Source organism: Haliaeetus leucocephalus, unplaced genomic scaffold, assembly GCF_000737465.1.
Source record: "Haliaeetus leucocephalus isolate CR32 unplaced genomic scaffold, Haliaeetus_leucocephalus-4.0 Scaffold0, whole genome shotgun sequence".
NCBI classification, from domain to species: Eukaryota; Metazoa; Chordata; class Aves; order Accipitriformes; family Accipitridae; genus Haliaeetus; species Haliaeetus leucocephalus.
In genome coordinates, this window is record NW_010972436.1 from 2,529,759 (window position 1) to 2,666,081 (window position 136,323).

Below are 136,323 nucleotides of genomic sequence, written 5' to 3' on the forward strand. Positions count from 1 at the left end.
GGGGCGGGCCCGCTCTCCGCTGGTAACGCGCCATCCGCGTGACACCGCGCGGCCGCCTCCCGCCGCCGGGGAGGTGAGGGGCGGCTGGTGCCGCCGTGCCGGCGCCGCCGCGGCTCGGTGCGGCCCTCACCCGCGGGCACGGCACCCGCGCCCCGGCTCCGGCGAGCGCTGTTAGGCCCAGCTGTGCCTCAGTAAGCACCCCGGCGTGCACGTCCTTACTCAAAACGCAGGTGCATAAGAACGCACAGACGTACGCGTTTGTATACACGCTTATTTTTGGACGAGGGAATGCAGCGGGTCCTTGGGGCCGCGGCTGGCAGGTCAGGACCTCGCGGGGCTCGCCGTGCCCGGAGCGGGCACTGATGTTGGCCCTGCCCCGCTTGCAGGCCGTAGCGTGATAGTCCCGGTTTGCTTTTCCTCCCATTTTCTCCGTATACTTGTTTTTACCTTCTGTTTTCCCATTTCGTTGTAGTTGCCAGCCGGTTTCGTTTCTCAGTGCTCTCCTGTCAGATTGATACCTGTTAGTTAGTCTTTTCTGCTGTTTTAGAGGGATAAATTAATTGAAATGCTTTTTATCAGTTGTTTAATAACACACTTCCATCCCAGAAAAAAATAAGAATTAGCCATTAGCTGCATCAAGACCATATAAAGCGTGGGTATTCCGCTTCTAATGGCAGATAACATTATATGTAGCGTTGGTGTTTCAAAACTTACTACTAGGCTTTCATTAGGTTTCTTTTTTGAATACTGAGATTTTAAAAAAAATAAATTGGCCCACATCCTGCTTTTGTTGAAGTCAGTGATGAAACTTAAATCAAGAAAACATCGGAAAACAAAACTTCCCCGAACAACGCAAAGCAGCACATGTGCTCACTCTGGCTGGAGTTGTACACTTGTTTGTTTCGCTGAGTCCATGACAGTGCTGCTCCTGTCAGTACCTTCCTCGCTGAGAATTCAGGTTATCTGAAATGCATGCTGTTTTAATGGCTTGGGCAGTATGTGATTCCTCTTTGCTAGGTTATACGAAACAGTTGTCCCCAAAGCTTGTGTTTATTATTTATAAATCTTAGCTGTCCAGTCTAGCTCCCCCCCCCCCCCCCCACTGGTCCATACACACAGCTTATCAGTTACATCTTGCTAAACTATTGCTGTTAAAGGAGTTAAAAGTCCTCCATTCACTGAATTTATGAACCATTTACTTATCTTTTCCTCTCCAAGCAGCAGTTCTTAATCTGCAATCTGTTTGAATCCATACTAGTCACATAGACTTAAAAAATGTTGTATGTGCAGTTAGTGTTTGTCTAAATCAGGTAGACATGTGCTCCATGCTACACATTTGCATGGTGTCCTTTTTATTTTAGCCTGGTTTATTATACAGTTCAGATCACCAAAATCTATACAGGCATATGTTGGAAAGACTCAACACTTAAGGAGAAACTGAATTGAATGTCGTATGTTTCTGATTATGTCAGGGTCAGCAGAGAGATGCCTGATAAAAAGAATAATGACTTGTCACTAGTGTCATAAGCATCCTTGGTGCATTGCAAGACAGAGATACAGCACTTTGTACTGCAGGGTTTACAGCCCTCATGTAGCTTCTGAGGAAGGCTTCTGGTTGCAGGCTTGAATGTGTTTTGAGAGACTTATGTTTTTTTAAAAAAAAGTAGAACTGGGAGCAGCTAGAATGGATTAATTATTAAGTTACCTTGTGAGACTTCAAAGGTTTTTTTATCTTCTTGAGGTGAAACAGTTGCTGTTAAGCACAAGTGAATTTCTATTTTTATTGAAGTCAGTGGCAAAATGTAAGTAGCGTTTCATACTCTAACGGTAATGTCTGAGCTCAGGTTCTGCAAGCATACATATGAATAACTTTGCCATGTTAAGAGCTTCTGGGCCTGAAGTTATTCACATGTGCTTGCAGGCATGGGCCTTGATTTGTGTTCTAACTTCCTCACTGATGCATCTCAGTAATGTTTGCCTTTTTCACCTCAGCCAAACAATGGACTGGTGAGTCGAATGATTTTTCTAAAATCCCTTCGGTACCTTTTCCTTGCCAATATCCTGCATGACTGCTTCCTTTAATTTTTTAATTATACCCTTTTAGGCATATGAGTCTTTAGGATTGAATGTAATTGTTCTTTGCTTGCAAGATTTCAAATGTTGACATTTTAAGCAGACTCTAGGAATTCAGTCTGTCAAAAGGAAAACCCAAACGGGATACTGTTAAGGCTGCATAGTTAAACACTCAGGTGTCAAGAAATGGGCAAAGCTTTTATGCGTGGAATCTTTCATGTCCATTACAGTGCCATTTAATTGTCTTTGTTGTATGTTACTCAGTGTCTTACAATTTATACATTTTAAACAATGTATATTGCACATCAGTGTCTTTCTTAATATTTGAAAACGTTTTCTGAAAGTGTTTTGTGAAAACTGCTCTGCAAATTTTATTTGCACAAATTGCCAGTAAAAATTGCAAGTGAGATGTTCCAGTAGATTTTTACCCCGTTGATAACTAAATTACCATCATAGGTACTGGCTTCTTTTTCTGAATTGCACAGAAAATAGGCTATGTGGAAAGTCTTTTATGGTAATGCATGTACAGAGCAATAATGACATTTTATATAGTGTGTCATGCTTTATTTCTTCATTTTGAGTGTTTAACAATGCAATCACAATGTTTTTTCACCCCTTTAGACAGATGCTTCTAAAGAGAAGTTACATAGTCTAGCTAATGCCCCTTGTCATTCACCTGGTGTGTATTTTACAGCAAAATTAACTCTGCCTGTTGAGTGAATGTAAACGACCCTTGGTCCATATCCTGCTACACAGTTCTGGGCATAGCTGTTGTCTCATGCATGTGCAAAGTGTGACTTGCTGTCTTTTTAAAGTCCTACTGCTTGGTGAAATATAAACTTATTTTCAGTGGGAAGTTCTAAGATACTTCTCAATGAGACCTCTTTCCGTATCCGATTTTGCCTTTGCCACTGTCCTAATTTGTCTGTTCAACTTAAGGTCAGAAACTGTCACTTATAATGGGAGCTAGTATATATAATATTTTTAAACTTTGTATTTCATAACCACTAAGCTACAATCAGAACAGTTAAAAATGTTATTAATGAAAATTCCAAACTTGAATAATTTTGGTAGATAAAATAAAGATTAGAAACTGTAAAGACAGTGGGCTTAGCATGGAAGCACTTGTACACCATTAAATTTCATCTCTGCAATGGATAGCATGTGAATGATTTTCGATACTTGTACTGAACTGCATAGTACTGATACAGGAGTTGATTTTTAAATACTGTGGAATATCTCTCTTGTTTCTAATGTAATTTTTTTCTGGTGCATGTGTGAACGTCTATTGCGCACATACTGATTGCCTCTATTACCCAGAATATATAAAGTATTTTAAAATTACTGTCTTATGAACAAAGTGAACACAAATATCACATGCTTAAAAGCTAGTTGTAAAATGACTGTTCAAGTGAAGGCATGAACTTTACATCAGTACCTGGTGGGCCTACTTGCATGCTTAATTTTAAGTGCATGTGTAAGTCTTTTGAAGAACAAGTGCCTGACTGTCAGAAATAAAAATATAACACAAAGAGATTTTGTTGTTGACTTTACTTACGTGACAATATTTGGGATGTTTCTAATGCAAGGTAAAGAAAATTTGTTATGCAGTTTTTGAATATTTAACAGTTTTTTAATTCTCTTTCCGCTTGTGTTTTTCTGGAACTGTGTACTATGGAAGCTGTATCAGTGGAGTTACATATTCTTTCTGGTTACTGCTGTATTTACCTTTAAAATTCTAAAACATTGTCATGTCAAAAATAGTTAGTCCCCATCACAGTCTCTTTGTATGTCTTGGTGTTGATATAGTCAGACATTTCCCACTGAACATCCCAGTCCTGCAAGATGCATCACCGTGACTGAATTAATTGGAGTTCTGTGAAGGGTTGATGCCGCTGGCCCTGCCTCTATGAGTCTTTTTGTGTGTAGCAGTAATCCAATGCTGGCACTGGGTGATGGGAATTAATGAGGTCTGGATAAGCAATGGTTGAAATACGAACACCATGGCAATGCAATTCTAAATGAATGTGATTCCAAACAATGCTGAAACTATTAGATGCTGGTGCAACCATGCCACGTTGATTATTTTGCTGTCATGCACACCCAGCGTGTCCCTTTGTGCTCCATCGTGCCTCTTTGTTCAGCTCCTCCTCCTGTGCTCCTCTCCCCTGTGCTAGCAGTAGGGTGGGGTGTGCCTGGGAACAGGCTGAATTCACTCTTCTTGCCCTCGATGATGCCTTTCTTCCCTTCCTCCAGCAAAATGGAAGAGAAGAATTGCATTCCATTACATGTGGATTCGTTGGGCCCTCAGAAAGGAACAGGTGAGGGACCCTAGCATCATGATGGGCTACTGTGTCCATGAAAGGAGTGGAGTCCCTTATGGACAGGCTCCAGCCACTCAGTGAGATGAAAATTGTGGGGTGAAAGTGGTTGGTGAGTAAGGAGAGAGCAAGCTGTGTGTCCCTGAAGCATCAATGAGTTTGTGTACTGTAGAGTTAATAATGTCATGATGCTTAATGGCACCATGGTAATTTTTTTGGATGTGATAGCACCATGTAAGATCCACATGGAAAATCCTATTGCTAGTCTGTACAGGTCCAGTGGTGCTCGCTGATGTGTAGTTACATTTTGGAACTGCGCCTAAGTACGTAAATTCTTAAAACACCTTATGTATCACGAGACTCTTCTTTCCACTTCCCCCCTCAGAAAAAACATGTGTATTTATGCTGCTTATGACTTATTACTGCATCTTGACTTCTTAAGAGACCAGAATTTGCCTGATAAAGGGACACTGAATTTGTGTGAGTGCTGATAACTTCAAACCTTTTCTAAGTACAAAGTAGCATGCACGATGACTATGACTGAAACAGAGGAGAAAGCAAATCATTTACTTCCCTTCCCTGTCGTCCCTGCCATTGTTTACGTGTTTAGTTTCATTTGGTTTCTTTTACTGCACAAGTCTTTGCTTATGCCATTTACCCTTAGGAGGACTGCTTGAGTCCTGATCCCGCAAGGTGCACGGCGATTTACGGGGCCCACTGGCAAGAATAATTCCAGAGAATGCACTCGCGGAGCGACTGTCTTGTGGAAAAAGTCCATACAGCTCTCTTCTGCAGTGAATGCCGAGCTACCCTGAAAAGGAGTTTTATTACACTGGGGCTTTTGTCTGAATTGAGTTTATGTGTTTCTTTGTACTACTGTTCCCACCCCCAACCCCCCTTTTCCTTATCAGAGCAAGGTGGGAGCAAGAGGAGGTGGTGAAAGAGGTCAATTTATGTCTTTAATATGTTAGAGAGGTACTGATGGGATCGCATGTTGCAACTGCCAGTGGTTTTAACAAGTTTTTGAAACTTGCTCTTGTCCATTCTGGTATCCCTGTAAGAGGAGTTGCAGGGTGACCTTGCTTCATGTATAGCTCTAGGAGAGTCTTACTGGACCCAACAGTTATGCGTACATCCTTACGTGCACCTTGTCTGTTGTGATGTCTGCTGAAAAGTATGTAAAGTTATCTGGATCTTACCACATCAGGAAATGAATTCCTCGTTCTATGCAGCTTTGTGTCCCAGGAGGGTAGAGAAACTGTTCCGAGTGTGCATCAAACAATATGTTAAAGGCACTTCTCCTGTTCCTGTAATGTAGACGAGCTTACAGCCCTGAATGATAACAATGTGTCTTCTGACCAGCTTGTTTAGGCCAATATCTATTTTATTTATCTATGTTGTCCAAGGAGTATGACAAGGAGGTATGTGATATTGTATTTCCTGGAAGATGGCATGATTGTGCTGCTTAATTTTAGCTTCATTTTTGCTTTTGATCTGTGGAAACGCTGCTGCTTTGGCTATAGAATGGCTTCGCTGTACTGAATAGAACCTGTATGTTTGTATGGTGCCAAACCTAAACTTGCATAAGGCCTCTGGGCGCTACTGTGAATGCTAATCATGCTGTTTTGCTCCAGCTACAACACAATCTTCAGAAGCAGAGTAGCTGATGTTTTATGGTGCTAGATAACTATGGATAGTAAAACATAAGGTTGCATATTTTCTGGTGCATTCTCTTTCTGGAAAGTATCTGTATCTCAGTAATTTGAAGGGAGATAAAGAGGTCCTTGTAAAAATACTCTTGTCTTCGATTGCTTTGGAATAAAGCAATTTCAACTCAAGCTTTGTTAAAACACTTAAAGGAACACTGCAAATGCATTTTCATAACATTTTAAAATAATTTCATGCTACTTATAATACCTTAGAAACGTGCAATTGCAATTATATTCTTTACCAAAAATGTTACTTGGCCTGCACAAAATCCAGTGTGTTAAAGGATGAAATTGCTCATAAGGAGTGGGTTGTTGGCATTTTTCATTTTCTCTGAAGAGGGGGAAAAAAACTAACATTTGAGAGAGAGTGGAGAATTGAATGCACATATACCAAACTATGTACATTTGGAGAAGAAACAGAAGAAATAGAGCTTGTCACAAGCCTGATCAAATTCCTCTTGTTGGATACTTGTGAGGTCCCTAACCTCAGCTGCTGGATTCGTATGCTTCTGGTGTCTTGCATGCCTAGGCAGCCTGCAAGAACTGTTTCTATGCTGACCAGTAAGGTCACTCTTTGGGTCTCCTTGAAGGTCTGCCTTACTCCCTGGCTTACTCCTGGCCATGTGAAAACCAGAGCCTGGAGTTTAGGCTAAGAAGACTCTTTGGTGTTCTCTAGATCAACATCTCCATGCCTAAATTTTATCCACTTGGCTTTGGAAGTAGAATTAGGAAACCCATCTGAGGTGTCCAGGAAAAGGAACCACAACAGCCAGGATGCTGACTAGGGAGCATCTAAGTCAGCCAGTGGGAAATGAAAAGATAGGGATGTCCCAGGAGGATTTTCAAACTGAAATCTCTTATTTCAGTTAGGGACGCTGTGTAGTTAGCAGCACAAGTTTTGGGGGGCAGAGGAGTGGGCCAGAACCAGATTCAGTTGCGAGCAATTAAGGCAGCCAGCTGGGAGGGGGGAGATTTGGATTCTCTGTTGCCAGCGGTGTTTACGCATTTTGCATGAATGATACCTCCACCTGCTAGTTTTGGAGGGTTGCTGTGCTTGATGCTTACTACAGTTCTGCTAATGCACCTTAAATGCGTTGCATGCGTGGTTGCTGGGCTGGAGTGGAGACGCCTGTTCAGTTTGTTTGAAATGTCTGTACGTGCTCAGCCAGGACTGTGGTGCTTCTGGATGTGCACCTTGGTGGAACTGGAATCCTGAAAATCGTAAGTTGCGTGTGCCTTTCTGCTCGTAGGTGGATTGGTTCTTGCATCAGGCTGTGACTGAGGTAGTGGAGCGTGCTAATGGATCTGACCCTCAGAGGCCAAGCAAAGTGGAGCTTGCAAATACATAAACACACGTTTTGTTTGTAGAGAATGCACTGAGATTGGCAGACTTGTGCCCAGGCAGCCAAACCTTTTAACAATGATTTTTAAATCTTCTTAGTGTCATCACTACTTCCATAGTTTTGGGAGGTTGCTGGTTCTTTTTTGGAGTTGTAGGCTAGACTGGATCAGGCCTCTGGGACTGGTTCTTTGCCTGTTTTCCCTTCCTGAGACTGAGCTGATAGTCTCTCTGCACTGGTGCTAGGGCTGAACTCACTGTAGCTGTTCTGTTAGTTGGGTTAGAATGGAGAGGTACATGTTTGCTTTCTGAACTGCGAGGTCACTGCATTTTTTGAAAGCCAGTGGTAGCCATGAAGCTGTGATTCAACTTGGATAATACTAAACATGCAGTAGCAATACTAGAGTAATGTAATGGTGCCAGGATGAATTAGAGTGGGTAACTGACTTGGCAAAAAGTAGCACAGCTTCTTTTTTATATATATATAGCTTGCTTTTGTTTGCTTTAAATCAGATCAGTTCCTTAATATGGTTCACAGCAAAGCAGCATGAAGAGTTATGTGGACTATTTACTGTCTGGCATTTACAGATATTTTTTGCATTTTCCACTGCTCAGCAGAGAAATGAGAAGGAATTTTTTTTACCAAAATTAGGTCTATGCTGTTTTCTGTGGATCAGGCAGTTTGTTCGTTGACAACCCTTCATGCTTGGCTCATGACAGGATAACCATAGAGGTGCTAGGGCTTTTCCCATAAACATAAGAGGCATGGTGCAAGAACGTAGCCATGGGGATGTAACTGTAAGTTTTGCATAGGCAAAATTTTGAGGTTGTCATAGAACTAATTGGTCAACCGATGTACCCACTAGTTATTTAAATGCCAGTGGGTGACAGTCAGTTTAAATGTTCAGAAGGGGGAAAGTAAAAAATGGAACTGAAACACCAATAAAACTCAGTCACCATTTTCCTCTTAAATATTTATACTAAACTCTTCAAAAGTCTTTTTTCCCGTTTTCTCTATATAGCCCAGTAACTGGACTGATAGGAGCATTTTTAAAAGGAAAACTTTGATGTGAATTTTCCATGAAAGCAGAAATAAAAAAATCGGACTGCCCTTGCAAATGGTTTGGTGTTGTGTTGTTTTTTAAAAGGTGTGTCTCTGACTGGCTTATTTACGTATTCAAATGTGAACTGACTTTGCTGTAGGAGGAGTAACTTGTTTTAGGCAAGTTTATGGTGGTATTTGCCTTGATTAGGCTAGCTGGTCCCTGCAGGTTTTTCTAACAGTGCTGATCAGTTCTAGCTCAACACCAGGCACAGAAGATGTCCTTAGCCCATAGGAGTCAGGCAGCTGGTGAAATCCTAACTCTCTGAGGCTTTCTTCTCCCTTTAGAAATGTGGGAGGGTAGAGGGGAGTGACCTTAGTGGTGAAGATGATGGAAGCTTGCATGCGATGCAATAAACTTTATGTTTTGTTTCTTAGATTGGTAGTTTTTGAATTATTGATACATATGTGAATTTTTAAGCACTATGGCATTTTATAAAATTACCAGATTTAAATGTATAGAGGTCAAAATGAAAAACCTAGCTACAAAGAGGTTTCATGCATTTGTTTTAGGTTACTGTTGCCTTTATGACTATGACCTCCACATCACCTCAGTCTTGCTTCCTACCAGCCAGTTCATGTTAGCATAAATAATGTTGGTGCTTTGTTCATCCCTTCAGCAGGAGACCCACTCTCAAAGGCTTTGGGCCAGAGCTGGAGGGAGGCTTATATCTTTCTGGGAACAGGCACCTGGGACCTTTTATGGGACTCGTCATTGTGTTGTTTTTCTTAACCCAGATATCGTATTTGGAAAACTTATCCAATCTGAGTTTATTGTAATAAATAGTACTACTGCAACTTGTGATTGCTTTAGTTATTCTAAAATACGTTTCCATTCTTAAGTGACACATGTTCTTTACTATCCACATCTGTCTGTGGGATAGAGAGTGGTTTTGTCCTTGTAGCAGCCTTCCTTATGCCTGACAGTTTGTGTTCCTTCTCAGGCACCATTGCTGGAGTTTACTGAATTTAGATGTAGGCTTTTTGGAAGACCTGAGGCTTGCCATCAGTTAGAGCTTCATTTGGTTTTAGGTAGGACATAGTAACACCACAGTGTTTGCTGTGGAAGCTGAGAGGTGACAATTTTGGTTTTCACCAAGCTCTCGGGTCAACTAGTGTCCGAATAGCCTCTTGTTTTAAGTAGATTTTGCAGATTTTCATATGAGTCTGTCTTGTCTCCTAGTCTTTCCACATTTTTGGCATTCTTACTGTTAATATTTTAGGTGGCTGTGATTGCAATGAATAGGACAGATAACTGCTCTTGAAACTGTTAATTCTTGCTCCACAAACTGTCCTTAAGACAAGTGAAGACTTCCCAGCCATATAGTGCTGTTTGCATTATTACTACTTCTCTTTAATTAAATGCAGGTGCAAATAGTGAAAAAAAAGATGTTAAGACTGCATCTTCTTGCATACTGCTAGGTTAATTAAATTTGATGTAATGTGGAGAGAAACACACAGACGTGTCTTTATTCGGGCATGTAGGATCACCTTTTTTGTGAAGTGCAGTGCTTCACAGAAAGCAGATAAAGAATGTGCTGCTCCAGCACCTCTCTCAGGTATCTGGGACAGGAATGTCTGTCTGACAGCAAAACAGACTGATCAGGGAGGCAAATGGTTAATTATAAGTTGTAAATTGAAGAAGGGTCTTTCAGAAACTTCTTAAAGCACATCAAATGCTTTTTGACCAGCATGTCTTATTTTCTAAAAGCTGCCAGAATACAGAATTAAATTCACCTGCTAAGGTCTGAGTTTTGGTAAGCCCGCAATGACAATCCTAGAGTTGTAGTTATCTGTAGAACTATTGTGAGGTTATATTGAGATTAGCCACAAATTATATAGCTGGAATTTGATTATGTCTTCTGTTCAAAAGAGAAATACTAAGAAGATAGTTTTGCTTGAAGGGTATTAGCATGTAGTCTTTAATTTTTTTCCAATCTTCAGGTCCCACCATAAATCAATCCCATGTGAAGGTAATATACCCTCAAACTCTTAAAGTCTAGTTTTTAAAAAATTTCTCATCAGTATAAAAATTTCAAGGCTTTTAAAGGCTATTTTTGCAATTATGGGGACCTATCAGAAGGGTAATACATGTGCTTTTTACAACCATGATTTTTATGTCCTTGATGATTAGGGCAATTGAAGAATTGCAAAGAGCAACCTTAATTCCAAAGCTGGAATACAGAAGAAGGTGTTGTGTAGCTAGATGACCATAGTTATTAGCCAACCTTATAAATAGGTAGAAGCAGATTTTTTTCCCCTCCTCCTTCAGATGCCTTTACATAATTAGTGTTCTGGAGTATTAAAACCTTGGCTCTTGAGCTAAACAGGTGTTGAGCAAATGAAAAATAATATTTCTGAGTAGTTGTGGAACTGCATAGAGAGGGAAGCATAGGAGATCAAAGTCTGTATATTTCTGGTATATTTGAACAAATTTTTCTTAAACTGAAAACTTTAGGAAAAGGACGAGAACAGTGATCTGATGTATGTGAATTTCATTTGTTATTTCCCCAATAGCGTTTATTCTTTCTCTCTCTCCATTTGTGACACTGTAATCTTGTTGGTACTTCCTTCGTAATTGAAATTGATTTACTGGAATTCAGATTGTTTTGTAAAATGCTATTGACCACAGATTTTTCCAGCTTCATGCACAATTTTGTATTTATCTTTTCATGTATTTCAGTTTCTGTAGGTGAATACTACCTGGTATTTATTCACTGAATATTTAAAAATGTTCTTATCTGGAGCTGAGCTTTGTTTCTATCTGAGAAGATAAGTTTAAACTTATCAGGAAATGGAAGGTTCGAAGAAGGTTCCTTGGCAGGTTGGAGTTTTTTCCTAGGGCTGGCTTTACAAGATGAGGAGAGAACAACAACTAGCACTCTCTGTTCTTTGTTTTTCTTTCTGACGTTGTGTACTGGGAAAAATGTCTGTAGATTTCAGAATATGGAGTCATAGAAGGGCACACATTTTTTTCTACTTTCTTCCTGATAGTGTTTGCATGCTGTCTAAAAGTGCACTTAGTCAACAGGGGAGAATGCTTTCACAAGGATGATCCCGAGCCAAATGCCAATCATCGAGCCAGTAGGAAGAATAAATTCTAATTGTCTTCATATTTAAGTTGCTGTTTCTTATCCCAGCTTCCCTGAACTCTCTCAGCCAATAGAACCATCACTTATTTGGGGTTTGGGGTTTTTGCCTCAGTTAATAGATATTTAATTCTGGGAAGTTAGCAAATGTGCCCCCTTCATCTAAGTAAAGCAGTAAATTATAATAGTTTTTAAGGAGTAAATTAGAGTGAATTATTCAGTGTTTGAGTAGCTTGAGCGGCATCTGGCTACATCCTTCATCAAAGACTGATAGGTGTTACTCAAAATGCAGGTAACATCTCCAAAGCATAAAAGGCCATCAGCAGGATCATGACACAAAGATTCTATGTCTGTGCACACAACTCTGGTTTGGAGGTGTGCACACATGGTTTCCTACACTGAGAAATGAGATCTCATCTCCTGCCTTAATGCTTCTTCCTACTTCTGCGTGTTTGTGGTGGTGTTTTGCATTTTTTCTGCAGTTCTTTTATGCCAGGTGCACACTACAGCTTCTTAGTCGAGTCCCTGGTCTGGTGTGTGATGTTACGGTGAGGGAGATAGACTAGGTTGTTGTCCTGTATCAGTAGCAGGGTGGGAGGCTCCCTGCTTAAAGGACGTAAATTGAAAGGTATGTTCTGCAGTAGCAGTCAAGCATTATCGTCTGTCCTTTGTTACGTGACTTTCCTGTCACATCCATCCATTGCGTGACCTGATGCATAGGTCTGATTTTAGGATAGAAGAAGAGAGGTCTGAAAATTAGTATTACTGAACAAACAGCAGGCTGTTCGTTATTATTGTCATCTTTCTGTGCCTTGGAAATACGGCCTGTTTCCACTCTTCCCTGGATCCTTGGCTACTAAAACCTCTTGGTCACGTATTTTATTATTGTAGGTCTTTATCATGTTTGACAACCACTGTTTGATGGAACATCACTGATTTAACAGATCTTTGGCAGAAGAAACCTTTAAGTGAGGCACCAAGTATGAAAAGCCATTAGAAAAAACGTGGTATGTAAAAATACTGTGTCTGGCTGATTCCTGCTCTCAGCCCATTGTGCAGTCTGAATCTGACTAGAGAAATCTTCACGTGTTTAGGGGAAGAAATTTTTGAATAATTTCACATTTCCATTAAAATAGTTTTTGTCACTGACATCAAGTCAGCCTTCCTCCTTCCTGTCACTTCACCTGTCTAATGCTGCTTGCCATTGTGTGTCAGTCTAACTGGAAACTACTTTGTAAAGATCATGAATTAGTCCCATGTTGATGCTGTTCAAAAGGAAAACATGGCAACAACAAACTTTCTACAATTGCTTTTACTCTGTTCACACACCCAAATCAGTTACTTGGTCTGCATCTTTACTTTGAAGACTGGTGTGAAACAGTGGGTTCAGTCTCTTCTGTATTGTGAACATTGTACTACAAAAGTTTTGGGTTTCTCTTTTCTTCTCAGAGTAGAAAATGATAGTGACTGTAAACTTATTGCAATTTGCTTTTCGTGTTCCATTACACATAACTTATAGATTCAGTATCTCAGTTATGAGAATAGCCCAAACCAGAATACTTAATTCTCAAGTGTGTAAACATTCAACCCAAATACTGTATAATTAAAATAGCACTTAATAGTTCCTTATTCTGTGTGCTATTGACAAGTTAAGGATAGTGAACCAGCTTTTTCTCTTTTTTCTTGTGGATGAGTGGGCAGAGAAGGAGGAAAAGAGGGAACTGAACTTTTGAAAATGTTGTAAGGAGCTTAGCAAAGTATGCACAAAAAGACTGTCAAACGCACTTATTTTCCTTCCGTGTTTTTAGAAAGTTTTATACAGAATATGCGTCTACAATTCTTTTGTGGCTTTGAAAACCTGGAGGTACTTTGTGTTGTGTGTGACCTACAGTTTGATTAAACAAAGGGATATATAATGAAAACTAGTGTGAGGTCTCCTGGCTTTTCTGTTCGCTGTTTGAAGACTTCCTGGGCTGGCACAGATTGCAAAAGCTGTCAGGAGTAATCACTGCTTGATCATCCAGTGTTTTTATGAGGCAAAGCATTAATTTTTTTGCATTTCAAAGGGCTGGATCAACTGGTCAGAAAGAAGTTTTAGGAATTTTACTACGTTTTTGACAGTTGATGACAAAAAGTGAACTACATTGTCAGCTGATACCAGTAGCATACTGCGGGATGGCTGACGTACTGCTCTGAATTCATTTGGTGATGTCAGGTTGCTGACATCAACCCAAGTGTCCAAGGAATGAAATGGAAGAACTCCTGGTTAATGAGAAATGGAATGAATAGTGCTAGAATTTCTCTAATATCTTAAACTCTGCTCTGTGTTTGGTTAATCTGGTATTTTTAGATTTTAGTTTAACTGCAGTGCCCCCTAAGAAAATGGAAATCTCTTTCTTGGGGGGTGGGGTGGAAATAAAATTAATTAATTCTGTTTTCCATGCTGCTAAAGATGCCTGCCTGAAAGTAATTCTAGGATTTTTTTTTTTAATTCCTATCTTTAAATCAAAATGCTCAGTTTGACATCATCATAATTTCCACTGCAACCAAATGATCTCACAAAAATATTCTGAGGGCAGTGCAGCAGAAGTAAATTTAAGGCTTTAATGAAACAGTTATTGCTTTATGCAAATATATGTAATAAAATAGACTCACAGATGAGAAGCCAAAATCATTCAAGCTAAAATCAGAATAGTTTCTAATTAAAATGTATTAAAATGCTGGAAATGTTTCTGCAGTTTCTTAAGGAGATGAGAAGTTTTTAATTATTGTTGTCAGGTATCTTACAACTTTTGCAAATTACAGAGAGTTATTGTGAACTCTTAACAATTTTGACTGAGTTGCAGCAAGTCACTGGCAGATAAACCTTTAGTATTACAGTTACTGCCTTACATAAATGATTTAGGTCTTCATTGGATTATTTAATATTCCCACATGAAACTGCAAATTATTTCCAAATACCTTCTTTGATAGCTTCAACTTTCTGTTCAAGCTCTTAGCAAGAATGAAGGTTACATGGCCACAGTGGCCTGTGGTAACTGTGTAATCTGCTAATATTTAAGCACCAAGTGTTTGTTTGTTGTTAATACTGAAATAAGAATTGTAAAAGAAAATGTTAAACTGCCTTTACTTCATAATTGCCCTGTCCTCAGGGAGTTGATTTCATAATTTTAAACTGAAACCCATCTGATGGGAGTTGGACAAATGGTGATACCGTTGCTTGCAGGGAAAAGAGAGCATGTTTGCAAACTCGTATTTTGAGATGACAGGCAAAAATCTTTAAGGGAGAGAGAGAGAGACTTTGTTATTTGAAAGTCTAGGTTTTCCACAGTCAGAGGTCGACTAGCACATTTATCTGGAAGGTGGATAGTTATTGTGACTCTTTCAGCTTTCACAGAGTATGGGCCTGCTCCCCATGACCCAATACTCCACTGTGCTGAGTGCTGAACAGACAAAAAAGAAAAGAAAAAAGAACCTAATTTTTTTTTTCTTATAGTTTCAAGCAGCACAGTGTTATTATTTGCCTAAGTATGTGGTGGAATGCTGCTGTCATTTTTGTTAGCTATGAGGAAGGGTTCCTGACCACAGGACTTAAGATTTTCTTTGAGTCTCTTCATTTATAGCCTTTAATAAGTGCGCTTTGTGTGTGTGGTGCTGTTTCCATTGTGCAGTTGTCTTTTGTTCTTTTTAAGGTTGTAGAATTGGATCCATGCACACATAGGGATTCATGCCCACTCCCATACCCTCCCCAGTTCTCTGAGCTGCTGAGGTGTAGCATTTTCAATAGAGTTGAATAGATGGATTTGATTATAAATAGGATCTTGAAAAGTGAACTTCTGTGTTCAAAGAAGAAAACACTACACTGAAACAAAATACATTTACCTGTCAGTTATTCCTACATAAGTCCTGTCATGCAATTATTAGTCAAGATGTGTAATGTATAGGAACTTTTCTCCAGCACATTTCTTTTACTTGCTCATTCACAAGCATGAAGTCACAAATAACAACAGTTACTCTAGCAACAACTTGAGACAGACCTTTCCATAAGTTTTTAGACACTGATTGCACATCCATATAATATTTTTTTTTCCTTATTACAGAAGTAGTAGTATCTCTTACTGAGAGCAGATCATTCTGTTACGATACCCCTGTATGGCACTGCTCCAGGCTTGCTTTCTTCAAAGGGCAGCAGTTTTTTTGTTTATTGCTGCAAATGATCCTGCTCACTCACTGGGACCTTGTGTCATAGTATAACTTCCATTGCATTGACATCTGGTAGAGAAAATCACAGAGAAACCTTCTGTAACACTGTTCAGGGTGTCTGTTTCTGCCATTGTTTGCTGTCTTGGTTCTGTAATTTATGAAGGTGTCAGATAAAATATGGGACGCATCTTTTTAGGTCGCTGTCAGCACTCCATGGCATCAGGTGCAGTGCAGCACTCTCAAGAAGCTCCCTGGTGGTGAAGCATTATATCTATTGTTTTGAATCTTGATTTGTGACTCGTCTTGGTAGAAGAACCTGATCATTTAGGCTGTAAAAGCTGCTTTGTACCATGCCAGGGGCGGAGTAAGCATTTGGGTGTTGGGGGCTGGAGCTAAAAGCCAGGTGAAACCAGGAGTGATTGTCTCTGTTGAGCTGTGAGCTGCTGGGATCCTTGAGCGCCATGAGCGCCAGGACCTTGGAGAGGCTCGTTAGTAGCTTATATGTTGCATTCAGTGATGGCTTTCCCAGAGGTCACTGGTGCTCTGCATAGCTGTGAGACGATGCTTCCTGAAGGTGTCACCTTGTGAGAACCATAGTGTTAAATGGCCTTGTGTCTTAATTGTCGCTTACCCGTTGCTTAATCCTGGTCCAAATACATATGTTATGCTAATAACATTGGGTGCCAGATAAACTTTATGCTGCCCTAATAGTCTGCTACTTCTCCCTGACAATTTTTGAGTGATAACAGCTATCTAATCTGCTTCCTCCAGGAACTACTTTTGATCTTGCTGTTACACTGGAGAATTTTTCTATCCTTTGCTTCTTTGGACGAGATGACTATTTTCCTGCCAGATGTAAGCCTGAAGTTTAGCTCTAGAAGATGAATTGCTGGCACTGGGAGGACTGCTTTTGGAAGATGAACGTGAGGCAGTGGATGTCTTGAGCTTATGGTCAATGCACTGGTTGTATGGTGTGTTGTAACAGAACAAGCCCTGGGAGAATCAAAAGGGAAAGTTTAAACTGGGCTGAGATAGCCACCAAATATGTTTTAACAGGTTGACATTCATTATGCTTAGATATGCCTCCATTTCTGAAAGGTGTAAGGAAGCAAAAGGGAGAGCAAAGTAACAATGTTAGCTTCTATCATCCCATCCATCTATGGTGAGAAGGAGGGAGGTATTTTTGAAAAATACCCATGAGTTGATGGAAACATCATTTGACCATTCTCATTAATAGCTCATTTGAAATAAACTTTTTTACCGAAGAACCCTTAATATGTATTGTTCTGGTTTAACCCCAGCCAGCAACTAAGCACCACGCAGCTGCTCACTCACTTCCCCCCCACCCAGTGGGATGGGGGAGAGAATCAGAAAAAAAAGAGTAAAACTTGTGGGTTGAGTTAAGAACAGTTTAATAGGACAGAAAGGAAGAGAATAATGATGATGATGATAATAATAAAATTACAACTAATACAAATAAAAGAATTGGAACAAAACAAGTGATGCACAATGCAATTGCTCACCACTCACTGACTGATGCCGAGTTAGTTCCCGAGCAGCAATCTGCTCCCCGAGGCCAAGTCCCCCAGTTTATATACTGGACATGACGTCACATGGTATGGAATATCCCTTTGGCCACTTTGGGTCAGCTGTCCTGGCTGTGTCCCCTCCCAGCTTCTTGTGCCCCTCCAGCCTTCTTGCTGGCTGGGCATGAGAAGCTGAAAAATCCTTGACTTAATATAAACACTACTTAGCAGCAACTGAAAACATCAGTGTGTTATCAACATTCTTCTCGTACTGAATCCAAAACATAACACTATGCCAGCTACTAGAAAGAAAATTAATTCTATCCCAGCTGAAACCAGGACATGTATAATTATTGCATTTTTTCAAGTGAGTGGTGAGCTCTAGTTTGCTGAGATACATGGGGATATGTAAATATTACATAAAGGCCATAGCGAAGTAGCTTGCTTGTGTGTCTTTGCATCACAGTCCTGAAGATCATCTGAGTGAAAACATGTTACAGAGGAGATGTGAGACAATAGGAAATATTTGAGGAAGAAGATGGGCTGATGCAGTCAGAGTACTGTAGCAGTTTATGATAGGTAGGTAGGGAAAGTGATTGGAGGGCTGAGCTTTTTCTGATACCAACACGACAAGTGAAAGAGAAATTTCTGTTTTTCACAAAGAGTTGGTTTCAGGTTCAGTTTCTCACTGTCGTGTAGTGCATCATGTTTTGTTGTAGGAATTACAGCAATTGCATCCTTGTCCTAGTCCAGAGGCTGACTACAAACTAATAGTCCGGTTTGTTCCTAACCGCATCTTCTGATGCATGCTTAGAGTTTGGAGTCGATAGTGTTGGTCACAGTGTGATGCTTTTTGCTTTTATTAAACAATTTTGCTGAGCAATGACAATGCCTAGCTATTTTTACCTTAGTATCGGGCTAATTTTATGGTCCTTCTGTTTTCCAGGTCTTTCAGTAGGAAAATTGTAGAAGTACACAGCCTAAATGTCTTTTTACGTAGCATTAATTAGCTATTCTTGGAAATTCTTGTAGCAGTTTTCCTTAAGATATACACTACTCTCACATTGGTTTCTGTACCTACTTGGAAGCATTGGACAAACTGGACAAGCATTTTCCTGTGTATATGTAATTGATAACTGTGTGTTGGTCCTGAGTCAGGTTGTGTGCAAAAATACTATGGTTTATTGGGAATCTCCTTGTGCAAGAACCATCTTATGAACAAGCCAGCTGCATTTGCTTTGGGACTTTGAAAGTAGAATCAAAGCTAGCAGCTGACTGCCCAATGAAGTAGTCTGTTAGCTTTGATGCATTTGGGGGAGGTGAGACTTCCACTTACCATGGTGTGGAAGCTGAACTGGGAATTGCCCAGGATTTATAATTGTGACAGAGTGAAGATAGATGCGAATAGTTTTGCCTGAGATTTGCTGTCTGTTAGCTAGCAAATTTTGTTCTGCTTCACCATTGATGGAGTAGTCTCTGTGCAACTGTCTAGTTGCATTAATGTTTATTTGGTAGCTCTGCATACTGAATCAGCCTGTAGGATCTAAAAAGACTTTGTTGATTAGTGTTAATAACATTTTTTTTTCTTAGCTTAGCTAGGTGTTATTGGATAAAAGAATGCAGTAATTGCTACTTAGTGTAGGGTTACACTTTTGCAAAACGTAATTGTAATGTTCGACTCTGAGGATGAGAACTGTTTTTAGAAAATAAATGTTTTTGTCTCAAGGTGACTGTGCTCAAACTGATCAGGCTGAATGTACCTGCTTAGTAGTTACCAGCTTCTCTTACAGTGCTTCTTACCCTAAGCCTTTGGGTGGGTATGCCAAATGCCATCTGATTATATTTTCCTAGGAGAAATACTCAGCTTACCGTTAGGGAGGTCTGGCAAGAACGTCTATTTGATCTGCATTCTGTGCCAGCTCTCCTTGCAGTTGTCTGCTTCCCTGCTTGGTGAGCTGGTCCACATCTTGCTTGCAAACTTTCCCGTGATGCTGAGTTCTGTGTAGTTCACTTTCCATTGCAGATCACAGTCAAGTTCTTTTACTTGGATTCTGTTGAGCAGAAGGAATGGCAGTGCTTTTGCTGAGGTGAGAATATGCTGAAGCTTGTTGGGCTAATAAAAAACAGTTATTGGGGCAGCTGAAACAGGAGACAGTGCCTTGGACAGATGTTGATGCAGAACACTGCTGTAACTTATGATGCTGTATGTGATGATGGAAGCTGACCAAGGGGAGTTGCTAGGTTAGAAGAATGATCGTGTATGTTTGTGGTAGTACTAGTGTAAATATGGAAGAAGGGTGATTCTCATCTAAGTAAGCAAGTTAGTTTTATTAATATACAAACTGGAGCATTGTTTTAGCATAATACTTACACAGTATTAATAGACTTCTGGTCTGAATTCCGTCTTGGCCAGTAACTGCTCTTTAACTGGTTTCCAATATTCCAGTCACTCATTTAAGCAGGAATGTAAGGTCAAACCCTGGTTTGATCTCCTCTGGAGTGGCACATTTTGAGTGTGTATGTATACTCTTAGCCAGAAGGAAACATTACGGTGATCTAATCTGACCTCTTAAATAAACTGGGCCACATGTGTTTGAGTCTTACAGGTGGACTCAATAACTTGTGATGAAACTAAAGAATACCTCTAGAATACATGAGGTTTCAATCTTGATTTGAGGTCTTTTAGTGGTGCCAAATACATTGCATTCTTTAGTCGTGTTTAAGAATGGAAGAACTTTTAAAAAATAGTCTACATTTCAACATGAAACTACTAGAGCTTGTGATCACTTGTTAGGCCTTTCATCAAACATCTTCTCTCTGTATGTGCCTGTAGATGGTGTTCTCTAGAATTAAACAGATTGAGCTCACTAGTGCCCATCAGCAAGGCAGCCCTGCCACAGCTCTGGTTCTCTGCTTGGAGAATGGCTGCTCTCCAGCATCTTACCTGCTTGGTGTTAGGAGTTTTTAAAGATCATCAGGGTAGAGGGGGACATCTTTACCTCCATCAACTTTCTCCTTCACGCTTGAAGGTCAAACTGTGAGGAAGAAACAACATGAGAGATGTTTATCTCTTTATCTTTAGTTAGGACTTGCTGTTGTCCCAATAAACTTTCTGGAATGTTGTAGCAATTCCCAAGTATTCCTGGATCCCCATCACCTTTCTCCTCTATCCAAACGATGGCTACTAAAGTGATCTTTACCATAAAGGTGAGAAGATCAGACATCTTATGTTTGCCATTAGGTTAATGCTATATTGGCATTAACTTTGATGTTCCTGCTGCCCTTTTTCTCTCTTGCCCACCTGTGTTGTTGTTCTTTACTGGGTGGAGCACACTCACTACTTTATTAGTCCTTTGTATCTCTTGATACCATATACCATCTGACAACCTGTTCCTTCTGCCATGTGTATGACAAATATATTAATAGAGTTGATTGGAAATGTAATATAATTTTCTTTGATTCCCAATGGATTCTATTTTCTTGTGTTGTTGTACAGTTATATTTTTCTGGGAAGAGTCAGTTTGCATTTGTTATTGAGGGTGGAAGTGAGACTGAAAATGCACGTCACTCTAAATTGAGCATAAGTCAGCAAGGAGAAAAGAGCTCTGCTGGAGAAAATGGGCTGAAATTAAGATGAAGGTGCAAGGGAGTCTAAGGATATGAACAGCTCCAGCATGCAAATCAACCCGTGTGTTACTGTTCCTCACTTAAAGAGCTTTCCCTTTCTCTGTGCACCCTCTGTCTCCTTTTGCTGAACGTCATTGCTAATGGGAGGGTTTCGGCGTTTTTAAATTCGGTTCTTATATTGCCTGTGCTGGCTGGTTCTTCGTATACATTATAATGCACATGTACACATAGTATGTTGGCTAAAACTTCCAAGTATCTACCTTAGGAATGAAAATCCCTGCTGACATTTTCTGTACGTTATCCCAGTCTCTTCTGTAGCATTTCCTGACTGTGTTATAATCCTGCACTTTAGTTTCTATACTCCCTGTTGTCTCCTGTTTTTCTAAAAATAAATGTTTGTTGGAGAGATTTCTTCACTGAACCTTACTTATTAAAAGTTACTGGGTTTTTTTAAGTGTTAGTGTCTGTTACAAAGCATCTCTTTGTGAAGAGCAGTAATAAGCATTTCCCTCAGATCTGTTTTATCAAATGCCTTCTCAGGCAACTAGACAGATGTCATGCCTACCAGCTCATAGCTGGTTTTCTCTCAGGCTTCTTATGGAGAGAAGATAAAGTAAAATGGAGAAGGCTTTCCAGTAACAAAACTCATCACCTAAGCCCAGTTATATGAAAGTCAGTAAATATCATCTGAGTGGACTGAAGGAGAAGCAGCCTGTGTCTGTGGGTCACTTTTCATCAGGCACACTACCTGTTGGCTTGCAGTCTTGTTGGCATCAGGTTACTTAGCCCACCTTCAACTGCTAACATAACTGGGAACAATTTTTGGAATGGTATTGAAAGTGATATTTTGACCTTTTCCAGAAGGGGAATCTGCTAGTAATGCCTGTCATCGGGATCAGTTCTTGTGTCTGTGTGTGCAGCTTCAGCTTTGCCCACAGCTGGGGATGGATGAAAGGCTAAATTAAATACTTCTCCTTTTAGGACTAGTATGGCTGCATTAGCATCAGCCCTCCTGAAGCTGTTAACATAATGTAATAGAGGCTCTTTTCCTTAATTAGGGTCAAATAGACCTTTCAGAATGGACATTGGTGGATGACACATGGACAAACCAATTAATGTGGTGCTAACCATCCCTTTCCTATCCTATTTCCCGGGAAATGGAAGAATGTGGAAGTAGACTGCGGGAAATGGAGGGAAGCTGTGGTCCACAGCCACTGCTTGGGCTGCTGTTCTGCAGTGCCTCTATGCATTCATTGACCTGACCAGCTTCAGCCTGCCTTTCAGTATATGGTTTGAAAGAAACTTGCTGTAAAAAAACCCACCAACCCATAATCAAAAGGGGGCTGAAAAATGGCAGCTGGGCTGTGAGCATATTTTGTCTCCTGAGTTTCTCAAAATATTAATGTCAGTGAAACCAAAGGAAAATGAGTGTAAGTTCAGCTATCAGCATGTACCCCTTTCCTTTGTTCTTTTCATCCCTGGTTTATTTAGGCTTAGATTTCTGGGACAGTATAAAATTTAAACTTTAAGACAGATGAAGTGTGATACTGATTTATTTTTAATGCCTGTAGGTGTTTGAAGTGTCTTTTGTTTGCCTGTATAGTGGCAAGATTCTGGATTGCAGCAGTATAGAAATGCTGGGTTTTTTTCTTTCCACAGTTCCCAATTACTCTAGAGTACCAGATTTTTACAAATGGGCTTAAATTAAATCTCTGCTTACTACACAGTGATTACATTTAGGACAGCTGGTACTTTAGAAAATACACATTTTTAGATTCCCAGTTTCACAATTACACTTTGATTTTTTGCAACTGCCTCCACACGGATTTCCGTGCAAACACAGAATTGGGACTCCAGCTGTGGACTCGGTCATTTGAGTCCTAGCATAACTTCAGGTGTGGTTTTTCCTTTTTAAAAAAACCTTCTAGAATTTTATAAGAAACCTTATTCATACACTTTTCTTAAAATACTCTGGGTTTTTTTTGTGGGGATTTTTTTTTGTTGTCTTTTTTTTTTTTTAGTTTTTTTTTTTTAAATTTTTAAATGACCCATACTAAAGATTCTTCATTAAATATACGTGTGAGGATATAATGCTGTTGTACAGACTTATACAGATTCCTACCATTTTCTGCAGTAGTCTAGTGTGCTACTAGAAGTGCCCTTGCAGTCACATTCGCTTTTACAGTCTACCATTACTCTGGAGAGTCAAGAAAGTAGTTGGTCACGTTTCATTGATAACATTTCTGATGTTTAATTCTTAGGTGAGGGTAAGATTTTTGTGTCTTGCCCTTTGGCTGTTTATTCCCCATTACAGAGATGTTTTCACAAGTTTTTTGAAAATCCAGGTTTGCTTGCAAAGTAATTTTTTTTTAATTAGAAATAGATTTATGTGCTGAATGGACTTACCAGGTGATGGTTATTATGTTGGCAAGCAAGATTTTATCAAAGTATCCTGAAGGAAGAAAGGGAAACTCTATAGCAGGCACAGACTGAGGGGATGAATCCACTTACTGCCAAAAGCAGCAAATGGATGGCATGGTATGTCAACAAGGAAAATAGTGATGGGTTTACTCTCCATAGTTGATATAGAAAGTTTTTTAATTGAGTGTTTTGGGGAAAAAAATTCCTATTTCTTTGGGTTTGTGGTGATATATATATATCTCTCTATATCTTAGAGATATCTCTCTCTGTATATATATATATCTTAGATGTATATGTATAACTTAGATTTTAGTTGGAAACTGGCTAGTTGTCTGATCTGCAGAAAAGTGTAGATACTGTGCTTCCTGAATTCATCTCATCAAAAAGGTCTACACTGTAAATTTAAATAGTTTAAAATGTTAGAAGTAGGAAGTAGAAGTACCAATAAACCAAATAATTACATTGGAATTCAGTCTTTTAGGGAGTTGTTTTCTTGGACAAGTTTGTAAGTCTGAGTATTTTATTCTTGCCATCTATCAGCTGGGGGCTGCGTATGGTACTCTGAAATCCTTAGGTGAAAGATGCTGGAAGTATAAAAATCTATATGGTAAAGATGGTATAATGCCGAATCCCAGCAGAGAGGTATGTTGAAAAGATTTGATACTTGAATATCTTTATGACTTGTTAATGTGCGCTTGTTTAAGAATTGCAGGGTTGCATAAGGGAAGCAGTTACAACAAAAATGTTGAATAACTTCGTGTAAATGTGAAATGAGTAAAATAAGCATGGCCAGCTAAAGTAGTATCTAATTTATCTAAGGTGAACGTTTATTTTCATCACTCATTCTGTTGTTCGAATTCTTCCTTTTAAATGGCACTTTAACATCTTTTTTATAGATTATGCATATTAATGTAATCGTATTTACTTGTAGGTGGCTCTAACCAAGAGAGCTGATCCAGCTGAGTTGAAAACAATATTTTTGAAGGTATGTATAAAGTAAATATTTTACTCTTTTTGCTTAAATTTTTTATATCTTTTGCTACTTTATTGCAGCATACAACTCTTGATAGTTTTTCCAACCGTTAATCAGTCACTGTATTATTACCATGTTAGATTTAAATACCATTATCAGAATTGAACAATGCTCACCAAGAAGTCAGATATATTCCTGAGTGATTATTGTATTGACTCAGAAGAAGTATTACTATCTTAGAAAAAACCCGCTTTGTTCGGAGAATGTGGTGGGAGTTTCTGTATTGTTCCTACACATAGTAAAATGTTCATGTAGACACCTTGCTGTTAGACCATTTGGTAAACTTTCTTCTCGCATCCTTGCTTCCTTCCTTCCTTCCTTCAGGGTTATCTCTGCTTTTGTAATTTGTAGAAGTGTTGGGAAGATCACCTTGTGAAGTGGTGGCCATATTTATTATTTAAATAAAACTCTCTCCTGGTTTCAGCTGGGATAGAGTTAATTTTCTTTCTAGTAGCTGGTATAGTGTTATGTTTTGGATTCAGTATGAGAAAAATGCTGATACACACTGATGTTTTCAGTTGCTGCTAAGTAGTGTTTATATTAAGTCAAGGATTTTTCAGCTTCTCATGCCCAGCCAGCAAGAAGGCTGGAGGGGCAACAAGAAGTTGGGAGGGGACACAGCCAGGACAGCTGACCCAAACAGGCCAAAGGAATATTCCATACCATGGGACGTCATACCCAGTATATAAACTGGGGGGAGTTGGCCTGGGGGGAATTGCTGCTGGGGAACTAACTGGGCATTGGTTGGTGAGTAGTGAGCAATTGCATTGTGCATCGCTTGTTTTGTATATTCCAATCCTTTTATGATTATTGTAATTTTATTATTATTATTATTGTCATCATCATCATTATTCTCTTCCTTTCTGTCCTGTTAAACTGTTCTTACCTCAAACTGAGTTTTACCTTTTTTTTTCCCTGATTCTCTCCTCATCCCACTGGGCGTGGAGGGGTGAGTGAGCAGCTGTGTGGTGCTTAGTTACTGGCTGGGGTTAAACCACGATGAATTCCTTCTGTGTTGGCCTGCTGTAGAAGTGTGCAAGTAAAGAAATGACTTGTGTACTTGCTTGTATACTTGGGAGAAGTGTGCTTTAATGTTTTGCTGGAAATTGGCTTTCTTTGACCCATTTTCTAAATCTAAATAACTATTCCTAACCTTCCGAAGATTTATTAGTACAGTGTCTGTATTAGTTTGGTAGTCTGGTATGAAAAAAGAGAACAGGAATTGGTGGGCCCGGAGAATATATTTGAGGTAGGTGCCACAGTGCTACAGGGTGCGGTTGTATCTGAATTATTATTATGAAGGTGATGAGTGCCTCAGAGAGCTCATATCTTTCCAAGTTCCTCCCTCCACCTTCCCTTTTTCCAGCATCATACCCCACTCTCCATGCACTTCTTGGCATGTTTTCCATTGTCCCTTGTGAGCTATTATTATCAATACGTGTGGGTGTCACTATGTATACTGCCAGTATTTATAGCTTTATCATATACTGTCAGTATTTATAGCTCTGAAATCAGATTTTCAGTTGAGGAAGGCAGGATTTAACTTATGAAGTCCCAGAACTTGTGTCTGTCAGGAGAGCAGAAAGACTTGAAAAAGGATGGGATAATGTGATTTTAGAGGTAAATGCTTGAAGAGTACGAGCAAGGCAGCAGAAAAGGCAGACAGGGAGTAGACTGCTGACCTGAGAAGGTGGCAGCATTGAGGAAGAGAGTAAACACAGTAGAGAGAATCCTGGTCCCTTCTGCAATACAAGGCAGCACTCAGTTGTGGTGGGGTGGGTTGGTTGGTTGGTTGGTTTCCTGAGAATAGTGTGAAAATTGTTTCCTACCTGCCTGTAGGTATTCACTTCTCTGGTGTTTCTAAAGATTGTAGCTCCCTCAGCTTTCAGTTTTGGTGGATTGAACGGGTTGTGGTTGAGCACACTAAATACCACCTCCAGCTCCTTTTTCGTCCTTTTCTGCTTCCCCTTCCACTGAAAAGAAGGGGTCTCGGTAAAGTAAAGTAATGAAATACGAGGTAAACATTTTGTTCAGTGTAATACAGAAATTGTCCTGCTGGTTACTACTAAGAGGGAAGAAGGATGAGTGAATGTGGTATGTTGTTTTGTGCTCTACAGATAAGCGATGGCCAGAGTGTTAATTAAGCTGCTTCTAAGTGGTGAGGCCAATACAGTTGCTTCTGCAGATTGTGGAATCTTCACTTATAAAATAACTTGACAGCCATTCTTTCTACTTCGATTAAGTATTAAAAAATGTGATTGCCAAGTAGGAATACTAGAAATAAATACGAAGCTAGAAGTTTAAATACAGTTGATTACAGTCAACTTTTAGTGTATTTAATACATCAAACCCTCAATAAAATGTTTGCAAATCTTATTTAAAATGGGGTTGAACTGGTTAATACTTGACTATCTAAAATGTATGTAAATAAGTTACCAAAAAGCCATTAAGTACTATTGTATAATATCAAATTCTCAGTGGGTATAATTGCCAAAGTGGGGAAAAACACAATTGTAGAGAACCATTTTTTTAATGTCTCTCCTCCAAAACCAATAGAATTGATGTTTTTCTCTTTTTGTTATGATAATTTCCAAGAGTAACTCTACTTTTTCTAAGTCTTCTACCATAACCCCTAAGAGATTAGATTTTAGTCAAAGTGATCAAGCTGACATTTTCCAAGGTCATTTTCTATATGTAGTGTGGAGTACGTGAGTGGATTTCAAATACACTTGAGTAAATCACAATGACAAGAAACAGGGGGACACTGAAACCTTATGCTGTTTTCTGTTATTGAGTGCCCTAGCAGGGGGTTAGCCTGGATGAAAAAAATGAAATATAGAAGCATAGGCTGTCTGACTTATTTGATTCGTTTCTCAATAGCAGCTGTGTTAAAAGTTTCTGAGGCTGGGATTCTGAAAGATTCTGTCTCCCTGCAAATGATTACATTGAAATCAATTGATCTGCTAGTCCTTATAAAAGTATACAATTCAAAATTCCTTGCAGTGTATCAAATAGAAAGCTGGTGTTACAAACAGTGTCTATTGAAACAGGAATCCTTAAATGCTAACCAATATATAGATGCCAAAGCAAGTTACGTTTTGTTTGGGCTTGGTTCTCTGAAGCCTTGTTTCTTGAAGATATTGCTGTACCTGAAGACTGTATTTATATAACACTAGAAGAAAATAATCTACTTACTGTTACACTTTGGCATCCCTCTGAGAGTTATATGCCTGCAGCAGGTATAACGGTACTCTGCAGGCACCAGTGTGACTCTACGAAATGAAAACTGGCAGTTTCCTTTCCTTAGCAGAGCCATAGCAATGTAAAACAAAATTTGTTTTTGAAGTACGCTACCACATAGCAATAGGCATCTAATTTATTTATTACTTCAGTGTGGATAATGCTCTGTGGGGAGCTGCAACAATGGTTTATCATCCTACCTTGCCTTAAAAAAAAAAAAAAAAAATTAACAGTTGCTTTCCAGTTCTCAGTGAACATTTGTTATCCCAAGACAGACCTTTTTCCCTTAAAGCTAATACATGGTTCTGCAAATGTTGCCTGGGTTTTCTTTTCCTCTTAATTATTGTCCTTATCCTTTTTCTTTCCTTAGAAAACATTTTTAGGGTTGATTTCAAATTTACCCTTCTACAGAAAATGAGGGCTTTAAACTTTGAGGGGTGACTGAGGAATCAGGGTGAAGATGGTAGCAAAGGCAATTTTATTTATTTATCTATTATCTTCAGAATATTTTAATATTCCTTTTCCTTGGTACGTGACATGTTACTGGAGGCTTCCCTTGGGAGCAAATATGCCTAGGTCTGTCGATAGCTGTTTTCTGGACTAGTATGCCAGTAACTATGGTATAAAGTGGGATAACATATGCCAGCAGTGTCTGGTAAGTTGTTGGACCTCTCTTCTTGTTTCTGCAGTGTGCTGAACTGTTGGAAGTTCTTGTTTTCTGTTACGTTTTCCTGCAAGTGCTATTCTCTGGCCTCCTTTCAGCAGTTCAATCAAGGAGGAGTGTCTGTAGGTTCTCCTTTACTTAGAGACCAGCTGTGGTTGAAGGTGATGCGGTGGTGTTCCTCCAAAACAGCACCCCCAGGTGGACACCCCAGGTGTGGGTTTGTTTACTCCACTAGCGCTGCAATGTCATTTCGTGGGTGTAAACCTGCCTTCTCATCCCGAAGTGGAATGGCTACACAAAGGAGTCATTTCAGATAAATAAGATATGCTGGAGTATCCCGTTGCTGGCAGAGTTCAGTGGGCCTGAGATGCCACATACATGTTAGCAAATGTGTGTGTGCTTTGTGTTCTACTTCAGAAAAACATTCGGTGCTGGAGCATTTCTAGACTACTGTGGAGAAACTGTTGACATGATAAAAAAATCATACATCTGCCACTCTTCTGGCTGGGAAGCTAAGCCTTCAGCTGCTTGAGTACTCCCCACTTACTCTTTCCTGTTTGGGTGTAGGCTGTAGGTTCTTCAGAGCAGAACTGTCATCTGCTGTAACGTAAGCCTCCGCCTGATAGGAAACTATGGGTGGTGGTAATAAATGCCTGGAGAAGGATGTATTTGAGGCACTAAATATTGTATTCATTTAACAGTATGCGAGTGTGGAGAAGAATGGTGAATTCTTCATGTCTCCTAATGACTTTGTCACACGGTACCTGAAGATAATTGGAGATGGTTTGCCTAATGCAAGCACTGTACAGCTCCTTGCAGGTGTGGTGGATCAGACAAAAGATGGGTAAGTGGTTTTTTTTCTGTTGTTAATTTAAAAAATACAAAACCATTCTTCTAAAACAGTCTTGATGCCTGAAGGGTGGTGGCGTTTGGTTTTGGTTTGGTTTGGGGTTTTTTTTTGCTTTTTTCTGCCTGGAGATACATAAAGGAATACAGTATCTTTTAAGTGGAAAGAGTAGAAACTATGTTTTGGGCTGCATGTACCATTTAGCTGAGCAAACCATTTTCTATCTATTATGTATTTTTAACTCATTGCACCTTTCATGTTTGTTGACTGGCTCCCCTAACTCCTGCTTTTCCTTTCCTTCCATGAGTCTTTCTGTCTCTGTTTACTGTATGTATCTGTCACAAACACATTCAAATAGCAGTCCAAAATAAGTTTAGATGGTGTAGGAAGAGATCGTATAAAAAAGTGCCCTGGCTTTGTTTTGCCATAGCACTGTTAAAGGTTTTTGCCACTGGTTTTTTCCCCTAAGAGGGAGGAGGAGCAACTAAGGTATTTAGGGAGCCACTTTGCCGTCTTGGGAAGACAGCAGTGAAGTTGGTTGCACATGGTTTGCATTTGAAAGGCTGGCTTTGCCAATAGGCAAGATTAGCTACCACTCCATCTTCCCCCTTCTTTAATGAAATCCTAGCTTTTGCTTTTGGTACTTGCCCGGGCAAGGTGTCTCTTCACCCATATGAATGCATTTTTTTAACCCTGCCTTTAAAGTATCTTTAGAGAAGCTTCAGAATAATTAGCTATGGACTTAAAGTCTGTAGTTGTGGCATTTTTAGAAACCAGAAAACTTCAGGCATGACTCATATCAGTGGTTGCAGAGAATAAAATGTGAGATAAATAAAGCATGACTAGGGAATGCAGGCTTCCTAGGGAACAGATGCATGTGTAACTGAGAACTTTTGCAATAATTTCTGTGCTCTCTTCTGCTCAGCCAGCCTCATGTATTTGGCAGCTGGGTACCTTAAACCTTGCAGACGAGTTAACGTGATGATTGTTACCCTTGGTGAAAGAATTCTGTAAAAAGTTATATTGGTAACATTAGCATGATGGCAGCAAGAAAGTGGTGGCTTCAGGTAGCGTTTGACTGAAAACATTAAACATTTCTCAGATTTCTTCCCTTGGTTTGATGCCTGCAAAAACGGCATTTGCCAAATTACATGGCTTCAAATCCATTTTGTAATAAGAAGATTGAGAGTATAATCCATACCTTGTGATTTGGATCTCCCTCACAAGCAGAAGCTGGTGTTAGGAAGAGCAAAACATAAAACTGTAGCCTATGTGAAGTTGTTGACAAGTTGGGATTTCATAACTTGGCTTGAACTTGTAGGAGTTTTGCGGTGTAGTATTGAGGCTTCTAATTGCTGCTTTCTGCCATGGGTAAGGACTGTTTCTGCAGTCCAGACTGTGCAGTGGCAAGGGACTGCATGTTCCTAACATGTCTTTGGAGAGTCTTTTCTGGTATTCAGGCTGTCTTCTTGTTTAGCTGCTGTACTAATATGTGAAAGAGTGGAGAAAGTTAAGAAAGTGATTAGCATCCATCTCTCTCTAACCTGGCATTGTAGCATTTTTTTGCCGTGTGGCCAGGCATTTCTACCTTGTTCTAGTGGTGTATAAAGTAATTTGCAGAGTGATCGTCTGAAGCAAGGGTCAATTGCTTTTTGGTTCCTGGAATGAAATATAGGGACGGCAACAGGACCTACTGGTCTTGTCCTATTGAATTCTTTCCAGCTTGGCAGTCCAGAGCTCCAGGTTTTAAAGTGAAGTACAAAACTGCTTTTGTTAGTCTTCATTTTTAATAGGCTGGTCAGTGTTTAGGGACTTACACGTGTTTAAGGTCATGAGAGTCTGTTCAATAATTTAGTTTTATTTCTAGTATAAAGTAGAAGGTAGCTTGCAAGAGCAATGACAAAGTTAATTTTGTTATAGTGTTAGTGGCTTAAAGTAGTGCGGTTCTGAAAATACTGCTAGGATATTTCTAGAAGCATTTATCCACTGTCTTGGATCCCTGTTTTGCTCTGAAGAAGCATCTCTTCTTCATGATTGGTGAGCATGACCACTCTCTCAGCCCAGAACTACCAAGGTTGCTCCTAGCACTTTTAAAAATGCTTTTTAATTCCTTCTGATTTTGATGAGAAGTTAGGTACCGAGTGTAATCAGTGAGGAATACTAAAATGGGTAAGTCACTTGGGTAAAAGGCAGACAGCACAAGAGCTTCTGACTCATGAGCAGAGCAAATAAATAGGCAAAGAGTTGCTTACCCCAGGCTGAAGAATTCCTGAGTGTGGAGTGTAAAGAACAGTAGCTCTTATGTACAATCTGACTGTGGTTGCTGTGGACAAAATCTCTCATGTAGCTCTAGCACAATTCCTGCATTGCCAGAGATTAAGGATTTGAGGCTATCTACAGGAGCTGCCATTAGTGTGACAAAGGTATGAGACCTCTTAAGGCAGACTTTGTCATTCAGTGAATATCTGTTGCTTGGAAGCAAGTTTTACCTCCATCTTAAGTCAGGGCATAGGGTTATTTGGAGGTAGACTTTCCTTCTGACCTCTTACGGAAACATCTTTTTAAGATTTCCTTTAAGAAAAGGAAATGCTTTTCTTGCCGATGGCCAGAGAAGTCTTTCAAATTAGTAGATTAGTAATAATACAGATTTTTTTAAGTCTTATATTGCATGGCTGTAGTTTGTATGAAACGGACTTAAGGGCTTTGATGGGTTTCTGGCCTTAAGCTTCTCATTCCTAATCTTAGTACCAAAACAATGCTTCATTTGGCTTCAGCTGGATCAGAAACTTCACCAAAATACTCTGGCTTTCTCAAGACCTATCAGCAACAGGCCAGGCATTTTCCATCCTGCCTACTATAGCATACTGTTTTTCAGTCTTTTGTTGTACTTTTAAACATCTGTCTAACAAAATAAGTATTAACTGCCCATCTCTGTTTGGACTGTAGTAACCAACACTTTACTGAGAAATACTGTATCCTTTATTTTTAGAAAGGACAAACTATTCAAAAATAACACCTGGAAATGCCAGCATTTTCCATTACTGTTGGATATAAATTTATACTCTAATGCATCAATTTATACTATACTTAGTTTACCTAGGTTGCAGCATAAAATAATAGATGTAGCTTCAATTTGTGTCCCATTATGCTATCAAGTTTAAATTGCTGATACAGTAAAAACATATGCATTGATTTCTGAAGGAACCTCTTCATCATTGCATTTGTATGTATTATTACAGTGGGTGATGGCTTTTTTATTTTGCATGGCTACATACGGACTTTCTTTGGTGGGAATGCATCATGTCTATGTGGTGCCCAGATTCCATGGGCGTGAGCACCAAAAGAAGAAGCATGGAAGAAAGGAGAGAGTAGTAAATAGTGGGGTTGCTGCATCATACCCAGTTGTTATGTTTGGACTGTAGCTCTTGTGTATGGATGTTTTTAAAATATCAAGATTTCAACCTTCCTCAATAAATCGTGCCAATATTGGGACTGATAACGAGGATGTGAAGGTGAAGGAAGACTTTGACCAGTTGGGCAGGATATCTTCAGGATTGAAGTAAAATTTTGTAAACATTTCAGCTTCCTCTCTTTGTGCTGTTAAAATCACTAGGCTTTTCTCTGCTTTTGTAACATAAATGAGCACTTGTTTAGGTAGATAAAATAACTCTTAAGTAGTATATTGAAGTCCATGTTAATATGTGCTGTTTAATGACACCTAATGATATTCAGTGAAGGGTTGTGCTAAACCCAAAAGGGTGATGCTAAACCGGAGAGAAAATGTGTTACCCAGGCAACTACCCTTGTGCAGTACAGAGAAGTGAGCATATGGCTATGCAGTACACATTATTTCAGCATCTTTAAGCATTAAGAATCACACGTGTAATTGACTGTGAAAAATTACTGCTCAGTTACTGTATTGTATGGTCATAATAGAAGTAAATGAATACGTCATTGTTGCTAGAATAGATCTGTTGGGAATCACTAGCAGGCTAGTCTACTTAGGGAGCAAAAATACAATAAGAAGAAAATAGCTGGTTTAATTAACATGTAAAAATTGGGTTAATTTGAATTCAGCTGGCACAGCAGATATTAATGTCTCTTCTTTAACAGTCTGGCTAGAACCACACAATTTGTACACTTTTAATCTTCCTAGTACTATGAATAATTGTTTTTAAAAATGGATATGGGGTTATTTTAAGCATCTCTGACTTATTAGTTGGGGTTTATAACTTGCAAGTACTGACAAAGAATGCTTCTACCAGTATAACATCTTGTAGCAGTGTTAATACATGGAGTTTTAATCAAATCCAGGCCTGATAACATGGAGTATGTTCTTAGCGTGGTGCTGGGATTCTGTGAGGATAGGTGCTATATTTCTTTTCTGTGCTGTCATCACTATGTTAGGATCTGTTGGTAAGGTCATATGCTGGTTGTTGTTTCACACAAAAAGCATCTTTATCAAAATGCTGTTGGCAGATATTTTAGATTTTTAATTCTAAACAATCCTATTCTAGAGTCTTGTTGCCTTCTGTCTATTTTGTTTTCTCTGTGTGGGCTTTATAATCTTTGGGACAGAAGAGTTCAGTGCTTTCTATCTGCTGTTGTGGAAGTTGTCAGGTATGTAGCCAATAGTAATGGATAATAATGAGCTTTTATAACCTGTAAGTCACATAATAACAATAAATATGCATAAATGCAAAACTAAGTAGGTTGTGATATATTGGTTTAAAATTGCAGGAAATGTTGCATTTTTAAAAATTTCTTTTGGCTTAGGAGAGATGGAAGTTTTCTTCCATTTAAAGACTGAGTATCTGTGTATTCTGTGTCTAACAGTTGGGAGTACTGAGGGCTCCCAAGGAATTTAAAATAAACAACTTGATGGCCTGCCCATGTGCTAACGTGCGCATATGTAGCGAGTCATTGGCTTCTTTGCCAGCAAAGCTTAAGGCATGCTTATATGTTTACTGGCATCAGCAATTGTGAGTTTAATATTAAGAATACCTGAGGAGGTTTCTCTTTATTTATTTCTCACACTACATAATAACCTATGGTGGCAAGTTCCTTGAACTAGTTATTTGTTAGACTATTTCTGACTCTACATATGCTTTCTTTTATTTAGTGCATATATATTGAGGGAGGTAAAGTAGAACAGCTTTTTGGCCTTCTCTGTGCCATGCTTTTATTTTTTAATGTCCTCTTTTGTTCATCTTCTTGTTTCATGTTCTTCACGGAAATCAACTTCTGTTACCCTATGGATGTTTGGCTGCTGACATGCAGCAAGCACGCTTCTGTGTGACTTGAAATTAATTCCCTTAAGACAGGGTGGCTGGAAATTGCTGTACAGTCATGGGTCGTCATAACTTGATAAAATGTCTTTTCCAACCTATTCAAACACTTTGCTCTTCACTGTTATTGCATACTGAGTGGAAGTTTTCATTGAACTGTCTGCAGTGTCATTTTGAGTCAAAGTCCTAAGGATATAGTTAGTTTCTAATAAAAAAAAAAATAATTGTATGTGTTTCTTGACATTTGTTACACTGAATTTTGCGCTTCTCAGAAATAAGCCTTTGTTCCCCAGCTACTGCCATGTGAACCCATTAAAGCTATGCGCTTGCTACACTGACATAAAGCAGCCTCGAGAGAGGGCAATCTTAAACCTCCCAGACTGCCAGCAGGCCCTGCAGCCACATATTTGAAGATCATTTTAAACTGTACAACCTAGACATTAAAGAAGTAGGAGAACAGAAGAATGGTTGGCCTTTGCCTCTTTAAGAATAGGAGTTTGATATCCATTTGAACTCTTGGGTGCGACCCAGAGAAATTAGAACTGCTCAAGGTCTTTGCTGTAGCCAATCTACTGCTGGAAACAATGCCAAGTTGTCTAATTATGTATTTCTGCTTATTAAGTAACTTAAGGACGGGCACTTCTGCTTTTATCTGTGCTCTGCTACTGCGCTCATGTATTGGGAACCTGTCTGTAATGATGAATTTGAATAAACTGCTCTTGGGCTGAGGAGTGATGTGCAGACTACTGCTTGAAATTTGTGACTCAACACGCAGGACTGGAGGGCTGCAATGGATGACTAATAAGTTGCTAGCAAACAGATAATACATTCCAATCGGTTCCTTCTGAAGTGAGTGGCAGCATGTAGGTCTCCAAAAGCCTTAAGTACTGAGTCTTGAGGGAAGTTACTCCTATCATTATTGGCTCTCTGTCTTGCCAGTGGAGGGAGGTAGGCTCCCCCAGAGGGCAGTTCAGTTAGACATTAAAGCTGAGGTGAGTAGCCACGCTGAGCGCTTTGCTTATTTTATGTTCTGTTGTGACTTGCTGAGAGGAATAGTTCCTCGTTCAACGAAGTCATTTCCATCTAGCGATATAAAGGCCTCCTGATGGTATTGGTGATAGGGCATTTTAGGATAAATTTTAATCCCTATTGGTAACATTTTGTACACATTTTGGTTGTGATCTTACTTCTTCTGTATAATCTATGTTATATTGTATTTCAGTTTCCGGCGAGCAAGTGGTTTCATAGCTCTTGCTTTTTCCTTCATCCCTTAGGTTGATATCCTTTCAAGAGTTTGTGGCATTTGAATCAGTCCTGTGTGCTCCAGATGCATTGTTCATAGTAGCCTTTCAGCTGTTTGACAAGACTGGCAAAGGAGAAGTTACTTTTGGTAAGACTGTTATTAAATGTACACTCTTAATTTGAAAATTCCTACTTATGCCAAACTATTTCACCATCTGTTGCTGTAGGAAACACAGTGATTGGTAGTGGAACTACACTAGTGCCAAGCAACTTCCTGGCTGAGTTTTTTTTAATCATTTACATGTGCACAATATGAAGTTGAGGTCATGGTCATCTTCATGGTTTTCTCTGGAGAACTTGTCACTTCTCTTTTTCTCTTCCCCAACATGCTTGTGCAGGTCTTCAGAACAGCAGTGAAAGGTGACTATAGGAAATGATTGTAAAACTGCAAGAAAGTTGCCAGAAGGCTTGGGTGAATGTTGAGTCTGAAATTACCCTGAATTATTTTTTGTTTAAATTGGCTATATTTCAAGCTGGCTTCCTTTTAACTTTCTTCTGTGAGATTTTACAGCAATAAATCCATTATTACCCTACCCTCTCAACAGCCCCCCACCCCCCCAAAAAAATTCAGCTGTGCATTGGAGGTGTGGTGTTTGCACTGACAACATGAGAAATACTCAGGCCAGTTTAAAACTTGATTATGGGAACTGTTTATTTCTAGATACTATAGAGACAGCTTTTGATATCTGCAGGATTATCTGCCACCTGCCTAATGATAAGGGCCATTCTGTCTGGAAGAAGGATTCAGAAATTAGCAGGTTTTAATAACTTCGGACATTGAGGTTGCACTTCAAAAAGTATGGGCGATTTTTTTGCCCTAAATACCTACACTGGATAAAATTGCTATTTCTAATCTGCTACATTTGGACATGGTTATCCATATGTCTCAAGTTTTATTAATTGGTTGTTAAACAGTTTTAAGTAAAAGGAAAGTTGGATGACATTGGCTTTTTTGTCTTTCTGAAATGTATGGTTCACATGTCCTTTGTCTTTTGCTAGTGTTTCCCACACATGTTTTATGCTCAGTTAAAAAATCCCTTCCCTTTCCATTTGAACTGACAAGATCCTGTTACCATTGCTTGAAGCATCATAGTATTCCTTCTACCATCTCCAAAAATCTGTATTTGAAGTTGCGGCTGGTGAGAAGACTTGCTGTCTCTTCTTTTGTCTATTTTGGTTTTTCATTATTTTGGTTGTCTGTTGAGGTTGTGAAAGATGTGCTTTTTGTGTGCTATATTACTTGTTAGAACAGCTTTTTAAAAATTACTACAGATGCTAAAAGATTTGAAAGAATTTCAGGAAAAAGTTCTGCTGATCATAACCTTGATGAAGGAAGTATTTTGTGCCTAACAGTCTTGTGCATGTATATGGATAGAGAGGTAATGAGAGATGGCATGCTTTTAAATCAGGAGGGCACGCATATTTTGCAGAGGTTTTGTTCCAGCGCAGACAAACCGGGGTTCTTGGAATGCCTGTGATGTGCAGGTTCTTGTCTGCATCACAGCCTCTGGTTGCTTGGAGCGCTTGTTAATAATCTAGGAAGAACTGTAGTCGTTTGATCTGAATGCTGAATCAGTCCGACTTAACTTTTTAACTCCTGGCATTCTTGTTCGTATTTTTCCTACTGGCAAATGCTTCCCTTGGGGTTTGACACAGTGAGTTAAGGGATTTGTTTGGCATTTGAAGGCCATTGAAGTCCTTCTAGTGATGAGAGAAACTCTTATGCCAGGCTGTATTTAAGGTATTTGAAAGAGGAGACATGCCAACATTGGCAGAACCTCAGATAGCTTGTTTTTTTTAATTACTTCCTCTCCCCCTTTGAAAGTATAAATGCATTTGTAACTTTTGTATAGTACCTTGTGGCTACCACCCCAGCAAATGCCTGGGAGTGGGGAGGATGTAAGAGCTGTCTGTGTTGTGCATTCTCAGCAGAAACGGTTACCTTTAGACAAAGCTAGTTTCTATTTTCTATCATAAGAAAAAAAGCTCCCCTCCCACTATGAACCCCCCCTAATATTTTCACGAATAAATTATTACAATACTATCTTGTAAGTTTGCCACTCAGTGCCTCAGTCATGAGTCTTTCAGGTTAATTATAAGATCTTTTTCCATTGACTTGAATGAGAGTGGGATCAAGTCCTTATCAAGGTTAGGAGACTTAAATAGGGGTTTTGTATACTGTGGAATTACAGTGTGAAAGGAACAGAAGAAAAGGGAAAGGATCGTTTTTCACTATACTGCTGTTAAGTGTAGTATCTCAAGGATGCCATTATAAGTCTGTATCTCAATTTATTGTTGCAAAGAAACAGCATGGCTTATCTGTGCAGTCATTGTTTTTCTGTATACTGAGATAATGGTATAAATATTTTAGCTTATACCAAACAGAATATAGGGCTTCCCAGCTGTGAGCTTCACATTTTCTACTAAGCAATTCATCCAAATCTTATTCTTCCACAGGTGCACTTAGCTTGGCACCTTTGTGAAACAAATTAATAATGGGCTTTGTGTCAATGAGTTTTTACACTGAATGCTACATCCAGGCTGTGGATATTTAGAGAAATGTTCTGGGTAAAGGAGTTCCAGTATTTAATACTTCGCACTTACTTTTCTTGAAAAATGCTGCACTCTTACTTCAGCTTCTGGGTTGGAAATGCCTTTGCATTTTAGCCATGTATTGACATCTCTACAATTTAAAATGTTTCTTCCAAGTTACAAGTTAACCGTACCTGGTTCTTTGACAGAGCTAGCATGTCTTTAAAAGGGCTGATCCACAAGCAGTGTGGGTACGTGGGGGTGGGTGGGAAGTATTCCTAGTTTATTGCTGTGTGAGGTGAATGAAATGGCCACTAGTAAATTAGTGGCCAGTGGCTGATTGAGACTACACCTGGCTGTTGCATCATGTCGTAGATTTATCTGCTGCTGAAGTGTCAAAGCTTTGACAGTTTGCAAGGAGTTAAAGCTCTCAGCAGGAAAGTGGGAGGAAGTTTAGCTGGCTTTTAAATTCGAGGCAAAGAGCAAACCATTGCTTCTTACTGTTGAGTGTTGACAGGCACATAAAAGCTGATAATGTAAGTCCAGGGGTTTAAGAGACTTAGTAGAGTTGCTTTTTTGTTGTATGACTGTATTTTAATGCCTCATTAAAGAAGCAGAGCCCTTTGAAATTCTTTACTAGATGGCATTTAAAAAAAGGCAAGATGGTTGGGTAAAAATGTCAGTGTTTAAAAACTAAGTCATCTTAACCTTCATCTCTAATTTCAGATGGATAAATGAAATGATGGGAGCTAACAGTTCTGAGCTGTGAATAAATAACACAGCGGTGATATCCAGGGACTAGAATTTTCCTTTTCTTATACTGGTTCTCACAGCCCTAGCGAAGGGCAAAATAAGTGTTGTCCATGTTGGTTTTGCTGACAGAGAAAGGAAAGGCACAAAAAGACATGTGATTGCCCAAGTCTGTGCTGCCAACCGATGTTGAACCTGGCTTTGAAGATTTTCATTCTGATTTGTTTTAAAGTAGAATTTCCCACCAGACAGAAATTCTGGCTCTTGTACTTAATGAAATGTCGCTGTGGTATAGTGTGTGTTTTTCTGGTTTTGGGGGTATTTTTTAAAGGTCTTCTAATTCAACCTGAAGCTGTTTCAAAATGGATGCTGTGTTGTGCTGCTCTGAGAAATAAGAGTATGCTGTAAAACAAGTCAGTCCTTTAATTAAAAAAAAAAATAAAAAGCAAACCAACCCCCCCAAAACCCAGCAAAAACGCAAGGGGAATGGGGATCCTAAACCCCAAATTGTTGTTTGTTTAGCATAATAACTGCAGAATTGAGGAATGTAATCTGCTTTTGTCTCAAGACAAAACTTTATTTACATGTAGACAGCAGCCATTGTGGGTCTCTGCTTCTGTTATTAATTCAGTACATTATATCAGTACAGTTCTTAGGTAAACACATTAATTAAGGATACATCTTACTAAGCACTCCTCTTTGCTTATCTGATACTTGAATTGCCTGAATACTTGTTTGTATACTTTCTAAAAACACATAGCTCTTAACAGAGGTTTAAATAGCTATACAGCTATTGTGATAAGCTTCAGAATTTTTCCTCTATGATAACGTTCTGATACTTTTTCAATATGCAAAGAATTATTAGAGTCTCACAATTGCTTTCCTGACTGAAGGATTAGGTTCAGACTGTGTGAGCTAGCTCTTGCTTTTGTTACAGAGGATTATTTATTTTATTCTTTGCCCTGTAATTGCTTGGTATGACTTGGCTCTTCTTACGGGATCTGTAATTCTTTTATTTTTCTTGCACAACACCTAGCTTAGTGATGCCCAGCCTGGTACACTCAATACCATGTAAAGCAAGGAAAAGCTAAATCTGAACTACTAAAATTGCTGGGGCTATAAGCTTTGATCACTTGATAAATTGCAATATTCAGTATTTCTCAGTGAAATTTCCATTGCTGGTTCAAACTGGTTAGAAACCATTTGTAGCTAGTGATGTGTTAGCTTACACCTACACAGTGAAACATTTGTTGGTTTATAAATGACAGTTGCCTAGATATGATGATCCCAACGGCAACATTACAAATGCAAAATTTGTTTAGTCTCTGATTTTTTTTTGTTGTTGTTTGGACTGGATTTTGCACAAATAATGGCCAGTTTTAATTAAAAGAGGATGTAAAAAGAGGATATTTTCTTCAAAACAATTTTTGAAATCTTCTTGATACTGTTTTCGGAGAATTTTGTTTCTAGACATATGTTGACTTGGCAGGATTTTCTTGTTTTGTTTTTTCTTTTAACTAAAATGTCATGTAACCAGGCAGACTTACATGAAGGCATCTTAAGTAAAACAAAGGCTATTTAGTCACAAAGTGAATCTGTCATTTTAAATATTAGGAGAAACTCCATTCTTTTACATAGTTGTGTTTCATTTGGTCTGGAAAATACAATTGAGTTTTCTAAATCATCCAGAACTGAAATTTGGTGTTTCAGTTTGTTCTGTGTTGTTGGTTTTGTTTTGTCTTTTTTTTTTTTTTTTTTTTTTTAAATCAAAGTTGCCGATTGACAAACATCAGGCTGATGGCCGAGCATCTCTCTTGTTCATTACCAAAACCCAAGGACTGATCACAGAATTATCGAACGGTTTAGGTTGGAAGGGACTGTGGCAGCCACCTGGTTCAAACCCTTGCAGGGCCATCAAGACTGGGTTGCTCTGGGGGCAACATCTGTCAGGGTTTTAAATATCTCTGAGGATGGAGACTCTGCACCCTTTGTGAGCAAGTATCTTCCAGTGTTTGACCACTGTTACAGTGAAAAATAATTTCCTGATGCCTAGTTGGGATTGCCCATGTTCCAGCTTGCCTCTTGTCCTTCCACTGTGTCTCTCTGTCTTCCCTTCACCCTCCCATTGGGTAGTTGCAGACATCAGTGAGGTCCTCCTTTAGCCCACCTTTCTCCAGGCTGACAAAACCCCATAGCATCAGCCTTTCCACGCATGTCATGTGCATCAACCCCCGACTATCTTCTATGGAGAAAATAGAAGTGGCATTTTATTTTAGTTAGCCAGGTTATGCTGTTTACCTTGGTGGAATTGATCTGGTTTTTTTATTCTTCTTCTTCAGGGCAAAAGGGGTAAATTTAGTCTTTATGCTCTCATGGGACCTAGTGCTTTCCAAACCTGTGGTCTTTGGGCTCTGGCAGTTTGTTGCTCACTTCTAATGAGGCCAGGAAAGGTAATAAAGAAATGTAAGGCTCTTGCCAGTAAGCCGAAATTATGGATATTCACAGCTCAAGTAGAAATATTTTTAAGGGATTGCATCTTGGAAAAATGTTGAAAACCTTTTCTGTAAGTCAATTATGTAATATTTCATGTATAAATTCATGTTATTTTCCCTTACATCCAAGGAGGACAGAAGAAGCAGACAAGCTTGGATCCAGAGTCTTAACTGCTGAGACTGATGGTACTCTTGGAAAGAGCTTGCTTTTATTTGGGTATTTGCAATGTTTAGCAGAGGTAATAGAAGTGCTTAGGTATCTCAGTCAAAAATCAGGGCCAAGCTGAATTGGACAGTGTATGGATATGTCATGAGGAAGTGAATTCATAGTTTTTAGAAGTGACAAGAGCATGAACAGCCAGAGCAGGGGAAGGTAAGAGAATAAAAAGTGAGAACATTTTCAGCAGAGGGGTGAAACTTGAAGCTTATCATGGATCTTTTGATTGGGAAAAATCATAAAGGCACAAGCATGTTTCCTGTGATAATGTTTTCATTAATGTAAAATTAACCTGTAAGACTGCTCTTTCCCTGTTGAAAAGTTTGGATAGGGCAATTAAGTTACAACCGAATGAATTTTGTTCAGTAGCTAGTGCCTCTCTCCTAAAAGGGAATGCATGCTGAACTTTTTTGTTAGGGTTCATACTGGACTTTATGGTTTGCTGGGGGCTTTTGGGGGATTTTTTGGTCATTGTCATCTTTAAAAGCCTACTTACAACATCTGAAAGACATTTTGTTAGCAATGCTGGTCTGTCTTAATCTCACCTCTGGGTACAACAGGTGCTATATGATCTTTGTTGCTTCTTCCAACCACAAAATGGATGTGGTTCACATCTGAATGGAAGCAGGCACTTTTAGTGAGAGACTCCAGCCTCCTGCTTCTTTGCCCTGCTGTGACTGCTTCTGAGGGTGCTGGCACTCCGCTGGGGCTGTCGCAGTACAGTCTCCTTTCTGCCTGGAGATGTGCCGAGTCAACCAATTCATTTTATGAGGGCAGCCCAACAAATATTATAAGCTTTTGCTTTCCATTGATGTGCTCCAGATGTTAGTATGTTACCTGGAGGTGAAAAAACGTTGTGAATGCATCCATTTTTTGCTATATGTGGAGCTTTATTGCACTTCTTTAAATGATCAGTTTGCACTACAAAAAGACCCACTCTGATTTTTGGACCTGTTTTAATGACTTATGAGCAGTGTTTTCTGAACAACTGAACGTAGATGCACACCAATATCAGACTGGCATGTATGTGTTGTATGGTATCTTGTCAGAGATCGGAAGAACTGCTTAGAAGTCCCAGTTCAGTGGGTCAAAAATCCACTTTTTATTGAAGGCTAACTGTAGATTTGCATGATTGACTATAATGGCTCCAATTTTAAAAGATAGAGGTAACAGAAAGCACTTCCAGTTGGTGGGATAATTCAAGGATACTACATGCTCAGATGGCTAAAATATTGTGCTTTCTGCTGCTACTTCATGCTAGTTAAAAAGAAAGAAATAGTTGTGGAAAAGGTGGGGAAAAAGCCAATTTGAGAGTAAATTTCAACTATATGAGGTCACTCTTTGGTTAACAGTAAGCTGAGGGTTAGCCATCTTTCATACAGCTGTATATCCTGTTGCGAAAAAAAAAGCCCAACATGATTACTAGGCAGCATTTGGGGAGGAACCAGAAGCTTCCACACCAGAATATATTTAAACTGTGGCAGCAGCAGTGTACCACTTTAAGCTTGATTTTTTTTTTTTTTCCCCCATCCCTTTTTCAAATTGTCCTGGAATTACAGATTAGAAGGTAAAAACTTCAGCAGGCCCTAAGAGCTAGGAAAGTGTTTTGTTGTTACAAATTTTAATATGAAATTTCAGATAGCAAAATACACATACTTTTGCAGTGTGTGTAATTTAGTTTTCTAAATTGGAAAATCTGCTGTTACCTAGCAGTTAATGACTATTTTTTTCCAACATTTGGAATGCAGGACCTGATTTGATAAGCTGATAAAAGAAAACAAAACTGAGAACATGTTGGAAGTGCTCAAAGTGAAAATTACAGTTTAGGTAGGTTTGGGGGTAGATAGTTAGACATTTTAATTGAACTAAAATAGTTTTATACTAATACAGTACTGTTGTGGGAGTACATTTTGTGGTGCATTTGAAATTGAAGTATTTAAGTGGGGGAAAATGTATGTTAATGCTTTGCAAGAAAGTGATTTTTTTTTTTTTTTTAATACCATCTATCTAAGCAAAATAGCTGTTAAAGAAATAGAGCTCTCAAGTCTGTGCTGGAGAATAAAGTGTAAAGTTTAGGATAATTTCTTCGAGCCAGGAGTTTGCTTTTATCACTTTTGTTGGTATATTAAACTGCTGTTGGAAACAATCATGTGAATTCTGAAGTAAATTTGTATTCCTGGACAATTACAGTGAAATCAGCCCCTGCCAGTGTAAAAAAGGGTGTTGAGTCAGTCTGGATTCTGAAAGTCCTGTGTTTTTAACATCTCCATGATAGGGGTAACAGAAATGAGTCCAGATGATGATTTCACTTACCCACATGGAAACGAGGGCATTGAATTTGATATGACAGCTTTGGTTACACGCAACCAACACTGGCTTATGTTAAGTAGCAGAACGCCCTGCTTGTGCATTACAATTCAGCACTAGTCCACAGCTGGACTGGCTCAAAATAGTTAAATTGGTTAAAATGACCATTTTTATTATTTGAGTTTAATTTTGTCTTTGGGGATTTTCTCTGAATTTGGAGTAACTAGGCCTGAAAAAAAATAAGTTACCACTTACACATGCATGCACACACAGAAGATTATCAAAAGAAGTAAATTCTCTGCTTTTTAGGTGTTTATATGCAAGTGTATATGTGCAGCCTTATTTTTCAGGTGCGGATGAAACTCATCTTAGTCTAAATAGATCGGGTGCACTAATGGAGAGTTTTGCACTCTTTTGAATGAATCTGTTTTAAAACAGTAGCAGTACCACATGATAGAGCACAGATAAATTGCACTGACCTGAGCTACTATCTTTTTTCAAATCACCCCCCCGCCCCCCTTCTTGAGTCATGTAATGCAATCCCATTATCTTCAGCTTATGTGCTCTGTTTCTATTCTGCCAGCTTCAGTTTGAGTGTTCTACCAGATACCTTCCTTGTAATATTGTAATATTTTAAGAAGGAAAGAACCTAATTTATTTTTTTTATTAATTCAGAGTTGCAGAATAGATTGTGGTCCACGTTTTGTGAGGAATTAAGAGGCAGTGAAAGTACAGCATTAGTATATTATTTCAGGGCTTCTAACCTGAGGAAGAAGGTGGCTGTAACAGCCCTTCCTGTTCTTACTGCTTTGTTGAGGGGAGTTGGAGGGATGAGTACCTTTTCTTTGCAATCCTTAGTAATCAAGCTATTCCGATGTGTTACTTAATTTACAGCATGGCCACTATAAAACTGTTTCAACTCATTTCCTTGACAAAGCAGCAGCGAGATGAAGATGATGATTGTAGCACTTGTACTTCCAGAGTGTTGTACCTCTTCTGGGTGAATGGGGATGAATGGACAACCCAGCCAAGTGCTTGGACTGCCCATCATTCCACATCTTAGCTGAGTAGATGTGATGTTGGCATATGTTTTCCAAAGTAAAAAGTCATCATTACAGGACACTTAGTGCCAGACCGTAGAAGGATGGAAATAAACTTTTAACTAGCTGTGTATTTGAAGCTCACAACAGTAAATAAAAAAAACAACAAACAACCCAAAGAAAAAAAGCCAACCCAAACCTTGGATAAACCCCAACAATTCCAGTAAAACAAGATAATACAAAATATTATTACTTGAGTATTTTTGACATGTATGTATGCACATGTCTCTGTACACGTATACTTTTGCACAAGTTTATTGTACTTCTTCTGTGGCCAGGAGCAGCAAGGGCCAGCTGCTCCACCAGACAGGTGAGTCTACAGCCGAGCAAGGGTGCCAAGGGGCCAGGGCATGGGCACAGATCTCACTGACGAGGGGTGCAGTCCCACGCTACCTGAGCAAGGACAGAAGAGCAGGTCTGGTGACAGTGACCAGGGTCAGCCAGACAAGTCCACAGGGATGAGGCAGGTCCAAGGGAAGGCTGGGAAGTCAGGTCAGGGGGTTGGGGTTACCAAGGTGCAGGTGTCCCTACAGTATGGCTTACCAGGGAGGATCAAGGATGTGAGATGAGGCTTCTCCGAGCTCCTCCTCCTGCAGCACTTTGCCTGGACCCTGATTCCTCATGCTCGTGGGTGGGTCATGGGGAAGAGGTTGCAGAACCTGGTGGTACACTCAGGGTCATGAAACTTATGGAAGATGTGGAGTTGTTTCAAATGATCAGTGAGGACTAAAGCCTGTGGAAATTGTTCTGTTCTCATCTCCACTGAGCTTTAGGTCAGGTCTTGCTTGGCAGTTGGCAATGTGCTGGGGTTTCGTAGTCACGATGTTGAAACAGCTACTCTCATCAAAAGTTTAATTTGACCAGCTGGACTTGCTTCTTTGCCTTTTCTTCTGTGTAGGATTTATTTTAAATTACCTTGGGAGAAAAAAAGCACTTTTTTATTACAGCCATTTAAAGGAAACTGTTTCCAAATGCATGAACAGTAGTGCTTAACCATTAACAAAACATGATTTTTTAAAGGTATCACCTTTTGTCTGAGCAGAATGATGGGGATTTGCATATTCAGGTTTAAAAAACCTTATCTCTTTATACTAAAATATCTATTCCACACTCTTTGCATTAATTTTACTTCGTTTAATCCAAGTCATAGCTATAATGCTCGTATGTTCCTCTTCAGGGCCTTAAGTGTGATGAATATAGAAGCAGTTACTGCCAGAAGGGTTTGAAAAGGTTATTGGTGCATGTGGAACTCTTGTTAACTTATGATAATTTATGTCTTTTGAAGTTTGTCTTTTGTTTTCCTCTTTGCAGAAGGTAGCCTGTGTTCTTTACAGAGGTTGCTATTACCAATATCATGAGGGTAATCTCATTTTTTCTCAAGGCCTAGGGTTTCGGTACAGGTTTTCTATACCATGCACAAATTGCTTAATTATGTAAAGGTATAACATATATAAAATCTATAGAACATATAACTTGTATAAAATAGAGCCAATGATGATAGCTTTTCTGCAAAAATGTTGCAGCTATTTTGTAAGGACAGTGGGTTTTTTGTAGATGATCATAAAATCTTTTTCTAGCTATACATTGAGATAGTATTAACTTTATTGGACTTGATGACACTGCATGAAAAATTTATGTAGTTACACAAATAAATAGTTTAAAAGAATTTCAGATTTAGTACATCAGATATTTATGGACTGTACCCTGTAAAGATTTTAGTAGCTTGTTCTGTCAAGTGACTTTTCTTAAATGTAAAATATAGTGGGAGAATGACTTTCAGTTTTTTCCTTTTAAAATTTCAAATTTCCAAATATATAGTTTTCACTTGGGGAATATTGGTAGTCTTTGTTGTGTCAAGAGTGCCTGTAGTTATTCCAAAGCATGCTTTATTTCTATTATAATTCTTAATCACAGCATGGAAATGTGAATGCAGTATACTTGTTTGTACAGTAACATTTAAGCATAGACATCAGTACACTGGAGAGAAGAAAGTCCCCAGGACTCAAAGGACCAAAGACCCCACTGTAAACCAGCAGGCAGTTCACCTGGAGGGAGAATAGAACAACTTTTTCGAACAGTGATCAGAAACCAATGACAAGGTACCTATTTTTTAATTAGAGGAAGCTTAGGGACAAACAATTATTTGTTTTAGAATTTTGCAATTTATTTTAAAATTGAGTTTTGAAGTTTAATTTTTTTAAAGATTGACACAACGGCATGGATTTCTAAAAGTGAATGTTTAAAATCTTCAACCTGTTGTTTGTTTTGCTTTCCAACAGCTCCTGGTTCAAACAATGCAAACACAGAAATGGTTGTATCTTTTGTTAGCTTTAGATTTTGTGCTCTTATGACTCCAGACACTGGAGAATGAACATTTCACTTTTTTTAAAACTAAAACAATTAAATAGTGGTTTAGTATGGATTAAAAAGCTTCTGTTTATCAGATATTTTGATTAAATATTGGTTTAGGATCAAACCACAGTTGCCCAGAGAGGTTGTGGAATCTCCATCGTTGGAGATACTCAAACCTCAGCTGGCCATGGCCCTGGGCAACCTGACCTCGTTGGACTTTTCTTTGGCAGGAGGTTGGACCAGATGACATCCAGATGTCCTTTCCATCACAAATTATTCTGTAACTCTGTGAAACAGGTTCCTTTAAAAAAAGGTCTAAACAACCAAAATAACTCCTGGCTACTGAAGGACATTGCTGCTCCTCTATGTTTTACTGTGTTTAGTTCAGCAGCTTGTGGGTAGCCGTGGAACTTCAGCTGCAGGTTTAAGGCAAAACTACATTTTAAAATTGTCCGGTTTTTATTTTAATACTGGACATAGATAATTAGGAGATGATACTGTTAGAACTGAACAATAACTTGGAGTGAGTTCTAGCACATAATTGGATACATTTTGATGGTTAAATCACAGGCTAAAACATGTAAGATTTGTTCATGGAGTATGAACGGTCTTTAATGTCTGAATCGGGCAATCTGACTACAGATGAGACTTGAGTCAGTGACATTGTAGATGAATGGGGTGATGAGAGCTAGTGAGGAAAGAGGAAAAACACTGTCCTCTGAGCATATATAGGAGTTTGTGAACCATAAATAGTTGCAAAAAGGAAATACAGGGTATGTGTAAAAAGGCAGTGTTAAACAGGATACTGATCAAAGAATCGGTAGAAGCACAGTAGGCAGTCTTGCAGTCAGCTGCCTGCACTATATAATCCAACATGCACTCTGTCAAAAAAGCATTTCGTATTAGTTGCCAAGTCAATATACAGTATGACTTTGAAAAGATCCAGGAGTGTAGGGAGTTCTCTTACTATTGTACTAAGTACCTACACTAATGCAGCAGTCTGTGTTTTCCAAGTCATAGCAAAAATTAAGTGTGCATCTCCTGCTTGGACTGTGCAGAGGGATATTTGTACTTACATGAACTTCTGAGGCATGCGTGTAGCCTTTAATCTCTAAAATAGACAAGGGAATGCAAATGCCCTGGATATAGACCTTGCTATATTCCTAGATGGCTTGATAAGGTTTTAAGTTCTATTGCTGTGGGTTCCTTTGCCATTTATAATGCCAATAATTAAACATTGTATTTAGTCTGAAATTACTTTTCTTTTCACTTCTTGATGTTTGATTTTCTTCAGCTGGAATTTTTCTTTTGGGCCCCAACTAAGGAGGGTTTACAGGGCACAGAGTTGGGGAAGCAAAATGCATTGTTACTTCAAGATGGCTAATGTATGATAATGAATTAAAATAAAATTGGTGGCATAATCAGAGGACACTCTGTAACTTTCATATGTTAACAAGCTGAAGTAAAGATTGTGAGGAGCCTGGCCCCATCAAAAGGAATTTGAGACTGCTTTTATACTAGCTAAGTTTTTTCTATTTCTTACCTCAAATCAAGTAAGAAAGCACCTTTTTTCTCTGACAAAGACAAATCTGGAGTGCAACGAAGCATAGCTTTTGGTAAATAGTGACTTGTTCCTAATCTCTTCCAAACAGTATCGGTGTTTTGCTCTGGGGAAATTCAGGAGGTGGGGTGAGAGGGAAGGAGGAAGCAGATGAGCACCTGATTTCTGTGCAAGAGACACATACTGGAGCTGTTCTGTGAATATCTTCATTCCTCTGGAAAAGCAGAGTGGTCGCTACCAGGAAGAGACAGCCTTCATTTCCTCTTGTTTGCAGGCAATACAGGCCGTCTTCTTCATGCTGGTTGCCTTCTTTGAAGGAAGTCTGGCAGAAAGTGGGAACTTTTAGAAAGGTGATCTCCAATAACATGTGGCAACAAGGTGCCTCGAGCTGTGTCAGTAGGAAGCATCCTAAATAAAAGACTTTCAATAGAGGGACAGGACCTCACCCTGAACCAATTGGCTTTCCCTCCCGTTGCCTTGAGAGCAGAATTTTGCTCCTGGAGAATGCTGGCAGACAAGATCCAAGCTGGCTGTGGTGGAGCTTGAAGACATGAATGAACAATGATGTCCTGGGGGCACTGACATTGCTTGCAGAAAATTCTCATAGGACATTAGGACTTGAAGTTCTGAATTTTAAGAATTTGAGGTTAACTGAGGTCAGTCTTTCTGTTTGTAAGTTAAACCCAGCTTGCTCTTTCACCACGGATTCCCTGGGATCAGTGGGTGGTGTGTTTTTAAAGATGAAACTACTGACTGTGTTGAGGGATGGGAAGAGGTCTGCAGTATCATCTCTGCTCGCTGTGAAACCCCCTTGCTTTAGAACAAGCTGCCTTCTGGGTAACGCCAACTGCAGTGCTTCTGGGTCTGTGCAGCAGGACACCTGCCCCTTTTACATCCTTGGGACCATTTTTTCCTATGTCTTTATCCTTCATTCACTTGGTTGCTTCCTGACATGTTCCTGGCTCTCAGCCATGCCACCCTGCTCTCACTTTCTCCTGCCTCCTTGCCTAAAAGTGGGAATTCCACCCTGGCTGGGTTTCCCTGGGCCAGCAGAGCCACTGTGCCTGGCTGGCATGGGCTGAACCAGAAGCCAGAACTCAACTTGCGCAGGAGACAGGACCTCGTGGCCCCAGGGAGCCGGCTCCCACCTTTGCTTGTGGCACTGGGATGAGCTGGAAGGCGGCTCCCAGGCGAGGTGGCTCCCAGCTTCTTCTGCACACAAGCAGGCACAAAGCTGTGCTGATTTCCTTGACCCCAGGCACCAGCCACGCTTGGGAACTGGCTCCCAGCTCTGCTGCTCGCAGAGACAGACAGGAGCTCAGGGTTTGGGCTCCTGTGCTTTGCTCTTTCTTCTACAAAGCATGAAGGGAGCAGGAGACCAGCTCCTGGCCCTGCCTGTGGGTAGGGAGTGTCTCCTGGGAACCAGCTCTCTGTGCCTGCAGGAACTAGCAGGAGACAAGAGCTGGCTCTTTGCTGACGTTGCTGGAGGAGTTGTACGGCAATTAGAAAGGTGTGTAGCAGTTGGGAACCTCTGGTCTTGAGCTTGTTTGTCGGAAGATATCTTTGCCCTATATTTTTGGCTGAGACAGACTGTCACACTGAAGTGGGCACCATCGTGTGAGACAGGTACTTCCTCAGATCTTGTTGCTCTTGCCATTAGTTAAAATATGTACAGTCCAGTTCCAGCAATGTATGGTCCATCTTACTGATTGTACAACTTGCTGTATTTCAAATAGTCGTTTCTTCACCAGAAATGCCATGTATTACCAAAAAGTCTGCCAAGCCTGTATAAACTGTTGCCTGGTTCTGACTCCTAAACTGAACTAAACTATGAAGCTTGCATTTCAGTGTGATCAAACAAATTTGTCATGCTGCCCCCATCCTGGTAGCAGAGGTCTAGGGTTAAAGTCTGCTTAGTGCTGGAGGTGGTGAGAAGTTTGTGTACCTGCCTGCCATGTACCCCCCATCCACTGTCCTGGATGTCACTGCTTCTGTAAGGTAACTACAGAACAGTGGATCTTGAAGTACTGGTATTTTTGTAGTTGATTTGTTTGAATGTGGAGAACTCTGGGAATAATACAGAAGCCTGAATTATAGTGACACAAAACTTTCATTGTTAGGAGCTTGAAAAGATTATGCTGAAAATTGGTTAGTTCTAGTCATCTTTTTATAAATTGTCTTTTAATTTTAATCTTTTCTTGCTTGACTTTGAAACTTGAATATCTAGTTGGGTCTCTTCTGATCAAATGCGGTGAGTATAAAACTTCACAAATAGCAAGATTGTTCAGAAACTGTTTGTGAGGGTGTTCAAAACTTTATGATAATTTTGGTAAATGGAAAAATTAGGTTTGCTTTACAATATGTTACTAATTTATATGAACAGTATCGCTTTCCTGTTAGAAAATATCATATTTGTTTACATGCTTGTCTCTATTGTTATTTTATTTTATTATTAAATGAACATTTTTCTTTTCTTCCCAGAGGATGCTAAGCAAGTTTTTGGCCAGACCACGATTCATCAGCACATTCCTTTTAACTGGAATTCAGAGTTTGTACAGCTGCATTTTGGAAAGGATAGAAAAAGACACCTAACATATGCGGAGTTCACCCAGTTTTTACTGGTGGGTCTAATACAATACAGTTTGTCAAGACTAATAAGAAGGTTACAAAAATCAAAGTATTTGGAAACTTGCCAAATACCATGCTGGTAGGAAAGTTGAAAGATAGACCAAGTATAGGCTTTTACAGTCAGAGTGCTGGACTTTAATAGTGTGTTGATATATAGTATATGCTTATGGTAAAATTGCTGATTCAGGCTAGCTGGTTTGGTTTTTTTTTTTCTTTTGTTTTTGGCACCTGTGTGTAGAAGCTGATTTTTTTTCTACACTGTTGTGTAGACAGAGACATGAAATTAAAAACCTAGACCTTTAAGTCTGAAAATCTCCTGTATATTTAAATCCATGAGTCAAAGAATGTTAAATAACAGTATTGAACATTTTCGACCCAGTTGCCAGACTGGTATTGAGAAGTACTTCTGTCTGTAAACAGCATGTTTACCAAACGTGTATTTAATTCAGTGCTGATATCCAATAAAGATGTTTTGCTGCAAGCCCTTTCCACACACTTCTTTACTTTCGACCTTTTTTGAATTAAGAGTATCTCAGATAGGGAAAGGCTATTTAGCTTTGCTTGTGGTAGATAGAGAATAAAATACTACCTTTCTTTTGCAAGGAATTCTGGGCTATTCATACTTCGGGGTACTTTGTTACAGAAAGTAAAATATTGTGCTAATAAAATGTAAACAGATTATCTGTATTTCAGCAGTACTGTTAAAAATAGTCTTCAGTAGGAAAAGTGATCCTTGAAGTGGTGAAACACGTGAGTTTCTTATTTGTATTCCTTCTGAATACTTAATGCCTGTATTAGTATTTACACTAGAGAGTTTTAAAATGGGAACCTGCTTCAAGACTGCAAGGTTTCTTTTTTTCTTGTTTACACAAGTATGTTAGTTCACAGTAGGAGGTGGTATCATTTTGATGAGGAATAATTAAGATAATGCTATTGAGACAAATGTTTCAAATTGACTTTGTAGAACAGAGCCTAATTAACTTTGTATGAAGAGGACGTCAGGTATGACATGATTAAATTGTATTCCCTTAGGTTTTGTATTGACTATTGTAACTCCTAAGTAGCTAAGGCATAGACCAGTTTTGTGATGGAATAGTGAACTAGAACCTCTTTTAGATAAAAAAGCAAATGTGTTACTTGATTAGGAAAAAACACCCCTGGCTACATGTTCTGGTGTTCTACTACCTCCTTCCAACTACAGAATAAGACCTGGATATGTATCCTGATTTTGGTGGATTAAAATCATAGTCTTAACAGAGTACCAGTCCTGTTTGCCTCATGTGTCTGTTTGTTTAGAGATCTGAGAACAACCTGAAGAAAAACCCAGAATGAGAAAAAGGATACTTTTTTCCCCCAAAAAAGGGGAGTAGCGGTGAGAGAGGTTAGAGCCACAGACCTAAAAGAGCCTGTAACCTCATGGCTGGGTATTTGGAAGAGTTGAGTTCTTTCTTTGTGTCTTTGGGTTCTTTCATGTTTTTTCTTTGAATTAGGAAAAGCAAGAGCTGAGGCAGCAGTTTTCTAACTTTGGAGATGAGTCCTAACTACTAGGCTTTCTCATCCTGTGGAGGGGTGTTCCTCTTTCCTTGTCTGAAAGGACTTTCCTTGGATGTGATCATATTCTGGGGAGAATTGTATTTGGTTTTTGTTTTTTTTCCCCCCCCCTTTTTTTTTTTTTTTTTTTTTTTTTTACCAGCGCCACTGCAAAAGTGGATCTTAGCTAGTTGCAGTGCAGAGTAAAAGGTTGTGTTGGAACGCATCAGTGGTCCTCATGAGCCAGGCAGCCCTTTTGGTGATGATCCATATAGGACAAAAAGAGGGAGGAAAAGCATAAACCTGGAGACAAAGGATGATGATTCTGGGTGTCCTCTAGAGAGTTGAGATGCATTCAGGAAAAGTTCTAAGGCTGCTAATAAAGATGCTCTCAGCATATTTGCAAGGATTTTCAAATAAATTAATTGTCCTAAGATTCTGCCAAAGCTGTCTGCTATCAGTACAGTTTGTTAGGATGCTCAGTCAGTCACAGTAATTGGGTACATCTGCCTACCCACTTTCTAGAACTGTAAATCTTTGGAACGCCTAGGTTTCCCAGGTGATTCTTGTTTTGCAGCATTGTATTACAGATACTGAAGTTTGAACACACAACTCTCAGCACAAATTGGAGAGTTAATGTTCACAGGCATAGAAATCTTCCTTTAAGCTCTGTAACCTGTGGTAGTCAGCCTTTCCTTCTGACATTCTGCCTGTGCATGAGTCAGTCTCCTTGGTCTGATGTCTAGACCTTGGACCTTAGACAGCAGGAGACCACAGTGGATACCAAATTACCTTTCTGCATTCCTGATGTGTGAATGCTCTTTACATTGCACTTAACATGGACCAGATGGTTCTGTAAGGCGCTTCAGGTACTGTCTTGTAAGTACAATGCAATTTGCAACTTTTAATGAAATAATCCAGCTAGATTCAAATTCATTCACGCTGGGTCCTATTATGCCACATAAAATTTTTACATATTCATTATCTGTCGCAGCATTTGGGGTAATCATCACTTCTGGCAAAGCTGAAGATACGTGGAAAATAACATTATTATATTTGATCCGCGCACAAGATGGATCGCTCTGACTTTAAGTAAGAAGAGTTTATATGGGATTCTGAATATTTACATCCTGCCAGCACTTTTTTTGTCTACAGTAACAGAGATTCCCAAAAGTATAGCCTCCAAACTGTTTGACTCTAATACAGTTAACAATCTGTTTGCATCAACCCAGAGCTCAAGGTGTGTTGTTTTACCCTGCTTCTCATTTTGCTAGCTTAAAATTAGCTTGTATATCTCCACTATATATCCATCACATCTATATGTTTGGATATGGTCATGTTCCATCATCACCTAAGTGGCAAGTCTGCTTCACGAAGAGCAACACTGGCCCCTTTCTCAGCACGTAAAATCTATTCCGCAGGATGAATTTTAACATAGGCTTACATGTGGGCCTGGTAAATCCATTTCCACATTGTCTGGGAATTTATTTGTGCCCAGCATATTAGCTGATGAAGTAGTACTCTTTATAATTGAACCCTGGGACCTAGTCCAGTGGAAAGGATTGTGCTGTATCTGATGACTTGTAGATCCATTGGGATGGAACCCAAACATAAATCTCTAAGTGGAAAGTAAAGAAGCTTTTAATGAGCTGCAAGTGAAAGCTGAGGTAAAAATCTCTAGATAGGAAATAATTTCATGAAAATTCTGGTGCCAGCATGCCTGCCATGATGTGCAAATTAATTTTTCACAAAGTCCTATACTACCTGGGGGAATTCTGGACTTCCAGCATCAAGGGAGAAGCTTGTTTTCTAAGTATATCTAAGATTACAGAAAGTCTAGTCAGAGAAGAGTCTTTAGAATGTATAATTTGTATTGCAAAGCAATGAGGATTGTATTTCTTCCAACCTTCATTTGTCTAGGTAAACAATATTGGACTGAAATAGGTGAAACAATAAAAATTATTGCAAGTCAGATAGCACCTCTAAACACTACAGCTTTGTTTTATAGTTTTTCAGTTTATTTTTAAGGTGGTATTTTTTATCTTAGCTGCATATACACAGCATAAGCAATGTTATAAACGTCTCATAAAGATTTCCCTGATAAATTGCTGGTAGCTACTGAGCCTCATTTTGAAACGTAGTTAGTCATGCTGTGAGATGTCTCAACTTTCAGGCTTGGAGACCGAGGGAGTAGATAGCCTTTCTTTTGCATTAAACACTTTAAGGAGTTTATTACGTTGTTATGCAATGTACAGTGATTAAAGAAGTGATATCTGTCTGGGGTTTTTTTGTGCCTGACTTTATAGGTGAAATTTAGTTTTGAGACTAAGTGTGTTACCATGTAATGGTCTGCATGTTCTTGTATGCTGTGTCACTGCCATGGTCATGGTTTGGGTATGTCATGTGGCTGAAGGTCCTTGTGCTTTTTTTCTGCTCAGTGCAACTGGAAGATGCATAGCACAGCTCAAAATAACCGTAGCCTAAAAAGACCCTACCGTTCTGAGAAGGTGGGATGAATCTTCTCTATCTATTTGCAGTATGCTTAAACCATTCCATTTGATCTAAGGAGGAGGTGCAAATAGGGAGCTCCAGGAGACTGACATCATCCTATTCAGAGTTTTGTCTTGCTGTCTGTCTACAGCTAAGTGGCTCTTTTGTAGCTGACAAGAACATGGGCAAATGGCAGCACTGAGTCCTTGACCATGTGTTTAAGCAGGTGGGATAATTCTTCTGTCTAGTGGGTTCCACAGGTACCAAGAAGATTGAAAGGAATCATGTTAGCAAGGATAGGATGGGGTGATTTGGCTTGTACTCAACTGTAGTACTAACAGCCCTTTTGCAATTAGCTGGGTGATGACAAGAAACATGCACTTAATGTACCTCTCTGGAACGTGAGCCCTGCTTTGCTTCTGTGGCTGAGACGTCACTGTCAGCCAAGGTCCAACCAGTGGTATACGTACCTCCAAATTTGCTGATAGGTGTACACAGGTGGTAAGAGATTGGACTTCTGTAAGTGGTGTCCAGGTTTTTTACTGCATTATAGTGCTGGATTCTGCCAGCACAACACTGCCAGCAATTTCAGTGGTTAAAACAAATTGAACAAGAGGAGGAGAAGAAAGCAACGTTCACAGTTTCCCATGTAATCCTGCTGCAAAATTAAATTTATTTTTTCTTTGGTGATGCTGCCACTTAATGACAAACATTTTTTGTTCATTTGTTCATATGTTTCTAGCTGCCAGGTGTATTTAGGGATAGAAGAGTTATTATACCCAACTTCTCTTCAGAGCTCTCTGCTTCCCGAGTAGCTGCCTGCCTCAAGCTGACGAAATTTTTTTGTGTTCTTGTGCTCCTCCCACCGTAAATCTCCCGAAATTGCTTGCTTCCAAATTCCTCTTGAAATTATAGTCACAATTGTAGTGAAGCAAGAGCTTACATGGCTGCATCCAGCTGGAGTGAATATTATTGCTGAATTGTAACACCTCCACATAGGGGGCTATAATGTAAAGGAAACGTGACAGAACTGAAATTGTAACACTTCAAATTATAACCCCCACAAGTGTTTCTCATCAAAAGCAGAAATTTCTGAATAATTCTGAGAGTGAAACAGTGTTGAAACATTGATCAGTCCTTTCCTCCCCACCCCTTTCCTCTTTCTGCCTAATATATTAGGAGATTTTCATCATACCTTTCAGGTCAGGGTGCAGTGTTTTAATTAGAAATTAGGACTGAAATTGGAGATGTCTGGAGGCTGAAATGAAAGGACAAGCGTGGTTTGAGTGGCAGCGTGCATCGGTGGTTGTGGTGTGAGCTGAATGAGCTGAAGTAGGGGTGGCAGCTGCAGGCCTCTGGCAGGTCTGATGCTACACCGACTGAATTTGCCTTTCGCCCTTCATTCTCTATTCCCTTGAATACTGCTGTGAGATAAATATCAACTTACAGGAGATCATATTCACTGTGAATACATCGTGCTGGTGATTCTTGACTAGCCTGAGTCTTGGCTTAATATGACTTTTAAGGCATATATTTGCAAATATAATGAAAATAATAAGATAGTGTCAAGGTCCACTGCAAGACTTGCTTAGTATTGCTGACATACTTTTGCTCTGATTCCATTTTCTGAATAAGTGATTATGAATATGTATTCAGACTAAGCACTGTATTTTTAGGGAATAAGTTTTTGTAAGCCTTATTTAAAGGGAGGACATGGCAATGATGATTTTTTTTCCTCCATTCAGCAAAGAAAGACAGATTGGGAAGTCTTAACTACATCACCAAAAGGTCTTTCTGGTTTTGGCAAACCTGTAGAACTGAACAAAAAGTTCATATGTATTATCGAGTTACTATCTGTGCAAGATCATTCCTTTTAAATGAAAAAAAAAAAGTAGTCTAACAGTAATTCATGAAGAAAGGGTGAAGGTTACAGTAGGAAAAGATACAGTTTTGAGAAATAAAATGCCTTTTTTCTCCCCTCTTCTCTCAGGGGTACATTTGAATCACAAAATGAGATTATCAGGTAGTTGCATCAGATAATGCTTGTGATTGATCTCTGCCTGTTACTACTGCTGAAATACTGAGAATTGATCCTTAATCAGTTGTGATACAAAGAGTTCTAACTAAACTGCTGGTGTCTTTTGTAGACAAATAACTTTGTTTTAAATGAGGATGCTTTTTGAGGGAATGCTTTCAAGATTAGTGGATGTCTACATGGAGATCTCTGATGATTGCATTATCCTTGTTCAATGAGTAGCAAACGCTTTTACAGAAAGTATTTTGACCTGCTGTGACACATGCAATAAACTGGATAATGCACATCATGGAACACTTTAATCTCCATGAATGGGAGATTACCTGCACTGGTGTGTTGATATGTGTCCTCCATTTCTCAGTTAAATGAATTGCATGACCTAATGTCCAGACAGCAGAGAAGTCACGATGGTTGTCCTAGATATTGAGCTCAATGACAGAGACCATATTTGTCACTGATAGAAAAGCCTGAAAGTTACACATCCAATATCCAAGGAAAATTAGATTGCATGTTGTCGTGTTTTGTTAAATACGAGATATCTTGTAGGATTGCATTATATAAAATCTAACTATTAAGGTGATGATTTTGAACCTAACTTTTTTTTTTTAATGTGTTTTCAGGAGATACAGTTAGAACATGCAAAACAAGCTTTTGTGCAGAGAGACAATGCTCAGGCCGGAAGAGTCACAGCTATGGACTTCAGGGACATTATGGTCACTATCCGGCCACACATGCTGACACCATTTGTAGAAGAATGTCTAGTAGCTGTGAGTAGTTCTGGTATCCCGACTGGCAAAGACCTGGGATACAGATGTGGGATTCCTTTTTTATGTACCTCAACCACTATATGTGGCACGTAGTCCAGCTTATGGATGCATGTTTTTAAGTCTAGCAGTTATTATCTACACATATGAAAGTTAACCCTCATTGCAGAATATGTATCCTCAATGTTCCTGGTCTCCTGAGACAAAAGGCAAAGCAGGTATATGGACCTTAGTAATGGCCTACAAATGTAGAGTTTGCCTGACTATTTCCAGTCATTCCATCACAGTAGACTGTGTCAAATATGTTAAATACCATTGCATCCCACTTAGGAAGTCATCCTCAAAGGACTTGTTTTGTAATGTCAGGTCTAAGCTCCTGAGTGTAATTTCCAAGTACCTGGGACAGTGAATGAACTGGAATCACCCAAGGATGTTCAATATATATTAACTGATAGTTATTACACTAGAGTATACACTTTTTTCAGCGTGAAGTGCATAAACCAAATTAAATATTACAATTCTGCAATTTCACTGAAGAAAAAAAAAATTACATTTGGTTTTGACCACAGTTTCTAATCTTGGGAACTTGTAACAGCACCTTCCAAGTAATCCAAAGTCTGGCCATATCCATGTTTAAAGAAATCTGTTCTGCTTTGACTTGCAAGGGAGAATTCCAGGGGGTTTGTGAAGTGATGAGAACTGCAAACTCTGGACAGAATATTGGAAGAAGCATATAGCAAAAAGCATAGCCAGAAGACTTAGGGACTGACAATGAGATCTGATACTTTCTCCCTTGATTCTCTCCCCAGTCTTGTTACCAGCTTTCTTGGGTCATATACTCTTTCATAAAACATAAGATTTTTGATTCTTCCTCAAGATCAATTAAATTTTGGCAAGCATATGCATTGTTTTCAGAAATTTCCTTGATCACCAATCTTATACTTTAAATAGGGAATTGATTCAATAATTTTTCTGTGTGCAGACCCAACACCACTTTAAAATAAAGTTTTAGGCTCAGTTCTCATTTGAGAATGAATAACTGTTTGAACCTTATTGTTCCCATTTTGTTTGACTGCCTGATACAAGCCTGAGAGCTTACTGCTGGTTTTCCATGACTTGAAATGCCTGTGAATTTAAATGTTTCAGTTGACCTTTTTCAGAATATGTTTTGATTTTGTTGAAATTTTCTGTATAGTAATATACTTTACATGTAGAAGTAGATTTCCTCATTACTAGAAATAAGCCAACTTATGAAACATTTCCAAGTGAAGCAGTACTGAAACTTGAACTTTGTAAATTACTACTGGTTATGTTGCTATAATCCTGCATATGTATTTGTTTAGGTTTGTAGGGTGGGGAGAGTTTTACATTCTGGTCATGATTAGTTTCAGTAACATAAGAATCTTTCATAGTTTTCTTTATTTTGCAGGTTTTTTTAAAAAGCAAGCCTGTGCTACTGTCGCTCTTGTAAAATAACATTGTTTGAAAACCTTCATTTCAAGATTTTTCTTAGTCTTGTAACAGTGTCCTTACTCTTTTCTTCTTTTACTGTCTCTACTCTAGGCTGCTGGAGGTACCACTTCCCATCAGGTCAGCTTTTCCTATTTTAATGGATTTAATTCTCTCCTTAACAACATGGAGCTCATTAGAAAGATCTACAGTACTCTGGCTGGAAATAGAAAAGATGTGGAAGTCACTAAGGGTTGGTAGAAATGTTTGCAGTCTGGAAGTTTCCTTGGGTGTTTGGTTGGGGCGGGTGGAGGGAAAGACCTCATCTGTATGCTTTTAAATCAATGGGAGGGGGAGAAAGCCTGCCTCGTTAGGATTCCTTGGTACGCCACTCAGTTTTGTACACTCCTGTTGGAGTCCACCCTCCAGGTTTTTCATTTTGTTTCAATCAGAAAAAGGTCCTAGTAAACTGGTGGTGGGGGCAGGGTGAGGAAAGTATGTAAAGATATTTAAAAGTTTAAAAAACTTCCTAGGACTCCTGCCAAATTGGCAGCCTATTAAAGTGACCTTCAAGGGTAGTTGAAGAATTCCATAAACTTGTATTGGCGACACAGTAAGCTGATCTACAAGCTTGGAACAAGATGTTATCTGCTATATCTAACCACTTTTATAGAGAATTCCCTGTGCAATGCCAAAGTTTCATTAATGTGGCCTACTGGGACTATGCATGAAAAGTTCCACATCTCTTGACTCCTGAGGTTTTTTTCTGTTTGCTTTTTATTTTATTTTTTTCCCTCTGACTGGCAACTGATTGATACCGTATGTCAGATATCCTAAATCCTGCTGATAGTGCTAAGCTTTAAGACCAGAGAGTTGTACTTACTTGCATGAAGGATAGACTATTTAAAACATACATTTACATAGTGGCAGAAACACTTTTGTGGTGGGTCACTTTTGTTCCCCTTCTCCCTCCCCCACCAGCATCTTCTACTTAATGCTAAAATGTAAAGCAGCTCTGGGGTGCTCTGGATTATTTGTTCTAGTTTGATTAGTTTTTCTTTTCTATATTTTTATTCTGCTGCAGAGGAGTTTGTTCTGGCAGCTCAGAAATTTGGTCAGGTTACACCCATGGAAGTTGACATCTTGTTTCAGTTAGCAGATCTATATGAGCCACGGGGGTAAGTGGAGAATTATCTGTCCTCCTCTCTTTCCTTTCCTCCTCTCTCCTTGGAAGGAGTGGGAGGTGGTGTTGGGGAACAGGATTGTGTAGTAGTGGCCACATGCAAGTAACTTCTTGTGATTTGAAAACCCATCTCTAAGCAAATGCTAAGCTGAATTAATTTCCTCAGGCGCATGACGTTAGCTGATATTGAAAGAATTGCTCCTCTGGAGGAAGGGACGTTGCCTTACAACCTGGCTGAGGCTCAGAGGCAGGTAAGAACAGAAGCCAGTATGATGCTATTATCTGTTTCCAGTGCCAAGTAAATAGATAGCCAACCTCCTTCTGTGTTGTTGGCTACATTGCTTTTCTCTTGTGTTCTGTAATATCTGTGAGGAATACCTTCTTGTTAGAATTTATTTTTAACCTGTGTCACGTACTCTCCATCTCTTCTCTGTGCCCCTTTCTCTTGGGCTGCATTTGGACAGGTTAAATGCAATTTACTTTGGAAAGATAAAATGTATATGAGTGTCACCCAGCCATTCAGTAAATATTAGGTGTATACCTAATTAAGGTGTTTATGTTTTGTGATTCTGTTGCTCTCTGCTCTTTTTAATGAGGAAAGAAGACTTCCTGCTTCGAATATGGATAGCAAATTCAGCATCTAGCCTATTAAATAGCAGCCCTTGTTCTGAACACACACGCAAGTTCCTGGCTTCAGAGTGTTCTCTACTTTGCCTTGAGCTCTGCTGAATATCAAAATAGGAGAGATTGTTTAGTCTACCATTACAGTTTCAGTAAAAGCATTAATATTCTCTGCATTTCCAAAAACTAAAGGCTTTCGATGGTATAACAGCAAATGAACTTCTGTTGTCTTTGAGGCAAAAAAAAAAAAAAAAGAATGTTGTTCAAATGTCAAACCTGTTGACCTTTTAGTTTTCATATTATTTTAGCATATCTTATATTTTCATTGACACGAGTTTCTGTACAAATAGATTTAAAACTAACCCTCTGTTTCTGTTTCTCTCTGTCTCTATTTTGAGGCAGTCTTAACTTTGTGTCTTGTGAGACTAAGGGGTTTTTTGCTGGTTTTTTTTTTCCTGCTCTGGGTCTGTGCGGAGACGCCAGTTTGACCACAATGAGTTGATGCAGGCTACATTTTTAGGACTACCAGGCCATAAGCCAGGCCTCTGTGTGTGTACACATGCATCTCTTGCTTCTCTTTCTTCTTCTCCTCCCTCCCCTACATGTGAACACCCCCACCACCACTCCAAGACAGTATCTAGGGTGGCGGTTTTATGTTTGTTTGAGCAGTGACTAAATGTTGACTATGCTGGGATGAATTCAAATGAGTTGGCTCCCAAAAGCTCACCATCTATTCCTAGAAGACTTCTAAAGGAGTTAAAAGCATTTGCATTGGACTGAATATCAAGTAACGTAAGTTACAATAGGTGGCAGTAAAATGTAGCCAAAAATGAGGTGCTGAAAGTAGCAGCTTCTTCAATTTTTGCTTTGGGGCCACTGTCTTTGCTAGTATGATTTATGCTGTTTTAAGAGGCTAGGATATATGAACCTGCTTAAATCTTACAATTTCTTCTGCATATGTGTCCTACCTTTTCATTTTTCCATTCAATTCCTCTTTAATGTCAGCTGCTTGATGCTAAGACTGAAAATATTTTCAGCTATATTGATACCTTCAATTTATTTTCTGGCCAGCTCCACGCACACTGGAACATTAGCTAGAACTTGAACACGTTTTCAGGAAAAAATATATCCATATTTTTATTTTGTCCTTTTACTTGTAGTATCCTAAAAAAAAAGTATTACAAAAAGTGATAGTAAGTATGGAAGGCTTAATGCCCCTGCAGAACTTCTGTTTTCCTAATTCTTTTCTTTCATTAGATAGAAATGTTAAATCTGGAGCACTTCTGCAATTTATTTTTCATGGGGTTGAATCTAGCACTCATAGACTGTGAGCAAAATTAAGTTTTGCTTTATGAAACCTTATTTTCCTTTGGCTAATATGTATGAACAATGCTTGCATAGTTGATGGCCTGAGAAGTAACAGGTATACCTGGTTTTGGCAACAGTAGAATGAAATTCCAAACTGGAGTTGCTTTTAGCTGTAGAAAATTAATGACTTGCGATGCAATATGTGTGCCCTCATATGCACATTTAGACCATTGATTTTGGAGTTGTATAATTTTGTTGTAGTATCAGTCTTTCTTTGCTATTCCAATCTGAAGAGGCTACATTATACGGCACTTAGAAATCAGTGGAAAAGAAATAATAATTGAAAACAAAATCTCCAGTTTATTGTGGGATTTTTTCCAGGTATCTGTATATTTATCTCTGTGTGATCATGAGATGTTCTCTCATGAAATACGATGTTCTGATTATTTTTCTTGTCTTTCCTTTTAAATCCTGTCTCGACAGAAAGCTTCAGGTGATGTGTCTCGACCTATTCTCATCCAGATTGCAGAATCGGCATACAGATTTGCCCTTGGTTCGGTTGCTGGAGGTTAGTCATGGCTGAGCAAAAGAATATTCATCTTCACTGTTTGGGTTTTTTCTTCTCCTGCCCTTCTTCCCTTTCTGCCTTTCATTTAAGTGTGGAAGGCTTCTGAGTCTTTCCCTTGGAGCCATGTCTAAGGGATGGGATGTCTATAAGTTTGAAGGGGAAGGGGTCATCTGGTCTACAAGAGTTTTGGAATTTACGAGCCCTTGGAGTTTGCAGATGGTGTTGCTATTTCATTTGTGACCAAACCAGTTTCAGAAGAATCAGATTAATAGTGACGTAGGGCCAGGAAGTGCTTTTGGTTAAAACAAGGAGGTAGTTTAATGTATCCAGAATATATAGTGGAGGAAAAAAGATACAAGTGATACTTGAGATGTAAATGTGGAAGATGACCGTGGCAGTCAAACACGGCAAATGCAAAATCATGTTTTCTTATAGTTTGATTTTTATTTGCAGCTGTTGGAGCCACTGCAGTCTACCCAATTGATTTGGTAAAAACTCGAATGCAAAACCAGCGCTCTACAGGCTCTTTTGTGGGAGAACTTATGTATAAAAACAGCTTTGATTGCTTCAAGAAAGTGCTACGTTATGAAGGTTTCTTTGGGCTTTATAGAGGTAAGTTTAAAAGGTGGTATATACTAATGATAAGATACTAATAAAAGTTCAGTGGGCCTCTGGATTTTTAAGCCTTTTTTGTTGAGACTTCAATTTTTGCCTGGTTTGTGCTTTTGCTTCTACTCTGTTATAGATGAAGTGTTTGCAAACTTCTTGATAATTAAAACCTCACTGTAATGAGAACATTCTAGGAACTCTCTGTCCCTTCCTTCCTCACCTGCAATAGGGCAACAATAGCAATTTCCTACAGCAAAAGTATACTGTTAGTCAAGTTTTTATTTCCTTAGCAGTCCTTAATACCAAGAATGTTTTGTCCTGTTTGATAAGAAATTAGATCATCTGGTTTTGTTTTTTTGTTTGTGTTCTTTCTTATCTGTTTTCTTTCTGTTTAAAAACATAGAGAAAATGTGGTACCTTGTTATTAACCAGATCTCTTTTTGTGATATCTTTTGTGACAAAAAGGTCTCTCTGAACCAGTTGCATGTGCTTCACTAATCATTGGGAATAGTCATCTTTATCAGGTTTTATGTATGCCTCTCCTTAGTTTGTGATTGTTGAGTCAGCCAGAGAGGTTAGCTGGGTTTCAAGCCACTTAGCTTTATATATGTAATCAACACACGCAAGTTATGAAGTTAGCTGTTCCAAGCTCCCTTTGTAGTCAATGGAGAAAGCTCCAAAAGCTCATTTGCTCTGTTCAGGATGTAAATCATCCTCACTTTGGGTATTTTAGGTAAGTGCCTGCAGTTAGATGGTGGCGCTTTTTTATTTTGTCCTTGTCCCAGTTCTGGCGTCAATGGTGTAAGTTCAGGTAACGCAGAAGTAGTCAAAGAATCATAAACTATTGCATGAGACTGCAGTTCTTCTCTGTCATAGAGATAAAGCAAATTATACTTCTGGTATCCCAGTTATTGAGATCTGTTATCCCCCTCTGCCGTAGTCATTGGGGAGGATTTGAAACTTGCATTACTTATTTCATCTTTAGCTGACTTGCTTAGAAACTTTTTTTAACTTTTGAAAATAAGAATATTGTAATGACAGAAACTAATTGCTAAAAGCAGTTGAGTCAGGAATGAAGACTGGAGGATTTCAGTAAATTACTGTTATGATCTGGGAAAGCTATATGCACCTGAAAAAAAAGTAACAGTTTATAAGACGATGTGTGAAACCACATTAAAACTAAGTGGTGTGATAATGTGCACTCTTTAACATACGACCTGAGTTACTGGATGTTGGCTAAGTAGCTCCTCTGCAATATACAGACTTTGTAATTATTTCAGCACAATTGGAGATGGGAAGAGACTGTTATTATTGACTGTTTGAGGCAATTTTTTGAGTAGGCCTAATAATTTAATAAAGAGTATTGACATGGTTTCTATTTCGTAAGTATTTATAGTAATCAGAATTGTAAGAAGTCCCAGTTATTGGCTAAAGAACAAAATGTATTCCCTGCAACTGTATGTCTCTTCCTTCCAGGATCCTGAAAGAATAAATATGCAGAATTCCAGTATTATCTGCTTCTGTCTTAATGAAACTCTGAAGCACAGTGATTTTTTCATCTGGGGAAAAAAAAACCCTCAGTAATGTCATAAATGCATATTAACTCTATTTGCTTGTCGTGGTTTTGGAGTGATTTTTTCATTGCCAAATTGGGGAACTTCAGGAACCTTCATCAGTATAGCTTGTCCTTCTGTTCTCCATCCCCTTCACTACTTTTCAGTCTTCCAAGGAGTACTGAATAGTGAAATCTCAGACAGTTTGGTGGAGCTGAACTTCTAAACCCAGGGCAATAATCTTGATTCTGGATTATATAGTAGAAATCATGTGATGGCAAAGAACACCATCATTTCAGAGGCAAATTGAGACCTGCATTTCTACAGATCCTCTACTTAAAGGGCACCCTGATTTAACTTCTTTTTTTAAAGAGTCAAATAGAGAAAACTCCTTGAAAATGTGGAGCTTCCTCTCTGCAGTTCTGTAAATTTGGACTGTTGCTTGCTGTCTAAGGAGATGATGATGGAGAAAGTTGAGCAACTGAGTGCAGAATGAAGGTTTCCGGGTAAGCTTGAGAGGACAAGAAAATTTGAAATTAACATTTTATAGTTTAGTATATTGACCCAATTTAATGCAGTAAACTTATAACAAGAATCATCTTGTTCTGGTCTTAAATACTACACTGGGTAAGACAAACTAGAGTACATTACTTTTTGCTGTTCATCAGTAAGTGGAATTCTTTCTTACACTGTGGTGCATTCGGAGTTCAGTAAATGCGGGGGGTTTTCCCCAGAGGAGGAGGGAGTAGTCATTGGTAGACTTCTCCTGCTTAGCTGAATAGTGATGCAAAACCTTTTAAAAAAATTATAATAGAAGCATTTGGAGCAGTGGTCTCTTTGTCATGACGCACTGCAAGAAAGCAAACAGGAATTATAAACCTTACTCTGAACTCAGCCATTTCAGATGGTATTTTTAATACAAGGCACATATTTCCATCCAATAAAGTGAACTGATTTTTCTTTTTTGTATCATTATTTTATTCCAAACTTGAAAAGGGCAAAACCACCATATTCTAAACCACCATCTCAGATAAGGATAAATTACACCATCTTGTGGATATAAAGAGAGCACTAAATTTTGTTTAATGTCAATTTGATTCTAAGGATAATCAGTATTTTCACTGAGAAGATACTTTGATTCATAAAAACCCTCCAAACATGATACAAACCTCTGTAGAATCTTAATAATATGCATTATTTGAATGCTGTGTTGTTAGATTTGGGCTTTTTAAGACTGTACATCTGAGATACGTTTTTCATCTGTCGCTTTCTCAGTGTGGCTGAAAAGAATACTCATCTCATGTACCTATAATTTACTGTTGTGACTACATTTATCCCTGAAATACATATTTAGAAACTCACAGGTATTTATGTACTTACAAATATAAGAAAATTTTGGAAGCTGCAATTTGTCAACATCTCTTCCAACAGATAAGGTCACCTATATTTCTTAATATTATTTTAATCAGAAGTCCACCTGATGAGTCACAGAATGTTTCACAGTCTTAAGCAGTGCGTTTAGTAGAGGTTATTTCACCTATACTTGATAGAAATTTTATGGGAAATTTAAGTACCAGAGATAATATGTAGCTCATGAAAATGTTCAGTAGCCATGCTGTTAATGCTACTTCTCCTAGAGGATGAAAAAGACAGGAAATGCTGCAGAAGACTCTGTCATCAGTGATCATTAACTGCTAAGGAACTTGTTAGTTTTATTTCTTCTGATGGTGCTTCTAGCACTGCAGTGACTCCAGATGCCCTCTAATCTTAGATTTTAATCATTCATTCATCATCCAGCTTCATTATTACTGTTGGACTCCCATGCTAATGATACAAGACCATGGCAGAAGCTTTCCTCCAGAAGTATGCATTGAAGTACAATTTTTTTAGAATGGAAGTACAAGCCTACTCCTACCCAAAGTTCAGTTGAAGCACAAAATCTTCAAGAAACGCCCCATTTCTAGTCTGAGGGAGCTCTGCTTGAATGGCAACTGGTGATTAATTGTCCGATTTCTTGTGTGAATCCTGTAATAGAAAAAATTGGCAGTATTCTGTACTGCCTTTCTGTCAGATGTCCAAATGGTTTCAAATATTTTACCTAGACCGAGCAACAACTCCTTCAGCCAGTGTTTTTTTCTACTATGAAGGGAAAGTCACATCCATTACACAGTGGGAAACTGAAGTTTCACTTTTAGATGTCTGAAAAAATACTTTGGCCAAGTAAGATTTTTTTTTTCTTTTACTGGATGCCGTCACTACAGCTGGGCTGGACGAGCTATTGCATGTATATTCACAATGTATTTAGACAGCTTTCAGAAAGTAACTTGTATGATGTTGCAAACTGACTGTAGCTCTTGGTGCTTTCTCTTGCATATACCTTCACCTGCCCATAGAGTCGTACTACGACAGTGTGTCAGATATGAAGTGGTACATGGTAATTGCTACTAAAAAGCCTTGGATATATAAAAATGTGTTGAGTAATGTTTGCTACATACTATACTAGTAGGCTACCTATGTGCAAAAAGTTATTCTCTGGTGTTATAAGAGGCATACATTTTTAAGACGCTGTCAGACATTTCTAAGACTGTCCTACATCTGTGTATGTGTCATGTTGCTGATCTGCTAATGCATAGTAACACTGAAAAATTCCCAGCGTGTCAGGATAACCCCAACAGAAAAATGACATCTTCATATGCGTCCCTTGATGTGCTTGCTTTCTTCCAAAACTTAGTTCAGAAATCTTTCAACAGTGTTTCAGGGCTCTCATCAAAACAGTAAAGAAAAGAGAATTTAGTTTTGATGGTCATAACATATAGAATGCATAGGTACTACTTACAGATAGCTTTATTACATAGGTATGAGAGCAAACGAAGAGTCCTTCTACCTTCCTAAGGCCGAGGTGGTATCTGGCAAGGCTATAAAATATAGTATTAAAATTAATGCTGCCTTTTTTAGAATACTGTATGCTATCTTGCAGTAAACAAGCATGGCATTATCTGTAATTAAACTTAAAAAGCACTTTTATACTCTAAAATTGTGTGTGAAGTAGAGAGACAAAAAGAAAATAATGCCCTGGGTTTTTGGCTGTTCAGTTAGGTTTTGGGGGTTTTTTTGTTGATGGGATTTTTTTTTTTTGTAACTTCTACCTGTTCTTTTTAATCTTTCTCTTTTATATTGAAGTTTTATGTAACAGTCCCATTCAGATTTGAGTGCAAAAGGAATGGACCAGATGGGGAAAAAAAACACTTGTGCCAAGATAAACACGTTTTTCTCCATTTTTACAAGTGCCTTTACAAATGCAAAGTCTTAGGAGCTGAAAAATGGTGAAAAGGCCATCTTCAGATCAGTCTAGTGAAAATCAATTTGATTTGTCCTGCTCATGTTGCTTCTAAAACTGGAGGTTCATACACATCTCCCAACTGGACTATTTTTATAATTTTATACCTTGATATTTTAGAATGTCTTTTTCTGTAGTTCATTTGATACAATATAACTTCAAAGTCATGTTATATTTAGCTTAGGTGTAGTAATATATTTATATGTGATTTTAAAATTAATGATCTCCAGGTTCTTTTGGAATTACATATCTGCTTACAGACCTGCTCTAATTCTACTGGATTAGATTTAGGATCAGGTACTGTGTTTGTAAAGTAAATGGAATGTTTTTTAATCTCCAAAGATAGAAAGTTCATTAGCCATAATGTCTATACAAAGCCACACACGTCCTATAGCAAGATGTGAATATCATAGCAGTTATAAAGATAATTTTGTCTGTATAAGGCTACTGAAAAAAATCCTATTCATTGTATATCCTTGTGTTTTCTTCATAGTGCTGTAGAAAATGTAGTATTTAATTACACAATTCTGACTGTCTTAATGGTTTTTCATTGAAGTCTGGATTCGAGTCACCTGTGCAACTAAAACTGTTTAAGAAATTCAAATTTTGAAATTTATCTTACTCTGCAGAATCTCTTCTTTTGAGCAACTGCATATGAACTTAGCGTTATCGTATTCTTTGTTTGAATATTCAGCCATATGATCATAATTCAACATAATTGTTTTGGGTAAATATTATGTATGTATGTACGTCAACTATATATGCAATTAGTTTTTTTGACACTTGAAAAACAAAAATGCTAATACAGGTGCAAAATTTTAAAGGCATTAGTATATAAATATGGCTGGCCCTCCTGCTACCACAACCCAAATGGTGCTATTCTCCAATGTCATTTCCTTATTAAGAGCATCAGTAGTAACCAGTAAAGCTGATGGATGGTAGCAGGATGGAAAAATACACTAATCCAGTGCACATACATCTTTCTCTCTGTTATTCTGATGTTTAGCTCTTTGGGAAATGCTTTTTGGCAAGTTTGCTCTTAGATGTGGAACCTTAATTGTTGTCTTTTTCCCCAGAAAATAAAACCATGGAGAGGTGAAAATGTCAGGCTTTGTAGAAAGTATCCAAAGTTGCTGCCTGAGCTACTGAAACAAAGGGGGTCTGCACCAGAAACTGTAGCCAGGGTGATTTTTCTCACATTTCTGAATGGTGTCCTAATTTTGTTATGCTGACGAATACTGGCAACACCATTTTAGCCCCAGGCTTAGTTGGTAAGCTTGGCGTATTTTTAGGTTGTGTCATCCAAAAGTTTACAAAATATCGACCGTTCACTTCAGGCAAGTGAAGCCAGCAGTCAGAGATTCCCACTTCCAGTTCTCTAGTGTATCACATCTAGCAAAATAAATTAGGAAATTCCATACCTGGGAAGAAAGCAGCATAACTTCCTTTGTTCTAAGAACTGGTGAGTTGGCTGTGCAAAGAGCTCAAGAATGTAATCATGCATGTTTGAATATTTTGCATTATTTTGATTCCTATCCTCTTGGGTCCTGCTATCTAATGCCATTGGTTTTGCCAGAAAAAGATACTGCTCTCATGATTTTTTAAGTGGATGCGTCGTGTATCTCACAAAATTAATTAGATAGTCTTAATTTTTGTGTGAAGATGCAGAAAATGTTAGTTTAGGACAGAGTACTGAAATGTAGTTGGCAAATCTGGGTTAGTGTTAAAGTGAGCTAATATCACATTTAAAAAAGCTAAAGAAACAAACAGGTATAGACAGTCATAGCACTTGAAGTGGTAGCACAAAGTTTGTCCTCAAAATGAAATGTTTAAGTATTCTCATTAAATATAAGAACACAGAATTGCTGTAAAAATTGCCCATTTCTAGATGGTGATCTCTATATATATTGGTTGATTTGTTTAGTTAATACCAAGTTACTTGATGCAATGAATTCTCTATTTCCATGTTACAGGTCTGTTACCACAGCTATTAGGAGTAGCACCAGAGAAGGCCATAAAACTTACTGTAAGTTTGCAAATGGATTGTTTTCACACTTCTCCACATTGTAAAGTCTATCTAATTACAATTAGCGCATTAAGGATTTTTATCCTTAATGTGTCAGCAGCAATGCAGAGTGTTCCCCAGGGCTCAGTATTGGGGTCAGTTCTGTTTAGTATCTTTATCAACGATCTGGACGAGGGAATCAAGTGCACCCTCAGTAAGTTTGCGGATGACACCAAGTTGGGTGGGAGTGTTGATCTGCTTGAGGGTAGGAAGTCTCTACAGAGAGATCTGGACAGGCTGGATCGATGGCCTGAGGCCAATTGTATAAAGTTCAACAAGGCCAAGTGCTGGGTCCTGCACTTTGGTCACGGCAACCCCATGCAGCGCTACAGGCTTGGGGAAGAGTGGCTGGAAAGCTGCCCGGCAGAGAAAGACCTGGGGGTGCTGGTCGACAGCCGGCTGAATATGAGCCAGCAGGGTGCCCAGGTGGCCAAGGAGGCCAATCGCATCCTGGCCTGTATCAGAAATAGCGTGGCCAGCAGGAGCAGGGAGGCGAGTGTTCCCCTGTACTGGGCACTGGTGAGGCCGCACCTCGAGTGCTGTGTTCAGTTTTGGGCCCCTCACTACAGGAAAGACATTGAGGTGCTGGAGCGTGTCCAGAGAAGGGCAACCAAGTTGGTGAGGGGCCTGGAGCACAAGTCCTGTGAGGAGCAGCTGAGGGAACTCGGGTGGTTTAGTCTGGAGAAAAGGAGGCTGAGGGGAGACTTTGTCACTCTCTACAACTACCTGAAAGGAGGTTGTAGCAAGGTGGGCGTCAGTCTCTTCTCCCAAGTAACAAGTGATAGGACAAGAGGAAATGGCCTCAAGTTGAAGCAGGGGAGGTTTAGGTTGGATATTAGGAAAAATTTCTTCACCGAAAGGGTTGTCAAGCATTGGAACAGGCTGCCCAGGGAAGTGGTTGAGCCACCATCCTTGGAGGTATTTAAAAGTCTTGTAGATGTGATGCTTGGGGACATGGTTTAGTGGTGGGCTTGGCAGTGCTAGGTTAGTGGTTGGACTGGATGATCTTAAAGGTCTTTTCCAACCTAAACAATTCTATCATTCTCTGATTTTTGCTTGATACAAACTTAATTACAAAAAGCACAAAGCAACTGTTTATATCTGACTTGTATGCCATTTGTAATGTTCACAAGTCACTTGCAGATATATATATATGTACATTTTAAGAATCTTACTGAAAACTTGTTTTTGGACTCACTCCAAAATGTAACAAGCTTATTCAACTTGTTCAGCTCATCTGCTTGTTTGTAAGTAGCACAGGCCTTTGGTTTCACTTCTTAGCAAAAATGGGTAATTATTTATTGGATTTGGAGGGCTTTTGTGGTTCCTATATGTTTAATTCCAGTGCAAGAGGAGATAATATGAGCATGCAGTGTAGTGTTGGTAAGAAAGGAACTTGTTTGCATGAATTTTTTTTCTTAAATGTTTTGCTTCTGTAATTTTGTTATTTCTTGAATGATTTTAAGGCACTGAAGAATTTCTTCTTATAACCCATTCGTAATGTATTGGTTATTCAATGGTAAGCTAGTATTCACCAAAGCTTGTAGTATGCATTTTTTAAAAAGGAAGTACTTAATGCTATTAATTGCGTTACTATTGTGTTAAAACTTATTATTGAACATTCTGATATTAATTTGAAATTATATTTAAATTTTTAAATGTAGTGAGCATTTCTAAAATCTTAAGTGATTTTATCATTAATTTTCAGAGAATGACTTTATTATTTAGTTAGTGATTGTTATCTTTTTTTCAGTAATAAATATTTGAATTGTGCTGCAAATCTTTGTTAGAAAGAAGAACATAGCTTTACAATATTTCATACAAAATCTAAGATTTGTTTGATATCTGTTAGTTGGTAGCTTCATGGATATATTTGCATTTTCAGTTGCACAGAATTTGCAGCTGATGTTTTCTCCAACCTTTTTTAATTTATCAGCTTTCCTAAATGTTTGTTTTTTAAGGTTAATGATTTTGTGAGAGATAAGTTTATGACTAAAGATGGCTCTGTCCCACTGGCTGCAGAAATTCTTGCTGGTGGCTGTGTAAGTATCTTTAATTTCTTTCATATGAGATTCATGAAAGTGCGGTGTGTAATATTAACTATGTGGACTAAGACTTCTGTTTAACCACAGATCCAGTTCAAGAGCAGACTCTACTAGAGCATCTCAATTCTTTCCTAGATAGGCCAGCCGTTCTTGATGAAAGGGTAAATGTTTCTGTGCATCGTGTCTTTTAACTGCGCTGTATAATTCTCACAGCTTAGAGTTTGTTTCCTTAATAAAGGATCTGTCTTTATTCATGTTGGCTGTAGCTTATAGCCTAAAGAGGATTCATGCTAACCTTTCCAGAACTTAATAATGAGTTACTACTTTGTGGCACCCACTCTGCCACGTCACTTCTTTCCGATGTGTTATTGCACCCACTAATTTTCACTTTTTACAGTGATACTGGCTTTTTGAAATGGCAAAAACTACTCATGCTTCTTTGAGTTCATAGCAGACGTAGGCTGTGTAATGTTAACTCAGTACATAATGCATTCCTGAATGTAGGCTGTATTTAAAACCCACTAAGTTTTTAAGAGTGTTTTGCTTGCACAAAGTAGTATCTTAATGAACAACTGGCATATTACTGGGTAAATGATAATACTTCACGGTTTGATCTAGTTCTGTCTGTTCATATCACGGCTTACTTTAGCTGGTGTATTGATTTTGTTCAAGCAAATGTAAATACTTTAGGTAAAATGAATAGTTGTTCAAAGACCAGCGCACTTTACAGATAAAGAACACTGTTTATTTAAACGGGCTTTGATCACTGGGGCAGAGCAATGTTGGTATATTTTCAATCTATCTTTGTTTCAGCTGTCATAAGACAGATGAGGTCACATTTTCAAGCAGCTTCTACCTGTGTCAAAAACTACAGTGAGCAGCAACTTAAAAACAAATGCTTGTGTCTTAACCTCAGTAGGTGCAGAGATTTGTGCTGTATGTGCTTGCAGAGAGCGTACTATGATTATCTGAGCCTCAGGGTGCAATGGCTAGGTTGTATTGCAGACTGAGAAGCTCTGGCTTTCTATAATTCTCAGGAGATGGGGCAGGATTTGGCTGGTGTCTGACTGCTCCTTCTGTTTGATCACTGACCTGTTGTAGACTGCCAGGTAGGATCCCCTTGTTCTGTAACTTTAGGAGCATTCGGGGGAGAAAAAAAGAAGGGGAGGGAGAGAAGAATGTGGGTCTCTAAAGCTCTAAATAAAAAGCATGCTGTAAATGAAGGAAAAATGCAATAAAGTGCTTGCAGAGTAAAAATTATTTGCCCCTTACACTAATAAAACGTCTTATGAACATAGCAGCCATAGAGAATTCAGCAAAATTTTCATTTAAAATGTCATTTGATCTAGGGTTTTTATTTTTACAGACTGCTGTGAATTTTTTAATGCAGTACAAAAAGCACTCTTTACAGAGAGCTGTCATTCATGAGAATGCTGCAGCAAGCTTTTTGCCAGTAGTTCGTTGTAAACTAAGGATCTGCTTTAAGAGATAGGTGGTTTGAGACGTATTTTAAACGTGCTGTAAATGTTGGCTTGTCCTATTTGGTATTTGAAATATATATTAACAATGAGATGCTGCATAAAGTTGTAGCAGTAGACATGTGGTGGCAGAATGCCTTGCATTTTCTTTTAACTGGAGTGCTCCACTTAAGGGCATAGTCTGGTGCCAGGTAGATGGGTTGCAACTTGTCTTTTCTGCAGGTGGTCTTTGGGGTTTTTTTTTTGTAATTTTAAACCCAATTCAGACTAGCAACAGAGACTATCGTTACAAGTGGTGCCTAGTTTTTTGGGGTGAATTTTTCTCTCATGGTATAAACACATGCATAAAATACGAGATGCCAAAGACAGGCTTTTTCCTATAGATTTCGGTGTTGTATTGGCCTAACTTTCTGTCCCTGTTTAAGCGAACGTGAAACCTGCGATTTCACTGTGGAAAGAGGAAGGACACTGTTGAATGCTTTTGAAAATTTTCAGTCTTGGATTTTTACCTCATTTCACAATGTAGTAATCGCTTATGTGGGAGGGAAGAAGACAGGAGCGCATGATGTGTTAAGAGTCTAAAAAGGGGCAGCCAACTAAGATGAATTTCATAAAAGACACCTGCCCTGTCACCTTTCTGCTCTGAGTATCTAATTCTCAGCTGTGATTGTGTTACAAACACAGATGTTAAATTTTCCTTCTTCAGTGGTTCTGTTTCCTTGGAGTGTATTCATTGCTTATGGAAGGGCTGTGTGCTGGGATGCATACTACATTTTAATGTTTTAAATACCGTCCCTGTGAGTACAGTATAGCATTAATACCTTAGAACTGGAGGACCGAGCAGATACTTGGATGGTTTGCGTTGTTCAGTAACACAAAGGGCTTTGAAGGGGTCAGTATCACCTGAGTAGCTCCACTCCACTGTTTGCCCAACCATTGCCAGGCGTTGACTTTTAAGTCCCCAAGGAGTTCACTTTGCATCATAATTACTGAGAATTAGTACACATGGCTGACTTTTGCACTTGTAACTAAAGCTGATTGTTTCATTGAACAAGTCTTTTTCTGTTTTGTAAACTGTTTTCTCTCCTGGAAAAAAAAAAAGAAAAGAAGAAAATAGAAAGATCTTTTACTTCATGACCTCGTGGCACTTAGTTCAGTTAACAGCCTGTTTCATAGCTTTTTATTATGTGAAGATGAAAGTGATAGGTTGGTTGAGATTTTTTTTTTGTTGTTGAGACCCCCAAGAACATAATTAAAAGTATAACCTTTATATTTTTATACAGAATCTTAAGGAAGGTTGTTATGTAAATTACTAACTCAAAATTTCCATCTCCTTTGTTTGTAAGAAATTTTCCTACTGACTATGGTGTTTGTTACCCATAAAAATTACATATATGTAACTTCCAGTTTTGCACAATGCCTGACACCCACCATGAACTCTGGTCTCTGCTGTTCATTTAGGACTCTCATTTCTCATATGAATCCTGTATAGCCTTTATCATTATTAGACTAGTAAAAAGCTTTGGTTCCAAGACATATTGTAATGATACCGTAGAGCTAGGATCTGCTGAGCATCTAAACCACAAATCTGACGTAACCTCCTTGAAGGAAAAAGTGTACAAATATACTAGGTTTGATTTCTGCTAATGCTGTAACTTACCTTCAGGGATTCTTTAATAAAGGGATGATCTTGGGTAAGCTGTAAGTACAACCTGAAATCTTTTTATTTTACAGTGGCAATAATCTTGAAGTTTCCGTAAGGTTTTTTTTCCATGGTCTTTCAATTTATTTTATATTTTAAATAAAAAATAATCACTAGTCATACCGAGTTTAGCTGCTTGCTTCTTTTAAACTTAATTCACTTAAAAGCTTCTGTTAAAAGTAACCTGATTTTTTTGATACAGCACTGTTGTTATTTTTTTTAGTTATATTAACCAATTGAAAATTTTGTTTGTAAAAGTGGCATAAATATTATTTTGGTGGTTTTGAGGTGTTTCTTTAACACTAAGCTTTTAGGTGAGACAGTTATTTCGTTTAGTTCCTTAAATAAAGCAGTTCCACGTTTAATTGAAAAAATACACGTTGTGTGTCTGGAAGTAACCAGGAAGGAGATGCAAAGATGCAAAATAAAGAGTAATCATAAAACACACACAAAAATATTAAGAAAAACAGAAGTATAGCATGACTAAAAAGAAATAGTTGTATAATATATGTTGCCTTGTCTGCATATAGTAATACAATTATATAGGTAAATCGGAGGCTTAATTTTCAGCAAGAAAAAAGCATTTTGCTTTATTAACCTTTGCTTCTGCTCTCCCTCCTCTTTCCTTTTCCACACACAGTCTTTTCCTTCACAGCTGCTCAGTGTGTGCTCACTATTAGCCAGTTTAAATCATGTAGCACAGTACAATTACAGACCCCGTACAGATCTGCTTTTATTTAAGTTGTCAGTACAATTTTAGGCATATTTCTGGAGACTTTATAGTAATAGTAATAAAGTTAAAACATATTGGACCTGCTTGGACAACCTCAACTCTGCTATGGAACATAAAAATTAGATACGGTTAAGATGGAGTTCATCTAGAAAGTGCAAAATCCTGTCCAGAATTAATTCTTATAAAGGAATATGATGTGAAATTCCAATTGAGTTGTGCTGAATAAGTGATCCAGTACAAATAGTTTTATAAAGCTACTTACAACATGTATTTTATGTTTCAGAGAGTAATAAAGATAAGTCCACATCTGAGCTGCATTTTCTCTGTGGCAATGCAGTGGAGGTAGAGGGTGTACGGACTGCAATTCCCACACTTCTTAGATCTCTTACTTGCAGAAATTTAGACATTTCTAAGTTGTAGGCTAAAGGAGACTGAAGGTGTCATTATTGCTTTCATTATTCAGAAATCTAAATCTCATAAAATTCTATTCTGTTTGACAAAGAAGGCTGAGCTATGGGTAGAATGAAACTGAGCATTATGTATTCCAGGGGGGGAAAAAAAATCTCTGCATGTATATCTGAAAAAAGAACAACTGCTATCACATAGAAAAGTTTTGGTATAGTTTATTGAGATAGTTAAGCAATCATGGTCTTCTTGATGATTGCTCATATTAGCTTTGAAAGCAAATGGCATACATCTCTTGAACTCTTAATAGATTTGTTCTCGAAGGTCTGTTCTCCTTGTAGTCAGGCATTACTTTCAAGGGGAGTTCTACCTGCATGTGTAAAAGCCCAACATTCACATTTCTTGTTTAAGGAAAAGTTCAGAAGCTCCTGATAAATTTTTTTTTCCTTGATTAAATTAAAAGCTATTTTATTTTTACATAAAATTTATGTTGTTAAATAAATTAATTGGAGTTAAAGTCTATTTAATATAATTAATATAATGTAAAAGAATATACTATAATTAATTACGTGTTTTTAAAGTGTAGTTTTCTCCTCTGAACCACTGTAATTGGAGTTATTTTCAGCATACTGAAAATAATTTAAACTAATTGTAAACTTTGGTACAAAAAAGTGCAGCTAGATCTGGACTTCAATTTAACTTCACATTTGCAAACCTGTTGTATTTGAACACTGCTCTGTTTTAATTGTCTCTGATTAATTTTCATCTGATCTTAGATTTAAGCCTTGTAAAGAAGTTTGGGAAGGCAACATACAGTAACATGATAGTCCTTCCAAGAGATTGTACCAAAGGGTGGGGAAGTGCCTGGTGTCCAGTTCCTGCTTATCTTTGACCTCACCCCACATTTCCTTGCAGGTTTGGATGTTTTAAAAGTAGTTTGCTCAAATTTTCACACAGTCATACCTGTTTAAACTGGCCTTTCCTGAAAGCAGTAAGGAGTTATGCAGAACATGATTTCACTCTGGTTTGAATTTTCCTTTTGGATTGGCTAATGTAATTTTATTTTTTTTCCAGAGGTATTTTCCCATAATAAATTAGAGGTGTTTTTCCATTTTGCTTCCCCTCTCCTCTTCCTTTTCATTTCCCTTCTCCCCTAAAAAAAAGAGAGCAAGAGAGAGGGAATTTTTCAAACTGTAGAACAAGAAGGGATGCATAGGTTTAGGTTGATATGTTTCTGATTGTAGAACTGAACAGTTCTGAACTCTTAAAAAGCCCATTTTTTTTCCAACAAGCATACTTAATATTCTTTCCATTTGAAATGTATTCTTTTTTTCCTATTATATTAAAAATAATGACTGCAAAATTTTATATGAACATACATTACAGTTTAAAACATGTATTTGTTTTGACAATTATATTTTATTACACATCCCTTTCTCCTATTACTCCTTTTTCTACTGGCAGTAAAGTATTGTAGTGTTTATGAGTGCAGGTTCCAAAAAACCCCCAAAACAAAGCCTCAAACTCAAATCAGGAATTAAAATCTAGCTTTCTATGAGAAAAAGGAAGATATTTATGATGTCATGGTAATTTATGATGTGACCAAGAAATAATGGGTCACAGTTTTAATACAGCTACCATGCTTTAAGACTTGAAAGGTCTGTAAATCATTAAATGATTCTACAACTAGTCAAAATAGACAACTAGAGCAGACAGAGCCAAATGTTAACATATTTGACAGGTCTGTAACTTAATTGCTTTTATAATGCCAATCAAGTAGGCTCCACTTTGATTTTTTTTTTTTTGGCTAGGCTTCTGAGAACTGAATTACCTATAACGTGGAAAATATCAAATCCACAATTTTAATTTTTTTCCCACTGCAGACTTGGTCAGTGCTTATAAACAAACCATACTCCTGTTTGTTTCTGTTTAGCCAGGTCATTAATATACAATTGTAGGAGAATCGTCACAACTTGTATCCAAGTCTTGGAAATCTGTCTGAAGCAGTAGCAGGAATGTACTTCTGTTCAGACTAATTGCAATTCTATTTATGAGCACTTTTACGTGAGCGTTTGAAGGAGCTTGCTTTACGTTTTATGTACACTTGGACATTAACAAGACTGTGATTCTAGCAATGTTCACTGTTTGAGCTGCCCAAAGTAAAACCTTAGCCAGACCAAGAGAAAGCTGTCCTCGGAAGACAAGAAGGATTAACTGGAGAGAAACACAGTTCTGCCTGAGCAGCATGAAAGCTGTTTCTGTGCTAGCCTGGTCAGGGTAGTGAAAAGCAGATGATTGAGGGCTCAGGAAATCTCCTCACGATCTGAAGAAAAGGTATTTACTATATGAACTCCCGTTGCTAAAGAGCATTATCAGAATCCTGTACAGATAGGACCACAGATGAGAGGACACAAAATAGCATGAAATGGCTTGTCTGGATTTTTGAAGCCTGGCTTTATCAGAAAAAAAGGTAACATAGAACCAAGCTTTTGAGAACCCAGTATGCTTTGCCCTTGACATACAGTGCCACGTAATTAAGGTTGTCACCTTTGAAATCTATAAGAAAAACAGTCACTTTGGACAGATGTCTGTTACTTGGTAGCTCTTCTGGTAACAGGCAAGTCCATAGTGAAATCACTGTTGCAGCAGCCCAATGTAATTCATCTGATGCTCTTGGGATCTTTTGCCATACAAACGCCAAGGCTTTTAGAGGTAGTTTGAAGCACTGCAGTGGCACTCCATAAATCTAGCTTCTAAGCCTTGTTCTGTCATAGAGTTAGTATGTGATTTTTGTGGTAAATCATTGAATAGTTCTATGCCTTAGTTGCCCTTTATTACACAATGAGGATGGTAATTCTTCCATTCTTGCATCCCTTGAGTACATTTTTAATTTAGATATTTTTTTTATGATGGGGAACAATCTTTATTTTGTGTCTGTACAACACTCAGCACTTTAGGAACCTTGGCTTTCATTAGGATTAATGGATGGTAGCAAATGCACAAGATAACAAGGTGCATCTGGCAAGGAGAAAGGGCCTGAGACAGTGTACAATATTCATTATGACTGAATGTGATAAACAGTTGACTAAAAATTTTGGAACTTGCACCTGCTCGTCTTTTTGTAAACTGAACGAGTAACCAAGACATTGTAGATGATTTCATTTACAGAGGTTGATTTTGGATAAGTATATAATATGTTGCTTATATATTTTAATGGTTGCCATTACTTGCCATAATTGATATCCCTGGGTAGATATTGTTGGGAAATATTAACGCTCTAATAGCAGTAGTAGTGCTTTCTTCATCTATGAAACCTTGAAAGGTGATAGGTGACAAGTTGCATGGGATGCAGAAGAAAGATCTAGGCTGACCCTAAATGCTCTTAGCTGAGAACAGGAAAAAGGCTATGATTTGAAGTAGGTAATAAGGTTAATTAGAGGCACAAGAACAGTTCATAGTCAGTAGAGATGAAAGGAAAAGAATCTAGTACTTTCTTCTGAGATGGAAAACACAGAATTTTCTTCCTGAATTGCAACCTGTATTCTCTTCAGAACCTACACTGAAGCTTTCAAATTGAGATGTGAAAGCCCTAGGAGATTTGGGTCTGGTGTGCTCATTTCTTATCTAATCTCATAACGGCACAAAATGCAGTTACATTAAAAAGAACAGGAATTTCTTGTCTTAGTGTAGTGAGGGGGGTGAAAATCTGTTTATTTTCCAGTAAATTTTATTACAAAGAGATTTGAACACGTGAAGAAGTAGAAAACATTCTGACTTCTTAAACTGGAGTGTTGTTAAGCGATTGTTATTAAACTAATTTTTTTTCGCTACAGAGTGGGTTTTATTGCCTCATGGACAAAAAAAAAAACCCTCAACTATTTCTACTTTTCCCTTCCATTCAGTAAAGTAGGAAAGTAGAAGGACACATGTGATAGACAGTACTGTATTACTGTACAAGGCTATACTGCCATCGAGAGGTGCTGGGTGATATCATACCAGTGCAGAGTTGAAGAACTGCAAAAATGAAAAAAACCAGCTTGTTTTTAAAAATTCACATGTGTGTGGATGCTTAGCTAGCTCTCCGTGTGTTAAAGCACATTGAATGTTTTACAGGGGTGCAGATTTCTAGCTATGTGTGTATGAGGAGTTCTTGGATGACAGAGGTATTTCCCTTTTATTTTCTTGCTTTACATCAAACGAGACCATAAATGCTTGTGATTAGATCAAATGTTAAATTCTTTCAGAATAATATGGCCCTTTGTGGGCCCTTACAGATAATTATCCATGCAGTACCTCTAGGTATCTACTCCTATAAATAACTCAAAATTGCAGTTTTTATTTTAATCACATGATAATAACTAAAAAGTAATAGATTTGCTTTTACAGTCAGATCACTTGTTTCTTTAAAAAATGATTGGAAGAGTTGATAAGGAATTCAGAGTTGAGGGTATTCAAGTTTGTAACTTCAGTGTGGAAAAATTGGTGTTACTGGGAAGTATCTATATTAAATGGTTGAAGAAGTTGATTTTTGTGACACTTGGTGAAGAAACCATTAAGCTTGAGTGACCTGAGCTTAAACTGTGTTTATTCTGGCCAAAAAAGTAGTTTTCAAATTCTGACCTTTGGGAGCATATTTCAAAATTTTAAAATGAGATACACTTTCAACTGCAAAAGTTAGCAAACAAGAAGGCAATGTTCTTCAACTTTTGGCCAAACAGAATGAATGAGCAGGGTGATACAATTTGCTGATGATGTTTTGTCTGTTTTTTCTATAACAGTATATACAAGCACCTTGAAGAGACTGGAAAAAAATAGGTTGATGAGATTTCTTTCATTGCATTCACTGTGCAAAAACTCAGAAGACAGGAGCCATGCTATTGTGATTCAAGCTACTAATTTGGAGATCAGGATATCTGGAGACTCTTACATGTTTGAGCTAGGGGGACGCACACACTGGGCATACAATTAACCTCTTTACCTCAAATCCCCTTCTTGTAAAACTAGAGTCATTGTACTTTCCTCACAGGAGCACTGGAGGAAATACCATTAATATTTATGAGACACTTGCATACTATGATGATGAATAACACAATAAAAGTTACCAGTACTAGACAAGCAAGGAATCATTTCATTAGAGAGTATAGTAGCCATCTCCAGTTTGCCCCCCCCCGCCCCCCCATTTGGAGAGTAAGGAGCTGCAGTTACCAGCACAGATGGTTAAATAACAGTGATAAAAGCTCCCCACCAGGCAACTGTACTTGTTACCGCTAGAACTGCCTCTGCACGGGCTGATAAACCAGCCTTCCTCTCCATCACAAAGCAGGCAGGTGGTAGAAACCCTCCTGCCGACACCCTCTGTCAGGTATTGTCTGGCTCATCACTTTCAGTTATTCACCATTTGATTTTTGGAGTGTATCTTTGATCAAATTCAGAGGATGACAAAGGTTGTTCAGGGAGTTCTGGGCTAGTACCTGGACAGTTTTGTGGAAAGACTTCACTGGAAATTTCTGATGTCTTTCTTCAGACCTGAAGCAGAACTGGTAGTCTTTTTAGTAGCACCTGGTGCATGCAGGTCTCGGTGCTTTAAAAATTTGAATGCAGCGAGCTTGATTGTATGAGGTGGGTAAATAATAGGATCCCCATTTTTCAAATGGCAAGCCGAAGCAGAGGAAATGTTGTGTGATTTACTCACAGCCACAAACATCTAATGCTGCGAGTGTTGATGCAGCCAGGTTGGACATGCAAACATAAACATTTATATGTGCTAGAATCTAAAGTATTTCACTTTTATTTGAATTCAGAAATTATTTGCCTTTATTCTCCTTCAGAATCAGATACCTGCTTCTCTTCCCTTTCTTTAAATACAGCACTTATAAACACTTTAATACATTTTTTTAAATTGCTCAGTGTTTTGGTGCATTAATAATAATAAACTTAATTTTTGTCATCTTTTAAATTTTATTATGGTTTTCCTGTAGTGAAAATTAAAGGAACACTTCCCACGGAGTCATGGCACAATGAACTGCGAGAATATCATACTGAGGGAAAGTAGTTTATTTGTGCTAACGGATCAGTTGGTATGAGTTTTTAAGTAGTGTGTTTTAGAGGAGGGCTGTGGTATAGAAAACTTACAAATGAACAGTATCACTTGCAAATAAACATTATCACCTGCAATTGGGATTTTATCATTTTAAGAAGAAAATATATGTGATGGCATGTGGGAACGCTTAGTATTTGTAATACATAGACCCAAATGTTTATTATGTAGGAATCTGTAATTCATCATAAGGACCTTTCCAGGATTTTTTTTTTTATTTTGAGACTGTGCAAGATGAGTAGACAAGTAAAAGAAACAATTTTTTTGTTATGAATGCTTGCTTACTTAATATGTTTCAGTTTAACTGCAAAACTGAAGTCAGCATATGTGCCAAATAATTTATCAGTCTAATTTCTGATGGCAACAAGAATAGCAGTTTTATATGTACCAGGATTCTGGTTTGGTAAAAGCAGTTAAATTAAATTATGCCAATTTGAAAGTCAAAACCAGTTGAGTTACACAAGAGCATGCTTTTTCTGGTCAAAATAGGAAACATTTGGGATATTTTGGGGGTTATGTAAAGACTTTAATTTGTAACCACACTGTGTATGCTCAGTCTAAGTGGTAGACAAGAATAGTTGTTCGTGCGATTTGCCATTTCTTCAGCACATTATTTAAACCATATTACTGTGCATATTTTTTATTTTGAATGATAGTTAATCTGAGCTATGATTAATTCTTTTAACATTTAGATAATTTAAAAAAGATGTGCACATAGTGTTTACATACTAGACATGGCTAGATGCAAGCACATTTAAATGCAGCTTATTTCATTTTAGTCATAACCTTCCAGAAAAGAAACAGTTGTTTTTTGTGGGGTGGGTGAGGGTTGCCCTTTGCATAGTTTGTGTGATTTCAGAACCTAGAGAATGGCATAGCTGTTGGGCCATGTAATTAAGAAATTAACATAAGTTAGAATGACACTGTTGAATTTGGGCCAGATGGAGTTTAAGTGAGTATTTTCTGAATACACTTAGGTAACCTTCTTGTTACCTTTTTTTCTTGTTTCAAATTTTTAACTCGAGATCTGTCAGTGTAGCAGAAAGGTTATGCCCTCCCTACATTACATATTGCGAATGAGATGAACTTTACAAGAACTAGCAGGGAATGTGAAATGCTTGCCACTGTTGTGTTTTAAATCTAACTTTCAAAATCAGTTGAGTGATGTCTTCCCAACAAATGGAGACTGACATGTTAAAAACATTTAGCAGTTCTTTCCTTCAGTCTGTAGACCTTCTTTTCTTTATTACCTGGTGCACAAATAACGATGTGGAGCTCAGACTCTTGAATCAAACAGCATTTAATGGCAGTGAAACTGGTAGTTCTGTGGGGTTTTTAAAAAAGCACAATATATCTGTAGTTCTGGTCTTTGGAATCCATGTGTTCTTTGTTTTATGAACTCATGCCAAAATTGAAAAAGCTTCTGCCAGACTTTTACTCTTCCAACAGTATGTTTTCACTTTCTGTGTAGTGGCATGCACATCTCAGTTTCTTTACTTAGTTACTAATTCTTCCTTTGACTTTATTACTTGCTTTACAGTGTTCTTGGCTTGTCAGTATTGTATAACTTGGTGTTGGTGAATGTATTCTTGCAGCAAGAATTGAGCTGGTGTCTGTCTGATGTAATGCAGTGTCCAGCAGTGGCTGACCTGTTTCCTCTCTGTTTTTCCTGACCACTCATCTGGGGGGGGCGGTGTGTAGATTTCCTACCTTGTGAGCTGCAGTTTATTAACTAATACTAAAACTCTTGTCTGCTAATAGATTAACCAGCTGCAGCAGGATTAAAAATGTCTTCTCTTGAATGTAACAGGACATAGGCTGCAAATAATGTAGCAGGTTAATGTATTGTCTTCCACTTTTCATTTCAGGCTGGAGGTTCTCAAGTGATCTTTACCAATCCACTGGAAATTGTTAAGATTCGATTACAGGTGGCTGGAGAAATTACTACTGGTCCACGAGTTAGTGCCCTCACTGTATTACGGGACTTAGGCTTCTTTGGTCTCTACAAGGTATGGGTTTTTTTATATATACATGAATTAAAATCCAATTATTAATATTTCAAATCAAAAGATCATTTCATTGTTCTCGCAAACTTTCATAGGTGGACATAATTGTACTTTTTGAAAAATTCTTCCTGTAGATCATGTAGATCTTACTAAGATTACTTTTCTCGCTTCAGCAGGTGTAAGTATTGTTCATCGAGGATTAGTTTGTGATTCCTGATGTTCTGCCTGGTGTAAAAGTAAACATTATCATCTGCTTCATGATCTAGAGCTTACAGTTTTGGAGTTGTGCTTTTGCTCTTCTGTGTTTGATTCAGCAACTTTCCCAGATGTCATTGTTAATTTCATGATGGGAATTAATTGCAGCACAATAATAGTGAAGAAATACAGACAGTGGGAGCCCAGCATAAAAATAAACTCCTAAAGCAAGCTTCCCCTTGCTACTTTAGAAGAACGTTGCCACAAATAATACCAGGAAAAGCTGCTTTTATGAGTGTATACTACAAACTCCGCAGTTCTGCTTTCTACATTACTGTCTTCACATGGATATGTAAATATGTAGAAATAAAGTTAGGTTTAATGTGAGACTGTCGCAGGATTAGAAACATCTTGTGTCGAATCTAATAGGATGTATGCTGCAAATAATTTAAAAGGATTAACATACTGCCTTCTACTTTTAGATGAAGGAGACTAGATATGGGGGGGTATGAAAGGTCTCGGAGTACTTTGAGATAGCCATTGCACACAGTATTGAAACAAAAGCTGTAATGAGTGCCATATACTTAAGAGCACTGTGCGGTGTTTCTTCAGATTCTGCAGCTTACTTCTTGGGAGAAAACTTTCACACTACCCATTTGTCCCAGTATTTCCAGTGCAGCAGACAGTACTCTTCTGTTTCTTATTTACAGCAGCATAACTGTAAATTGAAGATGCTTCAAAAACCACCAAATGAGCCCCATCCCCCTCCTCCACAATACTTGAATTCCATCTCCACTTTTAAGCATCCAATACTTTTAAATTGTTCTGTTAACATTACAAAGAGGAAGCCTGCCCGGGAGTAGATGTATGTATGTTTTGGCCTGGAGAGAAGTTGCAGACCTGAATAGGATTTAATGGGGAGTTGTTTTTCCCTTTAAATTGACTTGCTAATTTTTTAGGTGTTTTACTGAAGCTGATGCTATTGTGTAAACTCCTAGTAAATGGCATTATGGTGTTGATCAGGTCAACATTTACAACTGAAAACACGGATATGGTAAACAGTCTGCATCCCTGAGGCTGTGCAGGAATGGAGGGCAGCTATTGACTTTTACTTGAACTAGTAAAAATAAAATGAAAGAGTGATTGAACTAGTTTACGGAAGTTAGCATTTTTTAGATTTTTTTTTTCCTGAATACCTGCTCTTGGTGGCTGAGCAGAATTTGCTGCATTTTTCCATTATTAAATGGCATTAATGTCTTGGGTCGTGTTATGAAGTATTTCTGGTTTTTAGAGTAGATACTTGGTGAATATTTGTAAGGAATACACCTGAACAGGAGCTGGTTACAGCACTATGTTGTGTTGAAACAGGCAGTTATTTAATCACAAGCTGCACAGTTTCATTGGTTCATTCATTAAGTCCATTTACCTCCACAGAAGGGTTGTTTTAACTCTTCTGTTGTCTCTCTTTCTGTTGGTCTTTACCCCTCCACCACATTCCTTGTGTTCATGTCCTTTTGTATGTCCAATTTAGATTCATTGCCTACAAAAACTTGACTGATTTGACAAAACTAGAGAATTTAACCTGGTAATCACAGTCATTGACCCAGCGGAACGCAGGCCATGTCAGAAGGCTTGTGTCCAAGTGCACCCTTAGTCACAGCTAGCTCTGTCATTGGGCAGGTTTGTGCTGTTGTCCACCAAACGCTTTGGCACTGTAGCCAAAAAAACAAAAGGCAATCCTATCTGCCCCCTCTCCCATATGCCAGCAAGAGTGTTCGTGCAGCCACATAATGATCTGGAACAGGAAACTCATTAAAACTGAAGCTTCCTCCTCCTTATGGCTTAGTTTATTGTGAACCCAGACTAGCTCACTTTGTAGCTCCTCAGGATGGTTGTACCCAGGCGAAGGGAGGAATGGCTTCATGGCACAGCGAACCCATCAGTCTGTATCAGAGGAGTTTTATACTGCCCTGAGGTGCTTGTAGAACAGCAGTGTTAGGGGCAAAAGTAGTCCTCTCCTGAATGCTTGAGCTGAAGCTGGCAGTGCTGGTGAGGCCAGGCAGGGATTAACAATTCATTGCATCAAAGTCAGCAGCCTCAGTAAATGCTACCCAGAGACCAATGGTCTAAAATGAATTTCAAATGAGACTAGATTTGGTAGGTGCTCCCTTCTCTGGTGGTGCTTCTAGTAAATTAATTTGGTGAGTGTAATGACCAAGCGAACATCAAATAATAATAAATGTTCTACTAATCAAAATTGAAATGTCTTGGTACATTTGGAATACTTTACTCTTAACGAGTCAAATTAGCTTTAAAACTATAAAACAGTAATGAGGATTTTATGTCTATCTCAGTACTTTCCATGCTGTTCAGTCTAACATGAACAACTCTTTCATTTGCATCTTAATTCTTTGTTTTAGCTTTGTTTTGTCTTTTGTGTCTCAAGACACAAGGCTTGTATCTCAAGCCCTGAATGTGCTAATTTTAGTAGATCTAAGTAAGACTCCATACATACCGCTCCAGAAGAACAAGAATAGATACTTGTTTTAGAAAACAGTTTTATTTGTGAATCTTGGAGTTTGTTTGTAGGCTTAATGGGCCTTCATGTAAGTATTCCAGCTGTTTAAACACTGGTCTGTCTTAGCCATGATTTAGTTAATCAGTTAGTCATTTCTTTTGCAAGGTTGAAAGTAAAATTCTAGACTTTTCATTTCAGGAATTTTCATTTAAATAAATTGATGCCTTTTTTTTTTATTATTCCTAAGTTTTCTTTTAACAAATTGTATAACAATCCAAACTTCAAATGTAATTTTTCATTTCATAGTTGATAAAAAAAATATTTTGGTTTTATTTTTTTTTCTGTTTGGTATAGCCTGAATTTATGTTCTGCTGGGTTTTTTTATTTTTCTTCTGTGGCCAAAAGAAAGCAAAATGAACAAAATTTAAGTACTCCATCAATTTTGGTTCAAGACCATAATGTTCCTCCTTTTCCACTTGACTTGTTAGAAATTCTTGTAAAACTGCTCTAAGAAGGGTTGACTGCAGTCTTCTACAGCAGTTTCCACCACTGACCACTCAAATAATTAACTTCTGATGTCTGGATTAATGGATGTCAAGTGCTTGTAGTGCTGTCCCCCTGGAAAAGGTGAAGATGGCCATTGTCTAGATGAGGCCAGGTAGGGTGGCATAGTATGAGAAGCTGTACAGAGGGACAGGGTCCTCTGTTGCTTACAGAATTTCCTTAACGGTCTTGCTTTGAGATGGGAAGAAAAGGGATTCCTTCAACCTAACAGTTGGCTGGTAAAATCCATGGAGAGCAAAGATTAATGCTTTGTCTGTACTGCCAGCAGCGGAGAAAATAGTCTTGTTATAGACATAGAATAAATGGAGCGGTATCACATATTTAATAGGAAGATGGAGCCCAGAAGACATGATGTTAACTTGAAATTAATATTACCATAATGATAATTTTTCAAAATAGGAATATGGATATTTTTAAGTGGGGTTTTTTTGCAATGAATAAGAACATTACCAGTCAGTCTGCAAGCTCATAGTAGAGCTGAAGTGTTTCCATTGCTCATCAATGTGAGTTTACTTCTATGTTGGTAAGTTGCAATCCTCTTAAATCAGGACTGGTCATCCAGTCTGCTGGACACTGGCTTTTCTGTTTCTCTTGCTCTGCTTTGGTGCTGTTTCGTTTACCGTGTTGCAAGGACTGCAGTGAAAATTCTCTTTTCCCAGTTCAGAAATAAATCATCTTGAAAGCTGTTCTTGCCACCATAGATCAGTCCGGCATGCTCTGCTTAGTTCCTGTGAATCTTTTATGCTGAATTCAGGTGAAAATCTGTAAGAGTCCCATACAGTAGTCGGCGAGGAAGAATGCACTTTCATTAATTATAACTGTAGCCAGAAGATGCAAAGAATTACATATATCGGTCTTAGCTTCATGAGGCAAATTCCTGCATGTCTTAACAAGATCTACTGCTTGTTGTTTGAATTCTTGTATTTTGTATTAATTTCTACCTATGAAGCACTTTGTGTGGATTTTAAAATAAAATGCCTCCACACCCCTGATACAGGTAATTTCGGTGTTTCTGTCTTGCATTAACAGAGAAAACAGAGGCACAGACAAATAAATCTTATGTCTCGTGTCAAAAAACCAACAAAGGAAATGCTATGTAAACCCTTTTTGCATCCAGCTGAGTGAATCTTGTATTGATTATGATCATAATTATCCCAGCATTCTAGTCCAAATGAATAGCCATTTGAGGATTACCGAGAAGCTGCGTTATGTAGTTTTGATGCCCCTCTATATTAGTGAGATTAATGTTCTTTTGGGTCATTCATTGGCCTGTTAACGTGGTGCTCTACTTAAACAAACAAACCCAAAAACCCCTCACCCTTTTTCTAATGCCTAATTGGAATTGGCCATGTTCCAGCTTGTCCATTGCCTCTAATCCTTCTACTGTGCACCTCCAAGAAGAGTTGTCTTCCCTGCACCCTCCACATAGTTGAAGAGAGCAGGAAGGTTTCCCCCTTAGAGCTCAGCCTGCTCTTCTCCGAGTTGAGCACACTGAGTTCCCTCAGCCTCTCCTCATCTACCATGTGCTACCCAGCTGGCTTTATGGCCCTGCACTGGACTCACTCCAGTGTGGCAATGTCTTTCTTGTACTGGAGAGACCAGAACTGGACACAGGTCTCCAGATGTGGTCTCACCAGTGGTGAATGGAGGGGAATAATCACGTCCCTTGCACCCTTGCTACTACAGCCCAAAGTGTGGCTGGCTGTCTTCACTGCAGAGAGACATTGCTGACCCATACTCAACTTGGTGACCAGTACCCTCCAGATTTTTTCTCCAAAGCTGCTTTCTGGCCACTTGGCCTCAGCCTGTACTGCTGCATAGGGCTATTCCAGTCCAGGTGCAGGACTTTGCATTTGCTGATTTGAACTTAATGATATTCTTGTCAGCCTATTTCTCCATCCTGTGAAGGTCTCTGTTAATAGCAGCCTTGCCCTGTAGTATACTAGCTACTCCCCCAATTCAGTATCATCCACTAATCTGCTGAGAGTGCAGCTCATGTTCCACTGATTTAGCTATGAACATACTATGGCAGACCATCTCAAAAGCCTTGCTCGTTGTCAAGGTGTACAACATCCATTGCTGTCCCCTCATCCACAGGTCTGGCAAACAGGTTGGTCAGCTGTGATGTGGTAAATCCATATTGGTTGTTCCCAATCTTTCTCTTACCCTTCATGTGCTTGGAAATGGCTTCCAGGAGCATTTGTTCCATAAACCTCCCAGGGACAGAGGTGTGCCCAAACAGCTTGTAGTTTCCCAGATCTTCCTTCTTGCTCTTCTTCAAGATAGGTGTGATGTTTGTCTTTCTCCAGTCATCAGAATCTGCTGTACTGACTTGACCTTTTGAAGGTAGTAACAGCCTCACAACGACATCAGCCAGCCATCTTGGCACCGTTAAGAGGTATGTCTTTGGGTCTCACTGATCGTATATGTGCAGATGGCTTAAGTGCTCTGTCTGTAGGTAATGCTGTCCTCCTGCAGACTTTTCTGGTAAGCTCATGGAGCTGAGAGGCCTGAGGGCAGATTTTACTAGTAAAAAGCAAAGCTAAAGTAATTTCTCTGCCTTTTCCATGTACTTTGTCACTAGACTTCCAGCCCACATTGAGCAACAGCCTCACAATTTATTTAGTTGTCCTTTTGCTGTTGCTGTGCTTACAGAAGCCCTTTTTACTCCCCCTTCACATCCTTTACTAGATCCAACTCCAACTGACCCTTGGCTTTCCTGACTCAATTGCTGCATGCCCAAGCAGTGGTTCTGTATTTCTCCTGGATAGCCCATACCCACCTCTGCTTCCTTTTTACTTTCTGCATTTGAGCTCAGTCAGGAGTTCCCTGTTCATCCATGCTGGCCTTCTGACACGGTTTCTCAACCTTCTGCACAGCAGAATGGACCATCCTAGTGCTTTGAGGAGACTGTCCTTGAAGATCAGTATTATCTTGGTGTACCTTTGTACCTCTAAGTTTTTATTTGGGGGAAAATTGCTATCACAGTGCATAGAGGTCCAGGTCAGATAATTTAGGTCTCCTCTCCTTCTCTTTATTCCCCACCAAAGAACTAAAGACCAGTAGATCTGGAAAAACAGACGGGGTTTTTCACTTCAACTAATTGTCCATCATAGTAAGTACAACCATTTAAAGTCAGATATTCCTCCCAGACTCACTGCGCCTTCACTGGGTGTTCAGATACTAGCAAATCTGTAATGATATGCAGCTTAGAAATAAAATGCATGTTAATTCCAGCAATAAAAAGATTTGATACATACGGTTTGTTAGGCTAACTGCTGGCTTGAACCCCCGTAGTTCACCGAAAGGGTTGTCAAGCATTGGAACAGGCTGCCCAGGGAAGTGGTTGAGCCACCATCCTTGGAGGTATTTAAAAGTCTTGTAGATGTGATGCTTGGGGACATGGTTTAGTGGTGGGCTTGGCAGTGCTAGGTTAGTGGTTGGACTGGATGATCTTAAAGGTCTTTTCCAACCTAAACAATTCTATCATTCTATGAATTTGTATCCTCTGTTTGTCTTCCTTCTGCCAGTAATTGTTGCTGTGAAAGCACCAGGGCATGGAAGCTTACGATAGTAAATTCTTCTTTATCTACAGATGTTCTGTAGATGACAGCTATTCTTAAAAATATAGAGACAACATATCCCAGTCAGAAAAAATATCATGTAACCTAACACAATATGTCATTTGTGTTGGCAGAAATGGGAAAGGATACATTTCTGGTTTTCAATATTTTTAATAGATTTTATTTAATTTCTGGTCACAGTTGAATATTGAAGTAATCATACAAGATTAGCTAATACATTTTCCATCTTCTGCCTGTCTTATACAGTAATAAGCATAAAGTCCCATTAAAGTCAGTTGAATTTATATTTTCTTGGTTTCAAAAGACTTCAAGTGCTCATGTAAATACACATTGTAAGTACACCTACTTATTTTCTACATTATAGAAACTTACATCGATGTAATATCTGCCATAAAATGTTTAATAAAATATTACCCTTTTTATAAATAATCATTCTGAATAGTGTTTTACAGCATAAAAGACAATGCCACTCCATAATTTTGCACGAGAAAGTTATTCTGTTATCCCGAGAAGATGGCAAATAATACGGTAATAAATGATTCTTCAAGGAAAGGGTACTTTGGTTGTGGTAATGTTTATGATTACAATTACTCGAAGGTATTTAGCTCAGATTTGTGCTTTGGCTGATACCGCCAACAGAGTTTACATTTCCAAAACTAGTCAGAAAAGCTTTCAAAAGTCTCTTCACTTTTTTTTGACAACTTCATAAATGGGCTTCTGGTGTGTTGACCTGGAAAGTGTAATCTCAGGTGACAGGATGTGTACCAAGCTCCCACCTGGTTGCTTTGATAACAGCTGAGGTATTTCACTGCTTGAAGTTTTGAGTTTACAGCAGGATGATAAACATACAAAACAGAGTAGTAAAAGTTTTGAGTTACCTTAATTTGCATCCACCGTGCCTATTTGTGACTGTGTTCTCATACGTGAGAACCTGCTCTTCAGAAATTTTCTTTGAAAATAACCAAAAAAAAAAAGCCCTTCCAAAGTGCTATAATTTTTGTCTGCAAACTGAATCTGAATGGCTGGCACAGCATTTGAAATCAGCGCTTTATTCCTCTAACCCGATGTGCTAAATCAGTTTCCTATTTTGGTTGGTATAAGTAGATGTGAGTAAAAACGTATAGCAGCTTTTAAGGCAATGTCATTTTACAGTAGAAAAAATTACAGCCCTTGAAAGCAAATGCCAGTAATATTTGACTGACTGTTATGAAACCTGCTAGGTGCTGTTAGGGCTCCGATTCCAAAGGGTTAAGTCTGTAGTAAAACCCAAGAAGAATGCAAAATGATCAAGAAATGACATGCTGCCTATTGTTTGTAGCTATAGGATCAAAATAACAATTATACATGCCAAATAAATTCTAAACCTGTAAAGGAGAAAAAGAGGGGGTGGCTGTAAGTACAGGTGCCAGAAGCATTAAATAACCCTCTCAGACAAGGTGCACCACTGTTGTCTTGAATGCTGCTAGGTCCCCCCAGTCTGGCATTTTTCCCCCTGCACTAGACAATGTGCATTCACTGCAGGAGACTAGGTTAAGCCTGCGTCTCCCAGACCTGCCGGCTCCTTCTGCCCAACCCGACACAGAGGTGCCTTTGTCAGTATAATTACCCTCCCCTTGTAGTAGAAATAGTTTGTTTAGAGCCTTATTTGCAGGTAGAGCTGGTATAAGCAGGAATTAGCATGCTAAAGAACCTGCCCCAGCGCTGACTTGGGCTTATTTATCCGAATCTTTGACAATCAGGGTTTTTTTCTCTCCATTGGTTTATTCAGTGAGATGCTATCCCAGATTAAGAGCTTTAAGGTTATTAAAGAGATTGAAGATGGGAGCCAGCTGGCTGTTGTGTGAGGCAGGCGCATGTCATGGTGTGTAGGATCTCCCAACAATTTCATGCCTGGCAGATCTGCACCTTGGCTGCCAGAATAAACTCGGGCGGATGATCCTTACAGCTTTCTGGGGATTGATTAAAACTCCTTTTGGCTTTCAGCACGTTGTCCACATCAAAAAGGTGCGAGAAGTAAAATAAATGTTTCTTTTGCTTTTCAAGATACTGTGGCCAATCTCCCTAAGCCTTCCTAATTGGCCTAGGCTGGTTGCGGATGATTAACTTGAAGTTAAATGAGGCCTGCTTTTAAACATACTTTCCCAGACTTTAAACGGAACGATGGGGGGAAACTTTAGACTGTAGCGATGCTGGACTGGAGCCAAGCTGGGTTATTATTAAAGTGGATCCAAGTTTTGATCCAGGTTTTGTTTACACTGAGCCAACTAAGTTGACGGACATCCCTCGCTCTCTGTGTACCTGAATGTGTATTATTAATGATATTAACAATATGCCATTTCTGCCCCATGAAAAAGAGCCTTTTAATGAAGGGAGAGGAATATTAGCAGCTCAGGTTGAGTTAAGAGTTGCTCACATTTAGACTTTATTGATTTCCGTAAGTTCCTTTAACTATGTCAAGATATTTCAGAGTATGAAAAAAATGTGGAGGAAAAAATGTGTGCAGTGTTTAATGACAGCATTGCAAAGAAAATAAAAGTAATGTGCCCTGAGGGCAAAGGCAGCAAGGAGATTTGCTCTGAGGAAAAGCATGCTCTAAAAATAAATCTTTGAAGAAACCGTGTCTGTCTGTGAATGTTCTGTTAGTGAGTTTCATAATTTTTCTGTGAGGTAAATACAGTGCAGACATTTGATCATTAAAAAATTGATTTTCCGTACAGAATTTGGTAAAACCACAGTCTTTTCTTTTTATGTGAAGATTAAAGGTGAACTGTAAAACGGGCTTCTGTTGTGCATGACAGACCAGAATTCTTGTGTCTCTGGTGAATGCAGAAGATTCACCTTCTCTGTGCCCTCAAAGTAAAGTGTATGGGCTTTGCAGGTAATTTTGAGAGGAGAATCCAGCACAGCATCGCTTTGTTCTGTGGCTGATAACCCCATTCAGCGTGGGTGAACAGCAGAGTGGCTGCAACAGCAGCGCTTCAGGTTCCTTTATGGCATTTTCCTTAGTGTATCTAGAAAGGCATAACGAGAACCAGCAACTGGCAGCATAAATCAGACAAATCCAGCTGAGCAGCAAGGCAGAGGGTCTTAACAGCAGGAGTCATTAACCTCCGAATGGACCATCAGGGGAAGCAGTCCTCAGTCTGAAAATGTCAAGAAATAAGCTGAGAAAGTGTGGTGGAAAGCAGCTGGGGTTGGAGCAGAGTGTGATTGTGCTCACCGTGCTCGGTAACTGAGTCTATGACACACAGAAAGTCTGACTAGAAGATCTGATGTCTGTTTTTAGATAAATCTTTATTTTCTCAGAGGCATCCTCTGACTGCAAACTGCACTTATTAGCATCTGTGAACTGGTTCCCAGGACGTAGTTTTCCAGTCACACATCCTGCTCGCCCACCCCTGCCTTGCCTTGCTGAAAGGTGACTTCAGTTTTTCTGACACCTTGCAGCTCTTGCGTCTTTGCTTGATAACCAGCATCCAACTTGGATATCCAAGCACTGTATTTTAACTGCTATTATAGTACAAGCTAAGCTTACAGATCTGTCTAGGCGTATCATTAGATTTAATTAAATTCTGTGGATATTAGCATGTCCCCTGTGAAATGTCTGGCACTGAGCCATGCCCTGGTAGCCCTGTACACAAGAGAAGTACAGTAACAAGGGCACCCCGTGAGGGCTCGTGGATGAACCTCAAGCAGTTTCACCACAACTCCACCCTCGCTTCAAAGAGAAGAGGCTTACGCTCATCCGCAAACCATTTCTTTCTCAAGCTTGGAAGGTTTTGCCCATTTTCCAAAGCCACCTCCAGTTTGTACCTTCCTGCTGGTCTCAGCCCTGGAGTGTTCAGGCTCTGGTGTCCTCTGGATCTCCATATTGAGGAAAGGCAGATTGCAAATCCCTTTTGCTTTTGGAACATGGATATTATTTGATATTTTATTTTGGTTGCCTCCCCTAGTGGCTTTTTTGCTTTCCCCCCTGCTTGAAAAACTGTTGATTGCCTGCTGCTACCCTAAAACTTTCCTTGCCTGTTTGCCATCCTCTTAGGTTTGAAGCTGGCTGTATTGCTGGTAACTTCGTTGGCTGTTTGTACCACTTACAAAATTGATAGCAAGGCAAATTTAGCAGTAAGAGCTGAAACTTACTTGAAACAAACTGTGTCCCAGATCACCTGTACTTCAAAAATCACAAGTAAATCATCCTGCTACTGTTCTGCAAAAGAGTTAGTGTTATGGCCCTACTCTCTTTCTTTCCCGCTTTCCCTCGATTTATGTTGGATTATCAGTTGCAATGTCTGCATAGATGTATGGAATGGGCACTATTTTCCCTGAAGTATTTATTGTAAGTGGGAATGAGAGGGGACAGACCTGTCCTGTGGCTCAATCTTCTGCAGACACATCCTAAATTCCCACTGCAGGTGCATGGCTACAATGTCAACTATTTACATTTCTGCAAAGGTGTTATCAGAGTTTACTCCAACACATCACATTTTCTCTATTACCAGCAAATAACTACAGTACTAGGGAGTGAGGAACAACAAGTAGACAAGATAAATACAATGACAGAAATTACTGAACCAAGAAACAATACACAGAGACTCCTCAGCAGGGTGAAGTACATGTGTATCATCTCAAATTTTTGAGAGGAGAAATGGCTTTTTCTATAAGCCCTTTGCAACAAAACGAAAAAGTAAAATGTTGCTCTGCTCTCTGATGTTCATAGTTCATCATGTTAAATTTGCTCATTCTCAAAACTTGTTCTCTTTTTCAACACAGGGTGCTAAGGCATGTTTTTTGCGTGACATCCCCTTCTCTGCCATTTACTTCCCCTGTTATGCTCACTTGAAAGCTTCATTTGCAAATGAGGATGGGAGGGTCAGCCCTGGAAATCTGCTCTTGGCTGGATCAATAGCTGGTAAGTGCCCAAATTTCTTTTTCCATGGTACTGTATTGCACCTGCAGCACAATAGTTACAGCAGCGAGAACTTTGAAAAGCTCAGAAGAACTATATGCAACTATAGTGTATTTTACAATCTTACGCCCAAATAACAGAACGCTACCATGCTGTAGAGTGAGTTGACGTTAAAAATAAAGATACTTTAAGTTCCTGGTATAATCAGAATTTCAGGAGGCAAAAGAAAGGGGAAGATTTAAGTGCTGATGTTTTGTTAACATATATCATCATTCGTTGTGAAGCTACTGTGCTGGTTTTGGCTGTGTCTGACTGACAGGTAAAGTTTTGTTGAAATGATTTATAAATAAAATCATGGCATTCATGAAATTCTTTACGATCAAAGGAATCTTGAGTTTTGGTATGGAGTCCAAAAGCCATGCTAGCAGTACAGCTGTCCAAACACATTGACATAAAATGTGACAAAATGATGAGAGTTACTTGCTACCCACAGTATCCCATGCAGTTACTTGGTTTCATGAGGATTTTACCCTTATCGGTTTTCTTATATTAAACAAAACAGAAAAATTTGAAAACATTTCGGCTGTGCCACAGGTTGCTGATTCCTAGCGTACCCAGATACGATAGAGGTGCTGACTGTGATCTTGAGCACTTGCTCGTTTCAGTCTGTAACATGGAAAGGAGAGCCAAATCAGGCTTAACTTGTCACAGATGGGTTTAACTTGAGTACGCCAGAGCCTAAGGGAAAAGACAGAGACACGTTTTGTAGCCTCAGCTTGCCCTTGCGTCTGCTGCGTAGCTGGTCCCTGGCACAGCACCCAGCTTCTCTGCCCAAAGGGGACCACCTTTTGGTAGCTGCCTCCTGGAGAGGGCAGCTTGAGAGTCCTGCTACATCCACTTCCCTTCAGGAAACAAATGGGCTTGGAAATTTGTGCAACAGGACCTTTGGAGGAGTGTGTAGCAAGCAGGAGGGCTCACATCAGCAGGTATTTCCATCGTGTTCATTGGAGGCTGCTTGGTTTCTCTGAGGTGCAGCCAAGTTCTTCCTCCAACGTGGCCCCTGACAGGCTGCTGTGACCTGTCAGGTGAGAAAAATGATGGAGTGGCATGAATCCATTACAGATAGGTGGTTTAGCTATGTTTTCTCATTTTAAGCTTTCTTCTCCCTGGGGAAACTGTTCTTGGTCAGGATTATACATGAGGCTGCGTCTCTTGAGGAGCAGGGATCTTTTATAGCCAGTGTCTGGGCATAGGATATAGCTAAGATCAAGTAGTTTGTCTTGTTGAAGCATATAGCTCTGTATTCAGTAGCTTCTAGTCCAAAGGAATTGACCTGGCACTAGGAAAACCAGCTGTGTTCAAATGACTGGTGCTTAAAACACCCTTGTCCTCTCCCCTCCCCCACCCCAAACCAGAGCCAGCCTCCAAGCCCCCCAACAGAAGCTTACAGCCAGCTTATTTCTCACCCATTTTAATGGAACAAAACAATTTTTGAACTTTAGATCGTATTTACAGACTTGAAACATAAGCTGGCATTTTTAAGCCAAGTCATTTCTTAGATTTTCCTATTTTTCTCTTTCTAGCCATTGTCAGGTGATTGCAGACTGAGATAACCGTCCCTTTGAAGTTCAGGCACAGAAGCAGTCTTTATTGTTGCTGATATGGCTTACCAAACGAGCTATAATGTGAATTTTATCCAGTGCTTCCTGTGAATCCCATCCTAGGTTAACTCTCATGAGCTAATCACAGCGTTAAAGATGCAACACTCATCGTACTGTTTACAAAAACAAGGCATTTCTTTTATTTGGTATAAGTAAAGCATGGTGGGGGCATATGTGTCCGCTCTGGTTTGCCATGAGAAAGTCAAGGAGAAGACAAAACAAAAGCCCCGCCACCTCTGAAATGCTGGCTTGGTCTCTGGGCTGATGTCTCTGCTCTGGCTGGGGATCTCGCCTGGTCATCAGACTTCAGACATGTGCATGAGCTCCAGCTGGATGTGGGAGACTCCGCCTTTCCATAGCCCGTGGTGCTGGCATGTTCAAGCTGGCCGTGCTCAGCTGCACACCTGCATCCTTTGCCAGTGGGCGTTGCTTGTGCTGGGTATATTTTCTTCCATTTCGTTTTGTTAGGGACACGTGCAACATGCATGTCATCTAGCTTGATCTGCTTCTGGTTTTCACTGTTCACCAGATGCCTCAACCTGTTGTGCCACAGCATTTTCTGAGGAGATGATTCCAATATCAGCTACAGGATCTCTCCTTAATTTGCTCCATCTGCTTATTTGCCTCCACTGACTTCCTTCTGCTCCTCTTTTTTATTGTCAGCTCCTGCTGTGTCATTTGTCTCATTTTGATTGTAAGCTCCTCACAGCAGCGACCTGTAAATTTTTGCCTGTAAAGTCTTTTGTCCTGTACACATAGCTCCTAAAAACAGGACTAAAACATCTTTAACTGCAAAATATCCTCAGTAATAAGGAATGAGGAATAAGGAGATGGAAGTCAATGGGTAGTAAGCAGAATTGTTTCTAAGTATGTCCTTTGGTTTTCCTTGAAAACACTGGTTGGCTTTTGAAGGACAAATGTCCGGCTTTAAATTGAAGACTCAACCAATATCCTGGTGTGGGTAAGGCTAAGCAAAGAGGAATTTCAACATTTCTGGAGTTCAGAAATCTTTACCGGGTTTTAGTACTTGCCTGCCAGACTGACCACTGTGCAAGTTCAGCATGTGTGTTATTTTGGGGGGTCCAAGAGAGGAGGAGGAGTTCTTATTTTGGTGATACGCACACGCTTATATCTCTCAGAGCAGTCTGCAGGAAGGGTGCTGTGGTGCTTGAAGCCAGACCATGCTGGTTTGGACAAAAGTTGTTACAGAATTATTAAGCCTAAAAAAAAAAGCAAAGGAGACTTATGCATCTACATCTGACCAAGTTGGTTTGGAACAGATGCAGAATGGAAAAGTAATAAAACCATAAGAGACAGTGTCTTCTGGGTACAGTCTCGGTGCTTTTTTGGGGCTTCTTTTTTTTTTTTTTTTTTTTAAATTTTTAACATGGGCAGCCCCAGTTTGGATAGAAATGATTTTAGAAATACCACCCATTGGTAATTTGGTATTTTTTGCTTTCAGCTGATTATCTGCTAGGGTAAATTTAAATCTTCCTCCAAGTGTTCTGCTGAGAATGTCAGCTGTGGCTTTGCAGCTGAGCAGTCTGCCATTCCTAATGAGAAGAATGACCCTTTTTTTAAACATTAGCTCTCATGCCTTGCTGAGCGTGCATGGCATTATCTGGTTCTCCGTACCACTGCTGCATGGGGGGAGTGCCGTGTACAGATTATTCTAGCACAGTGAGCAACCAGAATGCCAGGAACCAGAGAGAGGCATGAAAAGGAAAGGGAAAGATCGACCTCACCTCCAAAAACTTTGTGCTTGTTAACTATGCAAGTTTCTGGTTAGTGCTGAAAAATCCAGCCCATGCCTCCCAGCTTGGCAGGAAGCACGTGGTACGGTTGTTCCTCTAGGAGAAGGTCTCTCTGGGTGAAGCCACATCCACAATGGCTGCCTCTTGTTGCTTGTTCTCCTTTCCAGCTTCTACTTAAATCAAACATGGCTGAATTCTCGTGTTAGAAGGACAAAAGGCACAGTTACCCCTGGGTAGATGAGGTATGTAGCATATGTGACAAGTCGGTGATACCCACCAGATGCATTTCGTGTTGTGTAGGTATGCCTGCAGCCTCTCTGGTGACCCCTGCGGATGTCATCAAAACAAGGCTACAGGTGGCAGCCCGGGCAGGACAGACCACCTACAGCGGCGTTGTAGACTGTTTTGCAAAGATCCTTCGAGAGGAAGGTCCGAAGGCTCTGTGGAAAGGAGCAGGAGGTGTGTAAAAGAGCTTTGATTACTGAGTGATTTCTAATTGTGGTTTTTGTCACTTAGGAACTCTTTTCTTTTCTTTCAAGCTCGTGTATTTCGATCTTCTCCTCAGTTTGGTGTAACTCTCGTAACTTACGAGCTACTGCAGAGATGGTTTTACGTGGACTTCGGAGGAGTGTAAGTATGTGGTATCTGAATCTGCCTGGGACCCTGAAGCTGCACTTGGTTCTGTGTGGGTCTTGGTGCTCCTTGATATGTCAGTCAGGGTCTTGTTACTAAGGAGGACACGTTGCAAAGGCTTTGTAAATATTACTTAAGCCACACCACACTGGTGGAGGTTAGGATGATATTCCAGTACCTGTTTCACAGCAAGACATTACCACATTTTATATCACCGTTTCAAGCTGGGGACCTGTGTTAGTGTGAACAGAGACAGTGAGAGGCTAAATAATGGGCTGGGGATATAACTGCAGGGGAAATGTGATCCCTGCCAGGTCAGGATACACTCTGCATTAGTCCTCATTAGTTTGGTGGAGGAGCTGTGCCCGTGATCAGGCAGGGCATTTGACATCCAAAAGAGTCTATAGGTGTCACCAAGTCCAAAACCTATTTGTTGGAGCTTCAGCTCTGCCTTCTGTCTTTGTTGATGATACAGATGCATGTGTATGTTGCTGTTTAATGTGATCCCAGGAGCAGCTGCAGACCATTTACGAAGCTTTGGGGACAGTAGTTTGAAAGCCACCACAAAAATTACTTAAACTCTGCTAGGTTCCTGGATTGGTTATGCACCGTAGCAGAGACTTACAAACCCGGGCTCCCTGACGCTTCAGTTTTGATTCATACACTACAAATTTTATCTGGATTTGACCATACTCAATCAGCATGAAGGCTCCTAACTGTTCTGGAAGGTTTTAAAACAGGGTATTTCTCACTACATTGTTAATTTAGTTACTTGCTAGGAGGTACACTCAGGTGTCTCATTCAGCTTACTTTATGGAGGGGATTTTTGTGAATACTGGTTTTACCCTATGGAAATTAATTTATTATTTTTATTATTTTGCAGAAAACCAGCTGGATCAGAGCCAGTTCCTAAATCTAGGATCACACTCCCTGCTCCTAACCCTGACCATGTAGGTGGTTATAAATTGGCAGTTGCCACTTTTGCAGGGATTGAAAACAAGTTTGGACTTTACCTACCTCGGTTTAAGCCATCGCCACCTACCTCAAAGGCTGCTGCAGCAGTAGGACCCTAAGTTTATTGCTGTAGGTTTTTTGTTATTAGTTGGGAAAGAGCCACTTTTCTAATTGGTTATTACTTTGTTCCTTTAGCTTCTCATCATATAACAGTTTAGCTTCATTTGAGTTTTAAGGCAATTTTCATCCTAAATGTAATCATTTGTCTTTGTGCTTCCTTAACCAGATCACTGTGAAATTCTTACCAGTTGTTTTAAGTTTGGGACCATGAATGTATTTGTCCACATCTGACATGCGCTTGTGTTGGGAAGACACTAATTTTAGGTTCTGTTTATTGGGGAGGGCTGGGTGAGAGCTGTGAACCAGATCATCTTACAGGCAATGCTCAGTTGCAGATCACCAGGGCGGATGTTGCACATCGTCACTCAAATGGAAAAACTCCGTAGATATCACGGTGCTCAAAGCGGAATGATTTTGACTGTACATGTAAATTGGTTATAAACTTAGTGCGTGTCTGTAGAGGTCAGCAAATATATACCCGGTACCTAAGTATGCCAGTACAGCTTCAACTTTTTAAATATGTACACGCACAAGTTCTGTTTCTGGATTGTATTATGAAGCTTTTATGTGGAACATGTTTTTGTAATGGAAACCACATTTATAAATGTTTAGCCGTTGTATTATGTTACTGGTATCAAAATGCTCAAAAGAAAGTGTTATTGTCCATAGTCTTTGCACTTTATGGAAGAACTTTTGGCATTCTACTACACATACAAGGAAATTTCATAACTAGGTGCCTATCTTGGGTTGCTGGTGTTTGAAATTCAGTTTGTATATGCACTTCTATAGTAAACCGCTGCTTGTTTAAATAACTGCAATAGAAAATTCATGCACTGTATCAATGGTACCTGCCTTAACTGCTGGCTTGTAATTGGCAAATAGGTGGTTTCAAATTCTTATTTACTTCATTGAGTCAAAAGAGATTAAAATACTCTAAAAGAAAAGATTTTACTTAATTTTTTGGTGCCTTGCACAGTGTTTAGAAAATTATGTATTTATGAAGATAGAAATAAACCTTTCAAACAGATGCACACATGGTATTCTGTTACGGAAATAGTGTAGTACATCAAATGTCTTGTTCAACTTCAGTTATAAAGTTAGGTTAAGATAAAGTTAATATTTGGACATGTAAGCTATAAAAACACCTGCAGCTTGAGAATAAATTATATGAATTCCCCTGTGTAGAAAAGACATCTGTTGGTGTAGATGTCGCTGAAAAAAAGAAATTTTTTCTCAGTCAAAAACCAGGATTGGAGTAAGCTTTGATATTTTGACCTTTACTTCTACAGGGAGGTTAATGTGTTATGAACAGTCTGACTACCTAGTCAGTTGAAGGTACTGTTGGATGTCTCCTGTGATACCTCTTAAGACCAGGAAGAATTTGGTCTTGCTTGTCTTCTTGGGGTGCGTGCCTTCAATGTTGACTATAAACTGAGGGAATGCATAGATGCATTATCATTGCAGACAAAGGGGTTAGGCATGCAGTATCACATTGTTGTACTATAACTTATGGAAATACTGAAATGGAAATCACTCTATTGTTGTATTTGTGTTTGGGTCATTGTGAAAATTATTCTCTTGGACTAATTTGCATTTTGAATTTACTGGTGAAATGGAGTCATGGCAGGAGTAGCATCTGCAGTACTCACGCATGTGAAAGCGAGGGGAGAAGATGACATCTACCTGCAGCTTCATCTTGGAGTCTGGCTAAACCAGTGTGCAGAGACTCTGCGCTGTGCTCTGACAGCCGCCGGCTGCTCCCTCTCAACCCTGTATATCCGAGTCTCTCCAAATGACAGCTCCTTCGTTTCAGCAATGGGGAAAAAAACCCTGCCCCTTGTATTACTGCAAAATTAACTGTCAGGATTTTTGGTTAAGGCTTGTCATAAAAGTTAAACTTTCTCACCGGGAGCTGCCTGTGCTTGACACTTGAGACTTTAGGCTCTTTAGGAGCTCGTTTTACACTTCATCCCTCACTTTTGCCTGACGTACCTTGTGAAGGGTTTCTGTGCAAAGTCAGCAGCTCAGGGAGAATGCCCGAGTACTGAGCTGCATGTTCGCCCGGGGCGGGAGAGGAAGCGCCTGGCCATGTGCGTGGGTTCAGCCGGCAGCTGCTCCTTCCTCGTGGAGCATGGAGAGAGGGACACCCAGGCTGCACCGACCAGAGCACGTCCCTCTCTGCTGCCTAACGCCAAACCGCAACGCAGCCGGGGCCTCGCAGCTGGGAACAGAAGAGGAATTAGAGCTGGGTTATTGTAAGACTTGCACAACTCCTTGGCTGGTGTGATAAAGATCGTTGCTTGTGTTTTACAAAGCAAATCAGAACTCGGACCCATTCCCCTGCCTACTGCTGCCCTCTCTTTCCCAGGCCTGGCTGTATATTTATGACTTGTCCTTTATTCCAGGGATGAAGGGACGAAGCTCCCCACCCTGGGACAAAGCTCAGGTGCAGCTCTCCTACGGCAGGTCCATCTCAGAAGGCCACAGCCTTCATCTTCTCCCTGGCAGCAGATGAGCAAGGCTGGACTGACACCCCTGCCACCACCTGTGGTGGCCCTTCCCTCCCCATTAGCTGTCTTCTGGGGGGTTGTTGTGTCCTTCTGCCCTTCTTTTCAGGGCCAGTAGATGATGGAGGCAGGAGCAGAAGGGTTGAAGAGCCAGTGACTGCTTCGTTAACACGCAACCCAGTTCAAAACGTTTCAAAGCACACTACAGTTCTGCCCGGAGATCTTGGGGAAGATCTGTGCCCATAGTCGGCTTCCTCCAGACACAAAAGGATGCATTCCTGCTCTGAAAAGCTTACAGGCCAAGAAATTGTAAGATTGCCTTACAAACAAACAAAAGGCCCCAAGGACAATGTTTAGATGTTTGTCCTCTTTGGGTTTCTGGGTGAGTTACATGAAGTGTGGGAGGAATGGGATAAAATGTAACCTAGCTTACTTCCTGCAGTCCAGCTAACTCCCTGTGACAGCACTTCCAGAAAAAAATGATCAAACATTGATGATGTCACCTATCAGCATGAGAGTGGGGTGGGGGTGTCCCTGAAGCAGTTACCCTGTATTTGTGTTTCACCGTGCAGCAGAAGCTGAGGGATGGTTTTCTGCCTGGACCCTGGGGAATGGGTTGGGTTTAAGCAGACTTAATGTTGATGGTTTGCAGGAACACTTTTGTGAGCAAACATACCACAGGCTTCAAAAATAACTTGGGCAGGTTTTTCTAAACCTGCTAAAATTACAAAACCCGACAAACTGCTCTGCATCTTCCTTAGGAGGGGACAGCCTGCTTGGGAACGTCCCTGCCATACACTCCATGATGTGCATGCATGTCACAGTGCTTACTGCTGAGCTCCTCAGCTCTCCAATGCACACGTGGCAGAGGGATGAACAGGAATCCTCCAACCTTGCTGTTTAAACACCACTGTGAAATTCAGACTCTGTTTTCGGTTGAAATATTTGCCATTTTTGCATAAGCTAGAAGACGACTTCCAGAGATGGTGATCATTTGTAAGTTATTTAATGGTTGAGAATACAGAAATCTCAAGACATTTGTACTTTAAGTGTCTCCAGAGAGCTTCAAACACAGGAAATAACACAGAAGCAGCCTGAGAAGAAGTGGTTTCTTTAACGCCACGTGCCATATGGTGGTTCTGCTTTCTGCCCAGTGGCCAGCAGAGAGCTCAGGCTATGAGCATGGGCAGCCTCTCCCAGTGCTGAATGCGAGGCTGTTACCAAGGTGTGTGTTGCCCTTCAGACAGCGATGGCATTTTAAGAAGTGTGTTCATCATTTTAACCGCTCCTTGCACTATTCCTCATCGCACCAGGAAGCACTACCATTGCTTGCAAGATTCATTCCAGCTGCTGTAGTTATATTGCAAAGGGCTGCCTGGCGTCCCTCCATGCTCACTCACACCCCCCAGGCTGTGCAGACAGTGCATACCAGACATGGTGGTGCTACTACAGAAGTAGCTCTGCTTATGTCTTTGAAGGAGAACCAGTCCTGTAAGCTTCCTAAGGATGGGCTACTACCCCCATAGCACCATTAGGCACCGAGTCCTTCCTTAGGACTGATGCTGCCCCGGTGATAGCAGAGTCTCCTTTGTCTGTCACTGGTCAGTAGGGACCAGGCCACTCTAGGTGGGATGCCATCTGGCTCTGTGAGCGGTTTCCAGTTTTCTGCTGTGTTTGCTTTGTATCTAAAGTTGCTAAAACTCAAGAGCTTTTCCCGTATGTCTTGGGTGAAAGAACCTATTGCCAGTTGTTTCCATAGCACTAGAGATGCAGGCTGTCCTTTGCAGCAAGAGCTCATGGTGTTCCAGGACGTGGTCAGGGGTGCTGTGTTTTCAGAAGTAGGAAATGCTGGGGGCGTTGGTTTTGAGACCCAGGAGGAAGTACCTTTCATCTTGGAAGATTCTCCATGGAGCGCTTGCTGAGTACCCTGCAGAAAATGCTGCAGCTCCTGAATCATTGTGACCCAGCACCATTTGTTCCCCATGCCTTTTCTCTTTGAAGTAACAGGCGAGAGGCAGTCCTGCTGAGCCTAATCTCAAGCAGCAAACAGTTGCTCTGACGTGATGGCCTTTCCATGGGGATGTCCGTGGTGCTCTCAGACTCAGGAAGCAGCCCATTTCGTTTCCACCTTTCAAGCATCTACTTGGTCTAAGTAAGTGCTATTATTTACATGATGGGCCTGGCATTCCAGCCCCGTGCTCAATTTTTGTGTGTCCTGGCCAAATTGGAGGTTACTCTTTCACTGTGCCCTGGCCATCGTCTTCTTCCTCTGTTACCGTGGGGGTTTCTTGAACAGGGTACATGTCACGAAGGTGAAGTAACCCTGCTTCCCCTTTTAGCTAATGCCTGCAGCTCCTTTCAGAACAAATCCCAAGTCCCTGGCCACGCCATTCCTATGCTTCTCACTCGTGTTGGTGTGGCTTTGATCCTTGGCGCTGAAATCAAGGGAGAATCTGGTCTTCCCTTCACCAAGCACAGGACGGTGGTCTCTTCCACACTGTCCTGTTTAACCCCAGCTGGCAGCTAAGCACCACACAGCCGCTCGCCCACTCCCCCCACCACAGTGGAAGGGGGAGAGAATTGGGGGGGCGGGGGAATAAAACTTGTGGGTTGAGATAAACACAATTTAATAGGACAGAAAGGAAGAGAGTAGTAATGATAACAATAAATGACAACAATAATAATAAAAGAATTGGAATATACAAAACAAGTGATGCACAATACAATTGCTCACAACCCGCCGACTGATGCCCCGCCAATCGCCAAGCTGTGGTGCCCCCTGGCCAACTCCCCCCAGTTTATATACTGGGCATGACGTCACATGGTATGGAATACCCCTTTGGCCAGTTTGGGTCAGCCGTCCTGGCTGTGTCCCCTCCCAGTTTCTTGTGCACCCCCAGCCTCCACAGGCAGGGCAGCATGAGAAGCTGAAAAGTCCTTGACTTATTATAAACACTGCTTAGCAACAACTAAAACTTCAGTGTGTTATCAACATTGTTCTCATACTGAATCCAAAACATAACACTGTACCAGCTACTAAAACGAAAATTAACTTTATTCCAGCCAACCGGGCCTCTCCTTCATCCCGTACCTCAATTCAGCCTTTCCCTTCTTAGCCCACATTGCTTATCTTCATGTGCCACTTGCCTCTTTCTTCCCTGCTTGGGTTTGCTCTTCCTTACCCTTCTGGTTATGATGCGCTCTCCAGCTCACTCTGAGCGCGCAGTTTTTGTCCTTCACAGAAAGCTCACTTGCAGTGGCCCCAAAGTAGCGCCAGGCTGTTTTCTAACTCATTCCATGCCTGGAGAAGGCATGGCAGCGTCGTGGCAGTGCTAAAGCATGGGGCATACTGTTCATGCTCTTCCTTCTGTTCTCTGGATGTTTGTAGGTGAAAGAGCCTGGAGAAGATGCTTTCTCTTTGTTGAAAATAAAGGGTAATTTTGCATTTATTTCCCTACCAGGCAGATTCTGAGGAACATCTTGTCATACGGGCTGTTTTGGCAAGCCAGTAAGGTGGAGCTATTTGTTTAGCCGCAGGAAAATCAATCAACCAAACAAAAACTGTTGGAGATTCCTGGAAAGGCAGCAACGAGGGCTGATCAGAATCTCCACCGCATGGCAATCACGACCAGCAGAAGTGGGGTAAATGCCTCTTGTTCTTCTGGGGTGCTCTTCCATCTGCTTCAGCTGCCTGTAATGGCCCTTTCATGTTGCTCTGTATATACAAACCTGGTCATTTCTGTGGAAATCTGGATCTTTTCCTTGTTCCCTCTGGGTACTGCTGAACCCCACTCAAAAGAAGGAGGAGAGAAAAATAAAAAAAAAGAGGGACTTTGTTCATATTCATTTGCACACAGCAGCAAATGCTGAAGGTCTTCTGAGGCTGCTCTTAAAACCATTTTACAAGCTATTAATGGTATAAAGTAGGGAGAGCTTGGAAGGTGAACATGCAGCTCCCCCCCCCCCCCCCCCCGCCTTAGGTTCCAAAATCTGAACGGTAATACAGAAAAAGTGGAAGCAAATTTGCTGACCACTTCCACTGCACTGGTTATGAATGGCAGACGACATCAACTAAACACCCTTCCCTTTACACAGCAGCATACTCGCATACTCTCGCACAGTGTCCCCACACTTTCAGATGTGGATTTACCGTAGGGAGCTAAAGGGTCGTGAGCTACCCACCTCTTCTCCCCAGTGACACCACTAGTTGGCTGTGTATCTGTGTGCGCACATGTTCCTAATCTTGTGACCCACTAACGGTCAAAGCATGCCTCCCGCTTTGCAGTGGATCTGCTTTGCCACATACATAAACAACTCTTACATACAGTTTTTGAAAGGAAAACAAGGAAAAACTGGGGAAAGAAACCAACCCATAGATGAGCTCTAAACTGCTGCTTTACAGGTGTCTCCACTGGTTGCTTATTAGCATTCACCTTTAAGCTACAAAAGTGCTGCGAATGCTGTGCTGGTTCTTCAGGACAGCTCCCAAAGCACCCAGGGGAACAGCTGGAACACAAGGGTCCCTAACGCGCGGCTCCAGCCTCATGGAGCCACCAGACCAACGACAGATGTATCTGTGCTGTGTGAACTAGTTCATCGGGGGAAGACCCTGCTTACCACAGCCCAATGGGCAGGATGCTTCCATGGGCAGTGGGAGGTAGCTTCAGATTGCGTGTCCACAAGCACTGGGACATATCTTCAAGTCCCACCATGAAGAGACAAGCCCATGCACTCTCACTGGGAGTTACTTCTAACCACCAAGAGACTAAGGGAAATCCAGCTTCTTCAAAGCATTCAATTTCTTAGCCTGCTCTGGCTTTTCACAGTGCAGAGACTTCCCAGTGGTTCCGGGTGTGACCATAGTTCTGAAGAGCGCTAGATGATATAGTCCTCAACACGACTGCCTAAAGACAAGACACAGTTCCCAGCAAACTTACGTACAAAATCTTTGTTGCTGACTTTCAAGCGTTTCTTGCTGTAACGGTTCACCTGCCTGCCCAAGGGAGTGTGAACCAGTGTTAAACCCAGGTGTCAGAGCCGTGCTGTGGCTCAGCATAATGTTGTGATGCCAACATAACTAGCAGCCTCACCACCAAGGTTAGCATTCATCAACGCCCCTCTGCGTCACAGCACTCAATGGCATCAGCCTGAACCCTACTGCTTTGCTCAAGCCACAAGAGCTTGTCATAAAGGAGAATATTCCCTTGTCCCCTATCCCAACCTGTCTTTCAGGACAGTTTGAGGAGGCCTTGTCGTTCCTATTCCTTTTCTTTTAGCGCATATGGCAGCATGGTACTGCTCTGCATGTGCACGTGTGTTGTGCACATGTGTGCACATAAGCATGCACAGCTAGGAATGGAAAAAAAAAAAAATCAAATCTAGAAGTTGACATGGATTAGCGTCTGCTCATGTAAAATGTGTAGCAGGATCTGATGCATGCAAGGCCATTACTGGCAGTCCCCATAGCCAAAGGTATCTATTTACATAGCAGCTGCATGAGCATTCTGCCAGTCAGGGCAGTCACATTTTCCCAGTGCCTCGCCAGTGACCGGTAATGAACAAGCTGAGCACTGCTGGCAAGGAAAGATTAACCACACTGCGACAGAACAGGCTTGATACATTTTATTGGCAATACTAGTGTCATACTCAGGAACCACAACCCTTTGTCAGACTGTTAGTGTTAACTTGCATGACAAGTATCAGTGACCAACTGTATTTGAAATATAGTTAAAGTGCCTAGAAATAATAGGCATCTTAAAAAAAAAAAAAAGGAAACTCATTCCATCCACTCAAGCCAACCTTTATAGATCTTACATCTTAAACACAACTGATGTACTGTAATTGTTATGTGGACTTTAATGTAACCTCTACAGCAGCACACAGACAATGCAGTTCTCTCATTATGCACATGCTTTAGGATCGTTTATTTTAATGCTTTCAAATAAATATGTTCCATGCAGCACACTGCAATAAATAAGGAGCAGCAACTTTCGTATAGTACATCCATTCATAATGTAAGTCACCATGTGAAACACCACATCTAAAGTCTTTGGCCCAGTCCCATACAGTGAAGCACACAACATCTGCACATAATCATATCTGGCTTCATATGGATTTAATAGGACTATGCCAGAAGGGCAATGTGAGCACAAGTTTAACCAGGGGTTCCTAGCTATTAAATACAGCTACTAAGTAGTTAAAAGGCAACAACTAAACCCATAAAGGGTTGATTTGTCTTTTCTTTCTTACTTTTCAGACAGAAATATAAAGTATGAAAATGCTCTGGATATTTTCAGCCTTGTGTAAAGCAGCGTGATTAATATGGAATGCTTTGAGCAATACTGGCACGTACACTGGCATCAAAAGCCACAGCAAGACTGACTCTGACACCGAACACCGGCGTACTCAGTGGGGGAAAGCTGCTGTTCTGGCGATGGCGGGCGCTGCTCCTTCTCTTCCTCTAGGCTGACAGCTCCACCGCCCCTTCCTCTTCACTGTCTGCTCGGTTGGCGCGGATTTCCACCAAGGTCCGAGCGAAGCGGGTCCACTCATCGTTGTGTGGAACAGCCAGCTGGGGGAGAAACCGACAGGGAATTAAGAGACCGCGTGGCGAGACCGGTTATCGCTCTGGCCCAAAATTGAGGCACCTCCTTTCAGGAGAGCTCCTACCGCAAGCAGTGCCGTTGTGCATGCTGAAGGACCGAGGCATGGGCCTCACCAACCCGCTGTGGGTTGGTTACGCCGTAACGTGCTGCCGAGTTCCCAGGACAAATCTGGCAGCTTCTTATTCAGTACCAGCTAGAAGGAGCATCTACAGTCAATGGCAGAGAAAAAAAGCTTTATCTGTTTGATTTTAAGGAAAAGTTTCTTGCTGGAGTGTTTTTGCAAAATCTACCCCTTGGTTAAAATATTTCAGATTTTCCAAACTAAGGCGAGGCCTTGATCTCTACAAGTATATACATGTACGTTTAACTTCACACGGGTGAGCTGGCCATTTGAAGTCAGCGAGGCTGTGCCCAAGTGTAATTGTTTGCAGGACCGAGGTCAATGTGTGTAAGGTAACAGAGCTTTTACAACACTGTATTGAAAATATTTTCCTGAAGTTCATTAAAGCTCTTAATAGTAAAATAAATATATTGTGTTATTTTAGTTACCCTCCTCTATGTTAAGGAATTCACAATTACAAGAAATGCATTCTCATGGAAATGTTATACCAACTGGATACTGCATTACTGGTCTGATTTTTTACATCATGATGCAAGATCCGTTTCCATTTAATACTATTGATGTTTCTAATGAAGAGCTCTTGAACATTAGGCTTCAAGAGGGACATGTAATCTAAATAGCTAAACTTCCAGACAAAATGCTTTAGTGCTATGGCAAAATAATACTGCAGTCATTTCCCGCTGGATCCAACACGGCAATTTCTGGAAGATAATGCAAACTGGGATTGAGGTAATTGGGGGGGGGGGGAGGGGAACCCGCAAGCAGTTTTCTCAAACTTTGTTTTCATTAACTCAAATTCCAGAAAACAGCAACAAGCATCCTGATGAACCATGCACATTTTTACTGCCCTCTTGAAGCCCTGTGATGATGTCCTGAATATAATATGAAAAAATAACTGTTTCAAGATACTATGCAGTGCTTGGTACTGAAGAAGGCAACTGCTTGGAAACTATGGGGCATGTAATAAAATGCTGTCCACCTTAGCAAATGGATGCCTTTAGACTAAAGAATGAGTATGACCTTAGCTAATCCAGTTTGTGGTACCAATATTCAATCTGTACTGACTTACTCCTTTTAAAACACCACCAAAAATGCCACACAGATGGCTGGCTAACTACGTCCATTTGGCACTAGCAGATTATAGGTGCACACAAGGCTGTATGGTACACTGTACTGGAATGCAGTCAATTTATCCTCTTCTCTTTACATCCCAACAGCAATACATATTAACTGGAGACTACAAAAAGGATCTATTACATGAACTAGCAAGCCCAGCTGGGGAAAGAGCTTGTGTATATGCCCAATGTTAACCACAGGTGAAAGCTCCACGTACACTGCTCCAAGTTCAGCGTCAATCGTATGGCCAAGAATTTGCAATACTGGATCTAAATATCTCCTTTGTATCTCACTCATGTTGATGAGTTTTTCAACTACTTTGTATCTAGCTTTGCCTCTACATCCAATATTTTGGGGAAAAAACATAGCATGTGTTTAAAAGCTTCCCATGTATAGTGCATATATCAGTGACTCAGTTACATTACGAAGGGCTGGTGTACAAGTTTGGGGTTTTGCCTGTTGAAACACTGAATATAGTACAGTTCAGCATTTACTAAGGCTACAGTGAGAAATGCAGTCTGTGTGAAAGCCAGTTCAGCCCTCAATAATAAATGTCACTGCACACTCTGCATTTTCCTTCCTTGTCTTCCACTTTTTGCATTTTTCTCCTTTACTTTTCCCAGGAATGGAGACCAGAGTTACAGGAGTAAATCATTTGAGACAACTGTCTCTCACACTTACATGCACAGATGTGGATCTGTTATGGTCTTTATTTGAAAGATAGCTCTGTTCTTTCAAAAACCTTCAGCAGAAGGAAATGTTAACACCAGAATGGAGGTCAGTGCACCAACACACAAGTATTGACAGCACAGGTTTGATCACAGCCACATGCCTATAAAAGCTACTGTATAGTAAGTTAAGGGACAGTGCAGAGAACCTTCTATCATAGATGCAACCAAACCCAGCTGTATGGCAATTTCCCTGTTACTATTGCTTGTGTCCTAAAAGATTTTATTTCTTGTGATGTGTATGGCACTATCACTTATCAAACTCCTGAATGAATGAAAATGTAAAATGAGTCTCACTTATTTCAAGTAGTAAAAACATTAAAGTGGAACAATATCCTAGGCAAAGGACTTACTGAATTTAATAAAGCCTCACTTCTCCTTGTCTTTTAAAGTCCTAAACAGCATTACATTGTATTAAATGGCTGAAGAAAACAATATGTCACTCTAAAGAAAAAAAAGAAATATATTTATGACATTGAGATCATTTAATTTCCTTTGCTCCACAGCGTGGCCATAGACAAATAAAATCAAGTCTAGCCTATTAAAACAACCTGGTATCTCAAACTTGAGGAGTCTTTCTACAAATGTATGCATTACATGCATTACTGTTAGCTGACAGTGTTAGCAAGACCTGGGCCATTTTTAATGACTCGGTTCACAAAACAATTAATGATTGAAGTGAACACCTTTAGCACAGAGATGAAAATACTCAATGCTCACACACAATCTAATTACTTAGAACTTTGTCTTATTTTAATTTTACCTTATTTAATCTCACGCACTGCATCATGCTTTCAATGAGGGGCCAATCCTGCTAATAGACTGTTAGTAGAATAAACCTCTCTAATATAAATTCCTCAGGGATGCAGAAGGAAACCTTGGTAATAATGAAGTCAAAGGAAAAAATTACTTTTACTCTTCTACCCCCCTTTCTTTCTGTGAAGGCCCTAATACTGAACCACAACAGTTATACAGAAAAAGACCACAAATAAAAAACAAAAGCATCCACAAACTCCAATTCAAATTCTTGTCTGAATTAATGCTCCCCTTACAGTCATTTTCCAGTCAAGTTCCTTCAGCCAGGCACACTGACACTCACAGGTGTTAGAGGCCTGGGTCTATCTGTGGAATCTTCCTTTCAGCTTCTTCACACAAGTTTTTTTCTGTAAATACCAGAGCAGGGGTGGAAGAAACGAGGAGATACTTCATAGAGGAAGGGCAAAGGTTTTGAGCTAGCTGGGTGTTCCTCACTCATTTGGCATTTTTGCCATTTTTCTGTCCACTTCCAGTTACTACAAAGCAGCACGTGTTGAGTCTCAGCAGTCATGATGTCAACACAGGGTAGAAATGTTCACCAAAGCATAATAACTTAATGTAGTAACTTATATTAACATTTGGGGCAGAAGGTTATTTGAATGACTAAGGTATGGAGCAGAACAAGAAAATAAATGCTATTAATTGTTCTCCTTTGATCCCTTTACAATGGAAGGTAAGCGCTACCAGCACCTAATTAATTGACTGAATTACTCACACTGCTTTAACTTAAATACCATGGTACATTTAGGTTGTGTGAGATGATAGTAATTCTAATGAGGAAAACCAGTATTATCAAAGCAAGGTGGCGACTTTAGCCAAACTTTGTCTGTTAAGCTGTTGGAGAGGGGTACTTTTGTCTTTTGTCTGGCTTTTAAAATACTGAAAGAGTTCAGGCTGCAAGACTACTGACCTGCAAGTGTGACTACAAGTTTACACATCCAAATAAACCTGCTTCTGCTTGTGAAGTTACATGTGCTCAGCTGGTTACAGGAGTGAGAATTTAGTATAGGAAAACATCTTCTCAAGATGTTAGGATGGTGACCCATTTTTAATTGGGTGAAGATATTTAACTCAGGACAATTGGGGTCTCTTATTTCTAAAAAAAAAAAAAAAAAAAAAAAGTTTTCTTTATGTCACTTTCAACTTTTTAGATCTCCTCCCCCAATTCATTTTCATAAAATATTCTTCCAAAAGCACTCAACATCTATGAGTATCTGTGCTTCCTACATGATCAATAATGTATAACAAGTAACAAAGACATGTAACATACTAAATACTAGACACATTTAAGATTTTATCATTTAAACTAGTTCACAAACTGTTTTTCTTGCCGATATTAAAAAACTGATTTACATGATGCAAACTCTCAGAATTAATTTTTCTACCACCTCCATTACTTTATTTTTAGATAAGCAGATTTTGGATTAGAAAAGATAACTCTCCAGAACGCTCCTCCTGGCTGAACGGTGCACCTCAAATAACGTGGCTGGAAAAGGAAAGCCTCCCTGGGCAGCACCTCCCAGCCTGCAGTCTTCAGACCCCCACGCAAAGTGAGCTCCGTTGAGCCCCCAGATTGAGACTGGCTGTATGCTGCACACGAGGGCTGATATGCAGCAGCCACAATTAATATTAAGCACCAGAGAGAAAGACTGGTAATTTCAGCAAGCCCAGGGGCGGCCTCCAGAGAGTAACACTAAACAGATTTCTGCCTATTCCTGCGAGGCGTTACAGTTACCAGTTTATCTTATTATAGAGAAATAACATTATACCTATGTGAATCTTTCCCAGCCTGTGTTTACCCAGTCCACCATATGTACATATACCAAGAGAAGGCAACTCTTGACTGGACAGAACACAATACAAAGGGCCTAGAAAGTAAGATGATGGGATGCAACAGCAAAAGGATTGTAAATTAGGAGCTGAGATCAACCCCATCCTCTTGTTCCCCTTCCCATCTGCTAGAGGTGACTGTTTCCTGGCCAGCTAGAAGCCCCTTGTCTCTAGTATCATTCTCACCCTCTTCTGTTTTGGGTGATAACGTGTTGAGCTGTTCTTTCAAGACTGGAGAAGATCTAAACAACATCTAGATTTGGAAAGAAGGGATTTGTCTAGCTAGGCCACATAGGTCAACCACAGTAGGTCCCCCCAGCTCATTTTTCAGAGTTCAGACTTTGAAGCAACAAGGCTTGTAAAGTTTAAAGGTAAGATTGTTCCAACTTGAGCCTATTCTCTACTGTAGGTAAAGGATAAAATGACCAGACCCAAGGGAAATGACCACCAGGATCTTCCTGACAAGCGCCTGGCTTTGCCTTGCCGATGTGTCACAATACTATGTGATTTATGCAGTGAACAACAAAACGGTATCTTACAGTGCCACCACAGAGCCCTTGGATTTTTGAACCTTCTGAAGCTTCTCTGTGTTTCCTGGGTGATCACTCTAGCCAAGCACTTCACTTACTTGTTAGCTTTCCAGCCCTGAAGCACAAACATGTGCCCCCCTCGATGCTAGTACTGACCAAGGAGATGGTTTATGTGCATCTAGTAAGAGTAACAGACCCATCTCGCCCCGAGGCTCGCCAGCCAGCTAGTCACAGGTAGCAGCATGGATGTGAGTTTCACCAGGAACAGCCCCCTCCATCTTCTTGTCAAGGCAGAGATTTCCTGCGCGTGTAGAGCTTCCAATCCAAACACCAGAGATCTTACAAACTGTATTTCCCATATTTTCCCAGAAACTGTGCTATTAGCAACTTCACTGAACACTACTATTCTTAAGACTGTTAAGACAGAACTCAGGAAAAGGAGATGCTCTGACCAGACAACTCTCGATGCTGCCATTTGTGTCAGCTAGTGCTGGGCTCCCCAAGCAAGCAGAAAAGCAACAGAAAACCAGTGCCTGAAGACAGAAATCAACATAAATACCTTTCATTTTCAGATCATTTAACACCTTCTAGTAACATTTGCTGTTTTAAGTTAGGTCTATTTAAAAAAAAAAAAAAGAAAAAGTAATGATTTTGAGACCAAAAAAAAACTTTGAATGTGCTTTTTAAAGGAATCTATCCAGAACGTTGAAATAAGATATTACAACATATTTCAAGATTTTTCTATATTCCGCTCCTATCCATCTTTTTTATGGCTGAGAGTTTCAGCTCAATTTGTCCAAATCTCTGTATAGCTTCAGTTTCCCTGAAAAACCACTTTCCAGCAAATGAATTATTCATTGAGGATATTTCACTTTATTCCTGGCTCCTCGCCTTCCCTGGAGCCTGTAAATCTTTGGGATGGGAGCAGACAAACTCTTCCTGCCTTCATCCCTTCATGCTCCTGTCCAGCACAGCTCTCTGAAGGCTGGGGACTCTCCTGAGAAGGAGATAAAATGCAATTTCAGCAGCAGCAGCCTCCACTTTGGAGAAACCAGTGTCCCATAGGCTCAAAGGGAGCACAATCATCCGTGTTCAGCCTATTGCATCTCCTTTTTAATGACTCTTCATCGTGGGTCAATCTACCTGTCACTGAGACACTGGTTCATAACATGCAGCGCTGATCACTGGTGAAAGTATCGTGCAATCCCAATCACCAAGTTAAGAATCACATTTTTTTCATCACCTAGAGTTCAGACACCTCAAAAGCAAAAATAGCCGTGGGAAGAACTTCCTCAGTGTTGTCTCTGACTGAGGGGTTGTTCTGAAGAGGCAAATTTTTCCAACCAGAACCGTCTATGATCACTTCTAACAGACATGTCCCGTGGACACAGGTGTAAAAGGAGAATCTGAAAGTGAACCATTACACCACGACTTGGAACGATCTGCCAAAGTATGTGGTCTGCAGCCGGCCCGCGCAACTGCATTGCCACACACTGTTTTCAATTAGACGTTTGCAGACAAGCCTGCATGGTGGTCCAAGATACACTCTAAGGGTGACAGCGGTTCCCGAGTTAAAAAATCTGTGACCCATTCAAACACATTTCGTAGAAGTACAATGCTTTCTTGTTTTTGTATATAGAAAAACTTGTTCTGATCTAAGTTGATGGGTTTCTATAGCTGGTCACCATGTTCCTAGAGATCAGAAACTTTCTGATTAACATGCAACTTTTATTAGTTGCATTTGGGTTTGTTGTTGTTTAGAGGCAAAGGCTGATCTTATTTTAGACAATCCTGTTTACTTCTCTCCACTTCAACACAACCTTATTTGCAAAAAAAATCTCATATCCAGCAGGGAAAATAAAAACTATATGAAAATTAATGTTCCTCTAGTCTCCAAAATACTCTGTTGCTATTATAACTTTTGAGAAGGGCAAGTTAAACACTCTTTGAAGAGACAGCTAATTAAAACTTAGAAGATATTCAGATTAATTTGAGTTTGTGGAAAACACCAAGTCTGGTAAACTAACTTTAACAATTAAAATCTCAGACTTCACACTAAGTTATTTGTGTCTTTCAATTTAATAGCATCATCAAATAAATGTAGCTTCAGGTGAATATCATTTTAGCTATTTTCTCTAAGCAGAATTTTTGTCAACCTACATTGTCCATATCACCCTCTAAAATTAAGTGCTGTATTGAAAAGAAATCTGCTGCAAATACTTTGTGCAATGGATTAAGATCTGAATGCAGTTATGACATTGTAGGTAAAAATATTTTTAATGATGATAAAATATAACTACTTCAGCTTGATGTTTTCTAAAAAGTAGAACAGACAATCGGTCTAATTTTCTGGGTAAAAGAGAACACTTGCAGAATGAGGATCGTAATACTTAAAAATGAAAACCAAGAATTATAGTTCCACTTTAAGCAACTGACCCTATCTTCCAGAGTTCAACAGATGTTTTATCACCATCACTGAGGTGAAAACAGATACATAAATATTAAAAATCTTGATATGCACACAGAGAGCAGGCAAGCATGCACCTATTCTGGCCCTGGTCTTGCCCCCCAGAATCAATTACAGACCGCCTTTGATATTTTTCTCAACCTATATGGATTTTTTTTTTCCTGAAAAAGCCTATATTTTTCCAGGCAACACCCTTTGCCACACACATGGATGGAAACAAAGTGGGAGGTAATATGTAACGAAATGGCCACCAAAGTAACCAAGAGCACCCTTTTCACATAACTATGGTACCACTGTATTTAACTCTTGGGAGAGCCGAGCATCATTGTTAACAATGGATGAAACCACTAGCAGGAACTCAAACCCCACATACTGCATGCAGATGATTTTAATGAGATACAGTGTTTAGACCACAAAGGATACACTCCAGAGTAGCTCTCTATATATTTGTTTACTTAATTGAAGGGGTGGAATACCATAGGCAGCCTAAATACTGCATTTATTCTATGCACAGCAGTCAGTCCAGTGTCACAGACAGAGTATACGCCACCCTTCTACGAAGTTAATTACTTAGCCCTCATCTAGATTAATGTCTGTTGTGATTTATTTCTTTGCAATTCACCAGCAGGGTCTGATTTAACTAGTGCTGCCATAGTAAAAAGAAGACAAAATATTAGCTTATACAACAACAAAAAAAGAGCTTAATCTCAAACAGAAACTGAATCCATTTTCAGCAAACTTTTGACTTTTTCTCCTAAGGAGAACAGTAGCTGCTGAATTGTTACACTTGATGGTAAGTTATGTTTTGAATACCAAGCAAACAATGGTGTTATTTTAATAATTTATACACAATATGCAAAGATACACTGTACAAAGGACCTACATAAGAACTCAAGCATTTGAATACCCATTTATTCATTCTGCACTATGATACTGTCTTTAATCTTTAAAAAAAAAAAAAAGGCAAAAAAAAAAAAGCAAGAAACAATAAAACCTGTGCTGGAAGTAAACACCAATTATGGAAAACTTCAACCTGAAGGATTAAAACTTGATAGGGTATATGGAAAAGAAAAGAAGGAAGTGGAAAGTATCTTTATATTGTAGAGAACGCTACAGTTCCACCTATAGTATCAGAATTGGCTCAGGTTCTCCTGAATTAACCAGAATGATGTCCAAGCTATCAAACAGATTATGCTTCCCTCAATTAATGTATCAAAATGCTGCACTTGGTATTGACTACAGAGGATAAAATATTAAGTAATCCCCAGTCATCTTGAAAGAGATGACTGAAAAGTGAAATTTAGATTACTTTTGTTTCCTTGGATCACCTCTTATTTTTAAAACACAAACATTAAGCTATAAGCTTACAGCCTGTCCTTAAGCACACCAGAGTGCTTTCACCAGTCACATTGTGTGGAGGGTCCTCTCCTGTGGATCTCCTCAAGTGATACTTTCAGTGGCAGAGACTATTGGTCTGTTTAAGTTCTTGGAAACAAGAGAGACTTAATATAATTAATCAGCTACGGGAGCAGAAAGAGCATCTGCCATGCTTCAGAGAAGCTAACAATTTTGCTTCAAAAGAGGTGGTGCCCTAAGCATCAAGGTTCTTGCAGTTCCTACCTTGCCACCACTTCTGTAATGCTATCAATTTACAGGTTGATTAAGAAAAAGTGAGGCATGCTGCCCACCATTTGTCTCCCATGGGGATCTCAGTCCTGCTTTGATTGCCATTTCTCAAAGTTATTGAAAACTCCTGTGATTTTTTGCATGAGTTTCAGGATATTTAATGCTTGGAGCTAAGGGATCAAGAGAATTCCTCTACCAAATTATGTTATCAGTTCTCATCATGGCACTAGAAAGCCTAAAAATACCAAATCAATCAGAATTAGAAGGTAAGGAGCCTTCAACCTATTGTTCTTTCCAATATCTACTTTTTTTTTTTAATTGACTACTACATTGATTGGAAGAACTGTCCCATCATTTTTACTTGAAATACTAGAGGTTCACCCTGTGGGGTAGCTGCACTGGCAAAGGTGCCTCCCTGAAGTTCAGCTGAGTGAAGGACTATTGCCTCAGGGAAGAAATAAATCATGGTGTCTTCAGCTCAGCTTGCTTCCTTTCCAAACCAAGTCAGCCATGTCCACACCATGAAATCTGGCAGAACAGGAACTGTAAAGGACTTTTGCCACAGCTTTCTGGCTCCCAGTTGGCAAATGGACTCTCACCAAAAGCAGCTTATGAACCACTCAAAGATTTTGGTTTGCAGGAGAGTTGCTGCCTTCCCTGAGATTCTGCACACGTTCCATTATTTGCCAAAGCTCACCCATGAAATAGCAAGGGGTTTTGTTTTGTTGGGCTTTTTGTTTGTTTGTTTCCATTTCAGACATAGACTTTTTCCATCACTCTAGGCATCGGAGGATACATTTCACATTTAAGTTAAACACCGAACATGGAATTTTAGCCACCAAATAGGATGTATTAAGACCCAGAGTTATCCTCAGTTGATACTTTAGGTTTAACCACTACTTTCCAAGTCACAAATTAAATATTTTTTCATGTTCAAAATACAGATCATTTTGCAAACCATAAAAAAAGATTTGCAAATTGCTGCACACAAACTGAGCTTAAACTGAATTTTGCATTTTGTACTTTTTCCCCTTCCATACTCTCTGTTACTTAAAGCTATAAACATTTTTCAGTAACACTTCTTTTTACATCAGAAAGGTGGTAAAAACTTTCAGAGAAAATATCACCCAACAGACTAGCTAGATGTTTAAAATACATACTCTGTGACACTATTAACATGCATTGACTTCAGCTCTGTCCCCCACCGAGTGTCCCAGGATGCAGGGTCGGGATGGGGCAGACCAGCTAAAGCACTTGCTCAGCTTCCACTGCCTCACCTACAACTACCATGGGAAGCCTGGACCCGGATTATCTTTTCCACTAAGCTTCTTGAAAGGTTTGCAGGAGAAGCAGTAACTGAGGAGCTAGCAGTGAAGCCACCAGTAGTGCCACTGCGCTAAACATATAGTGGATGGTCTGGTATGTCCAATCTGGAGCCTGCCTTTCTCCTTTGTCTCTTGCCCTTTACAGCATTTCCCAGCTCAGCAGGCAAATACCGGCAGGAAGATTGTCACATACAGTTCGCCCTTCTCCTGCAGGCTTTACTGTGCAGAAAGGGAATGATCTCTTACAGCTTCTCTTCTGCCACTCTCATCACTTCGTTATCTGAGTCCCTTCTAATAGTGCATTAAGCTACATGATTAACTCCTGTCACATGTGGCTTGTTCTCTCTGATCCTCTCTGCAGGGGTATGATCTGGGCCTTTGCAAGGGAAAAGGAAACATACGTTGGCTTTAAAACCAGTGTGCAAATGAATAAAAAGGACTGGAGCCAGATTTTTGTTGGTTGGCTGACTAGTTTTCTTAAGCTTTTTATTTCATATGATGAGGAGTTCAGGAATTCTTATAAAAGATATTTGTATCATATTGGAAACTCATGTCTTTTTACCCCATGAAATTCTCTGGAGAGCTAGTAAGCTATCTCTGGAGAACTACCGAAATATTTCATCATATGCAACTGGAAGGTAAGGATAAAGAATCACCTGAATTTTTAGGATGACAATTTAAGCCCCCTCACCCCTCCTTTCTGTCTGTTTTCACTAATGCCCATTTAATTCCACTGTCTAATCAACAAATGAGAGAAAGCGTATCTTTGCTAAAAATCTGGTACTTCCTCCTTTAGTTTTAACAAGTAATATTCTGGCAGTAAAATGAAAGTGGAATTTCATGTTCATTTATATATATAGTGAAACAGAAGAAACTCTGTTGTTACTAAGAGCAAGCGTACATCACGGCATAGGGAGGAGAGTGACCCTATACGCCAGGTGCGACCCACTGCTTTATCAAACACAACCACATCACAAAATCCTGTTGACAGGCTCCACTTCAAGATGCTGTTTGTCCCACTGTCCCTACCCACTCTGGAACTTCAGCTTTCTGATAGTTAAAAATATTCTTCTAATTTTTTACTCGAATACACGACCAGCTTGCAGCCACATGCGCTGGTGGCAGTATGTCCTCAGCTTCACTAAGTTCTCCCTCTCTGGCCCCAAGCATTCCTATCTCTGTAAGTACACGAATCATCTACATTGCCACCAGGCTCAGACTTCCCTGGCTAGTCACACCAAGCTCTTCAGCCTGTTTCTACAGGCTACTCTCCTCTCCCAGTAGCCCAGATCCACATCTCTCCCTCATAAGTTTCAAGCATTCTTTTAAAAAATACACATTTTTAAACAAGGGGGAAATGATTTTGAAGTAATCCTTTAAATCACATCGTTTTTATGAAGCTGCTTTGTAAGTCAGAAGGCCACGATGAAGGTGACTGAGAGGGGCAGAGAAGCAGTGATGCCGCGTGATGTGCAAGAGGTGGCAGGGAAAGGGAAGCGCAAGGCCCTAGACTGGCACTGGAGATAAATAGCTCCAACCCTCAGCAACCAGCCTTGGGTAAGTCAGATTAGTTAGATCATGGCTCAGTTTTCCCTCTTGAAAAGCACTTCCCCAATAAAGATTGCTATTCGTAATGCAAGCCTCCATTCCAGCTTGTGTAAGTACCAAAACACGACTGAAAGAACAAGGTAACTCATACCCTTTTCCATTTCTTATCAGACTAGCATGACTGACAAGCACACAGCCATGCGCATAGGGGTACTCACGGGCATAAATGTATGCATTTCTATGTCTGGATGTAGCCAAGCCTCGTTTTAAACTGTAGAAGTATATAAATGCTTGGTTTTAACTTATCAATGTAACAACATTGTTTTTCTACAGGAGAATAAACTAGTGCTTACATAAAGACCTCAAAGCATTCACAGTAACCTAAAGTAATGAATATTGTAATGAGAAACACAAGTATTTAGGGTGATAATGACTGGACTTTGCTCTACTTAGATCGGCTCACCCCCTATGGAGGCTACCAAAGCTTAAAGATTTTATCACCCTAGTAATCAGCAATGGGTAATGGCCTTCATAAAACACAGTAATTAAATTGACTGATTTCAAACTAGTGCATTTTTTTCATTAGGGAGTTCTTATTTAACCTACTTCAAAAATCCCTTTGTGAATACTGGCTATATCAGTCAAAATTCAAATGACAACGAGAGATGAAGAGCTTTTTCTGTTCAATATTTCAGATATTATTCAAGTAAAAAGCTGGAGTTCCTAGTATGCTGTCATTCTCTCTCTTTTTTTTTTTTTTTGTCATCTCTAAGAGCTTCCAGTTTTAAAAGTCTCTCAAGACTGAACATTATAAAACTGGGGGCAGAGGGGAAGCAAATCAAAACCTTAGCTCTTTACATTTTCCAACAACTCTTAAGAGATTCTGCTTTGTTAAAACATGCTTTTAAAATTCTCCGAGGCCAGTATTCCAACCTCCCTAGCAAAAATATCAATGGTGAAATTCAGGCACTGCCTCACAATCCATTTAATTATCCTTTATGCCTGGATTGTGCATGTTGTTGTAACTACTGTATCTTACTTGATCTTTGAATACTTTGAATAAAACTTGGTTGTAAGCACAACCCCTTATTATTGCTCAAATTTGCCTTTACAATATGTGTGTAAGCCATTTATCTGTGTTCCAAGAATACTTGTAACTCAACACAGATTTTAAAATAAAATATTTTATGGCAAGTCTCGACTCTGGTTTTGCAGCAAAAACATTTCCTAACTGAATATATGCTCTACGAGAGCTTTATGATGGCAAAAGTAAACCTACTGGAAAATCTACCTGGATAACTACATGACACAAAACCTAGTTTCTTATTTCTCTCTCTGGGCTACAGTAGTTTTTAACTGCCTGAAAGAGATGTTGGCTATGTTTTCCATATGAAATCTATAGTGAAACACGGGGATCTCAAGGTAGGAGTACAAAGTACCAACCCTTCCCCACTCTACCCCGAAAAATAAGTGACTCTAGCCATGCTGAAATGTGAGAGTTGGTCACAAATATGCATTTCTTTCTGTCTAAACCCCTAAGAATCTCAGAGCAGCTGTTAAAGGCTGCTGAAATCAAAAGAAATTATTTTATAGGCACCAGTGGGATATTCCTTACTGTACCACTTCATCCACATATTTCAGGCAGTTGCCAGCTCCTCCCTCACTGGTCATGTACTTGAAAATGAGATATGGGATTAACACCCATCATGGAGCAAATGGGGAAGTACACAAACAACCTAACGCAGCAGCCCTAAAAGGGCTTAAGGAGATATTAACTCTGAAACCTACCAAAGTCACATAAACAGCAATATGATTCTGATTTCACTGCAAGGAAATGAAGACAGAGGTAATAACTGTGTAATGAATCCCAGGTAACTGCTTTCTTTGGCAGAGCCAGCTTTCCTGGATGGTCTAGGGAAAGACCTTTTCTCACTTTTCTCCAGTTCCACCTGTCATACTAGTCACCCTTTAAAAGCATGACTAGAATCAACTGTCTGAAAGACTGCCAAACGGATGCAACAGTTTGTCCTGTAACTAGTTTAACAAAATAATGTACAGTAATAAGCTCCTTGTGATTACAGTTTCAAACTCTCCAATCCTGTGCTGCAAACTTACTTTATATTTTATTAAAATCAAATAATAAATAATTGATTTACAGTTTCTATCTATTTATTCACAGTGCAAGCAGAATATGACCTGGAAGAGATTAATGGAAAAAAAAAAAAAAAAGAAATAATGGAAGGTGGATGAGAAGCTGCTTCTTTCACAACCAAAGGTGCAAAGAGCATTCTCAATAAGCCAGGTAAGCAAGAAACGTGGTTGTTAGAGAATATTTATGACAGCGGCAACTGCGTAACATCACTGAAGCATGCACAATGGGAGCAAGCTTTCTAGAAAATACAACTACAAAAGAGACATGCAGTTAGATCTAACTATCAGTCACCTGGACCTGTGAATAAATCTATAGTCAGTGGTCCATGTTCTGTTAAAATCAACTTGTAGCATACAGAAAACTTGCTGCCCAGTAAATAAACCGTGAGACCACAAAAGCTAAAATATGTTATACATACTATCACAATAATAATATCTCAACTACTAGACCAGCAGAGATTTGAATATTTAGTTCTTACAGAGAGTAAAGTATATTTAGAATCACTGGTTATATTCTCTGGTTAAGTTATATAGGTTTAAGATCCCATCACACTGAAACAATCAGATTTTTGTGTGTGCGTTTGGGTTTTTATTTCATTTTATAATTCACATTCTTTAAATCAGTGGTTACTGATCCACAAGAGCACATCTATATGGACTATTTAAGTCTCCTCTCCCCTGGAAGTGTGTGTATAACTCCTATTAATGCTAATGGGCATAAAGCACACGCATTGAGGAGAAAATAGACCCCTCACTGTGAAAATAAACGTGTTCAGTTATTTTCAGACACAATGCCGAAATCAAACAAATAAAAGTACATACTCTAAGGAGATAACATTATATAGCCTAACTGAAAATGTCACCATTATTTTTAACTCCCTGGTCATGGACCGTGCCATGTCCTTCATGTTTCTGCCATTTCTTATGTCATAAAGAATATGACTAGATAACATATCAAAAAGGGCCAAATCCTAAATACTTACACAAGTGAAACAGCCCTGATCTCACACTCCTTGCCTCCACAAAGGATGCAAGGTTAGTCCTCGTGTCTTACATTTTCACTTAGGCCCTATAATGTTTTCTCCTTACACCATATGGGTTAATAGCAGCAGTAAACTTTACTGTTCTCTAGAATAGTTCCTTAAAACTGTGATGAATCTACCAAAGTAAAAATTCCTATCACTTCATTTTTTCCTTAATGATTTGATACCCTGATGTTTTCTGCTCTGATCAAAATTCATGGAGTCAATTCCATCTGTTCAAACAGGTAAGAAAAATTGCTTATATAGTAATGTGAAATTCAAAGACACTGTGCTTTATTATAATACAAATATAATCACAATTTTTCTGATAGAACCAATGTTTTATCAATTTACAGCTGATCTAATGTGATCCTCACAGTCATGAGAAAAGAAAGGTTTTAAAAAGGGTGCAGTATAATTGGAGCATTAATGTTTTTGGTGAGTGTATTTAGGGTCTTTGTAAAGTGGCCTGCTGACTTTCTAATGCGAGTAATCACACCCATCTTCCCAAATCAGAGACGTGCACCTTCAAATAAGTAGATGCTACTGAGTTATCAGTCAGGCAGGGATGAGTTCTTCCAGTGATGAGGCCTTTTCAAAAGCTGATGCTGTAGGAGATGGGTAGAGTGCTATTGCTGAAGGGTCAACTGTCACAGCTTAGGTGTCAGGCTTTGCAATACTGCTGGGTAAAATATGAAAGCTAGGTGCTCCCAGCAGCTGTACAGCCACCTCCCAGCCCCTTGCCCCCAGCTACGTGCTCATTCATCTACTCTCACACTGAGTCAGTTCATGGAGAAAAATACCCCAAAGAAAACAAAAAAACCCAACCAAACAAAAAAAAAATCAATACTTCTCTGCTGATCTCTCTCTCTCCCCACAATGTGGGTGGTGACAAGTACTGCTACCAGCACAAAAACTGGGCAGTGAGTGATATGGCTAGGGCTGGCTGGCTGGCAGTGGGAGGACGGCCCATTTTAAACTGTCAGACCAGCCCCATCATGTCCCAGAATCAAACCCATACAAAAAGGACAGTCAAAAGAGGACCCCAGCTGAGCCATGGAACTGGCCAGTGTTTGCACACTTAAGTAAAGAGAGAGCCTTAAAGGCTGCCGTATTTCTGCCAGACACTTCCAAAAGTGCACATGCATGCTGTGAATTCCCTGTGTGTCATGCCTGAGGACAGCTAAGCACGGAATAACTCATCAGAGAGCTCTTTATGGACTGGCACAGAGGGTTAATGACTGAAGAAGCTGTTATTCACTGTACAAACCCTTGGTGCCAGGCTCTTGACCTGCAAAGTCTTTCTGCATCTCACTTAAGGCTTTATAGTGAGAAGAGTTGTGCTGGAGAATATATGAGCACCCTCCTTTTTTAAACCAGAAAAAGCCACTAACAACACAGCAGTCCTAGTAGTACCTAAAGCTGTTGCAGCCCAGACCACCTCTCCTAAATTTGGTACAGGAATTACTGCAGAGACTGATACTGCCAAAATGAACCAGGCAACAAATTAATGAGCTCCTTCATTCATTACGGAAGAGGAGGAGGGGTGGCAATGGCCCATGACCTGTCAGCAGCCATGTGGATGGACATTCATCTGTTTGCGTAAGTGGGTATGGAGCTGAGCTGGAGATGCTGGAGCTCTGCACAGGCAGGGCATGCAACATCCGTGAAGCAGAACACTTTATGTAACACTGATCTGGACTCACACAAATAAATACTGTTGAATGACAGTCTTTTCTTTTTCAAGTAATAGAAGCCTGTCTTTCTTTTTGATCTGAGTGTATCACTATGACTCATTTTGCAGGTTGAAGTCTGATTATGAAAGAGGAAAGGCCAAAAACTTAAATATTACTTCTTCTGCATAGAACACTACATCTATTTTCTCCTGGGTGAGCTTGCAGGGATAAACAATCCTGTGAATGATTATTTGGTGTATAATATGCAAAAAGAGACATTTCTACAGCCCGTCTAGACTCCCAGACAAGATCAGACTGCACTGTCATCAAAGACACTGCCATAGCCTATCGTTTCACTTGGAAGACAGAAAAACCACCTTTTCGGAAAAGTCATGCAAAAATGAAAACTAAATAAAAACAGCCTGACCTGTCAGTGTCATAGTGGAAATCTGAGCGCAGTAACCTTAGACAATTTAGAAATTATGCTAACAATATGGCAAGAAGTTTCAGCAAACATTTGTGAGGAAAGGCAACTCCTGCACAAGTGAATGCAATCCAAAAACATGAGTCATGCACAAGCAATTTTGCTATGGGCCATAAAATCACTTTATGAGAGTTACAGATAATTCTGTATGTATTCTATAATGTTTCCCTACTGTGTAGAGATGGATATCTCAGTATCCTATCACAGATAATGATGGAAAACAAATTCTCTACATAAAAGCTGATTGCTCAGAGATTCACCCTTAACTGTTCCAAGGGATTGTAATGCTGACAGAACACTTTACACCGTATTCATCAACAAAGCGGTAGATTCCATCAGTGCCAAACACACTGCAGTTTAGATGTTTTTTATAAGATGTAGCAGGGTGAATTGAGAGCAGCCTTAGACACAGAATACACATTCTACTATTTCTCAGCACCTACATACTCTTTATCACACATACATCTACAGTCCTCCACAATGACACCTCTCATTTCCTCCTGTTTGTACTTTTGCACATATTCAGACATATTCAGCATTATTCAGTATTAAAAGAACAGATGTATTCTGTACATGTCATGCTGAGAAAAATCTACAGCATTAAGCCAGTCATGAAATAAGAGATACTGGAGTATAAAAGGTTAACCCTTCAGGACCAACTTCGGAACAACACAGCTTCTTTCTGAACCTCTATTTTCCTCTTCATGTTCCTTTGTAACTTTTTCCAACTGTACCCATAGGCCCATTAAAATAAGTTTTAAAAACACTGAAAACTTTCGAAAAAGTCTTCTCTCATGAGCCTTTAACCAGTTAACTCTTTTGCAAGGTAGCTTTACAACAAACACACTGTTGGCAACCCAAAATCAACAGGGACTCCACTGAAAGAAAAGTGGCTTATTCTTTGGAGGTGTCTTACTTATGTTATGATACATGACCTTTTATCAAACTTGGATGTGGCATTCTCCAGGAGCCAAGCTTTAAAAAAACAAAACCCAATAATAATACCTCTCCAACATCATAGATCCATATGCGGCCTTCTGAATCACCAACTGCTACCTCCTTCCCAGCCTGGGCCCAGCGGACACGGTTGAGGGCAGAAGCTCCTTCTATGGTGACACTGGCTGTGGGAACCTGTCGAAACAATAGGAACAGAAAGGACAATAAAATCACACTGCCTGTGAACCTGGGGGTCAGTTTTGAACATGTCCTGCTTAGCTGGGTGAGTCACAAGTCCCTTGGCATTGCTGGAAATAACATACAACCCTCGTCGGGGGGAAGAAAAAGGGTTCATTGTTTCTTCAATCACATGTGCTAAAAAGAGGAAAGAGTAAGAGATTGCTTGGAATGAGCAGGGAAGACTTTTCCACAGTAAAGGACAGTAAATGAAACAGTTTTTTCCCCTTAACCTCGGAGACATGTGAAACCACATCTGCTTCTTTCTCAAAAGTCACTGACTTATGACCAAGAACCAACTGAGGGTAGGACTTGGCTTCAGTCCTGCCCTGGCTTCTGGCCTCTGACTCGGGCCCAGATAACCTGACGGTTGGCAGACACATCCCTGTATTCATGCTGACACATCCTTTAAATCCATACTCACCTCTGCAGCTAGATGCACAGGTCAAAACTTAGGCACTACGTCAGAAAAGTCCTGAGCTAATCACTTCAGAGCAAGGACACGGCAGAAGTGAGAACAGCTGAGCTGACATTTAGGAACTCCTACAATATGTTCCTACAACTCTCTTTTACGTCCCCAGGAGACTTCTTCTGCTTTAAATACACCTGGATGCTGTCTAATTTCCAATCCTCCTCCCCGCCCCAAGTCAACCAACTTAACAGGTGATCCACAAGAATACATAAAGATTCTGGTTAATGCGTGGGACGAATAAAGCAATGAACATGATCTTAGGAGAAGTATTTGCAATCTATGCTGGAATGAGGGCATCAAAAGATGCTGCAGGAGGAAGGAACTGTGTGGGTGTTTGTCCCAGATAGGTAGATCACTCAGTTGATTTAGGTCACCTCATAAGACAAATGACAGTAACCTACAGGTCTGCTAATGCTCCACTCAGCTGCCTTTAATAGGAGAACCTGCCTGAGCAAGGAGCCTGGAGCTTGGTGTGATGGTCTTCCAAACAAGGCTTTTTAGCTTTAAAGCTTTTTAGGTCAGGACAAACAGGATAAGAGAGCTACAAAAGCAGCTCCTCCACCAGATCCATCTGTGAGAACAGGTCTTGGTCACATGGTGAGATGGGGACAAGGGGGTGTCCTGGGATCTACAAATGGACATGAAATTGGAGAGCAGCCCAGGCAAGAAGAGGTAGTTGGACAGAAACCAGAGCCCAGGCTATCTCTGGAGGAGTGACAGGTACTCCTTCTGTCCTCCTTGTTGGCACAATGCAGCAGAAGCAGGGAGAAAGCAGCTTGAAGGTGGTATTAAAGCCTGGTCTGAACACTGACAAACTGACAAGATTAACAAAAACATATTTTGCTGACTTCCATCTTGGTTCTCTGTCTGTAGCTTTATATTGTAGTTGTGAGGTAGGTCCAAAGATCCAGGAGAACAATTTAAAAACAACCATTGTATAGCTCCCATGCCAACCTCCTCCTCAGCTCTAACGCCTTCATTGTGTCACACAAGATGAGTGACGGTAGGAAGCTGAACCTTTGCAGACTTCCCGAGACTCTCGTTATGGCCGCAGCACGTGCGCGGCCATGCCAGCAGCAGGACAAGGACTGGGAAGCAGGGCTGCTCGCCCTGCCCCTCTCCCCCTGGGGACTCCCCACTCCTCCTCCTCCTCCTCACCGACCCAGACACAAGGCCGCAAAACCAAAGCGGCAGCTCGAACACAACGAGCCTGCCCAGCTAAAGCGTCACCTCAGCAAAGGGCTTCATGGTAGTGTCCTGAGGCCCATGTGTGAAACGCAAGAGGATTTTGTTTGCAGAATGATGTAGAAATAATGCTGGATAGCAATCAGAAAGCAGACACCATCTCCCCCCCCCGCAGAAGTCATTCAAATGCAAATAAGCTACTGGACTCATCTCCCCATTGTGCAAGGCCTAGGTCCTGTCCAAGGCAGTATTACCCAAAAAGCTGGCACGCTCCAACGCCTCGTCCCAACTGTTACTGCTCAGTGGGTGAGAGTCAGTGGCCTAAATCTGACGTGGGGTCATTGATCCATGATAAAATCACAGTAGAAAACAAGCAAGTTTTAGTCCTGTGATCACTGATTTATTTAAAAAAAAAAAAAAAGCTATTTTAATTCCAGCCAAAATTAATTTCAAAACATTTGGAAATGGGTTTCTTCAAACAACAACTAAATGCCACATTTTAGAGGACTAATCCACTAACCAGCTATGTTTCTCAGAAAACTGTAGATCAAAGATATTTGTTTCATATACAAATATACGCAGCGTATATTTAAGGCACTGAATTTTCACAAATCTTTCAGAAGGCTGAAATACATAACTCTAGAGCTTTTTTTTTTTGTTAATACAGCATTCTTTCAGTGTTCCACATAAAAATAAGCAGCATGCATGCCACAGACACAAGACACAGCCCATGCTTTTTTTCAAAACCCGATGGTTTTGTAAAATCCTGTTACTATTCCACAAAGCTATCTAACAAAATAAAAAAGCAATAATGAAACAGTCCTTAAAAATCTAAATAAAAAGCCTTTTCTCCAGTGATACAGAGAGAAATACAGTCAAACCATAGCATCTTAAAATAGATTTGTCTCTCTCAGTAGTGATAGGTTAAATTACATATGCCTATTTTAGATTTCAAAGATAAGAGTTTATTTTATAATGGTAGCATTATGTTTTTAAAATCACATTTGAAATACTTCACAAATTCTCTGAAGTTGGTGCTTGTCAGATTTTTAACAATTTTGAAATGAGATTTTAACAGGTAACAGATTAAGAAAGATAGAGTCAGAAAAACCTACATGGTAAGAATATACCTTTTATTTTTTTAGTGTTATTGCTTACGTAGTGTCAAAACCTGCTTGCAAATACATCATCTGTTTCTAGAAATAGACACCATCTTCACACTTTCAAAGCTAAGGTATGGCACGCAAAAAAAAACCCCAAAAACATTTGAATGGGATGTAACCACAACAGAAATAAGCAATTTTGTAAGTCAGGTTAGTATCAGTTCATAGATAAATAAGACTCACCAGTAACCTAGAGACCTTCTCCAATCTTGATCAAAAAAGAAATGTTACAGACACGAGTAAGAAATTGGCATGTGGTATGCTGAAACTATCTGCAAACCTCACTATACTGATCCATAAAAATTATATTCAGTTTGCAAAAGAGTGAAGGAGTGAGTAAGGATTTTTTGCGTAAGTTTTTTTTAATATTCTTTTATCAAATGTAAAATAAAATGTGATGACTTCCGCTGCTATTACAAGAACAATTTCTGGTATCCACAGATCAACCTGAAGCACGCAAACACCGTTGTTACTTTACACTGAGATTTTGAGAACAATTAGCTTGATTAAATCTGTGGTACAGTCAAATGATTTTAGTTATTGTGATCAGAAAGCATCTAGCTCTCAGGAGAAATGTTTTTAATAAATACGAGTAACACTAGTAGAAACTGTGTTACAGTTCAAAAATTTGAAGGTAGCATATTGTAACTAAAACCAGGTATTTTCTTAATTGGTTTATAATAATACCTAAATAATAATGTGGCTTATTTCCCAAATTAAACAAAACCAGGTCTCATTACAACAATAATACCTATTTCCTACACAGAGATTTTTATCAATAGCTAGCAGTTAAACACATTAATATACCTGTCATTTTCTACTGTCTTCACAAATACTTTGACATCACATATCTGACATCTAAAAGTAATAATGATCTAAAAAATAGGTGTTTCAAGATTTCTTATTACAAAGGCAAAAGTGCCAACAAGGACTTTTTCTTAGCAAACAGCGGTGCAGACTTAAATGGCATAATCCATCAGAGAAATCTTGAAAATTATAAACTAATTATGACCTACCAGATAGAGGGTAAAACCAAACAACAATCACTTTCAGTTACAATGTTTAAAAGAACTGCTTACAGTTCTCTCCTTCAGTGCTACTTTTGCTGCTTCTCCCGCATAACAAAACCTCACAACTATTCAGAATCCGCCAGTTTATCATTTATAGAGATTTTAAAAATTTGTTTCATCAGTGCTCAGTAAGGAAACCAAATGGTATTTCTGCCTCCAGAGACCCAAATTCGATTCTCATAAAAATACAAAGCTCAGATACCACGGAAATAATTCCAGTCTGATCCTTACATGAGAGCTGATTTTGACCTCTCAGAATGGAAATAATTTGTGAAATCAGGGGTGGCCTTGCGTGCAGAAGAAAAGCAGGATCGAGCTTGAAATTATTTTTTTTCCTGATGTTCCTATGTGTTTATATGTAAACACACTGAAAATATATCAGCAGTTTTCTACGTACAGCCTTATTATTGATGGGAATGGGATCAAGCAGTCCATACTAATTTTTTGGAAATAAATTATGGTCTCATTGAGATAAATGGCAAAACATCAGTTGATTTCAAGCAGAGCAGGATTTCAGCCCTGGTATTTGGGGGGAAAGGGTTATTTTTTTTTTCTTCTTCTTCTTCTTAAAATGCTGGGTTTTATGCTCTGTGTTTAAGCCTGCATTAATGAGAACACCTGAAGGATATGTCCCTCCCTTCCCAAAATAAATTCTGAGGAGACTCCTCCTGTATATCCTCCAGCTGTATGTGCTCTAATTAAAAAGGCTGCGCTGCTTCCTGCTCAGAGCACTTCAAAAGGCCTCACTGCTCCCCTTGACAATGCAGCGCCCGGTGCTGGTTCCTCTTACCTGTCCATGCTTATTTATGGCAAGCACTACTCACTGGAAGCCATAAACTGGGCCCGTATTTTACTCTGTCTGAAATGTATAGCATGTTTACGTGAAAGGTGTATTAATGATCAAACTAATCTTAAGGAAAAAAAAAATTGTAAAAAATAGGGTGTACGGGGGGGGCAAAATACTGCCGCTTGCTCTTCAGTCTTCTCTTTTTTTGGAAATAAAAAGAAACTGTCAGTTAATACGTGGCTTTTTTTTTTTTTTACAGTCTGTTTGTTCTTAATTTTACAGAATATTAAGTAAAAATATGCAAGACTTCAGTTGTGGAAAAATATTTTGATTCAGATTGCTGGCCATCTAAGACTGACCTCAAGCGACTTAACAGGTTTTCTCAAAACCATTTTTGGGGGAAACTCAAATCCAGAAAAAATAGTATCTATACAAGTCTGCAGCATTTTTAAAAATCTGAAATAATAGGTGGAAAAAGTGGTGTTTGGGATGTTTAGAAAATGACTTTTTTTAAAAAATACAGTATTTACCATTCCCAAATTTTGCAAAAAGCTCTCTGACTAATCCTTTCTTGTCAGTGAAATTCAAAGGTGCGATGTCTCCTCCCCGGCGGTCCCCGCAATTTAGTTAACAGCGATGGAAAGAAAACTTGTTTTTTATTTGCATTTGTGCCCTTGAGTGTTGCAGCAAATTTGGAGGAGGAAAAAGGTGAGGGTATAAAATCACAAGTAACACGCGAGAGAGAGGCCCCGCGCTTAAAAAATTCAAGCGGAGCAGCTAGCGACTCAGAAGGGCGGGAGGCAAGGGAAGACGCAGGGCCCCACTGGGCTTCTGACACGCTGGAGCCACTGGTACGGGCCTTGCGAGTTGCCGTCTCCAGAGGATTTGGCGGAGGATGAACACGACGCGACGCGAGGTCTCCCCCCCAGAGACGAAGCGCCCCCTGAGCGCGGGCGGCCGGCGAGGGGCTGCCCGGCGCCTCGGCCCCCGCCGCAGGCCGGAGGGCTGGCAGGCCTGTGGCCGTCGCGGCCGGGCTGCCGAGGCGTGACCACCTGAGTAGCGCGGGGAGGCATCGAAAACGGGGCGTTTGAAGCGCCTGTGCCAGAAGCGGGGCGGGGGGGCAAGCCAGAAAACTAGAGAACGGGCGCGGTTTAGAAGCGCACCTTAAAACAACAAGCGAGGGGAAGGAGGCTCCTTCCCGAGTCGGCACCGCGGCTATTTATTTGTGTTGGCTTCCTGCCGGGGGTGCCGGAGCCGGCCCTCCCCACCCCTGACAGGTACCCGGGAGCAGCAGCCGCGCCGCGGGGGAAGGCGGGAGGCGGGAGGGAAGG

The 136,323-nt window shown here is 39.7% G+C and overlaps 2 protein-coding genes across 2 annotated transcripts in view; one reads left to right on the plus strand and one right to left on the minus strand.

Annotated features, from left to right (window-relative positions):
* Positions 1 to 22,345: 22,345 nt before the first annotated feature.
* Positions 22,346 to 103,617, plus strand: SLC25A13 (solute carrier family 25 (aspartate/glutamate carrier), member 13). Its single transcript, XM_010569125.1, has 18 exons — positions 22,346 to 22,419; positions 24,342 to 24,395; positions 29,049 to 29,191; positions 35,757 to 35,872; positions 51,577 to 51,716; positions 58,399 to 58,545; positions 60,106 to 60,244; positions 61,076 to 61,169; positions 61,341 to 61,425; positions 63,587 to 63,671; positions 64,125 to 64,283; positions 71,144 to 71,196; positions 73,197 to 73,277; positions 85,564 to 85,704; positions 97,333 to 97,471; positions 101,184 to 101,342; positions 101,423 to 101,513; positions 102,400 to 103,617. The coding sequence occupies exons 1-18, from the start codon at positions 22,414 to 22,416 to the stop codon at positions 102,587 to 102,589; spliced, it is 2,022 nt and encodes a 673-aa protein (XP_010567427.1). The 5' UTR covers positions 22,346 to 22,413; the 3' UTR covers positions 102,590 to 103,617.
* Positions 103,618 to 110,701: 7,084 nt separating this feature from the next.
* The window catches only part of DYNC1I1 (dynein, cytoplasmic 1, intermediate chain 1), a 181,552-nt gene continuing 155,930 nt past the window's right edge, over positions 110,702 to 136,323 (minus strand). Inside the window, exons 14-15 of the mRNA XM_010562430.1 lie at positions 130,148 to 130,273; positions 110,702 to 111,668 (exon numbers count right to left, since the gene is read on the minus strand). Of these exons, the coding sequence (XP_010560732.1) occupies positions 111,558 to 111,668; positions 130,148 to 130,273 (237 nt within the window). The 3' untranslated portion in view covers positions 110,702 to 111,557. The remainder of the gene's footprint in view (positions 111,669 to 130,147; positions 130,274 to 136,323) is intronic.

Bases quoted from the DNA above. Each gene is read 5' to 3' on its own strand.
- SLC25A13 (XM_010569125.1), top strand. The intron at 60,245-61,075 runs GTTGGTAGAAAT...ATTCTGCTGCAG, and splicing joins AGATGTGGAAGTCACTAAGG to AGGAGTTTGTTCTGGCAGCT. The intron at 85,705-97,332 runs GTATGGGTTTTT...TTTTCAACACAG, and splicing joins GCTTCTTTGGTCTCTACAAG to GGTGCTAAGGCATGTTTTTT.